At 59.5% G+C, this 117,453-nt stretch overlaps 11 protein-coding genes across 16 annotated transcripts; 2 read left to right on the plus strand and 9 right to left on the minus strand.

Annotated features, from left to right (window-relative positions):
* Positions 1-3,992: 3,992 nt before the first annotated feature.
* LCNL1 (lipocalin like 1) lies at positions 3,993-23,134 on the minus strand. Of its 2 annotated transcripts, none has more exons than XM_065648555.1 (7): positions 22,748-23,134; positions 22,329-22,468; positions 21,731-21,801; positions 21,040-21,150; positions 20,430-20,531; positions 19,772-19,797; positions 3,993-4,002 (listed from the first exon to the last, which is right to left on the minus strand). In XM_065648555.1, exons 1-6 carry the CDS (start codon positions 22,841-22,843, stop codon positions 19,772-19,774), a joined length of 546 nt encoding a protein of 181 aa, XP_065504627.1. In that variant the 5' UTR covers positions 22,844-23,134; the 3' UTR covers positions 3,993-4,002. The 2 variants fall into 2 exon arrangements, with proteins under 2 accessions (XP_065504627.1, XP_065504625.1); XM_065648553.1 differs by lacking the exon at positions 3,993-4,002 and adding an exon at positions 19,024-19,183 and having other exon boundaries at positions 22,748-23,133.
* Positions 4,701-5,687, minus strand: LOC135996494 (olfactory receptor 10A7-like). Its single transcript, XM_065648547.1, has one exon. It carries the CDS (start codon positions 5,685-5,687, stop codon positions 4,701-4,703), a length of 987 nt encoding a protein of 328 aa, XP_065504619.1.
* Positions 23,135-24,137: 1,003 nt separating the features above from the next.
* On the minus strand, positions 24,138-26,551 carry LOC135996495 (lipocalin-15-like). 2 transcript variants are annotated; one of them, XM_065648549.1, is made up of 7 exons: positions 26,454-26,551; positions 25,853-25,992; positions 25,565-25,629; positions 25,155-25,268; positions 24,581-24,682; positions 24,460-24,481; positions 24,138-24,300 (listed from the first exon to the last, which is right to left on the minus strand). In XM_065648549.1, the coding sequence occupies exons 1-7, from the start codon at positions 26,547-26,549 to the stop codon at positions 24,297-24,299; spliced, it is 543 nt and encodes a 180-aa protein (XP_065504621.1). In that variant the 5' UTR covers positions 26,550-26,551; the 3' UTR covers positions 24,138-24,296. The 2 variants fall into 2 exon arrangements, with proteins under 2 accessions (XP_065504621.1, XP_065504620.1); XM_065648548.1 differs by lacking the exons at positions 24,138-24,300; positions 24,460-24,481; positions 24,581-24,682 and having other exon boundaries at positions 25,196-25,629.
* An 895-nt stretch (positions 26,552-27,446) lies between these two features.
* On the minus strand, positions 27,447-30,259 carry LOC135996497 (lipocalin-like). 3 transcript variants are annotated; one of them, XM_065648552.1, is made up of 7 exons: positions 30,073-30,259; positions 28,910-29,049; positions 28,715-28,791; positions 28,457-28,570; positions 28,128-28,229; positions 27,902-27,927; positions 27,447-27,608 (listed from the first exon to the last, which is right to left on the minus strand). In XM_065648552.1, the coding sequence occupies exons 1-6, from the start codon at positions 30,169-30,171 to the stop codon at positions 27,902-27,904; spliced, it is 558 nt and encodes a 185-aa protein (XP_065504624.1). In that variant the 5' UTR covers positions 30,172-30,259; the 3' UTR covers positions 27,447-27,608. The 3 variants fall into 3 exon arrangements, with proteins under 3 accessions (XP_065504624.1, XP_065504622.1, XP_065504623.1); XM_065648550.1 differs by having other exon boundaries at positions 27,447-27,612; XM_065648551.1 differs by having other exon boundaries at positions 27,447-27,644.
* A 2,634-nt stretch (positions 30,260-32,893) lies between these two features.
* Positions 32,894-36,969, minus strand: C8G (complement C8 gamma chain). Its single transcript, XM_065648664.1, has 7 exons — positions 36,590-36,969; positions 35,778-35,917; positions 34,900-34,970; positions 34,460-34,567; positions 34,034-34,135; positions 33,684-33,722; positions 32,894-33,175 (listed from the first exon to the last, which is right to left on the minus strand). Exons 1-7 carry the CDS (start codon positions 36,737-36,739, stop codon positions 33,162-33,164), a joined length of 624 nt encoding a protein of 207 aa, XP_065504736.1. The 5' UTR covers positions 36,740-36,969; the 3' UTR covers positions 32,894-33,161.
* A 223-nt stretch (positions 36,970-37,192) lies between these two features.
* FBXW5 (F-box and WD repeat domain containing 5) lies at positions 37,193-49,481 on the plus strand. The gene is made up of 9 exons (XM_065648817.1): positions 37,193-37,339; positions 37,427-37,640; positions 39,858-40,015; positions 40,584-40,758; positions 41,620-41,768; positions 43,055-43,535; positions 46,262-46,409; positions 46,956-47,168; positions 47,635-49,481. The coding sequence occupies exons 2-9, from the start codon at positions 37,448-37,450 to the stop codon at positions 47,879-47,881; spliced, it is 1,764 nt and encodes a 587-aa protein (XP_065504889.1). The 5' UTR covers positions 37,193-37,339; positions 37,427-37,447; the 3' UTR covers positions 47,882-49,481.
* Positions 49,482-50,618: 1,137 nt separating this feature from the next.
* On the minus strand, positions 50,619-74,935 carry TRAF2 (TNF receptor associated factor 2). 2 transcript variants are annotated; one of them, XM_065648818.1, is made up of 10 exons: positions 74,918-74,935; positions 72,585-72,805; positions 71,969-72,047; positions 71,518-71,616; positions 61,616-61,687; positions 59,689-59,763; positions 58,609-58,968; positions 57,469-57,646; positions 54,740-54,888; positions 50,619-53,975 (listed from the first exon to the last, which is right to left on the minus strand). In XM_065648818.1, exons 1-10 carry the CDS (start codon positions 74,933-74,935, stop codon positions 53,757-53,759), a joined length of 1,470 nt encoding a protein of 489 aa, XP_065504890.1. In that variant the 3' UTR covers positions 50,619-53,756. The 2 variants fall into 2 exon arrangements, with proteins under 2 accessions (XP_065504890.1, XP_065504891.1); XM_065648819.1 differs by lacking the exon at positions 74,918-74,935 and adding an exon at positions 74,355-74,387.
* Positions 74,936-77,231: 2,296 nt separating this feature from the next.
* On the plus strand, positions 77,232-80,815 carry EDF1 (endothelial differentiation related factor 1). The gene is made up of 5 exons (XM_065648277.1): positions 77,232-77,356; positions 77,529-77,580; positions 78,794-78,954; positions 79,551-79,644; positions 80,227-80,815. The coding sequence occupies exons 1-5, from the start codon at positions 77,279-77,281 to the stop codon at positions 80,286-80,288; spliced, it is 447 nt and encodes a 148-aa protein (XP_065504349.1). The 5' UTR covers positions 77,232-77,278; the 3' UTR covers positions 80,289-80,815.
* A 798-nt stretch (positions 80,816-81,613) lies between these two features.
* On the minus strand, positions 81,614-96,597 carry MAMDC4 (MAM domain containing 4). The gene is made up of 31 exons (XM_065648657.1): positions 96,518-96,597; positions 95,944-96,105; positions 92,930-93,477; positions 92,348-92,461; positions 92,003-92,176; positions 91,677-91,802; positions 91,262-91,407; positions 91,035-91,119; positions 90,663-90,788; positions 90,311-90,457; positions 90,023-90,117; positions 89,559-89,717; positions 88,868-88,952; positions 88,277-88,426; positions 88,003-88,110; positions 87,659-87,790; positions 87,295-87,425; positions 87,089-87,194; positions 86,658-86,774; positions 86,304-86,438; positions 86,061-86,191; positions 85,775-85,991; positions 85,229-85,366; positions 85,000-85,121; positions 84,279-84,369; positions 83,851-83,997; positions 83,427-83,561; positions 83,142-83,269; positions 82,935-83,049; positions 82,643-82,818; positions 81,614-82,065 (listed from the first exon to the last, which is right to left on the minus strand). Exons 3-31 carry the CDS (start codon positions 92,964-92,966, stop codon positions 82,018-82,020), a joined length of 3,621 nt encoding a protein of 1,206 aa, XP_065504729.1. The 5' UTR covers positions 92,967-93,477; positions 95,944-96,105; positions 96,518-96,597; the 3' UTR covers positions 81,614-82,017.
* PHPT1 (phosphohistidine phosphatase 1) lies at positions 96,421-97,773 on the minus strand. The gene is made up of 3 exons (XM_065648658.1): positions 97,607-97,773; positions 97,265-97,389; positions 96,421-96,818 (listed from the first exon to the last, which is right to left on the minus strand). Exons 1-3 carry the CDS (start codon positions 97,752-97,754, stop codon positions 96,726-96,728), a joined length of 366 nt encoding a protein of 121 aa, XP_065504730.1. The 5' UTR covers positions 97,755-97,773; the 3' UTR covers positions 96,421-96,725.
* Positions 97,774-99,216: 1,443 nt separating this feature from the next.
* On the minus strand, positions 99,217-102,444 carry AJM1 (apical junction component 1 homolog). Its single transcript, XM_065648823.1, has one exon. The coding sequence runs from the start codon at positions 102,442-102,444 to the stop codon at positions 99,217-99,219; it is 3,228 nt and encodes a 1,075-aa protein (XP_065504895.1).
* Between the last annotated feature and the right edge of the window lie 15,009 nt (positions 102,445-117,453).

The following is a 117,453-nucleotide window of genomic DNA, read 5'->3' on the forward strand; positions in this document are numbered from 1 at the left end:
TGGCACCGGGAGCACTTTGGGGGTCTCATGCAGCCCTGATGGAGCAGCTGGCCCCCATGGCACCCCCAGAGCAGTGGGACAAACAGTCCAGCAGCTCCCATCCTGCTGGCAGGGACCTGTTGGAGGGTCTGCCCCTCATGCCCCTCGGTTCCCTGGGCATCACTGCGCCTTTTTGTGCTTCCTCTGGCACTGCAGAGCCTGGTATGGGGAGCTCAGAGAGCACAGCACGGAATTCCCTAGCTCCCCACGGTACACTTTGTGGTAGCACATGAAACTGCCACCTACACGATGGGCAGTAGCCCACATCGATGTCCGTGCTATGGAGGGGTCCTGTTCTGGGGATGGCTTAAGCCCTGCTGCTGGGTCAGGTCCCATCTCCTCCCTCATGCTCCCCCGGTACTCTCGACTGTGTATTGATGGGGTTGATCAGGGTTTTTTTGGGACCATCATCCTCTACTCGCATCCTGCGAGGTTGGAGAGCAAACAAAGACCATTGTACTCCAGTTGCTGGCACACAAAGCCCTCAGCTTCCCAGTGGGCTCCTCAAAAAACACCTTGAGAGGCTGTTTGGTTGCCCAAGCAGATTCTGGGAGAGGCGTGAAGCTGCACCTCAGGCTCGAGCTCAGGCAGTTCCCATTAGAGACAAGGCATAATTAGCAATGTCAGGGATGGCTGGGAGGAAGCTGTCAAGGGAATGCTAAGATTTCCATCTCTTGTCTTCTAATCGAGACTGGAAACCTTTCCAGGAGGAACAGGGTCATCACCCAACTGACTGGGCTGAATACAGAAGTAATGGCAGGGATCCTCTAGCCAGTGCTAGATGAAATAAACTAATTTTTTCGTTGGGTTTTTAAAGCATCTGAAGCCATCAGTCATCTCCACTGAGAAGAAGCTCGGTTGATTTTGGCCTCTCTTCTCAGACACACTCCCAGAATGGGGCTTGGAGACAGACCTGCGCTGGTAAAGGTAGATTAATACAAAGGTATTTCTGTCTACTTTCTGTGATTTAGTGATGATTATCCAGTCCCCGATGCTGCCCACTCAAAGGTGCTTTACAAACACGCAGGGATGAATTAATTCTCTGAGTCCACCTGCAACCCGGACGAGCAAACCTCCCCCGCGGGCTGGAGGGGTTCCAGACACAGCCCCTTGCTCTGTTTGTGCCAAACTAGGCTGTACCTCAGTCCAAATCAGCAGCTGGAGCAGCTGTTGGAGATCTCCCGCCTGGGCACAGGGCTCTGGCACAGCAGCCACTCTGGTGTCACCTCCTGAAGTCTCAGCTGCATGGCAGGTGTTCCCATGTCCTCTGTATTGTTCTGCAGCTGGTTAATCGCCATGCCAGGCTGGAGGCAAAAGGCCGGCTCTCGACAGCTCTGCTCTATAGACACCATCAGCACACGTGTGTTACCAGGACAGGAACCAACCACCTCCCAGGGACCCCTGTAGCTCTTTCTTTTGTGTGTTTTACGAAGAACTCAAGAACTAGCTGAGGGGAAGGGCAAGGAGAGGAGCCCTGGGCGACAGCCACAGTGAATGAGAAGATTTGCGCTGACACTTAATCAGAAATCCGTTTTGATGAGATCAGAAAAAAAGTTTTGATGATTATTTCACCATTACAGTGAAATATGGCCATCACAGACATCTTCCCATTTTTCTTGAGGTCTTCAATCCAGCTGCAGTGGGGAGTTATGGCAATGGTACTCCACTTCCCAGCGAGCTAGAGACAATGGCTCTGTGCTGATTAATTCGAAGAGCAACATGAGATTCAGGGACAGAGCAGGAACTCCCCACTCCCTCCCTCCTCTGCCCCGGCTGCTGACGGGTGGACAACCATCTCTTCAGCCAGGCAGAGCAGTGATCAGCCATGAAGAGCTAACCCAACGCTAACCCAACGTGAGATCCACTTGGCCAAGCCCAGGTGCTCCGTGAGTCCCCCACTGAGGCATCCAAGCACCCAAACTTTGTGCTGTTGAATGCCAGGAGGCCTGAGCAATTTTGAGTTCCAGCAGGAACAGTGGTCCTCGCAAAAACAGGCAGGTGGGTTTTGTCTGACCTCTGTCCCCTTGGGGAGACAGTGTTCAAGGAAAGCATCTGCCCTGTCCTCCACCATGGGCAATCTCCCTCCAGCGGCATTACCTTCCCTCCGTCAAAATATTCTTTCTGAGGGGTTGTTTGCCCAGACTTGAACCACCAACAGAAGTGTCAGCTCCAGGAGCAAGAAAATTACCTTCATCTTCAGCATGCCTGAGAGAAAGACGAGCTCCGTGTCTTTGTCGCTGGCACAGATCCAGGAACCCCCCCTCACCCCGCACCGTGTGACGGCCAGTGCCGCTGCTGAGGGGACATCGTTAGCTGGGTTTCCCCCGTCCGCAGCCAAGCAGCGTGTTCTGAGACAGAGCGATCACCCCAGGTCCTCCGAAGAGGCAGGGAGAAAGGGCGAGGAATTCCCTGCCAGCCTCAGCCCCACCGGTGCTTTCTGTGGGGCCCCAGCAAGAGGCTCGGGGTGACGAGCTCCCCGGCACCCCGGGGTGCGTCCTGCCTGGTCCCAGGGGCTGGATAGGTCCCGTTTGCACAAGTGGTCCTCATTTCATCTCTAAGTCTTCCTTTGCTGTGGGTAAAGCTTCACTCCCTCAGATTCTTTTTTGCTCAGATGAGGTGTTGTAGAGCAGCACTCTTCAAACTTTTCTGGTCACACACCCTTATCAGTGAAAAACCTTTGAGTGTGGATCCTCAACATCTATACTTTTTAATAAATTATGTACATGTTCAGTATAAAACACAAATAACAATAGAAATTTAAAAATTTAAATATAAAGATTAAATAAATGCTAGTTTAAAAATATTATTTTATTTTTAATTTATTTATTAATGGTACCAAAAGTACTTTCTTCCTGCACCCCAATGGATTGCCTTGGACACCCCCGGGGTGCATGCAGCCCACTTCAGAGACGGTACTCCAGAGAAAGCGGTGATCTTCCCTGACAGACAAGCCTGATAAGAGGGATATATGTTTCTTTTACCCCTAGCGATGCTTCCAGGCTTTACACCAAGCTCTATCGTTCCATATCATGGTGTGGTCTTGCCCATTGGTGGGATGAGTTGATGAAGGGTGAGCACAGAGAACACCCAGGACTTGTGGTGCCAGACCCTTCCTTGTGACAGGGGTTCCCCATCCTCCTTCCCTGCCTGTCATCTCCAGAGGTGCACACCTGGCCAGGTACCAAAGCAGCCACAACTGGCAGGAGGAGTCGTGAAGTCACAGGTTTCCCCGTGAGCATGGACGGCAGAGGGGCGGCACATGGCTCTGGCTCACCCTGTCCTGGGGACCATGGGTGGGAAGGGGTGTGAAATTCTTCTTTCATTTCCAAAGGAGCTGCTGATTTTGTAGGTATCCTGAAAGCTGGGTTCCCCAACTAGCCCTGCCTTGTCTGTGTGCTCTGGGAGGATGTGTTGCTGAGTGGGATAAGGCATGTTGAATTCCTACTGGGAAATCCTTGGTCCAGCAGGGACGGGGAAGTTTCCAGTCACAGGAAACCAGTTCCCATAATTTCTGCTAAGCAGGAGTCTTACAGAGTCTTACTTGTAAAGAATCCCAACCTAGCAACCGGTTGAGGTCCGAGGGGGGATGTGTTTGGCTGTGCCTGTAGAGGTATCTTCTTGCACACACTGAGCACCCGCCACAGCGTCCTTTCATACCCCTTTATTTATGACCACCAGGTAACACCCTCCCAGCTCCTTGTGCTGCTGATTGCTCCTGAACCCTTCCTGAAGGCACGCCACAAAACAGATTAATCCGCTCTCCCACCCACGCTCCTGCCTTATCGTCACCATTCTGCATGTGGAAGCAGCTCTCCATTTCCAGGATTAACTTTGACTCCTGAAAATACAAAGATCAATTCCCTGACAATGGTTTTCCTACTTACACATATTTTATTGCATTAAGGGAAAGACATCCGGCTCTGCAGTGTCTGCAAGTCCAGCCCAGACAAGATTATCCACCATTTAAGAGGAGATGCAAAAAGCCATGTATTACTGCTGTGCGTTGCACAGTGTTTCACCTCAGAAAGGGCTCTGCTTAGGAATTAAAGCTCTTTCCAGAAAGCCTGGCAAAGCCCTGGTGTAGATAAAAGATTAAAAAAATCGAGGCTTACCAAGGGCACTGTCCTATCAGAGGCAGCATGTGGACGGCCACTATAGCTCTTCTACCTGGGCAATACCTATTTCTTCGGAAAAAAAGTTCCCAGAACTACTTACTGGGACAATTCTTGTGGCCAAGCAATTAGCAATTTTACAAAATCCACTCCTAGTCTATTCAGGTCTCCAGAGGATGTTGTGTGCCATCCTTCTGCCACTGGTTCAAGAGGTAGAAGACCTCAGCAGTGCTCTGCATTGTCTCACCCTCTCCTGGGATGACACACAGCTCACCTCCCTGGGGTCGCACTTGTGTGAGCTGGGCTTTCTGCAGCTGGCGGTGTGAATTCAAGCCAGCTGTGCCAGGGGCTTCCAGACACAAAGGGAGACCCTGCTGTGAGGTAGGTACCCAGCCCCCGGGTCCCCCTGAGCACCGATGTGCTGGTGAGGAAGAGCGAGGAGCCACCGACTGTGCGCCCACCAGCACCATGTGGCACTGCCCGACCCGGAGCCCCAGAGCCCTCGTGTGTTGTGTCACCGAGAGCTGCATCCCTGGCATGGGGAGGGGGTCACTCCGCAGTGATGCCCAGACCCTTGGTGCACACCGGTGACACCCCCGTGCGCAGGGCTTTCCTGATGGACCCTTTGACCTCGGTGTTTCTCAAGCTGTAGATGATGGGATTGAGCATGGGGGTCACAACAGCGTACAGCAGGGCGAGGACCTTATCCGTTTCCATGGAGCTGCTGGAGTGAGGTGACAGGTACGCGACAGCCCCTGTGCTAAAGAACAGGGACACCACGATCAGGTGGGAGGTGCAGGTGGCAAACGCCCTCTGCGTCCCCATGCCCCTCCGGAGGACAGCGCCGATGATGTGAACGTACGACACCACGGTCAGGAGAAAAGAGCCCATTGCTATAGTCCCAGCAAAAACATATAAGGCAGCCTTGTTGAGAGGAGCATTAGGGCTGCAGGACACCTTCAGCAAGAAGGGTATCTCACAAAACAAGTGGTCAATCCTGTTGGACCCACAAAAGGGCAAGCGGGATGTGAGGAAGGCCTGGATCAGAGACGAGATGGAGCCGCTCAGCCACGAAAGAGCCACTAAGCAGTGACACATCTTCCTGCTCATGAGTGCTGGGTAGTGGAGGGGGTGGCAGATGGCCAGGTACCGATCGTAGGCCATGGCAGCCAGGAGCATGCACTCAGAGCCACCAAAGCAAAGGAAGAAGTAGATCTGCGTGATGCAGCCCACAAAGGAGATGGTCTTCTGTGGTGCGAAGGCATCTCTGAGGATCTTGGGGAGGGTGACAGAGGAGTAGCAGATGTCCAGGAAGGAGAGGTGGCCCAGGAAGAAATACATGGGGGAGTGCAGGTGGGTGTCCAGCCAGACAAGGGTCACGATGAGCAGGTTCCCCAGCACTGTAACCAGGTAGATGAGCGAGAAGCACAGGCAGAGGCAGAGGGTCACCCATGCTCTGTAGGCACTGGAGAACCCCAGGAGAAGGAACATGGTGGGGCTGCTGAGATTTCCCTGCTGCAGGGGTTCAGGGCTCATCTACAAGGAGAGCAGGAGGAGACAAGGACAGGTAGAAGAGCAAGTGTTCAACCCTGCCATGGAGATCACCAGCCCTTGGCCCTGCTGCGCAGGGGCTGGAGCTGTGTCCCCCGGCACTCCTCACACCGCGCCCCAGGGGACACATCTGTGGGGTTGGTGGTGAGTCTCAGCCCGTGGGGTTTTGAGCCTCAAGGCAACCCCCAACTCTGTGTCACCTGAAAGACAACAGAGAGAGCTGAGACCTCACCGCTGTGGTCAGTAAGGACCGCACGGACTGTCAAATGAGAGTGGATGAGAGCAGCTCCTTGCCCTGCTCCAGGTTTCCTGGGGTTCGACTGGAGTGTGGTCTGAAGATCCCACAAAACGTGGCAGGTTGGACCCTGCCTTGCTGAACAGTAGCTGCCCTTCATGGGAGAAAAATATGTTTACTCCATCAGTGAGGATACAGAAAGATCTCTTGCTTCCCTTCTCCAACACAGATTGTAGGAGCAGACCTTATCCCCCTCCAAAGAAAAAAGTTTGATAAGTCTTAGAGACAAAGGTGTCTGCTTGGAAATATTGCAATGTAAAGATGTTGGCTTCATGCTCACACATAGAAAGCAAAGGGAGGGACCTCTGAGAGATCACAGGAGGACCAGAAAGGCACCTGAAGATGATTGTGTAATTCAAAGGCTTGAGGGTGAGAAGAAAAAGCAGAGCCACTACCTTTAAGGAAAAAGGAAAGACTATGAATCTAATGAGAAACTGGAGCTCAGGAATAAATGAAGATGAGATACAGAAGATTTTGAGTGTGAACCTAAAACTACTGAATCCACAGGAAGACCAATAAGGAGATGGTCAGAGATTCACACGAGCCCAAAAGCAGCTGCCAGAGCTGTCACCAGGTCCTTCCAGGGACAGGCGTGGGAGCATCTGCCAGGTGCAAAGAGGAGGTGGGTGCCAGGCTGAGGGGAACCGAGCACCCTCAAACGATGAGGTTCTTAGGGACACAGTTTAGTGCCAGAGTTAGGTTATGGTTGGACTCGATGATCTTAAGGGTCTCTTCCGACCAACGTGGTTCTCTGATTCCGTGACACTGCAGGCTCCCTCCAAGAGGGAACAAGGACCACTCCACCATGCTGGGCATGTGCTCCACAGCCCAAAGGTGCAAGGACGGGCTGTGGGTTTGTCCTGGTGCCCAGCAGTCAGGGTGGGTGTGTGTGGGGCAAAGGGGACCGGCCGGCCCAAGGCTCAGTGCCATGAGAAGGGCTGGGGTGCTGGAGCCACTGGGAGCCCCCACGGACACCTCCTCCAAATGCAGGGAGCCACACCAGTGGGAGCAGAGAGACCTTTGGGGATCTGATGCCAGGAAGAGAACAGAGGTGGAAGCAGAGGCGTGTACCCTCCATGTTGGTTTGGGATGTGCTGGAAGAGTAGGAGCTGGGACACAAGGGCAAAACCATAGAGGGATGGGAAGCACCTGTGGTGCTTAGAGCAGCTGGGAAAGCGGTATGGGCAGCAAAAGGCTGGTGTCTCCTCTGGCTCAGGAAGAGCAGGTAGTCCATAGGAAATCATAAAACCAGAGAATCGGTTTGGTTGCAAGAGACCCTCAAGATCATTGAGTCCAAGCATTAACGTAAGTAATTTCAGAGCGATGAGAAGAGTCCACGTTTCCCTCTGTGCTAGGATGGGATCCCACTTGGGGAGTGTGTGCTGGAGAGCAGGACACAGGCCTGTGCTCTGGATGCCTGGGCAGATGATGTTTTCCAAATACATCCTTCCCAGGGCTTTCCTGTAACACCTGGAGGACAGTGGCCATGCTGACACTGCTGTCACACGGCTTTGCACAAGCCCAAAGAGTAGCAAAACCTCTTTGGTGGGGATGAGGTTCTCATGACCAGCCCAGCTCTCCACCAGCACCCCTGAATCAGCCTTCTGGGGGAGATGGAGGAAAGCTGGGTCCCCACCGCCCAAGCACCAGCAAGATGCTTTCTTGGCTCTGTCAGCTTTGCCTGACTTCATAGAATCATTGAACAGTTTGGGCTGGAAGGGACCCCCAAACCTCACCCAGTCTAAATAACACAAACAATTTTGGCCTCATTCAAAGCTGGTATAGAGGAACAACTCAAACTAGTACATGGAGCCATCCATGGCAGCAGATGTTCCCCAAGGTCAGACAAATAGCTGGTGTGACCAGAGCAGAGGCCATGGAGGTCACAGGAGGAGAAGGCAAGCAAGGGAGTCGAGTAGGAAAGGTAGCACAGCACCAGACATTGAAAGGCACCATCAAAAGATCTTCCTGGATCTAAATCGCCCTGGGAAGGAGGGAAAGGAAGGTCTGCCTGGACCATGCTGGGAGTCTGTTGCAGATCCCCCAGCTAGAATGGGGTCAGGACAAAGCCCCAGGAGAAAAATTGTTCCAGGAAGAGTAACTCTTTGAGGAGGAGGAGGGTTATAAATCACAGCTTTGTCTGCAACAGTCATTCCAGATATCCTTGGATATGACATCTCACGTATGTCTTCACTAGGTTACAGCATGATGTGAGCTTATGGGGTTTTTTGTACCCATTCCTGAAAAATAGGCTGGTTTTAGAAGAGTTATCTGGGAAAATAGCTTCAGCTAGGGTAGTCATGAGTCAAAGCCATTTTGCATAAAAGAGAAGATTGGTGGCTGTGACTGTGAACAAGCACAAATCAGGACAAGTGAGGAGAGCTGGTGACTGTGGCTGGGCATATTTGGGAAGTCAAGCATGCAAAAGTAGAAAAGAGCTGGAATTTTGTGAAAGCAAAGGTGTAAAGCCCAACTAAGAACTCCCTCTCAAGAATGAGGGAGAGGCTGGTGGAGCAGGGCTTCTCCCCTAGCAAATGAGCCATGTATGTACACCAAGGAGGATATTTCGAAAGAGTGGAAAGTCTTCAAGGAAAGAAAAGAGCCTGAAAAGTGGTAAGCAAAGTCTGCACTGAAAGGTGAAGTGAGACTTTGAAAATTGCTTGTAGTATTATGAGATTAATATATGTCATGTTGAAGGACAGGCAGCCCTGCAGTGCTTCTCACTTTGGTGCCCTGGAGCTCAGACATCGCCCACTCCCAGTTTTCAAGGAGGACAATGACAATTTATGGTAAAGGTGTGTGTCTGGTGACAACACGAGGGCATGGGGACAGCAGCATCAAGGAGGGAGGAGGGCCTTGACAGGTCTGCTCCATGTCAGCAGGGCTGTGGGAGGAGAGCGTGGCTGCACCTGAATTCAGGAGGAATGAACGGTGCTGCTCCAGCAGCGAGTGTGCAAAGTGTCTTCGTGACGGGGCTAGGTTTGATGGGAGAAGAGGAATCCAGCATTGGGTGTTTGCAAGGCTTGAGAGGAAAGAAAAAGAAAGAAAACTGAGTGGGCACAGGCGCCCTGGGACTACAGAGCAGTCTGCCTGCCTACAGGGTCCTCGGTGGAGACACAGTGGCTGGGTCAGCCCAGAGCAGTCACGAGCCGTGAGTGTGGCACGGGATGCCAAACTGGTCTTGGGGACAGCAGGAAAGGTTTCCAGTCCACGTGCGAAAATACTGATTCTGTGATACGTACTTTAGTGAGACCTTGCTGGGTGGTGCGCAGGGGTGGGAAGTCCACTCAGGGAGAAGAAAGCTGAGCCAGGCTGCCAGGATGGCTGGAGAGGGGAGAGTCCATTGGAGAGGACGCAGTCCGACGTGCTCAGCCCGGGGAGGTCAAGCAAGGAGACGACTGCAGCATCATGAGCGGAGCCCTTTGCTCAGGCATGCTGCTGTGGGTAACCCTGGCATGGACAAACCTGCAGAGCTGGCAGCTTAAACCCCATTTAAAAAATGACTTGGACCCAGGGATCACCTCCTTAGATCTAATGCACCAGGGTTTGCACAAGGAGTCGAGGTCTCACATGATGAGTTCTCAAGAGGGAGCTCAAAGCGCGCTTTTCATGGGGCAAAGGCAGGAGGGATTTTGGTTCCTAAATTTTTTTGTCACCATTTAAAACTTTTCCCTTTACCTAAAATAAATCTCTTCTAAGTATAAGTAGATGTCCACAGAGCCTTTGCATTGATGTAATGAAGCACAGGTGGAAAACTACCTGCCTGGTTCACCTGGAAGATGGCACACAGACAAATGCGGCACGAGACCCCTGGGGAGGGCACCCACCCCCAGCTCCCTCCCTGCGCCCCGTGGCCTCCCCAGAGCTGTGGGCACACCCAGGATCTGCTCTCCCCAGGGCAGCACCACAGTCTGGGCTACCAGAAAAACAGTTTGGCTTCTCTGGCACCAGTTGCCTCACTGGTGGCTGGAGGCGCAGGAGGGATGAGGCACAGCAGACTCCGTGTGCCCCCCAGCAGTGCCCTGCAGCCCGCGAGCCAGTGCAGAGGACATCTCAAATGTGGTGTGTAACCAGGATGCAAGTGGCATCTTCATTTCATTTGCTGATAACTGTAGGGGTTTGCAATTAAATCTGTTGATCTGATAGTCACTAGCTGGGTGATCAGCCAGTCATTGGAAGTGTCTGTTTTCCTTTCTGCTAATTAAATTGCCTTTGATTCGCAATCAAATCTAACATGAGAAAAGTGAGCTCGAGGTAGACCCAGGAGGAGCTGATGGGTGCTGCTCTGTGCGAAGCACAGGCTAAACCCACGGCCTCGCTGTGTTTGCAGAGCCGCACCCCGGGCAGACCAGGAACGCTGCCGGGAAAGATGCTGCGGCACAGGGGAAGAGGGACAGTCTGCAGCCGGGCAGAGCCGTGTCTGCAGGAGGGGCAGGGCTTCTGCCATGCTGTGAGCAGGAGAGCGGCGGTGCTGTGAACTTTGAGACCCGTACCAGGCATCCAGGTACTCATCTGGCTGCTGGGCCATGAGAGGAACTGCAAGGACACCCATGTCTGCTGGTTGTGGAGGCGGCACAGGGCAGAGCAGGGCAGAGCTGACCTCGCAGGACCCCGACATGGGGCTGACTCCTTCCCTCCTCCATCCTCCAGCTGTCCTGCCCTCAAACACTCACCTGCACAGCTGTTGGGGACACTGGTGACCCAGTGCCTGCACAACTTACCTTGAAAATACTTTCTCTGTTCACACCAGGTGTGTCTGGCAGCACTAGCTGTTTGGGACATGGGGGTGATTTCAATATACTCCTGGCGGGCACCTGGGAAAAGATCCCTTGTTACAGCAGACTCCATAATTGCTCCGCACAGCCCCTCGGGCACAGTGCTGTGGGATGCTGCGGAAGCAGAGAAGCACGCTGCGAGGGAACACGATGTGACGGTCCTGTGCTCAGTGCCTGACTGTGGACATCCCCCCTGAGGGCCCCAAACCTCCAGAGGCTAGGGCTGGGGGGCAGGTCTGAAGTTGTCTTTGAACTTCTTAGCAGTCAAAGACACATAGAGGAGTGGTCCTGCGGTGGGCTCTGCAGATAGAGTGGCTCAGAGATGTCCTTAAGCAAGAGCCTTAGTCCAGGAATATGCCAGAGTTTGGCTCTTCAGCCTGTGCTTTTCTTTTCTAGCTTGTTTTCTCCACTTTTGCAACATCCAGGCTTTGCTGGATAACCTTGGTTTCTTCTAGATGAGCTGATCTAGACTTGAGTGACTCAAGGAGTTCTAGCAATGTAAGGTGCTTTGCTTCTCTGAACCGCTGCTCTGAGACCTTCCACCTCTGAGAAATCCGGGAGTCTGGAAAGGAGGTTTTCCCTCAGATGTACCAATCTGCAAGGGTCAGCATAGGGCCGGAGGACATCCACATCTTCGGGGAGGCGAAAGCAATGGGAATGCTGGCCAGAACCAGGAGCACCTCTCCCTGATGTGGCACTTCTCCCTGCCCCTCCAGCCCAACCCCTCTTCCCATTTCCACTGCACGCAGCTGTGTTTTGGAGCCCAAAGTCTCCCTCCTATTTCACCACAGCAGCCTCAGCCTTTCCCTGCTCTGCCTGCGGGTGTCTGGCAGCACAGGGGGTGGCCGCAGGGGCAGGGCAGGGAGAGCCAAGAGCACATTGAGAGCACACATGTTCAGAGCAGGCATCTTCCCTGGTATCGGCCAAAATTATAGTTAATTTATGGGTGGTCAATAATGAATAAATAACTTCTATGAGCACTGGGTGCTCAGCTGGCTGTGTTCAGCTGGGTTCCTTGTTATCCATCTTGTTTGCACATCTCCATGGCCTGGGGAACCACAGGAGGATTTTGGCTGGAGGGCACCTCAGGGGTCTCTAATCCAGCTCCTGCTCAGAGCTGAAACAGCTTTAAAGTTAGAGCAGGCTGCTCAGGGACTTGTCCACCTCAGTTTGGATACCTCCAAGGATGGAGATTCCACCACATTTCTGGACACCTGCTGTAGTGCAGGATCACCTTCATGATGAAGAACTTTCTCCTTTTGTCCTACTGGAGTTTGCTGTGTTACAGCTCGTGCCCATTGCCCTTCATCCTACCACTCTGGGAAGAGTGTGGCTGCATCTTCTCCAGATCCTCCCGAGGCAGCTGAAGACAGCGGCCAGATGTCTTCTTTGCCTTCTCTTCTGAAGACCAGCCCCCCTTGCTCAGCCTCTCCTTGTACATGCTGTGCTCCAGGCCCCGACCAGCTTTGTGTCATCCACTGAGGTCTCTGTGGTTTGTCAGGGCCGTTCCTGTACTGGGGAGCCCTAAACTGGACGCGGTTCTCCCAGCACGGTCTCACAAATGCTCTGTCGGGGTGACGGCTGCCCTTCACTAACCCAGACCTGGGTGTTTCTGCTGCCTTTCCTGCAAAGGCACTCTGTTGACTGATGTTCAGCTTGTCGCCTGCCAGATACATCGGGCTTTTCCTGCAACGCTGCTGTCTCCCTGCGGGCCCAGTTTGCCCAGTTGCACGGGATCAGGCCAGCCCAGCAGCAGGACTTTGCCTTTGCCTTGGCTGAACGTCAGGAGGTTTGTGCCGCTCCATTCTGGGGGCTGCTTGGGCCTCTCTGAATGTCAGCTCCGGTATAACAGCCTGTCCCCAAAGCTTGCACATTGTCACTGATATTGGGCATTGTGGGGACTGATGCATCTTCACACATTTCTGGAGATGCTGACCCTGGCAGCTTGGGAAGTCACCAGCCACATTGCTTCCCACCTTCAGGCCACCTGACACTTCCCATCGGCCACATTGGGTCAGCTAGTCATGGAGACAAACCACGTCCTGAGGTGACCCAGGTTGAAAATAGGCACTTGTTTTCAACAGCTTCCAACACCTGGAGGAAGTGGGAACATCTGGAGCCAGTTGCGCTTTGGGTGCCAGGGCCTCATTAAGCTGTGGCCACAAGGGCACCTTGCTGCCCCAGCAGCCCCAAGTTTCTTTCCTTCACTTCTAATGGGTCTCAGCTGGTATCATTAAAAGTTTCTAAACTTTTGCAGTCTTAACTTCTGAAAAGGCTCCAGAGAGCTTGTTGTGCCACTGGAGACAGGAGCTTTATCTGCCTCTTCCAGGGGCTTTTAGTTCCAGGGAGGAAAACTAGTGTTTATTTCTCTGTGGTGCTCAGACCAGAACAGAGGTGTCTATGAGAAGTAATTGGCAATTTAGAGGTGACTCGCTCCTGACCTGTGGGAGTTTGAATCATTTATGCCCGTGCTGTTGAGAGCCAATGCCCATCGCCCAGATCCCGAAGGGTGGGAAAGGCTCAGCTGGGATGGTGTCCACCAGGTCCCACCTCCAATGGCACTCGAGGAACCCCATGGTCTGACTCTGCACCATCCAAGATCGATGACAAGACCGGATGACTGCATGTTATTGGAGCAACTCCTGCTGTGGTGACCAGAACGCCAGCTGGTGACGGCGGTGCTGGCAGCTGTCACACACACGGAGACATTCACGAGACTCTAACAACTGGTTGCTCCAGGCAGGTTGGATGTGCACTGGTGGGCTCATGGTTTTGGGGTGGCCAAGAGCCCACAGGTCCTGAGCAGCCAGTGGGACCTGCCCATGGCTGAAATCAAAACGCCGCTCTCGTGACAGCCAGAACCAGAGACGATCCGACGCAGTCTCATTTAAAAGGGGAAAGAATGGAAAGTCAAGAGGATTAAATATCACATATGACACAGAGATTTTCTGCAGAGATCAGCTTAGCTTCTCTCTGAGCACTTAAGCTGATATTAGCAAATACAAACCCTAAACGACTTTGCAAAGGGAATGCCTAAATGGAAGACAGCACGATTAAATCAATTTAAAGAAGTCGATCAGAAATATGATAGATGTTCTTAAACTTGCTGAAGCTGCATCCACATGAAGACAGTAAAATGACCCTGGTAATGTAACTAGCAACAACGTAAGACAAACGACGAAGACACCGCAATTTGTCCCATTGCTCCTCTACTCTGAGGAATGACATCTGCATTTACATATATTCCTTTCTTCAAAAGCACCAGGATCAAGAATTTTAACTTTACTAAATGTTTGTCCTGTAGCAAGTCAAATTCAAAGTGAGTATTCAAAGAAAAAAAAGCTGATAGAAAAAGTGAAGAAACTCTGCACCTGCCTTGGCTAAGGAGGAGCTTTGGTGGATCCCAGGCAGAAGATCTCTTTTGCAAACACTTGGAAAGGTCTGTGCTACCAATGCAGCAGTGCAAGTGAGCAGTAAGACAGAGGAGATGACATTTAGTCATTTAGTAAATCAGGTGTGAAACTCGAGCTTTTCACTGCTGCTTACTTTGCTAACTCTAGTTTTCACCAGAGCATTAGAAGAAGCAAATATGCTGCCTTTTAAAGAGATCGTCAGAGGTAAAGACACAACAGACAAGTAGATCTTCTATGCAGTGTGGGCAGATACAGAAGCTGTAGTAAATGGCAGACCTGGCTGATGTATGGAGAAATTGAAAGTGGATAAGTTCAGAGAAAGGAACGGAGCTGGGGAAGGGGCTGGAGCACAAGTGTGATGGGAGCGGCTGAGGGAGCTGGGGGTTCAGCTGGAGAACAGGAGCTGAGGGGAGACCTTCTGATCTCTGACCTGCCTGAAAGGAGCTTGGAGCCGGGGGGGTCGGGCTCTGCTCCCCAGGAACAAGCGCCAGGACCAGAGGAAACGGCCTCAAGTTGCACCAGGGGAGGCTGAGGTTGGATCCGGCGAACAATTTCTTCCCCCAAGGGCTGTGGGGCATTGGAACAGGCTGCCCAGGGCAGTGCTGGAGTCACCATCCCTGGAGGGGTTGGACAGACGGAGATGAGGTTCTCAGGGACATGGGGTAGTCGTGGACTTGGCAGCGTTGGGTTAATGGCTGGACTCAATGATCTTAAAGGTATTTTCCAACAAAAACAATTCTATGATTCTATGAGAGGAGACTGAATCCAACTTTCGCATGGGAAAATCACACCTCAGATATGCTGTTTCTGAAAGAGTCAACAAGATATGGGTGCTGGTCAGCTGGGAAGGGTCTTCATCAAAGACCCTTGCAGGGGACAAACTGCCAGAGGCTAGGGAGGAAGATCCTCGCTTGGATGAATGAATGGCTGAGGGACAGAAAGAGGGAGCAAGATCACCCAGGGAGCTGACATCTTGTAAACCATCTCATCCGCGTGCAGAAGATGGCAGCATGAGGAGAAGACTGGGGAACAGGACAAGGCACCATGTAAATGTGAGCTGTACCCAGAGCCCCTCAGCTGAGCGGAGGTCCAGTTCTGGTCACCCAGCCCCAGCAGAGACATTGGCCTGAGCAGGGGGGGAGAGAGGATGAAAGGCACAACTGGGAGAGCAAAGAGACTTGTTAAAGATTTAAGATCTAGAATAGAAACAATAGTCTCACATGACCGGCAAGCACCGCAACCATCAGCTGCATGTCTCCAAATTGCTCCTCACACATAAAGGCTGGTCCAGCACCTCTCTTGCCCCAACATGCCTCTGCTCTCTCCAGCAGCCCGTTGGAACCCAGGTTCTGGGCTTATCCCTGCTGCACCAGCCTGGTCCCGGTCCCGGCCAGCCCATCTCAGCCGCGCTCCCATGGCAGCAGCAAAGGACCTGCAGGTGAAACCACAGTGACAAGAAAAGGGAGCATAGAGACGGTGCTGAAGCTCCTTGCTGCGGGATGCCACCAGTGCCAGGAAGTGCCTCAACCTGGGAAACCCTTAGAAACTGTCCTGGTTTTGTTAAAAACAAGTTTCTGTTTTAGTGAATTTCCCTGTCAGCTAAAGCCTTCTTATTAATTGCCTTTTTCCGAAAAGTTAGGTATATGTTTTGGTAGACATAGCAATGGAATGCAAGGTCATTGATAATGATGCATCTCGCGAGATGTGCAGGCAGGAGGTGAACTGAATATTGACCAACTAAAGTATTGCATCCCATTCACGTCATACTTCATATAAAAGTGGGGGATCACGAGGATCTTGTCCCTTTTCCTTATGGCCGACATTGGGAGAGGACCTTGTGAGTTGTCCCTGCGGACTGAGGCCAAGTGACAGACTGAATCCAGCTCCGGTTGGCTGCAGAGTCCAGTCCGGGACTTCGGGTGCCGGCCCCACATCTGCCGGAGCAGCTGCCGGGACTTTCAAGATTGGTTTTGTATAGTTTGTATTATTTTCCCTATTTTTATTAGTAGCATTAGTAAAACATTTTTAATTTTTCCAACTCTCTTCTCTCTGTCTGTCTTTCCCTCCCAACCGCCTGTCCTTAGTGGGAAGGGGGGAGAGGGATGGGGCTGAAGGCAGAGAGGCAGAGGAGAGGGGGTTAACAATACATCTGCCGCGGTTTATTGTCACCCTGCAATCAAACCTCGACAGAAACATTCCGGGGAAAAAGAAAAAAAAGCCCCATGTCATTAAACACACAATGACATCTGGCCTGGTTTGCTGGGGGACAAAGGGGAGCAGGTACAACCCTCTTTTTGCCCTGTTCCTGCGTGCTTCTCCTTGCCTCTGTACCTGCCTGCTGCTGCAGGCAGCTGCTGGGAGAGGAGCACAGCGGCCGGTGAGCGGTGGGTGAGCAGCAGGTACAGGGACAGGCTTGATGGGACTGCTGAGGGATCATGGGGGGCTGAGGTGGGTACCCCCTGCCTGCTCTGCATGGAGGAGACTCACACCCAGAAAAGATCCGAAGCTGCAGCCTGTGAGCATCCTGCTCTGGGGCACGGGGAGAAAAGAGGTGGACAAAAGGAAGAGCAGAAAATGCTGGTGGCAAATAGAAATGATCTCACGGCTGTCTGGCAGGGTGGTGCCTGCACATGGCAGGAAGAAAATATTTGACTGGAACACAACGTGGAGACACCAGGACTCCCTGTCACACAAAGACCTTGGCAAAGGGTGTTTCTGGCAGCAGGATGTTTTCATCTACATCGATACATGTACCAAAAACAAGCCTTGAGGCAAAGCTGTGTGTGGGCCCAGTGCTCTTGAGAACACAGCAAATGCAGTCCAAATGGCTGGGAAGAATCACAGAATCACAGCCTGGTTTGGGCTGAAGGGACCTCTGGAGATCATCTAGTCCAACCCACCTGCTAACGCAGGTACACCTAGAGTAGATTGCACAGGAATGTGTTCAGCTGGGTCTTGAATGTCTCCAGAGAAGGAGACTCCACACCCGCTCTGGGCAGCCTGGTCCAGGCTTTGGCACCTCAAAGTGGAGAAGTTCTTCATCATGTTCAGATGGAACCTCCTGTGTATGTCCCCGTTGCCCCTCACCCTGGCATTGGGCACCACTGAACAGAGTCTGGTCCATCCTCTTGACACCCACCCTGAGATATTGATCACATTGATCAGATCCCTCTCAGCTTCTCCTCTCCAGGCTGAACAGCCCCAGCTCTCTCAGCCTCTCTTCATAAGAAATGTGCTCTAGGCCCCTCATCATCTTTGTAGCTCTCCATTGGACTCTCTCCAGTGATTCCTTGTCCTTCTTAAACCAGGGAGCCCAGAACTGGACACAACTCCAGATGGGGCCTCACCAGGGCAGAGCAGAGGGGGAGGATCAACCTCCCTCGACCTGCTGCTCACACTCTTCCTCACGCACCCCAGGTCCCATTGGCCTCCTTGGCCACAAGGCCACATTGCTGACTCATGGTCACCCTGTTTTCCACCACAACTCCCAGGTCCTTCTCTGCAGAGCTGCATTCCAGCAGGTCCACTGGTCTGCTGGTGCCGGGGGTTGCTCCTCCCCAGGTGCAGGACCCTACACTTGCCTTTGCTGAATTCCATCAGGTTCTTCTCTGCCCACTCCTGCAGTCTGTCCAGGTCTTGCTGAACGGTAGTACAGCCACACAGAGTTCCTGCTGGAGATGTTGGGTTCTTCCAAAGAGGCTGGAGATGACACTGGGTTGGGAAGTCCCAGTAAGGTCCCTTGCTGCGCTGCTGCTGGGACACATTCGTCTCCCATCCCCACTCAGTACCAAGATCAGGAGGGGCAGTTTCTCAAATGTATTTTCCCAGTCCCTGGGAGGAGGCAGAAGCACCTGGGAACATCACGAGGCACTCAGCTGCTGGGACACCTTCCCTTGGTACCTGCCACTGTCACACAGCAGCGGGGCAGGTCCCAGGCTGAAACAAACACTGGCCAGGGATGGGCAAGGTGGAAAGGCCGGAGAGGATTTTGGAGGAACTTCCTTTCCCAGGAGGGGAACAAGGTGCTTCATACCCTGACAGACCTTGGTGCCTGTGAGCACTGCCCTGGAGATGAGCATGCAGGAGGGGCTGGGGCTTTGCTGTGGTCACTGTTTACCCTGGGCAGGTTGTGGTTTCTCCTGGGTGGATGTGAGGAGCTGCAGAGAGGAGGAAGGGAAGGATGGAGTGCGGTTTCAGAAATATAACATCAAAGGAAGATAGTTTCTGAAGGCAGATGTCCACCACCAGCAGATAATCTGACTTCAGGGTGGGATTTCTCTGCGTGGTGCCCAGGGGTAGAGACCACGTGCAGCCCCACACCAGCTCTCCAGGTTTGGGTCCAGAGGATTCAGACACCTACATCCCACCTTCCACCAGCCCTGCAGCACCACGCGCTGAGAGGCCCCACAGCAGAGTCTTGCCCCTGCCCAGGCCCAGCCTGAGCTGCTGCATGCTGGGTCTCCAGAGGGCTGCGATCACAGCAGGGTGAGCGGACAGGAGCTGAGTTGGCTGGTGCTGGTGGTGGTCACAGCCCTCCAAACTCCAACCTCAGTCTCTGTGACCAAGTCCCATGGCCTTTCTCCACCCAGCTCCTTGTGCCCACAGGATTTCCAGGCTCAGTGCGCCCCTCGCCCCACCTCTGCCTGGCCGTGGGCCTCCCCGCTGGAGGCATCCAGGAGGGAAAATGCTGGTGGGCTCTGAAAATGCTCTCACTTGGGTGAGCTCAGCTCAGGATCACCCCTGGCTGTTCACCATCCACAGACCCCAGGAGGACAACAGAAGAGTCACATGCCCAAGCACCCCAGGATCTCCTCAGATAGTTACATGAAGCTCCAGGATAAGTTTCTGTTTATTTGGCAAAAGGCAAGGACTGTGTGCTGGCGGAGCAGGAGATGTGTCAGAGCCTTGACCACTGAGCTCAGGAGATGATAGCAGAGCAGGAGGCTGGAGCTTCAGACCACGGGTCTTGCATTGCTCAGCAGGAGCATCCACCATCTCCTAGAAAAGAGTCGGGAGAAGTGGGCTGAGTACTGGAAGTGAGGAGGCCAACTGAGAGGACCCAGCAGGTCTCTCCACCATAATCAGTGCTTTCTCTTCAAGTTCTCTCCAGACCTGTAGGTTGAGCCACCTCCAGCGATGGATTTCTAGCTAACACCTACAACTGAATATGTACCAGTGTGGTGGGAGATCATGTGCCAGGGTGGGCCAACAACAATCATGTTTTGCATGGTGAGACACCGACCCAACCTCTGGCCAGTTTTGTGGGTCTACAACCCCAAGGTCACTTTGGCAAGAGCCGGTGTCCCAGTCTGTGCTGCTGGATGAGCTCTGCAGCCATTTCTCCACTGAACCGATGGTTTTGGTGCAGATGCCATTGCTCACCACTGGGTAGCTGCGCCCTGGGGGTCCCCACCAAGGGGCAGCTGCAAAGGGAACAGTCCTACCTGGGTGTAAGCTCCAGCACAGGTTCAAACCACTCAGCCCCCAGTAGTTTGAGGAGTTCATGGTGGCCCTTGCTGGTGCACCAAGGGGGGCAATTTCCAGGTGAGGACATTGCAAACACCATGTTGAGCTGCAGCAACTCACCTACGCTCCATCAACGCTGCACTCCTCTGTGAAAATAAAGACCAAGGCTGAGTGCAGGGCTGTGGTCTGGCTAGTCCCATTTAGCACCCAAAACAGACAACCCAGGAATGAACTTGAGCAAGGTGAAAGTCGTATCGTGCCAAGCCAGAGCACTTTCTCCTGCCAGCTCAGACCACAAAGTGGTGGCAATGATGGGCTGAGCTGGTCCCTGCTGGCAGCCCCAACTGGGGCTGTTCAGTCTTGAGTAGGAGCTGAGGGGACACCTTCTCGCTCTCTACAGCTGCCTGAAAGGAGGTTGGAGCATGGAGGGTGTCGGTCTCTCCTCCCAAGTGGCAAGTGATAGGACAAGAGGAAATGGCCTCAAGTTGTGCCAGGGGAGGTTTAGATTCGATATTAGGAAAAAAATCTTCCCAGAAATGGTTGCCAGGCATTGGAACAGTCTGCCCAGGGCAGTGGTGGAGTCACCATCCCTGGAGGTGTTTAAAAGGCATTTAGATGAGGTTCTTAGGGCCATAGTTTAGTGCTAGAGTCAGGTTAGGTTATGGCTGGACTCGATGATCTTGAGGGTCTCTTCCAACCGAAATGATTCTACTCTATTCTATGTCCTGACTCCCCACATCAACCAATCCAGCCCAACACGGTGCTGGGCAATGCTCACCCTGGCTGGGCAGCATCTTGATCATCTCATCAGTGAAGCTCTTCTCCCTCGCAATCGTCTTGAACAGCGTTGTGATTTTGGGGCTCACCTCCTGGGTTCTGCCTAAAGGCAAAGACAAGAGTTAGCTCCAGGCTGTGGCCCATCCCTTTATCTCCTGGGTGAGGATGGGATGGACAATGGTCCCTGGGAGAAGGCTGGAGGCAGTGGTAGAGGTCCTGGAGGGTGGTGGCCAGGCACAGGACACACCGCTCCCAGGGGACAACATGAAGCAGAGGTCCTGGCACCAGCACAGTGTCTGCTCTTTTGGTCCCCACCTCTACCATTTCTGCCCCCCTTGCAGCGGGACCCCCTACTCTTCATCTCATTTCACCAAGAGATTTATCTAAGGCCATGGACTCCCAGCACCGTGCAGAAGCCCGAGCCCAGCCTCCCCTGCCAGCCCCAAGTCACTGCCCCTTCCCCTGCCCTGCTCCTGCCCCACACAAGAGGTCCCGGCAGGAGGGCAGCGGTGAGGAGGGGTCTGTCCCATGGGGCCCCAACTCCTCGGAACATGGCGAAGCACCCAACACCTCTGAGCTGTTCCCCAGTCAGACTGTCACTGGTTACGCACTATAGAGCCTCAGCATGTGCAAGGTCTTCCCGTCCTTCACTCTGGAGGCAAAGATAACTGCGTACGTCTTGCCGTCGGTATCCACCACCTGCACCGTTTTATTGCCTCTGTCTGCAAAAGGACGTGGAGGAAAGCAAAAAATTAATTACCTGCTCCTGAGAACTCCCACACTGCAAAAGGGAGCCAGTCCTGTGTATCCCTCTCCTGTTTTTTCCTCTTGCTAAGGCTCCTTTGAAAGCTGGGGGGAGCACACAGGCCACAGCGGAGCAGAGGGACAGGAACAGGAACACAGGAGGGTCAGGAATGGTCACTGCAGACAGTGGAGTAGCCTGGCCTGTATCAGATCAACACTTGAGATGGGGCTGGTGGGAAATCAGTCTTGCTTCATCTCTTGGGAACATCCATCCACAGCCCCATTTCAGAATGAACCTGCTTTTCCCCAGGGTTTAAGATCAGTCTGAATGTGTCTGTCTTAGAGCAGCTTCCCAGAGGGAAGGAGCAGGGGGTCCACCATGCTGGAGGGTCACCAGTCCTGGGCTGCAGCTGGTGACCAGTGACAGAGGGATGTCCCACCCCAGGACCTCAGACAGGCACCCCTGAGGGACATATCCCCAGGGACAACTGCTGCTTCAGACAGGGATGTTGAGAAGTGTCCCAGTCCCATCTCAGGGCCTGGGCACCCCCCACTCACCAGAGCTGTGGTATTCACCCGGGACGCCTGTTTGCTTGTAGATTGACTCTCTTTTCTTACATCCCTCCGGGCTGCAAAACAGTGAAGGATACTCCAGCTGAGGTGATGTGACCCCCCTTCTGCTCCCCGGGTCGCTGCCCCAAACATGGGACTCGCTGTTCAGGAATGAGATGGTGTGGCCAGGGCCAGGGGGACAGATGAGACCCTTGGAGCAACGAATGCCTGTGTCGGCAGTGCTGGCACCCGGGGATCCCCATGGGGTGACATGCTCTGAGCTGGTGGGATGAGGCCGGCCCTGCTGGAAAAGGTTTGATCATAGGGTCCCTCATCATCCTGCTGCACCCCTGCTGGGAGCAGCGGGATGCCTCAGCCTCCGTGGTGGGACCGCTCCTGACTGGTGCTGCCCTGAAGAAGTGGTCTCCATGCTGCAGCTCTCCCAAGCCCCTGTTTCAAACCGTAGGGCTGGTGGCCCTGCCTCACCCCCTGCCCAGGGCTTTGGTGGGTGCTGGGTGGAGGCACCCAGGTGGAGACCCACCGGTCAAGGTCCAGGGAGGAGGTCAGTCAGTGAAGCCCGTGAAGAACAGCACTTGGCACTTACGTGGGAATGGCAAAGGAGACCTTCAGGTCACCCTCCCCCAGGACCGCGATGGTGGCCATTGCCATCTTCAGCTCGTCCTTCTTTTGGAGGTAGCTCTCGGAGTCGGAGGCCAGAGCAACAATGTGCCATTTCCCTGCAATCTGGCAGTGAGGGTGGGCTGTGAGTCCAGAGGAGCAACCAGGGGCTGTCCCCGCTTGGGGACTGAGCCAGGACACCCTCAGGCCATGGGACACTTGAGTCCCCTCTGGGCACCAAAATCCCTGCTGAGGCAACTGCACTAGAGCTGAGTCACTGCCCCCACCTGGCTGTGACAGCAGTGGCTGCAGTGTCTCCAGCTGTCCCCAGTACCAAAACACCTCTCCAGTGCCCACCCTGTTGACCAGAGACCCCGCTCCCACCTCCCCTTCCCCAGGGATCACCTTGCTCTTGTCCAGCCCCACAGCCCCGAGCTCCTCAGCCTCCGTGCGCAGGCAGCAGAGCAGGGCCAGCCCCAGGCTCAGCACCGCGGTTCTCATCTCCCCACAGCCTCCTCCGGCTTCACCGGCGGGATGGGAAGCGGTGTCAGCGCTGCCGGCTTTATAGTGCCGTGCCCTCCTCCCCTCCACCCGCCCCGGCGCTGCCTGCCGAGCTGCACGGATAAAGCACCCGTGTGGCTGGGACAAGGTGGTGGTTTCAAAGGGCTGAAGTCACCCCTGGGTAAACAGGGTCCAGTCTTACAGAAGAAGGGAAGTTCCTGCAAGATCCGGGAAAGGGCTGAGAAGCAAAGTTGCAAAAACTGTTGCACCAGCACTGAAATTTAGGACTTTCCCAACTTCTTGAGTCACTTGTGAAAGAACAAAGAGACCTTTTGTTTCCTGGCTTACTGACCGGGTGCTGCCGGGAGGAGTGGGGAGGTCCTTCCCGGCAAGGGCCACAGCAGCACTGTCACCAGTGGCCCGTCCCTCTGGCCAGGTTGGCATCTGCGCCGAGGCTGCCTCTGGGACGGTGCCCATACCCAGGTGCCCACACGCTGCCAGCATGACCCTGTGGTCCCTGCATGGGGTCACCCACCTGCTCTGGGGCACCCAGGCTCCGCAGAGTGGGATGCACTAGGAGCGAGGCAGGCAGGAGGAAGGCGTTTGTGTCACTGTGGGAGTGTCCCCTCCTTCCCTTGGCTCTGACAGGCTCCCGGGGTCACAGTCCTGAAAGCTCCATGCTGCTTCTTCATAGCCCCATGCCTGGCTGGGCACCCAGGGACCCCCCGCTCCGGGGCAGGGGGCAGCTGAGGGGATCAGAGGCTGCGTCCGCTCCACAGGAGCTGGAGGGGGATGGAGAAGGGGCTCTGGCTGCCTTTGGGGCTCATTGCAGCACGGTCCTACCTTGGGCAGTAGGGGCATGGTGGGGGCCGGGAGACAGATGTGGGGGTCCCAGTCCTGCTGTGCACCTCCCCCACAGCCACAGCGCAGCCCCGTATCTACCTGGGCGGCCCTGGGGGAGACAGGGCAGGGGACGGGGTGTCCTGGGGATGAGCCAGAGCCTCTGCAGGCAGGGCTGGGTAGCCTGACAGCTTCCCCCTGCCCGCCCAGCCCAGTCTCTGCTCAGCGCAGATCAATCCTCCTGCCCGCATCTCCAGCAGCTGCCCCACTGCACCTTCCCCATCCTCTGCTCCCCATGCTCCCCACACAGCAAACAACGCAGCAAAGGAGCCCCCAACACCCCTGGGATGCTGAGACGAGGGGTCAGACCCAGGACCGCTGGGCTAACGGTGCCTGGGGTCCATGGCAGCAACTCTGCTATCATCAGCAAAACCACGGAGCGCTGGGGCAGCTTCTGCACCTATTTATTTAGGAAGGTGAGGTGTGATCCTGGCATGGGGCAGCGGGTCTGGAAGGGCCTGGCAGCGGGGGACGGGAAGGGGCACCATGGAGCGGGGAGCAGAGCCCCGTTTCCACCAGGTCTGCAGGACACACGGCCCCGGCGATGGCCCTTTCAGCTGCAGGGAGGGAGGACAGAGGGATGAGCCGTTAGAGCAGGACAAAGCTGATGTGGCGCAGAGCCCCAAGGCAGGCAGGGGCTCCCCGCGGGGCTGCAAGTCCCTGCTCAGCCCGGGCCATGCTGGCAGAGACACCCGGCTTCTCCTGGCCGCGCTCACCTGATGGCCTCAGAGCACTGATCTGTGGAAAAGCACAAAGGGTGAGCGCGCCCTGAGGCCCCGCGCAGCGTCCCCACACAGAGGGGCCATGCGTGCCACCCCGCGCCTCCCTGGCACTCACCCGACTTGGGCAGGATGACCAGCGTGTCCTTGTTCAGACCCACGGTGGGGATGAGCTCTTTGAACTTCTGCAGGAGCTGGGGGCTCACATCCTGCTCCCGCGCTGCAGCCAGACAGCCAAAGAGGGGGTTGGTCAGCACGGGGGGACCAGCAGTGAGCCCCACACTGCGCGTCTGGCTCCCACGGGCAGTGATGGGACCCCAGGGAAGGGCAAAAGCCAGGGCACAAATATATATGGTGGACACCACGCACACAACGGCTGCCCTGAGCTGGCAGCAAAGGGGCACAGGCCCCGTGGGATGGGTTATCCACCTGCCTGGGGTGGTTTGGGGCAGCTGGTGGGGCTGGGGGCACACAGCCAGACTGGCACCCTGCTGGGGTGGTTCAAACCACAATCAACCGGGGATATTTTTGGTACAACTTTTCATCCACCCCAAATTGAATTCCCTAGGTGCCTGCATGTTGGGTGCCACCATGGCAACCCAAGTGGTGGTGGAGACCCCAGCCCCTGTCCCCAAGTGGTTCCACACCCACCCCCGTAGCCCTGGGTGCCTGTCCCCACTCGCGACACCCACTGAGGAGCTGCAGCGCGGCCGTGAGCTCCTGCCCGCTCTGGTGGAGCTCACGCACGATGGCGTAGCTGCTGTAGTCCGTCTCCACCACACGCAGATCCTTCTTCTCTTGTGCTGCTAAAGGACTCCAAACAGTGCCCAGTCAGACAATGTGGCACAGTCAAGGCACCTCCGCGGCCCCCGACGGGGACCAAGGCTCAAGGCCTGAGCCCCAGATTTGCCCAAGGGGGATATGAGAAGGGAACCCCTGTGTGATCTGGCAGAGCCGGGCACCCCCCTGCAGCACGACCTCTCGCCAAGAGATGGAGGCAGAGTCCAAACCCACCTCCCGCAGCTCCCCGGGCACAGGGACTGGTGGTGCCCACCCTCCGTTTCAGGGTGTCCCTGGCTCTGATCCCCCTGCCCACACATACCCACATAGTGCCCTGCCTGCCCACTTCGCTGGAAGAGCAGCTCAAACTTCTGGCATTTGTCCAGCCTGGAAAGGGAAAATGGAAACTGCAAACGTGGCTGGACACTGTGTGGGAGGGCAGTGGGGTGGTGGGCACACGGGGGAGCTCAGCCTGCCCGGGGGATGTGCCAGGGCACGGGCAGGACCAGGCGCCGCAGGGCAGCGGGACGATGCTCCTCACCCAGCTGCCTTGGCCGGGAGGACTGTCCCCTGCCCCGCATGGGACATGGTGAGCAGGACGGGCACTCACATGGGCCAGGCGAGTTTCATAAGCAGGTCTCCCTCCACCGTGAAGCTGATGGTGGCAATGGACGACTTCATCCCATCCTTCATCTTCATGAACATGGAGCAGTTGGCAACGGCAGCTGTAACATGCCACGTCCCTGCAAACTGCAGCAGAATGTCACCCGTGAGGTTTGCGAAAGCCATGGGGACCCGTCACCTGCCAGGGGGACCTGCCACCAAATATGCAGGACCTGCCAGCCCATTGTAGGAACCTGCCAGCCTGTGGTGGGGTAACTGCCACCATCTGTGGGGACCTGCCAGCCCAACGTGGGGACCTGCCCACACCTTGCCCTGCCCCATGCTGGGCAGGTGGGCGAAGCATCTGGCCCACGTTCCCTGGGGAAGTGCTGCACGCTCAGGCGCATCAGAGCCCCGGGTGTTTGTGTCCCTGAAGCGAGGCCACCGCTGGGTCTGGCCAAAGTGGGCAGGAGCTGGCCGGGACTAACCCCATTTTGCACAAGCATCTGTACCCTCCTGGCAGCTGCCCTGGTGGGGGCCCAGTGCCGGGAGCTGGGACCCCTGCCCCAGGCAGCCCCTCCAGCTGGGTGGGCTCTTTGTACCATTACCTTCTCAGCGTTGAAGCCCGGCTGCACGGGGACCTCAGCCCCTGCCCGCAGCAGGCAGAGCAGGGTCAGTGCCAGGCTGGGCAGCATCACCGTCATCCTTGCTCCAGGGGCTGGACATGGGCAGGAGAGGCTGCATGGATCTGCCACGTCCCAACCCACCTTTATAGCCCCCACTGCTGGCAGCACCCCCTGCCCGCCCCCGCTTTATGCAACAGGTTACACAAGAGCAGAGATAACTTGTACCCGTGTTAGGTGTCAGTGCTCGCCCTTTCCCTCTCTAATTGCCCAGTCCTGAATGAATGCAGCCTTGTGTGAGACCCAGCCTGGAGCACGGCAGGGACCGGGTGATGCCCCGTGCCCCGTGCTGTGTCTGGGGAGGGGGTGATGGTGACCCCAGTGCCCCACTCTTGACTGTTGCCCACTGACCCCAGGGTCTGGCAGCGCCAGGATGGATCCTGCCCCAAGGAGTAGGATGGCTGGACTGGTGTTTTAGCCTGGGGTTGAGGCACAGCCTGGTGTCCCCCAGAAGGGTTTGTGGCTTCTCAGGCACAGACCCTGCTCCGGAGATGGTCTGGGCTCGTGGCATGCAGAGCAGGCGGGCGGCCGGGGCTGAGCCACATCCAGTGCTCACAGCCATTGCTCTGGTTCATGTCCATCCTGCCCTCACATTTTTGGATAAACTCCCCCTGTGATTGCCCCATCCTCACACTGCCAGCCTGCTCTGTAGCAGGGAAACAGAGGCAGCGAGGCTGGGGTAGTGGATGTCCCCACTGGGTCCCAGCCCCGGCGGCTCCCTCTCCCTGGACCAGGCAGATTTGGTGATCGGGCAGCACCATGGCACCAGGGTCCCACCCCGACAGCTCCCCGCCAGGAGCTGGGACAGTCCTGACACCCGGCACCAGCCCAGCCCACAGCCACCGGCTCTGCCTCCCCCTCCCCATCGCCCCACCGGGGCTTCCCCCGCGACAACCCAGCAGGCAAGGGCAGGGGGCCTGGTTTTAAAAGGGTTTTAATGGGGATGGAGGTACAGATGTGGGGTGTGAAGTCAGGGAGCGGAGGCTGCTGCGGTGCTGGGGGTGCACTGGGCTGGGACAGGACAGGGCGGCCGCCGGCTCACGGTGCTCTCAGGGCTCCGGCCGGCAGCAGCGAGTGGATCTGCCTGGAACAGATCGGGGGGCGAGTGCGGCTCAGCTGGGGGATACAGGGAGACACATGGAGGGACATCGGCCCTGCCAGCCCCACACTGAGTGGGTGGGCACCCAACACCCAGGGCCTGGGACAACAAAAGAGCCACCCCACAGGGACAGGGTGGGGGACCCCCAGCAGGGTTAGGGAGCAGCCTGGGGGGGGCTGGAAAGGGGGTGGCGGCTCTGCAGGGTGGAGCAGCTCTGAGCACCCCCTGTACCCCTGCACAGGGCTGGTCTGAGCCCAGAGAAGGCAGCACTCACCTAGGCAGCATCTGCCATGCATTGGTCTGCAGGAGGAAAAAAGCAAAGATCAGCTTCTCCAGGGGCTGGGGGACGGTGGAGCCCCCCGAGGAACCCCACACAGGGCTCTGCCCAGTGCCGGCCCCGCAGGGCAGCAGGGAGAAGGCAGGAGGGTCTCCTCCTTCTCAACCCCCCCGGTATCTCAGCCCCTGTTCCCCAGCAGCCCCGTGCCCCCCCAGCCTCTCACCTGTTGGGGTCAGGATGAGGATCTCTTCATCCGTCAGGTCTTGCTCCTTGGAGAATTGCGTGAATCTCTCCAGGCGCTCAGGACTGAGCTCCTTGGTCCGGCCTGCAGCCCAGAGCAGCGTGAGGGGCAGCCCCCCGCCCTCCGAGAGGGGTCACGCTGCCCTGGGGTGCGGGCAGCCCAGCAAGGGACAAATTTCCCAGGAGGGGGACCCAACCCAGCCACCCCATGGTCACCCCAGCTTGGGAGATGATGCTGCCCTCCTCCTCCCACTGAGGAGATCCCAGGGCTGGGGGCGGGGGGGGCAGCATGAGGGTCCAGGGCAGACGTACTGTAGAGCAGCACCATGGTGGAGGAGCCAGTGCTCTTGGAGATCTGGGTGAACACCATGGCGTACTCCTTGTAGTTGGTCTCCACCACGCGGATGTCGTGCTCACTGCCCCAGCCTGCGAGGACATGGAGGGCACTGCTCGGACCAGGTGCTCCGGCCAGGGCAGGAGCAGGGACAGGTGACTGTGGGGCTGGGCTGGGAGCTGGGGGCACATCAGGGCCCCCCCTGCAGGAGGCTGGGCTGGCAGCCGGGCACTCACGTGGGTTGGTGTAGCTGAACCGCCCAGGCTGCTCCGTCTTGGTGTAAAGGCTGTTCCTCTTCTCACAGCGGTCACCCCTGGGGAGCACAGCATGAGGATATCAGAGGCGCCCAGGGGGACGCTCCAGCCAACACAGAGACCCAGGCACCATGGGGGAGCACCCCGTGCTTGCCCACCCACTCCACATGCCCATACTTGGGGTAGGTGGCAGTGACTTCCAGGTTCCCATCTGCAGTGGTAGAGATGACCGTGGTGCACATCTTCATCAGGTGCTTTTTGCCCTTGAACCAGTTGGAGTTGGAGGCCAGGCCGATGGTGTACCACCTCCCTGTGATCTGCACACAACCTCCGCTCAGCCGCTGGCTGGGTGGGACGGGGGTCTCTGCCCACCAGCCCCAGCCCAGGCCACGTCCCCTCCGCCAGCCCCAGCCCTGCAGCAGGACAGAGTCCTGCAGGTCTCATCCCCTGGGGAGCTGCTACAGCTCTTGGCATCCACAAAACCCAGTGGCCAGGAGAGCCCTTGTTTACAACATGCCCTTCACTGCCCAGTCCTCATGGTGTTACCTTCCTCAGAGAGGGCTGACAGGACTGCCTGGCTCTGAGATGCCATTTGCATCCGTCCGGGGGCACGAGGAGGAGTCCCAGGGCCCCAGGCCAGCACAGCTCACCCCAGCCTGGTCCCCAGGGCCACCGGCTCGGCGCACCCGGAGGGAGCTGTCAGCCTTGGACACGGGCTGTGCCAGAACCACCCTTGCAGGACGCACCAGATCCCCACCCTTGCAGGACGTGCCTCCATCCCCATCACCCCCCGGAGTGGCTGTGTTCCCCAGGACCCCCTGGGGGGCTCCCTGCAGGAGCAGACAGTGCAGCCCCTCCCCAGCTCAGCAGGACCCCTGGCTGTGCGGCCAGGACCCCACCATGCAGCTGGGCTGGGACCCCCCCAGTACAGCAGCCCTTGGGTTTTTGGGATTCTGGGTTGGGCGTGGATGGGGTCCGTGCTGGGGAGAGGAGTCCATGGGCCATCTCGGTGCTGCCTGTCAAACTGAGCTTGTGTTCTCTGTCCCCTCTATAAAATCCCTGTGGATCTACAGCCACCCCACAGCGCAGCAGATGGCCTGGCCCCATACCTGCTTGGTCCTACCCCACAGGCTGCAGTCTGGATCCTGTGTCCCCTCCAGAGCCACCAAACCCAGACCCTGGGGGTTCCCCAGCAGTGGGGGCTGCGGGTGCCCCCGCCACCCTGTGCCTCCCTCCTGGCCCTGAATCCACATGCAACACCATCTCTGCACATTTCAGGGTGAAAATCCCCCAAAACACCCTAGTCCCCCGCGCAGGCAATGCCGGCCAGGCTGGGTCACCTTGTCCTGCTGGAAGTCGGTCTGCACGGGAACGCTGTCCTGCGCGTGCAGTGTCCCCAGCAGGGCCAGCCCCAGGACGCCGAGCAGCGAGGGGTGCATGTCTCTGACTGAGCCAAGCTGAGCTGAGCCGAGTCGAGCCGAGCGAGAGGAGCCGACAGAGCCGCAGTGCCCGAGCGTCCGGCAAGCCCCTATTTATGGGCTGACTGTACAGCGGCCCCGGGGGGCCCAGCCCTGCCTCCCCCCCCCGCCGTTATGCAAGCAAGAGCAGAGGCGAGCGCCAAAGCCAAAGGGCAGGCAGGGGAACCTGCAAATGTTTCCCTCCTGTTGATACGACATGTTTGCTTTGGGGTGCCAAACTGCTCCACAGCAAAACTGCAGGTTGCAGCCAGTGCGGTGGCCGTCCCAGCGCTGCTGGTCCTGGGCTGGCGCGGGCAGCGGGGGCTGCCCACGGGCAGGGGGCCGGGATGGGGGCCAGGGCTCGCCGGCTGCCTTGTCCCTGCAGGATGGCCTCTTTTGGAGTCAGAGAGGGGCCCAGGCAAGGTGGAGGGAACATCAAGCACCTGCCAGGTCCCAGCCCAGCCCGTGGGACTCATGGGCACCTTTGGGTGCCCCGGCAGGACCCCCAGCCTTGCTCTGGCCCAAGTCCCTGCATCACCCAAAGAAGCATCTTGGCTGCCCCACCAGCCGCTGGGGTGCATCCCACCACTGTGCAGCTCTGGTGCACCCCAGGGGTAAGTTGTGGGTCTGAGGGCGTTGTGGAGGACCCAGACCCCTGCCTTGGGCAGCCCCGGTGCCCAGCTCCCTGGGGACCAGCACACAGGCAGACAGAGCCCCAGTGCTTCATCCCCCCATGCCACCCTGCACCCTTTGCCAAGAGGGGCTGGGAGACCTCCCCCTTGGTTTGGGGTCACCAGCTGCCCCGCTTAACTTGGGGGCACCCAGAGCACCTGCAGGGTGGAGGCTGGGGATGAACACCGGGTGTCACCAGCAGCACCCATGGGTCTGGCACAGTTTGGGCAGGGCTGGCCTTGCAGTGCAGAGCATCAGCCTGGCGGCTCCCCCCACGGCACAGCCTTGCCAAGGTGCTTTACATAAGGAGTGTGTTTTCACAACAGCTGGTTTCGCCTCTGGCAGCCCCCCCAGCACATTCCCTTCCCCGCGCCCAGCTGCGAGTGTAGCCTGGCCCTGCAGATTTATTAAAACAAAACAAAAGCTGAGCCGGGCAGGACTGAGCATCACGAGAGCCCGGCTGGGCCCCCCCGCATGCTGGGCTGGGGGCTCAGACATGGGCTGAGCCCACCCTCGGGTGCAGGCTGGAGCTCTCTCCATTGAGCACCAGAGGCGCAGAGCACCCATGGGTGTCCCTGTGGTTCTGCACTGGGGCAGGGACACAAAGCCTCCCCGGTGCCCAGGCGCCCCCGGCCCCCGCTGGCCCTGCAGCAGCAGGGGGAGCCCAGAAGGTCCCTACTCTCCCAGCATTCCTGGGCAGGGGAAGCAGGGGACCAGCCCCAGGAGCTGGGTGGTAAAACTGGGTGCAAGCTCAGGAGTGGGGAGGCACACGGGGGCACTCGGCGGTGTGGGGCAGGATGAGCCAGGGTGGGGGGCACAGGCAGGATGGACGGGCTCGGGCTGTGGGTCACAGCAGTGCCTGCACACAGACCCTCAGGCACAACCCAGGCTTTTGCAGAAATGGGTTCATGCCCGATGAATGCAGGCTGGCTTGAGCTGGGGTGCAGGAAAGTTCTTGGGGAGCAGCACAGCTCCCCAGGGAGGGAGGACAAAACTCGCCCCCTGCCTCCATCACCTGCCACGGCTCCACCACAGCGCAGCCACTTCTGGGGCGCAGGGCAGACAGTGAGCTGGATTCGGGACACCCCGACTCTGCTGGGCCCGACCAGCCGGCCTGGGGGGCCCGCGAGCGTGGCTGGACATGACTGGCCCCCCGGCTGCAGGCGAGTCACGTGTGGCCCTTACATAAATCCTGATAAACAACATGTGGTACCAGTTTGTGCTACGATTGCAAAACACTGGTGCTGGGGGCAGAGGGCTGTTCACCGCCTGGGGGCTGCGGGGTGGCCAGGGACTGCACCAGCCCACTGCGGGGGCTGCTCCCCGTCCCTCCCAGCACCCAGCACCCAGCCTGCGCCGGGGAACTGGCACCCCTTGCCCAAACCCCCCTGGCCCCCACGTAGGGCAGAGCAGCCCTGGCCAGGCTGGACATGCAGCAGGGGGCAGTCCTGCAAGGGTTGATGCTGCAGCCCCTCTGCCCTGCCTGCACCCAGCCCAAGCCCCCGCAACCCCCCAGCGTGCTCAGGACATGCAAGGGACACTGTGTGCTGGCTGTGCAGGCAGGCGTGGGGACGCTGGCAGGGTCCAGCCCAGCAGCAGCCCCTTGGGAAAGGCGGTCGCAGGGCTGAGCAAGGAATGGGGGCCTGGGGATGGGAAGCAGGATGACTGCAGGGCTGAGGTTTCCTCCTCTGGGATCTCCTGGCTTGTCCCAGGTGAAGGGCTGATCCTGTGCTGGTCCCCAGTGCCCCCCAAGGCCACACAGCCCCACAACTCCAAGCACGGGGTTTTCCCCACACTGTGCTGGGCACTCAGGGCTCCCTCTTGCTCCCCAGGCAGACTCACCAGCACTGCAACACCTGAGAGTAAACTGGGAACCGCCACAACCCCATGACTGGGGTGAGCCTCGGTGAGAGGACGATGGAGCTGCGGGGAGGGGGCCACGTGTCCCCCAGCATCCCCCTGGCCGGGAGCACAGTGCCGGGGCACCAGCAGCACTGGCCTGGCTGGGACAGAGCGAGGGCTGACACCTGGACATGGCCCCCTCTCCCAAGTGTTTATTGCAGCGCACTGGGGCACAGAGCAGAGGGGTGGCACAGAGCAGAGGGGTGGCACAGAGCAGAGGGGGACAGGAGAAGGACAGGCACGGCTGCCAGGGCAGCTGGAGGAGCCTCAGGCCTGGCTCCAGGGCTGAGGAGCAGCAGCGGGGTCTGGCCAGCCCCTGCCTCTGTCCTGCGTGGCCGTGGGTGGCTGGATGAGGTGAGGGCTGAGCCCTGGGGACCTCCTGGCAACGTCGGCCACACCTATGGCTTCGTTTCTGGAAGGGAACGAGAAGTGCTGAGGGGGTGTCTGAGCCCAGTGCCAGGGCTGGAGACACACCTCTGCCTCCTCAAGCACCAGCAAGTGATGGAGCTGTCCCCAGGGACACCAAATGTCACCACAGACTGTCCCTGTCCCAGGAAACCCCATCCCAGACCAGCCCTCACCCCAGGAAACCCCAATAAAGACCCCATTAAGCCCAGTCTGACCCATGTGGGGGGTGGACTGGGCTTTGCCTTGTCAGGCTGCACCTGACACCTGTCCTGGGGGATGGTCTGTCACCTCCTCCCCCCACACAAGGGCAGGGACAGACCTGGTCCTGGGGGATGGTCTGGTATGGGGCCCCCTGTGCCAGCCCAGCCCCCCTGAGCTCCTGGGGCAGGATCACACGGCCGTGGTGTGGGTTGTGTTCAGTGTGCCCAGCCCACACCTGGGGGGAGAACCCACATGGTGCCAAGCCTGGCACACGGCGGGACCCAGCGCATCGCCCGGGATCCACAACTCACCATCGAGGATGTGAAACTCGTCTGCAGAGTCACAGAACCCTGCAAGAGACAGAGCCCAGGGCGGTCACCCTGCCTGGGCACCCAGGACCCCTGGCCGTGCACCCCAGGGACACCGGGCACAGCCCAGTCCTTGCATCTTTGTCCTTGGGGTGGTTGCAGCATGGGGACAGATCCCACGTGTGGCCCTGCTGTGGGTGACACAGGGTGACGTGCTGCTCAAACCCGTGTGGATATGCCTCCCTTCCCCACGCTGGAGGGGCCAGACCCCAACACCTGATGCTGGGCCCTGGTCCTGGGCGCAGCCCTCGCTGCGCATGTCCCCTGCTGCCAGGGGACCGTGTGTCACCCACCGTATGTGGGGAAGTAGTAGGTCACGTCTTCGCTCAGGCCCACAGCCCTGACGCGCTGCTCAAACTTGTCCACAACGGCATCGTTGACTCGACTGCTCCGTCCTGCGCAGGGAGGGAGCCGCTGTCAGCAGCCTCGAGCCCGGTCTGTCCCTGCCCCAAAGCCCCCGTGCCCCCCACGGCAACTCTTGGAGCCACAGGGTCCTTCAGCTCAGAGAAGCTGGTTACTGGTTCCTCCCTTACCAGCTCCCCCTTGCAGCATTTGGGGACAATTCTCCATCTGGGGACCAGGACTCTCCGGGAGACCCCATTCCTGTATCTGGGTCCTGCGGGGCTCCAGCTGGTGTCCCCTGAGCCCAACCGGGTCTCCACCGCTCTGCCACCCCTGTCCTTCCTCTGCTGCGAGCCCCCGAGCACCAACCCACACACCATAGAGTTTGACGGAGATGCTCCGGCCCTTCTGGTAATAGAGGATGGCATAGCTGCTGTGGTCCGTCTCACCCACCACCATGTCCACCTTGCTGCCATAGCCACGGCCTGGGAAAGGTAGAGAGCAGCCCCAGTTGGTCCCAGTTAACCCTGGTTACCCCCATCACCACCCAGGGGCCTTGTTTCACCATGGGCTGGGTGTACAAGGATGAAAATCTGAGCCAGAGCGGGTGCAGCTCCACAGGGTGCTGTTCCCCAACAAGCACCAGCCTGCAGCACTGCCCAGCCAGCACTGGGGCACTTTGAGAGCCCAGAGAGGAGATACTGGGAGGGCAACAGGAGGGAGGACACAGGTACCAAAGCCCTGCGGAGAGCACCAGTGCGGGGCTCCAGCCCCACGGTCCCTGCAGCCCCGCGCCCCCCAGCCCGGGCTGTCTCACCCTTCAGGAGGAAGCGTCCGCGGGCCTGGGCAGGGAGGTAGCGCTGCCTGATTTCCCAGCATATCCCGTCCCTGCACGGGGAGAGGAGGAGGTTGTTGGCACAGGCCGGGGAGGATCTGACCCCCAACCCTGCCCACCCCGCTGCCCAGGGCACACACCAGACCCGTCTTCTTGGGACTCCGTTTTCTCCACAGGGCACATGCAGTGAAGGGATGTCCCAGAGCCCCGTGGAGACACAGCGAGAGATATAGAACCTGAAAACCTGCTGCACCCGAGGGGTCCCTGTCCCCTCCCTGCAGCTCTGAGCCTGGCTCAGCCCCTCAGAGCCCCTCGGGCGGGGGGGGGAAACAACCACAGATGTGCTGAAGACCTCCCGCCTCAGCCGTGCTGCTCCTGGGGAGGCCCCGAGAGCCAGTCCCTGGCTGGGTGACCATGGAGTGGCCACATGCCTGCTCGGTGCCTCAGTTTCCCCCCACCCTGCCCACCCTGGGCAGCCCAAGCCCGCTCTGGGCTGGTGGCCGTGCAGATGGCAGGTGCCAGCCCACCGCGGCCAGGACTTCTGCCACTAAACACTCAGAGGAGATCCCACCCCTGCTGTGCTCCAGGGCAGCTTCTCCCCTCCTTGGAGCCCACGGCCAGGGCGCTGGCCTGGCTCTGACCTGCCTGCAGCGTCCCTGTCCTCATCCCGGATCACCAGCTCTGCTCTGACCTGCCTGCAGCGTCCCTGTCCTCATCCCGGACCACCAGCTCTGCTCTGACCTGCCTGCAGCGTCCTCATCCCATCCAGCGTCCCCCGTCCCCTTCCCGGATCACCGACTCTGCTCTGACCTGCCTGCAGCGTCCCTGTCCCTGCCTGCCCTCGGGCCAGCGTCACTCACAGCTTCCTGAAGGTGCTGATGACCAGGCTCTGCCCATCCAGGACTGTCACCGTCACCGCCGTGGGCTCCAGCCGGTGGCTGTGCTCTGCCAGGTAGCTGCAGCGGGAGGCCATGCCGACAAGGAACCACCTCCCTGCCAGCTGCATGGCATAGGGGTGGCACCGTACACCGAGCCGCCGGCCTAGGGGTGCCACCACCCCCACCCCGAGCACTCTTCTTCCATGCTATCTCCCCTCGCTTGTCCCCTCAGTGTGCCCCCGGCGATGACTGCCCTTGTTTGGGAGCCGGCGGGTGTCACAGAGCAGGACTGCCAGGAGCCCCCATTGGGACAGGCGGCTGTGGGGAGGGGGTGTCTGAGGCCTCCCCCCCGCCCCACACTGCCAGGGGGGCTGCGAGCACCCCCGTGCAGCCCAGCCCGTGTGCTCCTGGGCCCAGACCCTGCGGCCCCACAGCCCAGCCCCAGCCCGGCTGGAGCCGAGCCCAGCGCCGGGGGGAACCGAGTGCCAAAGAAAAAAACAACCGAGAGGGGCCGCACCGGCCCGGGGCCGAGCGCAGAGCTGGCTGCAGGGGCCGGGCCGGGGTCCCTGCCGAGGATCTGGCCCCCGGGGCAGCTCTGGGCTCCCGCTCCCGCCAGCCCTGAGTGCGGGGCCCGAGGGAGCCCGGGCTGGGGACGGGCTGCAGGGGGGACACGCGGGGTCACACCTGGAGGGGGACGCGGGGGGACGGGCCGCAGCCCCCCCGGCTCCCCGCGGCCCGGGCAGGGCTGTGCCCCGGCCCCATGCGGGGTCCCCGCAGCCCGGCCCGGCCCTCACCTGGGACAAGCTGAGCTCCGCCTGCGCCGCCACCTGCTCCAGCGGGGCCCGCGGAGGGGGCGGCCGGCGCCGCCGCCCCGGGCCCTGCCCCAGCCCCGGCGGGGCCGTGAGGAGCAGGCCGACGAGCAGGACGGTGCCCAGCGCTGCCATGGTGCCGCTCCGGCGGGGCCGCTCTGCCGGGAAGCGGCGGGGCAGGAGGGCACCTGGAGCCCAGCCAGGGGGGGCCTGCGGGCGCTGCAGGCCGGGGCTGGCCGGGAGGGCCGGGGTCAGGGCCGGGGCCGGGGATCCCCATGAGCCGGGCAGGCCCGGGGGCGGCGGGACCCGGTCCCAGGGGAGCGGGGGGCACTGCGCAGCCCCGAGCCCGCGGCCCCGCCACCGCGACCCCGGGGGGCGTGGCCTGCCCGAATGGGGGCGTGGTCTGATGGGAAGGGCGTGGTCTGCTTGAGTGGGGGCGTGGCTTGCTCGGGCGGGGCGGGGTCTGACCAAGGTGGGCGGGGCGAGGCGGGGCAGAGCCGCCGCTGTAAGGGCGGTCGTGAGCGAGTGTGCCGCGCTCGGCTAGCTGCGCCTAGCGCGCTCTGGCCTCCCCTGAGTTCGAGTTCTCAGGCCTGCGGCACAAAGCGGCGCGGTGATTGGAGAAGGGGCATCACCGAGACGGGCGGTCAGAGCGGTCCGCGAAAGCCGGAGCGGAAGTGCGGGGTGGAGAGGCCGGAAGCGCCGCGCGAGGGAGGCGGGGGCAGCGGGGCCGCCGAGGTGCCGAGAGGGGCCGGAGGGCCGGGGGCCCGGGCGGGGCCGTGGGGGGCCCCGGGGGGTCCGGGCCTCACTCCCGTTCGCTTGCAGGCGCGGCGGCAGGATGACACGATGGCGGCGGGCGGCGGCCCCCTGGTCCCCGACAGCGTCCTGCTGGAGATCTTCCTGTACCTGGAGCCCGCGGACGTGCTCTCGGCCGGGCGGGCCTGCCGGCAGTGGCACGCCGTGGCCCGCGACGAGTTCCTCTGGAAGGAGCTTTTCTACCGCTACTACGGCGTGTCCCGGGACGTGCCGCGGCACCCAGGTGCGCGGGGGCTGTTCGGGGGTGGGGATCCCGCGGTCCGGCCGCTGCCCCGTGTGTGTCCCCGGGGGTGGAGGAGCCGCCGAGCTGCCCCACGGTAACGGGCGGGGGGGGTGATGTGCGTGTGAAGGGCTTTGGAACTGCCCGAACCCTTCAGAAAGGGGCATCAAATGGATCAAAATGCTTCGATTTTCCCTTTGTGTCACTGAAAGCTGCTCTCCCAGCTCCCACGGCAGGTGCTCCCGGTAGCCGCTGCACAGCGTGTCTGGTGCTGCTGCTGCGATCCCGAGGAGCCGCGGTGAGTCACTGCGCAGCTCCATCCGCCCGGCTGGATCCCACGGTAATCGCTGCTGGCTCTTTCTGCTCAGGCCCTCCCAGCAGGACTCTGCTTTGGGCTCTGTCCCTTTTCATCCGCACTGGGAAGAGCTGCAAGTGCACATTAGCTGATCAGACTATTTCCATAAGCCGTAGGCAGCAGCTGCAGCCTGGCTGCAGCAGGAAAGCACGTGTCCCTGCTGTCTGGAGAGGAGGTGGGTGTGTGGCCATGTAATTGTACGGCAGGTAAATACCAAGGCAGGAACTGACCCACTTTTCAGGGGCAGGTCGGACTTGACCTCAGCTTGCAGTAGGGAAATGACCCATTAACAGTCGCATCGACTGAGCCCGGCAGGACCCTGGGCACAGCTGGCGGGAGCTGTGTGATCACAGGTCTCTTCTGTGCTGGGTGTCTGGTGCTGGAAGCGGTTTGGTGCGCTCTGGGTGACCCAGCGCTGTTGCACCAGCTGAGACAACACCTGGGCCCTGCTGCCAGGACCCATTGCTGCCAGGGGCGTCTCTTGAAGGCCAAAAAGCCCGTTCCCAACACGCTGCAGGGGTTTGGGCTCCGTCCTCTGTCCCAAGGATGTGTGCAGGGCTCCCAGCAGCGGCTGTGGTGGAGGGAGTTGGCTTCTTGATCCTGAGTTGCAGTTGCTACGAAAGGACAAGAAGAAACATGGAGGATGAAGCAGCAGGAGCCGCCCCCCACCCTGCAGTGCAGAACTTCAGTGCAAAAGGGCTCTGAGAAGAGACAAGATGTGGATGGGATGATTTGGGCTGCGCGACTTCGCTTGCACAGACCCTGGGAGCTCCCCGGGGCTGTGGATGTTCCCATCAGGTTTTACCTGCGGCTGTTTGACCAGGCGGCTTCATTCCCAGTCCTGCCAGCCTGCCTGCCCTGGGCAGCTCTGTGCTTTGGGGAATAGTATCCAGGTCTTGTAGTGGAAATGTTGGGATTGCTTGGCTTGCTGGGGTCTGTCCAGACCCCTCCTCAGCTGGGTGGGCTGGGACTGAGAGCCCAGACGGGGCTGATCCCCCAGCCCAGGAGCAGCGAGGACTGTGCCAGCTGCTCCCCGCCTGCAGGTGCCTCCTGGGCTGCAGTGAGTTCAAAAAACCCTTCAGTCCTGTTCAGTGTAACGAGGGAAATTGGCCCTTATCCATATACATGTCTAATCCTCTTTGCTTCCTCAGGATTTGCTGCTGCAAGAAGTCTGTAGGCTGCCTTGCCAGGCATTTCATTAAAAATCCTCTTTATTTGTCTCTGTATTGGCTGCTGGTGACTCCCCTGAGCGAGCTCCAGGCTCTTCTGCTGCCAGGCTCCTCTTCTGTCCTGGCACACTGCGGAGAGCTCCCCTTCTCTCTCCTTTTCTCTAGTCTCTTATCTCATGGAGACTTTTTTTTCCTGGTCTCACAGCCTTTCTGGAACCTTCTTGATTCTGTGTTGGACAAGATAAAGATAATCAGAGCAGAGCCCGGTAACCTTGAACAGCAGCTTCCCTCTCGTCACTTGATAGATGTGTTTGCGTTGTGCTGGAGCACGTCTGCAGCGCTGACAGCTGCTTTGTCCTGAGCGAGGCTTTTCTTAGGTGGCAGCAGCTCTGCCCTGGGTGTTTCTTGCAGCGCCTGAGCTGCTTTAGGAAGTAGTAACATGGTGGGGAGTTGTGTGTGTACTGAAAGAAGAGATTTTCTGTGTTTGGTGTTTGGGAAGCTGCTGAGAAAAACACGCAGCTCTGCTGACTGGCCTGCAGCCGCAGGACCTTGGCAAAAGTGCTGCTCCCGGCATTGCCAGCAGCAGCCCAGACTGCGCTTCGTTAAAGGCTGATCCTGCAGCTGCCGCATTTAGCTCAGGTCTGTTGCGTCCCTCCACTGACACTCTCGTCTCGTGTCCCCACTCGTGTGTTCCAGCTGCTGTCTCCTGGTATGATGAGTTCCAGAGGCTCTACGACACCATCCCCTGCGTGGAAGTGCAGGCCCTGAAGGAGCACAACGACCAGGTCTTGCACCTCAGCTTCTCCCACTCTGGCTGTTTGTTTGCATCCTGTTCCAAAGACTGTACTGTGAAGGTAAAGCAGCAGCACAACCCTTCAGCTTGGCTTTAGTGGGGCTAAGCATGAGAGCAGCCTTTGGGGAGTCTGTGGAGAGGTCTGAGCAGGTGGCTCTGGGCTTGAGCTGGTTCCTGCAGACACTGAGTTGTTCTCAAAGCTGCAGAACTAGTGACTCTTGCAAATGTAGTGCTGAGGGCCGTGGATTCCAGCTCCAGCCCCTGTGAAGGTGGCCAAGGCTCTGGCTGCTTTCTAGGTGCAAACAGCTCCCCTGCTGTGCTGTGGGTCTAACAGAGCATGGAGATAATGATCCACTGCTGAAGGTGTCTTGCATGAGTGGTTGTCCTGGGAGAAATTTCTCTGAACATGCTGAAGAATGCAGCTGTGACAGTGCCGTCTCCTCGGCTGATGGAGTAGCCACGTATTGAGCTGCTCCCCAGAGCCATTTGCTGTCAGGGGAATCGGGACTGGGAAGCAGTTAAATATTACTTTTTTTTTCTTGTGCTGTTGAGTGCTGGCAGAACAGATAAAGTGGAATCACCCTCAGGCTTCTCAACAGCTTCCTGACTGTTCGTCCATCTGTCTGTAGATCTGGAGCAATGAGTTGGACATCTCCCTGCAGCACAGCTCCAACATGAGGCCCTACAACTGGAGCTACACACAGTTCTCCCAGTTCAACTCCGATGACTCTCTCCTCCTGGTGTCAGGAGTCTTTGTGGGGCCTCACAACTCCTCATCAGGAGAGATTGCTGTGATCAGCATGGGTAAATACCACTCTCGCCTCCACGGGGCTTCCTGGGAGGTGTGAAATGGTGGGTGCTGGGGTTCCCTTCCCCTTCAGGTGTGCAGTGGCCTTGACCTCTGCTTGTCCTGCCTTCCACCTTCTGTGCAAAAGGGTCCCGATCGCAGTTTCGTAGGGTAAACCTTCTGGATAGCCCAAACTCTGTTCGGGTCACACATCATCATCTAAAGGCAGTGTGGCATATGTTTATTCTCACTTCTGTCCTAAGTGAAGCTCTGGGCGCACCATGAGTAATCCCTGGTACCCATTCTCCTGAAGGCACCATTTCTGACTCGAGTGGTGCTTGGCCCACACGAGGTCCCCGGGGCTTTCTGGGGCACGTTTATCTGTGTCTGTGTCACCTCTTCTGTGCAACTCCATAGTCCCAACTGTGTCATCTCTCCCTGTCTCTGTGCTACGGTCCCACTGTGCCCAAAAGCCAGGAGTGCTGCCAAGGGCACAGCTGTCTTCTTCAGAAAGGCCCTGAGCCCCAGGGCAGGAAGGGAGGAACTTCTGTTCATGTTTGACTTGTTCTTTGTCCTTGGGGTATCTGCTGTGGGCCACGCTTGGAGAAAAGCTGCAAGGCAAGACCGCTCTCTGGTCTGGCTCTGTCTGGCTCTGTCCCTTGTATTTTGGTTTCCCTTGTGTGTGGTCTCCCCACACATCTCCACAGAAAAGAGAAATCATCTGTCTCCATAGTAGTGTTTGGGACTGGGTGGTGGTTGGGCAGTGTCTGCTCAGACTCTCCTGCAGTGACCTGAACCCACTTTCATGTCTGCCTCAGTTTCTCCAGAGCCCTTGTTGGGAGCCATCATCTCACACTTGTGTTTCCCCTCCCTTCCAGAAAACTTCACGCTGCTTTCCAGGGTGAGGAATAAACCCTATGATGTGTTTGGCTGCTGGCTGAATGAAACCAACCTGATATCTGGCAATCTGCATCGGATTGGGCGGATCACCTCCTGCTCGGTGCTGTGGCTGAACAACGCTTTCCAGGTGAGGAGCCTTCGTTGCAGCTCCACAGCCTTCCTGCTGGCTCCTGGGGAGGAGAAGCTGCGGAGGAGGCGTGAGCCCCGTCCTCCCTGTTTGTCTCCTCTGACTTGCCCTCAGGATGCTGAGCTTGAGGCAGCCTTGCGTGCGGTTTGTCCATGCTCAGTTGTTATGGTGCCTGTTGCAATATTCCAACTCTACTCTCAGATTCCATTAACTCCTGTTCCATTAATTGGGACAAGGACTCTCCTGCAGCACCCTGGAGCGTGCGTTACTCCACAGGACAGCGGGTGAACCACAGCCAGGTTGCTGAGGTCCTTGCTGGTGTGAAGCTGGGCCTGGGAGGGCTGCAGTCTGGTGTGTGTCTGAGCCGTGTCCGCTCTCCCGCTCGGCAACTCGGTGCCTTGTTCCCGGGAGCCAGAGGCAGTGGTGAGGCTGAGCCCAGCCCTGCCCATCCTTGCTGACGTTTCTGTGGGCCAGGTGCTGCCTCTGCTGCTGCGATGGGACCTGGAGATTGGTGTGTGCTGGCCTTAGGCTGCTTGTTCATTCTGTGGCACTTGTGCTGCTCAGACTTGTTCCTTTTCCAAGTTTTGCCTGTGTCAACGTCACAGCTGCACATCCTGGCATTTTGTGCTTTTTAATGTTATTGATGCTGGCCCCAGGTGAAATAATCTGCTAGCAGAGACCCTTCCCGTAACCACATCTCGGTGCTGTGCTGACACTGCAGTGTTCACTCTGCCATCTTTACCAGGCGAGGAAGGACCTTCCCTGCTCTGACAGGACACGTTGCTGCTGGAGCAGTTGGGCACCAGGGACCTGCTGCCCGTGTCAGGGAGTGGGTGACCAGGCTGCTCCTGCCAGGGACACGGGCAGACCCCAGGAGCACGGAGGTTCCTGCTGCCTGCAGGCCAGAGGGACAGCACTTCGCACTCCACCTGTGTTTATCACGGAGACCTGTTCCCCAGATTCTTTTACAGCGCCAGTAGTGACCGCAGGTGGGAGGCAGCAGCAAGGCTGCCCAGCCGCTGTGCTCCCAGCTCCACTGTCCTCTACCCACAGGAGCTTTTTGTCTCTGTGTGCCCGCCTCTGGGCTGGGAAGGAGCGTAACGCAGCTGGGCAGCTGTTTGGGCCGGTTCTGGTGGTCAGTGCACACAGAGCAGCGTGAAGAGAGATCGGTGTGTGGCTGGTGGCTGCTGTGCAGGCTCAAGGTCTGCACAGGTGGCTCTTGTTTTGAGCTGTAGAGTGACCCTCCAGTGCGGTGGTTCCTGCTTACTTGTCCTTTCTGCTTGCAGGGCATAGAGTCTGAGAATGTGAATGTAGTGAAGAGACTGTTCAAAATCCAGAACCTGAATGCCAGCAGCATCCGGACCGTGATGGTGGCTGACTGCAGCCGCTACGATAGCCCAGACCTGCTCCTGGACTACGAGGAGCAGCTGGCTGCTTCCTCCACCTGCCCAGTCTTTGATCTCGGCAGTGACAGCGAGGAAGAGGAGACCAAGCCCAAGCAGACTCCGGAGCCAGAAGTGCAGGAATTGCCGGATGACGGGGCTGTGACAGCAGAGGACGGGCTGCAGCAGTTCTTTGATGATATCATGGAGGGCCGGGTGAAGCCGGCCATGACTGAGACAGAGTTGGAGACAAAGGTGGCCGAGCTGTTTGTACGCACCAGAACTAAACCACCAGAGCTGAACCTGCTCCCCACGGCCAGCGACAGCAACACAAAATACTTAATCTTCACCACAGGATGCCTCACCTACTCCCCACACCAGATAGGTAAGGCTGTGTGTGAGCCTGGGGCATGCAGCCTCCCCGGGGTGTGTGCTGCAGCTGTGCTGCGCATCTGGCAAAGACCTGGTTTATTTGCTGCCCATTTGTGGTGAGAGAGCTGCAGTTTTGCTCAGGCTCTCCATACGGGAGGCTTTTGAGATGCCCCAGTCACTGAAGGGGGTTCCACCCTGCAGGAGCTTGCAAGGTTGTTTTGTTCCTACCAGGCTTGACACATGGCCATAAGAAAAGTTGTGGTGAGGGCTGAGCAAAAGATCAAGAAGGAACTCCTGACTTAAGGACATCAGCCAGGAGTTGCAGGCAGGCGGGTGGGTGTGAAGAGCAGCAGCTGCCCTGGTGGGGCATGTGGAAGGGCCCTGGTCCTGATCCCTTGTGTGAGTGGAGAGGCCGTCAGGGCAAGAGCTTGAGCAGTCTGGAGCTCCCGTGTGTGTCACTTGCGCATTGTCCCTCAGCTCTGGGAGACACAGCCCCACCTGTCCCCTTGCCTGCTGTGGATCACCCTGCGGCCTGGGCCATTCAGCCTCAGCGGGACACTTGCCCACCCCGGTTTGGTGCTCAGGAGGCTCCCGGGGGTTTCTGAGCTGCCCTGGGCTGTTTTCGTGCTGAGCTGCAGCCGCTGGTGCTCAGCCTCCCCGTCAGTGGGGACAAGGGACTGTCGCTGCAGCAGGAGCTGGGCAGTGGCGCTGCCTGTGACCTTTTTCTGGGTTAGGGGCGCTCTCGCTCATCCAGGGCTCTCTAGTTGAGGCACTGGGACTGGCAGAGTCTGGATTTATAGAAAATTGGTGCGGTGATGAGCAGAAGTAGGTGCTCTGGCTGTTTCTCTGAAAGCCCCTCAAGCCAGCAGAGAAGTTCAGTGGAAGGACCAGACACATCAGTAGAAACATGGGGAGGGAAGGAGAGCTGCTTCCAGGCAAGACTTCTGGAAAGCCAGACACTTTCAGTTCCTTTTGCTGCTTGCATAATTACAACCTTGCTTTCCTGCTGCAGGCTCCTCCAGCCTTCCTGTTAGTTGATCCCACACCAGTACAGCCCAGTAAGGCAGGGAGAGGCAGGTTCCAACGCTGTAGGCAACTTGGAGAAGAGTCACTTGGTCTTTGCCCACCTAAACTAGGAATGCGACCCAGGCTGAGTGGAGCTGTGTCCGTGCCCCTGTCCGTGGCTGGCTCTGCAGACAGACATTGTGGCCCTCGGCTCGTGCCCGGTGTGCAGCGGGTGCTCTGCCGGGACACAGACGCTGCGTTGTGATCCGCCGGGCTGGGTGGACGCTGCTTTGCAGGCTGAGCCCCGCAGCGAGCGGAGGCGAAGCGTGGTGCAGAGGGAGCGCCCGCCTTTGGACTCTCCAACTTCCAGCATAGCCTCCCAGGGCCGTGGGTTTTGGTGCCTTTGAACTGCGGTGACTCCCTGGCCGTCGGCCAGGGCCTGCGGCACAGCCTGGCTCTTTGGAGGGACGAACCTTGGCTCGGCTCTTCTCCCAGCCATGAGTCACTGCAAAATGTTGTGTTTGCCCATCGGTTTGTGTGTCGAGCGGCCTTTGTGCATCTGTTGTCTGGCCCCAAGGAATCAGTACCTGAAAGAGCTGGTTGTGCTCGTTCCTTGCTGGCTGCTGGTAGGAGCCATGCTCCTGGGCATCGGCACTATCTGGCTTGATCTGCAGCACGCAAACCCTTCTGCAGGAGTTTCCTCAGGAGTTTCCTTCCAGCTCCTTGTCCCTTGTGCTGGTGACAGGCTTGAGCCAGGGCAAAGCCACCTGTTCTGCTGGCTTGTGTGTGCGGGGGCCACGTAGCTGAGAGCTTAGTGCTGCGGAAATGCAGAAGGTGCTGGTGAGCCATGTCAGACAGGTGGAAGAACGAAGGTCCTGAGCTGCCCTGGCTCAAACGCGGTGATGTTGTGAAGGGCCTTGGACCTGAGGTGCAGCGGTGTCACCCCCCACCTTGTTGGTCTGCTGGACAGGGCTGAAATCAAGGGTGCAGCAGTGATTCCCTCGGAGTGGCGATGGGATGTGCCATGTTCCAGCTGCTCTTGGACTTGCTGAGGATTAATCCCACGTGTGCCCACGAGCTGCTGAGGCTCGCAGGATGTGATGTTGTGGATGGTTTGTGTGTGGAACCTCTGTCTAGAGCTGACAGGGGAGAGGGCTTGACTGACAGCTTGTGTCTCCCTTAGGAAGTTCAAAAGCTGTAAAGCCCTTGAGCCCAGTTTGGGTTTAAGACCTGTTCCTGGAGCTTTCTGGGGCTGACCCCCACCTATGCTTGAGAGTGGCAGGGAAGATGCTGCCACAGCCAGTGCATCTGCTGGGCCTTTCCCAGGCTGGATATTGCAGGGGATGGGCATAGCCCAAGGGTTCATTTAGGAGAAAAGCCTTTTTGCAACCAGAGCATCTCCTGGGCCAGTGCAGCTTCTGTCGGCCCCCGAGCACTGTGGGCGTGGGGAACAGTCTGGCTGGGCTGACAGGGGCGCTAGGCACTCCTTGTCTGCACCTGAACGTGCCAGCGTGTCCCTGCCGGGCGGTGTCCCAGCCAAAAGCACCACTTGTGAGAGCTCAGAGGAGCCCAGCAGGGACAGCAGTCCTGTCCTGGCCCTCAGCTGTGGGTGAGCTGCATCTCCTTCTTCAGCAGCACCAAGGGAGACCATTCTTGAAGCCTGGGGACTCCCACCACCCGCTGTCTGCTGGCAGCAGCCTGCAGAACCGCCTGATTCTGCTTTCTGTCCCCAAGGGATTAAAAGGATCCTGCCTCATCAGATGACGACTGCTGGGCCGGTGCTGGGGGATGAGAGGCGCTCGGTTGAGTTCTTCGACTCACTGGATCACGTCATCGACATCCACGGGCACATCATCGGCATGGGCCTCTCCCCGGACCACAGGTGAGCGTGGTGGGCGCAGGGCTGCGCTCGGGGGCTTTGTGGGCTGAACGGGAGAAGAAATGGCTGTCGTGGATGGGGCAGGGAGCCTGCACAGCCCGCTCTGTTCTTTCACGTCCCATTTGTGTCCTAGTGCTTATGGCATGTGTGCGGCCCGAGTGTCTCCCCAGGAATGCTGCCCCAGCTCAGGGCAGGGCCAGACAAGGAGCCTTGTGAGAGCCGAGGAGCTGCCTGCCCAGGGGGTCTTGTTCCCGAGGCCGATCAGTACACCACCATCTTTAAAGCTGGTTTTAATGGGATTTCAACCTCGTTAGAGGCTTGACCTCAACCCCATGGCCCACCTTCCTGACTGTGCTGGCCCTTTCCTTCCCAAACACAGCAAGAGGGGTTTCAACAGCGTTCCAGCCTGGATTGTAGCGAGCTGAGCTGCAGGTTTGCCGAGGACCAGAGAACCTGCGTGGTCCCTGGAAACTGCATGTTTCCAGCTGGGGCTGGTGAGCTCGGCTGCGTGCGCTGAGGCGCGGGGTGACCCCTCTGCTCCCCCCCAAGGTACCTGTACGTGAACAGCCGTGCCTGGCCCCGGGACTGCGTCATCTCTGACCCGATGCAGCCGCCCCCCATTGCCGAGGAGATCGATCTGCACGTGTTCGACCTGAAGACAATGAAGGAGGTGAAAAGACCCCTCCGCGCCCATCGGGCCTACACACCCAACGAGGAATGCTTCTTCATCTTCCTGGATGTCAGCAGGGACTTCGTAGCGAGGTGTGTGGCCATGGGGGTGGGCAGGATCCTGACCTTGTGTCCGCGAGGGCCTTGGGCCGGCGCTGCGGGACGGCTCATGCAAACCAAGCTGGTCCGTGTGCTGGGAACGGCCGCATGTTGTGAGCAGGGCAGGAAACAGGAGGTTTGTAAAGAGCAGAGGGACTGAACTGGAGGGTGCTGCTAAAGGCTGTCCGCCCTGGTCCTGCTGTGAAATCAGTGAGGAAAGGTGAAATTTGGGGCTGTGGCATGTTTGGTAGCAGGGGCTATGGGGTGGGTCGAAGGAACTCTGCAAACAGCCTCTGGATCCCAAAAGGAGCTGAAGCTCATGGGTGACAGGGGGCTGCAGGTGGAGGCCGAGGCCTCTGGGTACCCTCTGCCTCCCCCTGTGTGAAAGGAAAGGGGTTGGGAGCAGCGGGTTATTGGGGCTTCTGGAGCGACGTCCTTACTGGTGTCTTATCCACTGCAGTGGGGCAGAGGATCGTCACGGCTACATCTGGGACCGGCACTACAACATCTGCCTGGCCAAACTGCAGCACGACAACGTGGTCAACTCAGTGGCGTTCAGCCCGGTGGAGCAGGAGCTGCTGCTGACAGCCAGCGACGACAGCACCATCAAGGTGTGGCGCTCCCCTCGCGTGGTGCGCATCCAGCAGGCCAGGAAGCTCAGGCCCAGGAAACTGCTCTTTTCCTGGCTCATGAACCAGAAAAGCTGAACCCAGGTACACCTGCTCCTGCAGCTTTCTCACTGCAGCCACCTCCTCTGGAGCTTGCAGAGCTTTGAGCGCTGCACAACAGAGACGAGCTCTGGGCACGCGAATCCCATCCACCGAGTCAGGAGGGACCCCGGTAGCGGGAATTGCTTCCCCCTTGGAGCAGCTGCTTCAAAGACAGAATGTAAGAGCCCAGGGCCCGTTCCTGGGCCCAGCGGGCAGCAGCCCGAGCTGGTCCCTGCAGGGTGGGCTCTCCACAGCTTCTCACGAACGCTGCTACTTGGTCACAGCTCTCTCTGGGTGAGCTTCAGTCTCCGAGAACAGACTGAGACACGTCTCCAGCATTTGTAACGTCTCCAGCATTTGTACCGTGTGAGCCGGGGACGTGGCTGACCCCACTGGAGCTCCTGACCACACAGCACTGGGCAGAAGCTGCAGTGCAGGGCTGCGCTGCCTTACTGCAGGACTCTTTTAATACACTAGTTTTATTAATGTTTGTTTGTCCCAAACCTCCACAGGCAACTCTGGGTGTGCTGAGAGCCCCAGAGGGTGGGGGGCAGCAAGGGAGGCCGGACTGGGGTCTCATGAGGCCTCCGGGGCACAGTCAGGCCCCTGCCCATGTTTTCTGTGAGCAACTACGTGCTGATGACGCCGGTTTCCAAACTCAAGGAGGAGAAGGCTGGTTGTAACATGGTGCTGGCTTTGCCCCTGTCTTCCTTGGCGAAGCAGCACTTCAATAAGCTATGGCATGGGTAATATGTTTATTTTAAGGGATCTGCTGTCCCTTCCCCAGGGCAGCTGTGAAAAGGGCTGGTGAGTCTCATGGTCACTTCCCTCCCATGCTGTTCAAGTTGTGGCACTTTAGGTTCTCTTGGTATGTTCTCCAGGGGTAGGTGTAGGCACCCAGGGGTGGCTGCAGGTGTTTGCCCACAGGTGACTGGGGGGACATGGCCCTTCCTGGGCCTGAAGTGACAGGTGAATGAGCTTCCCTCGGCCTGGGGCTGATGTGCCGGGGGTTGGGTGATCAGGTCCTCCTAGGGCTGCTCTGAGGGTGGAGCAATTACCAACTCAAGTGGTGTTTACTCTGTGTCTGTCCCTGAAGCTTTTCTCCCTGCAGCAGGTACCCAAGTGTAAGAGTCTAAAATTAAGTTCCTAATCTTGACTTGGCTGGGGCCGGTGGTGACCCCAGGAGCTGCTGTCGCTCCTGGGAGCTCCAGGGCAGTTGTTGGTGCCACTCACAGCCTGGGGTTGCAAATAGACTTACTGGAGGCAGCAGATACTGTCCTGCTGCACCCTGATGGCTTTAACAGCTCCTCTGGCCCTCAGCAGGAGGGTTTGTACCCTCGCTCTGCTGTGCCTCAGCAGGTGCCCATGGCTTTATCCAAAACCCCCCTACTCAGGTTTTCTGTCGTCATGGGACTTCCAGAAATGAGGATCCACATCCAGCTCTGTCCAGTCACACAGTGAAGGAACAGCCTCTCTCTTCCTCCTGCCCCCAGACTGTGAAAGCTCTTTTCCTTGGCTCGGTGCAGTAGTGAGCAAGGCACTGGGGGTTTATGTTTGTACTGAGTTTTGCTCTTCACTATGGCATTGAATAAATACTCTGCTAAAGCAGCTCTGCAATGTGAGTTTGTTTTTGAGTCCTGTTCTAGTGAAGCAGAACTGAAGCCAGAAGTGTCCTGCTGCTGTGTCTCCAGCAAGCTGTGGAACAGCAGGAGCGGCAGAGACTTGCCCAGATCTGCTTTGCCCAGAGGGAGGAGGGTGGGACAGCCCTGGGGAGGGGGAGCAGCAGCTCCTGGCAGCCTCGGGAAGGCTCTTCTCTGCCAGGGCTGAGTGCCACAGGACAGGGCCTGGAGGGCTCTAGCTGCTGGGACGGTCCTTGGTTTCCAGTTTTTCTGAGCACTAACAGATGCAGCCCAGGCGAGCGGAGATCAGGCGCTGCAGCCGGCCCTGGGGTGCAGAGGATTCCTGTGCAGCACCATGGGCTGCAACTCCGGTGTCCCCTCAGAGCAGGGCTGTCAAACTCACTTTCATGAATGTTATTTTAGGACCGTATAAATGTAGTAGTTATGTTTATAGAGTCTTAAAAATTACATTAAGCCCTTAGAAGGCAACCATGTGGCCTTCAGTGAAAATGAGTCTGACACCCCTGCCTTGGAGCCTTTCACCACCCAGGTGCATCACACAGCAGCTGCACCTGTAAGAGGTGGGTCTGGCTGCTCCTGGGGAGGGACACAAGCCTTTCAGGTACCCTCAGCTGTGTCATGTTGAGGCAGCTGCACTGCTGCTCCCAGCATGGATTTAGGGGCAGAACTGGGGCTCCTGGGAGCAGCACAGGCACTTGGCTCCCAGTAAGAGCTGAGATGAACCAGCTCATCTTAGAGAAGTTCAGCAGCTGCTTTATTATCCAGTCACCCAGGAACAGGAGCATTGTTTTGGATTTGCCTTCCCAGTGGGCAGCAGCTTCCCCTCTGCTGCTGCTGGTGCCACTGGCCCAACGCCACTGTGCGCCTGTTCCCAGCAGCCCCACGTCCCCAGGAGGGGAGGGGGAAGCTCCAGCAGCCGGGCTGGGGCTGGGTCACCCGTGAGGGGCTCCCTCACCCCCTGCTCCCACACCCCCGTTTGGGAGCCCCAGGGAGGCAGCAGCAGGACAAAGCTCCCAGCACCCCACCCGGGTGCTCCTGCCCCACTTCCACTCCAGCATCCCATGGATCATACAACAATGATGCTTTTCCTGCTTTTATTAGTGGGTTTTGACCTCAAGGTACAAAAAAGAAAAAAAGGTACTTCACAGTGCCAGGCTGAGAGAGGTGTTCTCTGATAGCTGGGGTCAAAAAGGGAAAAAAGAAAACAGAAAAACCCAGTGGTGGCTTGTACCAAGTGTCCGTGTGCCAGCCAGGCTGGCAGAGCTGTGCCAGGGAGGTATCGTCCCCAACACGGGCTGCTGCAAGGGACACGCTGCAACCAACGCTGTGAGCTCCAAGCTGCTAAAAAATGAAAAAAAAAGGATGAGGCGACATTGACAGCACCAGATCTGCCTCAGCCACATGGTGAGGGAAGGGAAACACAGCGGCAAGTAACAGGTTCTGTCCTAGGGCTGGCTCGCTGTGCCAGCACCTGCCTCGTGCCCCCTGAACAGCAGCGCAGCCCCGGTGTCCCCTCCGCAGGCTGGAAGGGGCAGCCTGATCTCTGCTCACAGCACAGACTCTTCCCCCCCAACCTTCAAGGCACCTGCTGGGGCAGGAGGACCCGCACCCACCCCCCCCAAAAGCCACCCGGACACCCCAGCTGAGCCAGCATCTCTGCAGGAATGGGCCCAGCTGCAGCCAGTGTCCAGCACCCTGAGAGCAAAGACATTCAAGACAGCTCTGACCGAACTTCCCCTCCCTACAACAGGCTGAATTCCCAACTGTTACATGAGCAGAGCTGATTTTCCTGCCCCTTTCCAGGGCTTTCCCATCTCCGGGGGCTGGGAGCCCCCCAGGCCTGGCCCTGCAGAGCTGCTGCTCAGGCTTTTGTTTCCTCCTAAGGCAGAGGGCGAGCGTGGCAGCACCAGGCTGGCTCCATCCCTCTGCCAGGGGCTGCTCCAGGCAGGCACGCACCCGCTGCCCTGAGGAAGAGCTGGGCAGCCCCTGCCCGCACCGCAACCCTCACCTTTGCGGTTGCAGCAGCTGTGCCAAGAGGTTTCCCAGCAGAAAGCGGTACTCCCGGCTCAGCCACCCCCGACCATGCTGGCACAGCCCGTGTCCTCCATTTGTGCTTGGCCATGGCCTCTGCACACAACAGGTACCACAGGATCCACATGGGGACTTGGAAGGGATCCACCCACAGGCACGGAGAGCCCATGGCCAGCACAGCACCCTTGGGTGCAGGAGGTTCCACTGGGGTCAGGGTCCAGCTCAGCTGCCCAGCAGCCTGCAGAAGGACATCAGGCACCCCCTGAGCTCCCCAGGAGACACCTGAACCGTCCCAGGAGCCAGTGGTCAGGGCAGTGTCACTGCAAGGGATCAGGGGACAGCCAGACCTGGCAGGGCCCCCAGAGCCCCAGATCATCTCCACTGACAGTGTCCCTGTCCCTGCGGGGTTGGCCATGCAGCCATGTTGGGGCAGAGCAGATGGGCTCTGCGTCCATCGGACGGGGCTGGGAGCTGCCGGCAGAAAGGGCCTTCAGGCCTTGCTCTCCCAGGCCCAGCAACAGCTGCTCCCAGCCGAGGGTGACCCATGGCAGCCAGGAGCACGAGGAAGGTGACCCATGGCCAGGAGGAAGGCGACCACACTCCAGCCTCGCTGCCCATCCTCCCACAGCTGGACTGGGCCCTGGACTGTTAGTGCAAGGTGGGGGCAGCAACCAGCTCCTGTGACCAACAAAACCTCTCCAGGGCTGACACGGGCGAGGGAGGCACAGGCAGAGAAGGTGGCAAAGCCTGGAGAGTCCAGCCTGGCAAACTGCCTGTCCAGCCACTCATGGCCACAACGCAACAACTCCTGAAGGACCAGCCATCCATGACACAGGGACAGGGCAGCAGTTTCTTCTCCACAGAGACCTCATGGCTGCTGAACACTTGCTGCCCAAAAGGGAGCAGTGCCAGGAGCCCAGGGACAGAAAGAGGACAGCAAGCTTCACTCATGGACTTCTCCAGCCACCCCAGGTCCTACCCATGTGTCTGCAGGGTCAGTGAGGGGCTGAGCAGAGCAAGTGCTCCGGTTTGCCACAGCTGGGAACCAGCTGCTCCCCAAGCCCAGGGAGGACGGGGAAGCTGCCACTGTGGGGAGGGCAGCCCTGGGAGCGGCAGGGCCCGCCAGCAGCAGAGATTGGTGCTGTGTCCCTCAGTGCCGCAGCTGCAGAGGTGAGAGGGCCCGTGCAGGTGGCCGGTGGCAGCAGAGCTGCAGCTGTACTTGTTCAGTGGCTGGGAGGGCCTGGGAAGGCTGGTGCACCTGTGCTGCTGCAGCTGCCCCAGACAGGGCTGAACACCAGCTCCGGAGCATCTGTGTGTGAGCACCAGCAGCTTCCAGCACCGCCACCGTCCTGCCCACTGCGACTCGGGCACTGGCAGGCAGCATCTGGCTAAAAACCCGCTTGGGGCTCCCCAGGTTCAGGGCGCTGAAGTCCTGCACCGAGCCCTGTGGCACCCTCCTCTTCCAGGACAGGACGGACATTCTCCAGGGACAGTCACTTCTCTCCCCCAGCGCTGCCCACGCTCCCTCACTGGCAGCGGCACCGCCCGCCCCGACCCCACAAACCGCCCAGCTAAGACACGGTGAGCGCCAGACCTGGTCACTGCGCCCCCGCCCGCCACACAGCTCAGCACCCTCTGCAGACACCAATGGCATCAAAACAGCGACAAACCACTCTGCACTGCGCCTGCCACGCACCCTTCCCATCCACCAAGGCACTGGCCAGCCAGCGACAGCACCCCTGTGGCACACAAAGCTTCCAGGAACACAGAGATCTCTGAAGAAAGTCCTGCCGGCCGAGCCAGACGTCCACACGAGGTGGTGCTGGGGCAGGCCAAACCCTTGTTTTACTACAGAGCACTGAGGACGTGCACTAAACTGGTAGAGCGAGAGCTGATCTGGTTTCCACTGGCAGCCCAGACAGCAGCAGTTCAGACACCCAAGTCACTGCAGATCTTGTTCCTCGCAGACTGTGAACGTCTACCCAAACCTCTTCTCAGGGAAGGTCTCTCTGATATCAGGGAAGAGGGTTCCCATCAGATACCTCGTTTCCACTCAGAGCGAAGGTCCCTTTTTGGGAAGGGCTTTTCCCCTTCTGCTTTTTGCCCCCTCCTTGCTCTGAGACCTGCCTGAAGTGCAGCACAAGAGGGGATGTCCCACTCGGGGCTGGCTCCGCGTTCACTGCTCCCGGAGGTGAGCAGGGTTAGAGGCCTGTGAGATCAACGATGGCTTTAATAAAGATGGTGTCATCACGCACGTAGGAGTTCTTGGCTTCCATCACGGAGACGGGGCAGAACAGCGGGCAGCCGCTGGCAATGTTCATTTCTGTGACGGGTCGCTGGAAGGAGGAGGACATCACATCGGGCCGGAAGGCATCGATGATGTGCTCACGGTTGTTCTGATCCAGGAGCATCAGGGTTACCTGTGGGCAAATGTGAAAATGTACTAGAGCAGCTGAAAAAAAAGCATGTGGAAACCCAGCCCAGTGACCTGCTGGCTTGAAGCCTGTGACACACGCAGGCAGCGAAGCAGCTGCAGCCATACCATACGCCTGCAAATCTGAGAAATGCCTCCAAGTCGGGTGAGCAGAGGATGGATCTCGGTGACATTCTGCATGAAGCCTCCCACACCCTGCCCTGTCAGGGGAAGCTTCTGTGTGGCAGCACAGGGTGTCAGACCGACTGAAAACTGACAGCTGGCCAGCGAGGTGTTCGACCCCACACCGATACCCCACGCAGCTGTGTCACTAAGTCACAGTTACTGTCCCGTTGCGAAAGAAGGCAGCGCCTCTCCCTGCATCAGCACTTTGCCTGCTCAGCCCTGGAGTGTTTCATAAACCTGCAACATCTAGAAACTGCAGTCTGAGCTTCTGACAGCAAGTGAGGAGCAGCTGCACCCCGAGCGCTGAGGCCACGACAACCTTCCCTCGGCCCGAATTCAGGCAGAGGCTCTGCTCGCTTCCCCAACACGCTGCTGCTCTCCTCCCGCAGCCTCTGCCGTCCCCCTGCCCTGTCACACACTTGGTGCTTTCAGCACGACTGGGGAATCCCCAGGGCGGCCGACACATCAAACTCCTTCCTTCTTCCGTGTGCTAAGTGGGTCAGATCAGCGGCATCTAGAAGCTCCAGTGGGTGTAAAACCGGAGGGGCACACTGCTGGGCATAGCGGGCTTTGTCCCAAACCTACCTTCTGGTTGAAGGGCCACCGCAGAAGCGCGTCATTGGGTCCTTTCATCACCACAAAGAACAGGGACAGGTGGGTCCCGCGCCCGGTGCCGTCCCCGTTCAGGTAAACGCGCAGACACATCTTGTAGCCGTACTTGCTTGTGTAGAAAGCTACCAGAGAGTTGTAAAACAGACACAGTGAGTGTCAATCCTGGCAAAGCCTGGCACCAACAGGTTCCTTTGAACTCTGAGGACTCTAAAGTTTGGATCCTGGAAGAAGCCAGGTAAGCAGGTCTGGGTCTAAAAACACCTGCACCACAGAGCTGGTCTGGGAAGCCACCAGGTCCCAACACCAGCCAGACGCCAGAGACAGCCCCAGCTCCGGCCGTTACCAGCTCCTGCTCTCGCCGAGCGCTGGGACCGGAGCAGGACACGGCCGGTCCCCTGGGCTCTCCCACCCGCAGAGCCCGGAGCTGCAGCTCTGCCCGGAGCCACTTCCCACCGCGTCCCCTGCCAGCTGTGCTGCAGGTCCTGGCAGTGCCGCTGACAAGCATGAACAAAACCACCCCAAAAAGGCCCTGTCTAGGGGCAGAGCACCCCAGCAACCACTGGAACCCACTGCCTCTGACAGGGCAGAGCCTCGAGCCAGTGACTCCAGTCTCCACCGGGATCCAGCAGCTCAGCATGGCCGGGCCGGGCTCCGGGTCTCTCACGTCCAGCAATTCTGGGAATGCCACGTTGTGATTCCAGACCCGTGCAGGGCCACAGAAACACGTCTCTGAAGGGGACCTGCCACAACCACCCTCTCCCAGCGGCGCGGAGCTCCAAGCCTCAGCTCTGGCAGCCCCAGGGCATAGGGCAGGAGATCAGAGACGTATTTTCCTGCAGGACTCAGTGCGCTCACGAACAGGCAGAGCAGCACCCAGAGAGACACCGTGCACTTCCACAGGGCAAGGAGAACCAGGTGTCCGTCCTGCTCCCACCGGACCAGCGACCGCGAAGCGCACGGGAAGCAAAGCGAGAGCCCAGCAGGCTGCCCCGCGCCCAGGGGCTTCCAGCAGGAGCCGCACTTGGGACTGTCCTGGATCGTGCCCCTGATGAACCTTCTTGAACTCTTATGATTTTGCCCTTCACAAAATCCTGTGGCCCACTGTGTCCTCGCAATGCAAGTGAGTGGTAACTTTACTTCCTTCTCCTTGTTTTAACACTGATTTCATTGGATATTTCCTCACCTTTACATTTAAATACAAACCAGTTATGCTCATTTCCCTTTTTCATCCCATTTGCAACCCAGACCTCTCTCCTCCCAGCTCTCTGCTCCCCAGACTGAACAGCACTACTCTATTTGCTTCACTTTCTCAGATTAAAAAAACCAAAAACACCTCCACAAGAAACATACGTTTCTCGGGACTAATTTTCTCTTAAAGCAGCCCCAGGAATGAGGATCTCTCACCTAAATGACACAATCAACTACTGTAGGAAACCAGCCCTTGTACTTTGCACTTGCAAGGTAAAAATGAGGAAGTCCTGCCTGTTCCAGAGCGGTCCCCGTGTCGGGCAGAGGCACCTTCCAAACCCTCCAGCCATTAACAGATTGCAGAGACCAACCAGCAACACAAAACACAGGCTGGCAGCCCGCAAAGTAGTTTTCCTGCCAGCGAGGAGCCGGGGGCCGCAGCCCATGCTGGGGCAGGAGATGACAGGACGCAAGGGTTAAGGTTCCTCTCTCTAGGCCAAACAAACCAGATTTGAAGCAGATTTGTTCGCTTTGGGAAAAGGAAATGCTGCCCTTCCCGCAGGGTTTTTCCATAGCTGTTGATGACTTTTAGAAGGCAATGCTAATCGCATGTGCACAGCTTTGGTAGCAGTTTAGTTCCCCTCAAGAAGGAGAATAGTTTTTTCCTCCAGTTTTTCAGGAGAAAACAGACTCTGAACAGCCTCATCCAGCAAACAGATTTTAAAAAGAAATCCAATTGCTTTTATCTCGCGGCCCGGCCAGGATCTGCTTTTCCACAGCACCGGGAAGCGGGTGTCGGGTATGGGCTCTAGGTTTGCATGCAGCTCTGGGCATTTTGGAGAAAAACTCCCTCCTCAGCCGCCCCATTGCAAGGTGAGTTCCCCGCTGAGCAAGGGCACTGTGAAGAGATGGTTTCATCTCACAGCTGCACGCCTGGGAAGCGCTTTCGTAAGCAAACAAGCCCAATCACAATGTACTGCTCACTGCCCAAGGTTTTCTTTTCTAAGAAGAGGAAGAGCAGTGCTGGGCTGGGGCAGTTCTGCAAGGAGAGCCCCTTCCTCTAACAGATACTCAAGCACTTCCCTAGGTATGCTTTGGGCTTTATTTAGACATTGCCTCTTACACCGTCATGGCTTAGGCACTATAATACATTTCTAGGGCTCTAATATATATTTCCTCCTTTCCTTAACCATTTTATTGCTGGTTTTATGGTCTCTGAGTATTTTACTTCTACCTAAAGGGTTATGCAGGGCTATTCCAGAGCTAAGATGGTTGCATTCTCCATTATGAACAATTAAAAAGGTCTTCTGCGATCCAAAAAGCACCTCTGTCAACAGAATAGTTCCATTTAGCCCAATGCTACAAAAAAAATGTTGCAGGCTCCATGGGAAAGGAGCACAGAACAGGTACATCTGAACAACCAGCATCTCCCCTGCTAAAGATGTCACTGCAAATCCCACACCCAGCTGAGACACAAAAGGCTTTTGCAATTTTGCAAATTTGTGGGCAATAACCTGGAGAGAAGATCGCAGGAGAGCGGCCTGTTATTGCCTCCTGACGCTTCCTGGCAAATTCCGTTATCTTCCAGATGAAAACACCATCGTAGGTGGAAGCTTCCATGTTGCGGATCTTCTCCTCCATCTCAGCCATGGCCAGATCTTTGAGGCCAATGCTCCGTTCCAGCTGCCGGACCTGCTCAGTGGGACACACGGTGCAGCCTGGTTAGAAACACGCACTGTTGTGAGCCCCAAGGAGACACCAGCGTCCCCGCAGGACAACTCGTTAGCGAGAGACGTTCTCCAGAATGGACAGGGGTCACGGGAGGGAGAAATGGAGCTTCGTAAGCCAATTCACTGAAGCTTCCATTTGAACCCTGCCATTCTGGAGAAGATAAATCAATACAACTCAGCGCTCGAGCTGAAAACGTTCCCACAGCGAATGGAAAAAACCTCTCATTGAGCAGCTCTGTTACGTTTGCAGCACAAAAAGTGAGGTTGAGGGGAAAAAAACCTCAGCATCATGACGAAACCAGATTGAGAAAGAGAAGACCCTATGCCAAGGGTGTCAAACTCATTTTCGCCGGGGGCCGCATCAGCCTTGCGGCTGATGCGGCCCCCGGCGAAAATGAGTTTGATACCCCTGATCTATGCCAAGCCAAACAACACAGGGTCTGGGCAGCTCTGGCAGCTCCGTGCCGGGGGCGCACAGAACGACACAGCCGCACTGGGACCACGCTGGAGCATCACGGTGAGACTGGCTTCTCCGCAGCCCGGCCGTGCTGGCACAACGCTGGGCGCAGCATCGATGGCCACGCTCCTTTGGAAAGGTCTAGAAGGTGAGCAGCCCCGCGGGTTCAGAGAGATCCAGTGAAACGCTGGGTGCTCTCTGTTTCCTGTTGGAAAACTTCAGCCAGGAACAATACCCAGGTGTCTGCATAACTTGATTACTAACAGATCTGAAGACTTCATGCAGGTCAGTTTAATTCCTGTATTTTCCAGGACGCTTTTGAGGGCCGGGCACAGGCAGAAATATTTCAGATCTGCAGAGCTTCAGGACTAGGCAGTGAAGCTTTGCTAGCTAATAACATGGAAAGCACACTGAATGTTCAAGTCTCTGCTCAGAGTGCTGGAAAGCCCAAGCCAGTGGTTACACACCTTGTTACTCAGTGTTTCGATCTTCTCCTGGTCCAGTCGATGTTGCCGACTGTAGGCTTCGGCTGTCAGAGACACTCTTTCCACCTCCCGATTGAGCACGCAGACGATGTTCTCGAAGGTCACCGTTTTCCTCTCGAGGGCCTCGCACCTCCCCAAGAGCTCCAGGGACCTGGAAAGCTCAGACTCCGAGCACAGAGAGTTTGCTGCCAGTAACGGGGAGTTGGTTTGTGATGAGGAAAGGGCAGGGAGGGGCTTTAGGTCTCCAGAACCAGCCTTGAGGCTGAGCACAAAACTCAGCAGCATGTACAGATGCTCCGCCAAGCACTTGCTTTCGTGTTCTGGTAGCTTTTCATTTTCCACCTAGGTGAACAGAAATACATCCCCCATTCAGCAAGCTCAATCTATGCTGTCACCATACACAGAACAAATTCCTTCTCTTGAGGTCACAACACCAGCTTTAAATTATAAAGGGGAAAAACCAAAGAGAGTTAAAACCTCCGTTGTTTTGTTGGGGTTTTTTTGGGGGGGTGGGGGTGGGGGGGCAGTGTTTCGGAAATTCTGCGAATCCTGTACAACATTTCTCTTTCTCTTGATACAGACTGTTCTTCTCTGTCTCCATCACTTCTCCAAAGGGCTCCGTCAGATGTACTTAACAGCACCAAAGGACAAATCCTCCTGTAACACCCCATGGAGGGATTTATACAAACATCAGCAGTAGGAGCTGGGAAAACTAAGTCACATGGAGAAATAAGGTCTGGCCCAAGCTCTAGGAGGAGAGGAAGACGCCAGCCACCCAGTTCTGTGCTTACAGCTGAAAGCAGCTTAACCACCAGTCTCAGGGCACTTGGGGTGTTCCTCAAGAAGGAGGTTTCCTTCCACATTAAGTTCATTCTCTGGATACCCTAACTCTGGACAGCAGATGATGTTCAGCTCCATTTGCAAAGGGTTTGAAACATCACTTTGTTCAAATGTCTGAACACAAATACCTGTAACAGTCTGGGCAACAGCAGTTTGCAGGTGAACTCTAACACTGGAACTGAAAACAAGTCCCGAGATAAACATCAACAGATGAGCCCTTACCACCTCGGCACATCCGACAACCTCAAATCTACAAGGCACTTTAGATCTGCCACAAGTCTTCACATGGTCCCGAAACTAGAAAGGAAGGAAGGCAATGTTAGATCTGATGTGTCCCCAGTAGCTCCCCTTCCAGCTTGCTGACATCTAGGAAGCTGAAGACGATCTCAGGAATGCCCGAGCCCTCGCTAATCACCACCTGCCAAAGCATGTGGTTAAACCTGGACACTGCCTATCGTTAGGTGTGACTTTCACTTTAGCACTGACACCTGGAAGTTTTATTTCTCTTTCTCTTGACAGCTAGGAGGTCGCACTTCTCACCTGCACACGCGAGAAGGAAAAAGCAACCAGCACAGGTACATGTTATGGGTGCTGAGGAACCAGCTGCACTGAGGACAGAGGAAGGGGAGGCATGAGGAACAACGCCATGAACCTGCCAGATATTTAATTCTGTGCACTTCAAGTAACCCTCACTGGGACCTGCCACAGCATGGTATTTGTATTTCCAGCTAAGCATTGTAAATCTAAGAAAAAGCTTCCTGGTGGTCCTGCCTGAGTATTTTCAGCAATTGCCGCAGGGCCACCTGTGCCAGGCTGGTGCAGTGTCCCCTCGACACGCACCTCGGCTGCTCCCACCTGGCAGCTGCTGCCAAGAGCCGAGGCCGATGCTGGACATTTTACAGAGAATTGCCACTAACCCCCCCAGCTGCCAGGATGACTCGTTTGGGTTCCCACATGGTGCATGATTAACACTAACAAGCACTGGCACATCATCATCTTGTTTTTGACATACCTCTCATCACACATTATCATCTTGTTTTTGATATACCTCCCATCATCAGATATCAATGCTCTGTTCGGAACAACAACCATAACCCACATTTAGTGCCCACATCTGCTACAACAGATGTCGATTAAAACTGGTTTTAAACCACTTTTTAAAAAAGCTTCTAGGTCCATCTGGCTTGCTGGATGAGTCAGGCTACTCAGAGTTGCAATGGCTGCAGCTGATCAACAAAAGTTTGGAGAGTGATAGAAGACAGAGTAAATATTTAAACACAGGACAGATCACCTGTGGGAACTCACGAGCCTGGTCTCTGCTGGGCTCCAGCTTCACCCTACGACAGGCAGAGCCGTGTCCCAAAAGCCTAGCGCTAAGCACTGGGACAGGCTCCCCAGGGAGGTGTCACAGCCCCAGCCTGATGGTGTTCAAGAAGAGACTGGACAATGTCCTCAGACACACAGTGTGACCTGTGGGGTTGTCCTGTGCAGGGACGGGAGTTGGATTCTATGATCCTTGTGAGCTCCTTCCAGCTCAGGACATTCTATGATTCTATGCTGCCCAGTTTGAAGAACGTTTTGCTCATCGTTTTGACATTTCTGTCCCCCTTGCCCTGCTCCAAGGGCAACAGCACCACTAAGAACATTTGCCCATACCAGGCAAGATGTTTTGAGATTAATGTGATTTTAAGATGTTTCCCAAAACTCTGATTTTCAGACTTCAGAGCCTTGGCCCAGGAGCCAGCAGCACGGAGGCCCTAGAGGCATGGATTCCATTACATCATTAATCAGAATTAATTTAGCTAGAGATGGCCTCCCTTTCTGTAAGTGCAGTTGTGGTTGACACAGCTGCATTACACAGGACACAAGGACCCTGTAAACCCAGGAGTGTGCGTTTCCCACGGCAGCTCTGCCCCCAAGCCCCACGAACACAAACCCACCCGTGCCGCTGAGTCCCGTTCACTCGCGCCTACCAGCGTGTTGAGCCCTGTGGAAAGGTCACCCCAGTACTAACGGCTGCCACTTAATTGTTCTCCCCACTCCGCTTCCTAATAGTCCCGATTTTCCTCCCCGCCCCAAGGACACGGTGTTGGCCCATCGGGACCCCAAAGGCCACCGCAGCGGCACACGGGTCACACAGGTCACACACCTTCTCCCTTGGAACCTTCTTCCCGCAGCCTTCGCACGTCAGTGGAAATTCAGGGCAGACTTCGTCATGAGCCTGTAAAAGAATCGACAGGAGAACATTTGGTCCTCTAAATAAAAGCTGCAATGAGGTTATACGATGAGTACAACTTGACAGGGGCAGTTCTACACTTCGTTACTGAAGAGTGTGGTATTCTACCAACCTAGACTCAAATCTTGGTCACGCTGATAATTCTGCATGCTGACTCATGTGTCATCTCCAGGCTACCAGAATTTTGGGTGCCTATGTAGCCTCAGCATCAACATAAAAGCTGCTATAATTCTTGATAAAATCAAATTACTGCTTTGATGGGCGAGACAATCAACAGGAAGCTCCATGTATGGCTCTGCCGGGAAAATACACGTTCGTGCAGGCTGAGTCAAGTAAACCACTATCTCAGAGAGATAATTGGTATAATTTTTCCACTGTAATGGTTATCAGTTAGCTGAAGTACAAACTCACAGCCTCCTCACCACGCGCTGGGCTGAGCTGCCTGATCGTATCTTCACATTTGAATCAGAAAACCTTTTTTCAACCAGAAAGAAAAATATTTTTAACTGTTTCATTTAATAGGCGCTACACACAAGCAGCCAGCCCTGCAGCAAGAGCTCACAATGTTTGGAGGCCAGAGGAGCTGAAGAAATGCTCAGGGCAATGTGATACTCTGTCCTCAGCAGATACTGGGGCCAGCAATACTGGCTAAATTGGGAATGCTGGAACACACCTCGGCTTTCTGTGTCATTTCCACTTTGCTTAAACCTTCTCTTTACATATCAACCAGCTGAAACAAGGCATTGTAAGCGCCATGAATATGCAGTTCAAAATTCAGGTTAAAAGATAAGCGCACTGAAGCATCCTGATAAAAAAAACAGAAGCATTTATAAAGCAGTCACCTGAAACCAGATGCCTCGAAAACTCGGTCACATTTATTCTTTATTAAAACAAGTTACTGTCTTGGCAGGTGGGGCGAAACATGCACAAACTTAAACAACCACCACATCAGAAACTAGAAAGTGAAACCTATTAGTGGCTCAGCTTTGGTTTCTGAGTGACTCTCTCCTTTTTATACTTTACATGAGTAATGAGACCCAAAGCCTCAGGGCGCTGTCCCTGCAGGGCAACCGGGCAGAGGAGGAGGAGGAGGCAGAGCGTGCCCTTCATCCCACTCGCTCACAGCGGCTCAACCCTTTCTTCTACCCCCTACTGCTCTCATGTTCTAGCCCAGGGTTGTCAAATTCATTTTTCCCGGGGGCCACATCGGCCTCGCCGGTGCCTTCGAAGGGCCGAATGGCCCTTCGAAGGCACCGGCGAGGCCGATGTGGCCCCCGGGAAAAATGAATTTGACGGGCCTGCTCTAGACGCACCAGGCAGCATCTTCCCCGCGACCCAAAAAACGCTGGCACAAGACAGAGACAACTATTTAAAAAGGGAGTATTTAAAGCTTATGCTCCCCCGTGCCACTGCCCACCTCCCGCAGGGATCCCCCAGCCCTGTGAAGGGCCCCCCTTGCACCACCAGAAGGGAAACCAGCCCCGCACAGCCGAGCTGGAAGTGCAACTGGTCCATATGGCGATTGTTTAAGATGCCCAGAAGCCTGAGCTTTAACCGGCACAGATCCAGCCATCTAGTTTCTGTATAAGCAGTTTCAGGCTCTTCTGGAATCCCCTGTTCCTTCCCCGTCCACGTGGTGTCTCAGCAGACACGGACGGTTTCGCCGCCAGCAGAAATCCGCCCAGCCAAAGTTGGCATTCCAGCCTGACCTGCCGCGCTCCGCTCCCCCAGGAATGGGGCAATCCTCCTGCTTACGCCTGTCCCTAACCCACATGTTCTTCTGCTGCAAGGACGAGCATCTCTGAGATTCTGGCATTCGCCGTGAACGTTTTTGGCAGCTTTGGAAAGTCATCGCTGTGAACAGGGGAGGTGAGAGCAGAGTCCCCTCCCAGAGTGAACCTGTCATGGAAACCAAGGCAGACGGGGGTCGGAGAGAGGGGGCGGCAATGGGAGAGTTCGAGCGGAGCTGGAACACAAGGGTCTGGCTCAGACCTTCAGGACTGCTCTCCAGTTACCTCAGCGCTGACTTTGCACCCACCAGCTGCAAACCGAGGCACAGACCGACCCGCGGATCCTGCACCCAACAGTGCGAGGGAAAAATCAAACCAGGCAGAGTTAATAGCCCGCACAGCAACACCTCCCTCTGCCCTCTCCATCAAATCCGCCGATTGATCTGCACATCAATTCGCTCCCTAAAAATAAACAGCGAGACAACCCGGTGGCAGCCTGGACGTCACACACCGCTATCAGAACAGGAGATTCTCTGGGAGCCCACCCAGGAGACTAGAAAAATCAGACACCACCGCTGCCTTTGGAAGGACCGGGGCAGCCCATGAGCTCGGGGGCCCCGCTGCGGCTGCTCGGTCCCCCAGCCCTGGCCGTGCCCCTCTCCGGAGCAGCGCCGGGACTGCCATGGGGGTGCTGAGCCCCCATTCCTTCAGGCCAGCGGCCAAGGGAGCTGCCTGGGCACATGCTGTAACTCCTCTACCTCGGTATCGGGGAAGGAGAAACGCGATTTGCAGTATTTGCAGTTGAGGTTTCTCTCAGGGCGCTCCCAGGATCATCCCCTCACACCAAGAACTCAACCAGTGTGAACGGGCAGCTCCCCTCTCGGGAGCTCGGCGACAGCATGGGCAGCACATTTCAATGCCGCTGCGCAGCAAAGTGCAGGGAAAAAGCGGGATTTGGTGAGAGCAGCTGATCTGCGGAGGACAACGATAATTTCCTAAGGAATGCCAGGATGAGCTGCTCTGCTGTGCCTGCATATGTAAGACAAAAGCGAAAACTGCAGTTTAATCCGATTCCTGCTTTGCCAAACTTGACTTGAACTCCAGAAGAGGCTACTGCTGAAAATTATTATCCCCGTACAGTGGGAGCAGAGCAGGAGGTGCCCCCGCTCCCCAGCTGCCCTGCTCAGGACCTGCCACACCAGCACAAGGCTGTTTTTAATGGAGGTCTTGCAACCGTGTTGGGAAATCCAGCAACGTGACGCAACGCTCCAGCTCAGGGACAAGGCAGCCGAGAAATGCACCTTGGAACCAGCTGCTGCGAGAGGCCAAGTGCCGGGTCCTGCACTTGGGTCACAACAACCCCACGAACGCTGCAGGCTCGGGGGAGAGCGGCTGGAAAGTGCCCAGTGGAAAAGGACCTGGGGGTGTTGGAGATGGCGGCTGAACATGAGCCAGCGTGCGCCCAAGTGGCCAAAAAAAGCCACCAGCATCCTGGCTGGTACCAGCACTGGTGTGGCCAGCAGGCCCAGGGCAGTGACCGTCCCTGTGCTGGGCACTGGGGAGGCCAAACCGCGAATCCTGGGGTCAGTTTTGGGCCCCTCACACCAAGAAGGCCCTTGAGGTGCTGGAGCGAGTTGGGAGAAGGGAACGGAGCTGGTGAGGGGCTGGAGCACAAGTGTGATGGGAGCGGCTGAGGGAGCTGGGGGTTCAGCTGGAGAACAGGAGCTGAGGAAATGGCCTCAAGTTGCATGACGGGAGGTTTAAATTGGATCTTGGGAACAATTTCTTCCTGGAAAGGGTTGTTGGGCATTGGAACAGGCTCAGGTTTGAGGGGACCTGAATCCCTTGTACAAGAAGCACAAGTTGGCTTCGTGCACCTCTGCCAGGTCCCCAGGGGCTCCGGAACCTGCCACAAAACACAGGTCCTGCTCCTCAGGACCTCAGACAACGTGCCCTCCCATGCTGCGTCTCCTCCTCATCAGGGGAGTCCTAAGGCTGGTTTTAAGGCAGGCCTGCTCGAAGCTTTCCCCACACAGGTGGGCTGGGAACACACACATGGTCCTTGTGCTACTGCATGGAGCCCAGTAACACAGGGCTGGAAAGCAGGAACCCAGTCTGCACCTCACAGTGCCAGCTGGGAATGGGAGCTTTCCCACACACAAACTGCTCCCTTTGCCAGGACACGCTGCTGACAGAGACCTGAGCTAGTCTACTTGGCATCACCAATAACTAAAGCTTAAAGAAAACGTCAAAAACAAAGATTAATTTCCCATCAGTAACCGCGTGTGGCTCTAGTGGGCACGTGTATGGCAGCGATGGTGCGGGAAACCAGCACGGCCATCCCTCTGCTGCCCAAGGCCACGGTGCCCGTCTGAACTGAGGACAAAACCAGCAGATGAGATGTCAAGGGTCCCAGGGGCCTCGCTCACACCTCTTTTCAGAACCAGCAGAACAATCTTTGCTTTCAGCTGTCTATGGTTTTGTTCATTGGCTTTTAGGGCCAATGAGACAGACATTTGATTTGAGGTTTATGGCAGAGAAACTTCAGGGCAATGTTTCTTGCATTGAAGACAGATGTGGAAGCGAGAGCTGGTTTTGAAGAAGGCTGAAGGTGCAAGAAACATTTTGAAAGCAGCAGGGGGTTTCCTAACGTTTCCTAAAACAGACTCTGCCTTTCCTTGTTTGCTTTGAAGTACAGGAGCCTGAGGTGGTGGGACACTCCAGGATGCTTCTTCCAAATCCCTCCATCATCCCAGAGGAACAATTTTCCCAGGGAGACTCCAGTCTGAAACAGAATGGTGCCAGACCCCCAAGGCAGTTTAGATAAGCCCGAGTCTGAACCTGACCTGGCCCCACGGCCAGCAGGAGCCCGCGCGCCTCTGTTCCTCAGACACAGCTGCATTGCAAAACAGAAACACTAAAGCTGCTTGCCAAGGAAATGAAAAGTTACAGCATTGGACTGCACAGAGTCCCTGTAAACAGCTGGCTGACACATGAGGGAGATTCAAAGCAATCGCAAACGCCTGATCAGAGATAACTCTGCAGGTCTTCTAGGCTACAATTAAGAGTTATGGTTCCCTGAAAAATGCCCAAGATTCATATCTAATGAGGTCACTTCTTGAGAACAACCTGTCACCGGGGAGTGAGCACCAATCACACTAACCATGCCAGGCGCCGGAACATCTGTAACATTCACCTCCAAGAGCTACTTCTGACAGCGACCGCTGTCATTAGCGCAGGAGCTGCTGCAGCACTGAGAGCACTGCCCATGCCAACCAGGCCCCAGGACAACACCCTCTTCCACCAGCACGTGCGGCTTCACCTGAGTCACACAGATGATGAGGGACAGGCTGCGGATGAAGGCTCTGGGTGCTCTGTCTGACGGGGGAGCTGCCACGCTCTGGAGCTGTGGAGCATGAGCAGGGACAAGGCCGGCTCCTCTGCCCCACAGCCAGCGACGTGCGGGCTGTGAACAGAGGGGCTGTCACAGCACGAGGCTGAAACAACACTGGCACCCAGAAAAGGGGAGACGAGACAAGTATTGCAACTGGGACAGGCGTCTTTCACGTGCTGGAGAAGTCCAGCCTGCAGTGAGTGGTGCGATTTCAAACCTGATTCCTCTGGCCTGTCCCAAGCGCTGGAGGTGCCCAGGGGTGTGCGTGACAGCGGCTCTGGCCAGACACCTGGAGCCCCAGGAACACCTCCCTGGGTGTGAAGTGCTGCCCCCCACCCCAAATCCGCGCTCACACTGCGGGTTTCACCACAGCTTAGACAGGACACATGGCACTCACCTCAGCTTCAAAGCTCATGACTTAAAGCTTTTTGCTCTCCAAGGGACGGATGCCAAAACTGTTAATGAGGTGGGTTGCCACAAGAAGGCTGAGCTGTTTGTAGAAGCTGAGAGCAGACCCTCTGCAGCCGGGGCTTTCCAAGGCCCCCCATACACGCTCTCCCCAGGGCTTTACCTCCCAGCACGGGCTCAGACAGGAACCTGCTCCAGCCTGGGAGCCAGACGCACAAACTCTACTCCGGGGACTGTAAGGGAGGCTGGGTTTTGTGTGGGGACCCCAGATCTGGAATGTAAAGGTGTGTCAGATCCCTTTTTCCAAAGGAAGGTCCTTTTGGTCACCTGCAGATGTAAGTCAGGGATCCTCCCACAAAACTGCTGATCAGGCCAGAGACGGCTTCAAGCTGCACTTCAGCACCACACCGTAACTTGAGCCAAAACCTTCAGAAAAAGACAATAAATGCTGTACCTGATTTTAAACAGAAGGCTGGCTGCCCTGCCACAGTGCTTAAAATGCCATATCCCACACAGGCAATGGGGCTATAAAACCCTCAGAAGTACACTTGGGATGCAACGGGCACCACGGGAAGTCAGTTCCGAGACCAGCAGCTCTGTTCTAACCCATGTGCAAAAGCCTGAAGCTGAAGTTTTCAGCCTAAGCTGAAAATCACAACCAAAGACGATCCAGGCATTCCTGGGACGCCGATGCGAAGCGGGGATACGAAACGGTGAAGCAGCACAAAGCGGGAGGACCCCCCAGCTCCGGGCCCCAGCAGCAGTTTTCTCTACACGAGGTGCAGTGGGGCTTCCCAGCACCTCCCACTGGGAACACTGGGCAAGAAGGGACTGCACAGTTACTTTGTTCTGGCCCTAGGAAGCCACGTAGCCCAGAAGGAGATGCAGAAACACTCTCCAACACCACGTACTTTGAAATAATATCACTTTAGTGCTGAAGTTTGCACTTTCCACAGCCCTCCAGGCTTCAATTCAAGTGAACTCTTCAAAGCCAACTGACTACACGGCAAACACGTCCCCTGCAGTTTGGGTTAGGAGAGGTTATCACCACAGCTGACAGACACCCGACCATGCTAGCTGAGCTCATCTGTTTTCCAAGAAACACCCCCTCCCAACTTAGTTTAAATACCGGTGTCAGGATTAAGCTTAAAACTTAGTTCTCCTTCCAAAACTTAGCTAAATTTCCTTATGTCTCAAACAAGGAGATGAACAGGGCAGTTAAAACCTCTGTGTGGGTAACAAACGGAGAAGCCAGGGCTGACCATGTGAACCCCGCTCCTCCCGTCCCCGTCCTGGCAGGGGGCAAAGGGAGCTGGCAAGGTGAAAAGCACAAACAAAAGTTATAGAACTGAAGAGATATTGATGAAACAGAAGAGAGACGTAAGCAATTGGAGGTACTGCAAGGCAAGAAAATAAATGCTCCAGTGCTGAGGAACCACAAACCTCCTCCACCTGGATATCACAAGACGCACCTTCTTGGTCTTTCCTTTTGCTCTAACACGCTAATTTTAGTTTCTGCAGCCCTCCTTGGACTTTCCATCTCAATCTAAAGGCTCCTGCCCACAGCCTGCTCTTCTCTATGTATGTTCAAGGCAGACTCATCAGGAAACCTATACATGAAAAGAGGTTACTGATTAAAAGGAAAAACCCTGCAGGCCCGCCACAAACTGCTTTATCCAAATGCCACTGAGTATTTACAATATTTACGGTCTGAAAAATGCATTTATAAACCCAGACATGTGCTAAGCACCGAAATATTTCATGTGCTTCAAACAGCTTTAAGCAGAAGTGCAAGTCATGTCCAAGCAGATTGCACTCTCTGTTTTATATGTCCCTTTTAGACCTGAAATTTGGTCTGCCTGAACAGAAAGTAAAACTGAAATCGGTTTTATCGATTTTTTTTTTTGAAGTTGAAGAGCTACCGCTTTTCAGCTGCAGAACATTTTTTTTCCTTTTTCATGCCCTGATAAGATTAGCAAACCAAAAGTGATGGTATTTTTTGATTTGTAAGTGGATAGCAGCCGAGTAAGTCTCTCTGAGTACAAGCACACGATTTTTAAATTAGCAAACAATGAATTCACCCTTAGGGACTTTCCACGTCCTGTCGGAAATAGCGCAGCGAGGGACTTTCCGCAGTGGGAGCCGCCGCAGGACGTTACACACGTTGCTGGCTACAGACGCGCCCGCGCCGCACCAGGCAAACTCTGCTTTGCAGCACTACTCTAACAAGCCTAGGCCTGAGGCAGGGTTTAACGTTAGTCCAGGGTACCAAGAGAGACCCTGGGCTGCCACGGGCGTTTGATGCCTCCTTCCATGAGCGCGAGGACAGCCAGGCCCAACGAAAAGCTGCAGCCCTCGGGCAGGAGACACGGCCAGATCTTGCCTATTCCCACCGGTTCCCAGGAACAAATCAGCTTTTCCTGAAAGGGCACAGAATATCCCGAGCCCATCAGGCTGAATGGCACCCGAGGCGGGCAGGAGGGGCAAACTCCATCCCAAGACTGAATCCTGCTCCCCTTTCATCGCCCGAGGGTAACCAAAACCGAGATCAGGGCTGCAGCACAAGCAGTCCAGAGTCACGTCTCTAGGAAACATACTGTGTTTTAGCAAAACATCCACCAGGACCTTTGGAAGATTAGGTGGAGGGTAAAAAAAGAGGCACAGTTCAGAGGCCCTGCAGCATCGCACACAGCACAGCCTCCAGGGAGACAGACTCACCTCAGGGCAGCTCGTTGCCCTTTTGAACTCCAAGGGCAAGTCCTGGCCGGACTCCAGCGGCTCAGACACTTGTGAGACCACACAGGGAGGACCTGGGCCAGCTGAGGATTTTTTGCTGAGTTCTGCAGGAACTCTTTAAGATTTGTTTTTAAACCCAGGAGAAAAAGTTCACAAGAGCTCATCAGTCACAGCACAATCAAGAGCACTGGAAGCTGCTGACAAATATAATTCGGTTTGGCCTAACAGAGACAAGCTCACTTCCTACAATCACCATTTTCAACATTGCAGTGACTTTTAGTCACTGGTCACCAGTAGAAATTATAGTGTGGGTCAAGCAATCTGCAGACACCAGCAGCACAGCTTTAACCTGGAACCGCAGTAAAACACACCGTACTCTGAAATGCAACTCCCAAACTCTCATTGCTGTGCTGCTGCTTCTAACCAGACATTTTTTTAGTCACACAGCCACACCATGAGCCACTTATGAGTGAGGTTTTCATGGCAGGAGACCGTTTAGCACCATATTCCCCTTCATCTTTTGGACAGAACTTTTAGCGAAAAGCAGTGGAAGGTTCTAGAGAGCAGGACAGGGAAGCAGCAGCACAGAAGCATCTTTGTGTAGAACAGGCTCGGCAGAAAACTCAAGCGTGATCCACAACTGTCGTTTCTTTCTGGTGCCTTGCAGCAGCATTGCAAAGAACCCAAACGTCAGCCTAGATAGACCGAGCTTAAACCTTTCCTGACACACATCTCAGTCACTCCATGAACCACAGGGTCTTTACCTAGGGCAAGTGCAAGACAGAAATAAAATTCACTCTCATCTTATCTCAGGCCCTCCACGTGGTGGTTCTTCCACTCCAAAAGGGATGACAAAACTGTCCTTCGGGAGCACCAAAGCTTCCTGGTGAATGTACCTTCACCACCAACTGCCAACGCATTTTAACAACGCAAATTGCCACAGCGGAGTTGAGGTGTCGGAAAGCACGGGGCAGCACGTGGCCCTGCCACCCTCAGCAAGAACACAGCTCTGAGGAGCGTTACCTGCACAGAGGCTGGGGACCGAAGGCCCACAGCCCTGAGGAAGGCCTGGATTAAAAAGCTGGTGGGCTGCTCAAGAAGAGCAGGAGTGGAAAAGCCAAACTGTCCAGCAGGCTCGTGGGGCTACTGACCACTGCCCTGGTGGCTATGGGGGTGCTGGCTGGAAACAGGATTGTGGCCAGGCCGCTTTCCCCAAGTTTTAGGTTCACATTTCTTGACAGTTCACTTGCCTTTTATAGCAGAAAGGAGGTGGAGATTGAGCAGGTGGTTCCTACTACAGAAGGGACCTGCCTGGTGCCTGCGATCACGAGCAAATCTGAAAAGGTTTCAGTCCAGCCTGTGCCCTCAGCATGGCACACAAACCTACCGCAGCCAAGAAACCTCTCCAGCTTACACTGAAATCCAGGGAGGCAAAAGCTCAGACCACCACTGCCGGTGTCAGCGGACAAGCAAAACCACCAGAGCCTTCCCCAAATACAGAGGGAAGGAAAGGATGCAGACAGTGAAAGCCTCGCTTTAGTCTTTACCTCGTATTCTTTAATAGTCCCCTTCCACGTGCAGCCACTGTTAATACAGACAGCGGGCAGACTTTCCACCTCCCGACGAGCTGCGTTGTCTGGGAAAGCCTAAAACGGAAAAAACAAGCAAACCACAAAAATTACTGAGGGGTTGCAGTTTTAGTCCAGTCTCTTAATTCTTTATTAAGGCTCCTCCGAGTCACCACATCACACCCTCACAGGTTGCCAATGGCAAACAAATGGTTATTACAGTGTTTAACTAGGCCACTGCTACATCAATGTGACCTGGATTTTAGGAGCTGGGGAGTCCACCACATTAATCATAACTCTCACTACTGAAGAAAATGTTTCCTAGGAACGAGGGATTCTCAGAACTTGCGTTTTAAATTAAAAAAAAAAAAATGCAAGTGGTATTAATTGTATCAGTGACCTTTATTTTTTAAAAGGCATTTTTACTTACCGAGCTTGTTTCCAAAATAGAAATTCCTTCTTCGTATATTCCTTCCTGAATACAGCTGGCACACTTTTGAGGTCCAGCACTAGCAGACATAAAAATAATCATCATACACAACAAAGAGAGACCAATTTATGATTTAATGATAAAGTGATTTCTGGCAACTATATAAAATGAAAGCATTTTCTTATTTTCAAACCACCACATTGAGCCTTTGCTCGTGTATTTTCGATGCCCATTTCTGATTCTAATATATTTTCTTCTACCGATTACCCACTCTCTTCAACTGCCCTTACTTAAAGGCAAGAGTGAGACAGAACACTAGGAAACTTTCCAGGAAGCCAGTGTGTGCTCAGATTTCTCACATTTTGGCACAACAACCATAGGATGATTTTTAGGAGCAAGTCCCTTCAGTAGCTGTGATGAATTGCAAAAACAATCCAGGAGATTCTGGAAAAGGGAACACTGAAGCAATCCCCACAAAAATAAAAGCAAGTCAGAGGTGACACATTCCCTTAAAGACGGCCTGACATAGGTCATGGAAATCAGATTTTGCCCTCCTTTTTTGCTTGAAAATGCCTTTTCAAGCATTTTGTCTTTAGACTGAAGGCACAAAAGTTACCTTATAATTTTCTTCAGGCAATAGGAACAGTAACGATGTCCACACTGAGCTTGAAATGGCCTCCTCAATATATTCTTGCAATCGGAGCAGAGGTATTTGACCTCCAGTTTAGTTCCCAGGATCTCCTTTGCAAATCCAGGCTGGTTTAGATCCAAAGAGCCAGGTGGAGTAGAGTTTGCTGCTGCCATGTGAACAAAAAATCCTGGCAGTGTCTCCAGAGCCTGAAAATAAAAATATTTTCCCCGTTTCAGTATAACTGGATGGTGGTAATTTTTCACATATACTCACAGTATATTACACTGGCACCCAAAACCCAACAACACAGGTAAACACACAGATGTCAGGCACAAGCCCACCTCCACCTAGCTAAAAATACAGAGAAAAACTTTACAGTTAATTTTGGAATTAAATCCAGAACAAAAGGCCATGTGAACAGACCTCACTAAAATCCCCATCCAAGCTACCTGAAATGCAGCCTGCGCAGAGAAAACAAGGTTTCTGACCCAAAACAAGAATCGCAGAACAGTTTGGGCTGAAGGGCCCTTCCCAGCTCCCCCAGTGCCCCCCTGCTGTGAACAGGGACATCTGCACCAGCTCAGGTTGCTCAGAGCCCCGTCCAGCCTGGCCTGGGATGTCGCCAGGGATGGTTCAGCCACCACCAATCTGGCCAACCTGGGCCAGGCTCTCACCACCCTCGGGGCAACAATTCTTTCCTCATGTCCAGCCTGAATCTCCCTCCTTTAGTTTAAAACCATCACCCCTTGTCCTGTCACAACAGGCCCTGCTCAAAAGTCCGTCCCCATCTTCTTAAGTACCGAAAGGCTGCAATAAGGTCTCCCCAGAGTCATCTTCTGGCTGAACACCCCAACTCTCTCAAGCTGCAGAGAGATCAAAAACTGTCCTACAGCTGATCAGTAACATAAATAAATCACCTCGGTCCGCCACAAACCCGTAGGCACTGTGAGGTGCCCACAGCCTCCCACCGCTTGTTTTCAGTTGTCCAAAAGGCCGGAAATTCAGCCCAGAGCCCGGCCGGCCGCTTCCAGAGGGCTGGAGAACACAGGTGTGAGAGGCACAAGCAAACCAGCGAGGAGGGAAAGAACAAAACGCATTTGTCTGACCACTGAGGATGATCCCAAGACGCATCTTCCGTCTTCCCGCCCCGCAAGCACCGCGGGGCTGCCCGGCCCGCCCACGGAACCGCCGGTACCGGGGGTGTGCCCGCCGGGGCGGCTGCTCCAGAGACCCTGGGACAGGGCAGAGCCGGGCTGAGGGCGGCCCGGACACCCCGGGACCGGAGCGGGGCCGGCAGCTCCGCCGTGCGACCGGGCCGGGCGCCGTCATTCCGGTGCTGCAGGTATTTAACCCGGTCTTTAACGCAAATTCTATTTTTTCGTTGCATCATCACAACTGCCTGTTCCTCGCCAGGTTGTTTTCACGGTCCCGGACACACGCACACGCAGGAGAACCGGGCACCGCCGGCCCCAGCCGCCCGCTCGGGACAGGCCGAGGAGCCGGGCCGGCTCCCCGGGGCTCGAGCAGACTGCACCAGCGCAGACCGCGCAGACCCCGCCGGCCCCGGCCGCTACCACCGCCCGCTGCGCCCGGCCTGCCCGCCGCCAGGAGGGGCCGGGCCGGGCTCAAGGCGGAACGAGGCCCGGGGGGACCGGGGCGGGGCGGGGCCGGGCCGGCCCGCCCGTCCTCCGCCTCTTGCCCGCCCTGCCGCCCCCCACCCGTCCCGCACCACCCGGTACCGGGGCGGGCGCTCACCGTCCCCCTCCGTCCGACCTCCGCACCGGAAGCCGCCCCAGGCCCCGCCCACCGGACACGTGTAGCGACGCCCCGCCCCCGGGCCCGCTCGCGCGGGGCCATCCCCGGCGCGCCGGGGGCGGAGCCAGCGGCTCTTACGTCACCGGCACGCCCCGCCCCCATCCCCGTCGCCCCCCCACTGTCACCTGCCCGGTCACACCGAGACACCCCAAACACGCCCTCAACGCCTCCACACGGTCACAGCCCCCGTCACCCCCGCTACCGCCCCCGTGTCGCCCCACACACCGGCACCCCCAGGACCCCTGTCCTCTGCCGCTGCACCCCCGCCGTCCCCTGCCCCACCCCTCCCCGGACCCATCCACCCACCCCTGTGCCGGCCAGGGCGGTACCCGCAGGGACAGCGGCGCCCGGCCCACGGGCACCCTGCCCCCCGCCCTGGCGTCCCAACCTCTGGGGACACCCACCTTCCCGCCGCGACCGCCCCCAACCCCAGAGCCGGTCTGCCCCCCCGGAATGCGTCTGAGAGGCCTCTGGCCGTGCCGGGCGGGGCCGGTGCTGCTCACCTGGGCACAGAGCGCCATGGCCACAGGGACAGCGCGGGCCGGGGCGCTGGGGAGGACGGGCGCTGGCTGCTGGGCTTCGGTGCGATCAAGAAAAAGTCACGCTGGGGGAATCGCAGCCACCGGTCCCGCAGCAGGGAGGCCAGCGGGAGGTGCTTTTTGCAGGGGAATTCGCTCTGCAAAAGGTCACAGTGGCCGGTTTTGTCACTCAGGGTCCCCAGCCCAATCACAACGAGGCAGTGCGGGGGCTTTGGGGCTTTACGGCCGCCCCGCCAGCAGGCAGGGGAGGGCTCGTTCTCATCACACGGGGAATTCATCTGCTGCTGGGGAAATCCTCCCTGTCAGAGCCGGTTCAGTGCTGCCCCTGACGGCGCAGCCAAGGGGTCTGTCCCGGTAGCCCCGGCTGCGGGGACGGTGCAGGCGCTGAGCAGCACAACAGGGAGGCAAATGGGGGCAGCTCGCCAGGGCCTGAGCTGGCTGCAGCCGAGGCCAGGGCGGCCCTGAGACCTTCGCACGGGACCAAAGGCTGCGCCGGTGCCCTTTGAGGTGAGATGCTCCCGCAGAGCCGGCACCAGCGACTGAGGGGACTCCCTGGGGGCCGGGGATGAGATGTGTCCCTGTGCACATGTTGGCACTGGGACGAGCACAATGCAGCTCCCCTGGGACTGGCACCGCCGCATGTCCATGCTGGCACCGCTTCACTCGCTCCACCGCAACATTCCTTTTCCCGGTGCAGCTGTGCTAGTCTGGGAAAGCAGCTGCGGAAACCTTTACATCACCAAAGTTCTTGGCTGGCTGACGTGATTCAGGGAAAACCCCTTTGCCACTTCCAAGCATGCTGTGACCCCAGCAGCAGCGCTGGGGGCAGGATGTGCTGTTCCCAGAGAGGCAGGAACCATCAGCAACGTTTCACCTGCAGCTCCAGCCGTGGCACAGAACCATCCGGGGCTGCTCTGAACCCGCTGCTGCAACACCCCGGCTGCCACCGCAGGGCCTGAGGAGCGACTCTTGTGGCACCGAGTAATGCACAGCATTAACCTTCCACCTTCGCACACCAAGACCACTCTCCCAAGGCTCCTGGGCAGCTGGAGAGCTGGTGTCACAGCTGTCGTGGTGACAGAGCCACAGAACGACTGTGTGGAGGGAAACCCCACACGCTCTCCCAGTGCCCTGTTGCTGCACAAAGCCCGATCCCCGTGACCTGGAACCCAGCAGCTCCCCTGCGTTTTGCTATGAGGACCTGCAAAAACACTGCCAAGGGGTTTGAACTCCCGTCCCCCCTCCCACGGCCCTGAGTTCAGAAACCACAGCGATATGGTCGGGTTCTCCTGCCTTTACTGTGGAGCTTTTCGGGTGACTCAGACGCAGGGCTGAGTGGTTTTATCCCTTCCCAGAGGAACGAGCAGGGACGCTGCTGCCGCTCAGAAGCAGAGCCCCCACTCGTTCACGGCCTTACGCGGGTTTTCTGCAAACCGGACGCAAACGGGTGAATTTTCCCGCCGAGCAGCCGAAGCGCCGCGCTCGCTGCGGGGGCAGCTTGTCCAGTCACCGGCACCGAGCGGCCGCCCCCGCGGAGAGCAGGGGCTGCCCGGGCAGCGGGACTCCTGCTCCGCCTTGCGAGGGGCCCGAAGGGAACCCCCGGGGCTCCTCCGGCGGCAGGAAGGACCTTCCAGCTCCACCCGCGTTACCCACCACGGGGAGCGGAAACCCCCCATCCCCGCCGCAGGCCCCGCGCTGCGGCCCGGGGCAGGCGGGAAGGCCCCACGCCGCTCTCCCGCCGGCTGCGGCCCGGGCAGGTCCTCAGCACTGGGGGCGTGCGGGAACCGCAGCCGTGGGCGCCGGGGGCACCGGCCCGCGCTGACGCCACCACCGCGGCACCGCCCGCCGCGAACCGCCGCCGCGGCGCGTGCCCGGCTCCGCCCAGCCGAGCGCGGCGATTAGCCAGCGGTTACGACAGCACCGAGCGATAAGCCAATCCCTTCTTGGCACCGGGTTATTGGCAGCGACAGCAGCCTCTCAGCGTGCACAGGCGCGTGCCCGCCCACCTCCAGCCTGCCGTGTACATTAGCCAATCGGAGAGCGAGCAGGTTTGATTGCTGTGTTTCTGCGCCTGTTCCCAACCAGTGCGTCACGCCCGGAGTGCTATTATGCAGAATCCCACTGAGCAACCCGAGGCCCCTCCCCCTAAGAGCGCGCCTCGCTAATGAGAGGCCGCCTTTCCTGAAGGGCGTGAGCGCTGTCCTATCGGCGAGCGCGACGGCGGGCCCCGCCTCCCGGGGGCCGGGCGTTGGGCTACACCACCCTGAGCGGCGGGCGCGGCTCCGGGCAGAGGCGCGCGGCGGCGGGCGGGGCCGGTGCGGGGCCATGGCGGAGAGCGACTGGGACACGGTCACGGTGCTGCGCAAGAAGGGCCCGAGCGCGGCCCAGGCCAAGTCCAAGCAGGTCAGCGGGTGATTCGCGGCGGCGAGCGGCGAGGGGGCTCGGGCCTGGCGCGGTTGGGGCCCGGGCGAGCTCTGCGGCAGAGGCCCGGCCGAGGCCGTGGCCAGGGCCCGGTGCCGCTGACGGGGCGGCTCCGGGGAGCGAAGCGCTCACGTCGGCCCCTTTCCTCCCCCAGGCGATCTTGGCGGCCCAGCGGCGCGGAGAGGACGTGGAGACCTCCAAGAAGTGTGGGTATCCCCAGCCGGGCTGCGGCGGGGCTGGGGGGCGAGGCCCGGGCAGCCCGGCCCGGCGGCACCGTTCCCCGTGGCGGGGGCTCCGCGGCCCGGCCACAGGCCGGCCCGGCCACAGGCCACCTCGGCCCGCCCCTCCGGGCCGCTCCCGCAGGCGGCCGCCTGGTGGAGGGGGGGCAGGAGGCAGCCTGCCCGGCCAAGGCGAAGGTCGCTCTGAGTGGAGCTGCGTGAAGCCGAGAACCGCCGGGTGCCCGGGGCAGGGGGAGCGCCCGGGCCCGAGGGGAGCGCTCCCCTGTAGCCGGCTCTGAGATCCTGGTTGCCCAGAGCTGAACTCTGGCTGGTGTCAGAGCAAACAGAAAGAAAAATGTCAACAAGAACATTGGTATTCTTGAGGCCACAAGGCTCTTAGAAGAGCCTTCATCATCACAAAACTTTTAAATCCTAATTTTTGCTGCTTATTTCTCTTGTTGGTAACACATGCTTAAGGATTTCTATGACTGCTTATCTTCCTGTGACGTTGCTCTTTGCTTCCTGTCTGATGTAAGTTCTCAGGTTCTCTCACCATTGGAATGAGATTATGATGTTTGGAAATAAGTAAATAGATGATCTTTGAACCACCTTAGTCAGCTTTATCAAGAGACTGGATGTCAGAGGCCAACGTGAGAGAAAGACTTCAAACTAGGACTTAACTACTGCAACTAAAATGAGACAAAACAAATAGCATGTTTTTGAACCATAGGCTTTCAGCAAAGCTAAGTACAGTTAGAGTTTACTTATAAAATGCATCAAAATATTGATTAAAAGCCACTTACTCATGCTGCTTTATACCTGAGCAAACAAGATAGAAGTCCAGATATTAACCCCCCCACACTGTAGCACAAATGTGTGTCCGGAGGGAAGTTTCAATATGAAATCCCCAAGCAATAGCAACATCTTGCCTATCTGGAGTGAAGTTCAGGTGTGAAGTAAGGGAAGGGGAGGGCTCTGCATGGCTGTGTTTAGAGATCAGCATGAAGGTAGCATGTTCTCTGACCTGCTTTGCGCAGGGTCTGCTTGAGATCAGCGCTGATGATGGCATGTCGAAATCTTGAAAGCTCCCTGGGATCCTGAGCAGCTGAGTGCTTAGAAAAAGCACTTTGATACTTTTTGGCACAGCTCTGAGCCTTGTTTTGTTTGTCTTTGGTTTTTTTGTTCTTGGTTTGAATGATAGGGGCAGCAGGCCAGAACAAACAACACTTTATTACAAAGAACACGGCCAAGCTCGACCGAGAAACAGAGGAGCTGCACCATGACAGGGTTCCGCTGGAGGTGGGCAAAGTGATCCAGCAAGGCCGGCAGAGCAAGGGCATGACGCAGAAGGACTTGGCCACAGTGAGTACGGCCCGCTGGCTGCTGCCCTCCCCTCCTGGGCAGGCTCAGGCACCTCCAGCGAAGGTGGAAACCTTTCCTGGCCCCTCGTGGGCAGCTGCAGTGGGACAGTGTCATGAGCAGGGAGTTTGGTGAACTCTGATCTCCGGGCAACATTAGCTACATAGGAAATGTGTTAGGGGTTTATCTGTACAGCTCTTGAACACCTGCTTGGAGACAGCGTTGCTGCAGCTGGTGAGCTGGTAGGAGGCTGTTTTGTTTTGTTTTTCCCTCTCCTCCCATCAACTCAGCACTGACATGAGGTTTTTTGTACCATCTGGGCCTGCCGCAGCATTCAGAAGCTCGCTGCTGTCTTAAGCAACAGCAATCCAGAGCATTACTGCTCCTTCTGGGGGGCCAAAGAAAGCAGAAGCCTGTCCAGGGTGGTGTCACCTTCACTGCAACACTCAAATAGCCAAGGGAGGCGACAGTGGTGGTGGAGTAAGCCTGGAAGTAGCACTTTGTCTTCTGATTCTGTCATAATTAGGTGCTGTTAATTATCTGTGTGAGTACTTCGCTGTGTATGGAGCCAGTGTTTGAGATGCCTCCTCTCTTTTTAGAAAATCAATGAAAAACCACAAGTTATTGCTGACTACGAATCAGGAAGAGCAATCCCCAATAACCAGGTTATGGGCAAGATCGAAAGAGCCATTGGTAAGTTCAGAAAGGAGTCTTCAAAAATACCATCCATGCCTTCAGTGTCCAGGAGAGATGTTTTGGTTTAAGTTACATTTTCCACATCAGGAGGAGTTGCTGGCTGTAGCTTATTGTGGGTGCGGTGTCATTAAGCCATCTTCTGATAAAACTTGGATCTGCTGACTGAAACCAGAACTCAGAGCTCTTGTTCTCCTTTGTTTTTCATCTTCTTGCTCAGGACCGTGCCCTGGGGCCCACCCCTGCACGCTTCCCCCCAAAATCAGTGAGGTACTGAGACCCATGAACACCTGGTTGTACTTGGGAAAGTATCTTGCAGCCGCTAGTGTTGATGTTACTCTCCCAGGCCGGTTCGGATGCCATTTTCTAGGAAGACAGTGCACAAGCAAGAATTGGATCTTTTCTGACATTAGTCTGATGCTCCTAGAAACTAAAGCAGGATTCTCCCTGACTCTGGTTCCCCTGCCCTCTTATTTGGATGTTCTCTTCCTTATAGCAAAAACTTGTGGAAATAAAGTTATCAGGTGGATGATTGAGTGCTGATGGCAGCTGACGATGGTTGTCTCCTTTGTCTTAATCCAGGCCTTAAACTGCGTGGGAAGGACATTGGAAAACCGCTGGAAACCGGCCCCAAAGGGAAATGACAACAAAGCCTCGAAATCAGTTTGTTCAGACTGATCTCGCCTGGCCGGTTCTCCTTGACCACCAGAATCTCTCTTCGTATTGCCAAGCTGAACAAGAGGGTTTCAGACTTGCTTTGGGGGGGGAAATCTGCCGAATCTGTACCTGCTGTAAAAAGGCAACCTTAAAGAAGCAATTTTCCTGATTTTTTTTTTTTTTTTTTTTTTTGTTTTTCCTTCCTCCTTTCCAGAGATTGAAGAACTAAATCCCCAAAAATACCGCATCCGATTTGCCAGAAAACGTGTGTCTTGGTGTTTAGAATCTAAGCAGCTAATTTTAAGACACTTGGGCTGGTTTGAAATGTGATCATTTAATTGGAGCAATTCTGGGGACGGGTGGGATATATTATATATAAATAATTAGGGAGAGTTGAGGGTTGGTCAGTGTCTGCATTTGAAATGGTGACTCAGTCACTGCATCACAACGACATTTTTGTTTGTTCCTTCCAGCCTGTTTTAAAGAGATCTATAATAAAGTTTGATAGCCTTCAGTTGCATGGGGTAGTTGCTGCGTGTTCACCAGCTGGTAGTAAATGTTTGTGGTTGAGCATGGCTGAAGCTGCAGCAGTGTCAGCGGGACTGCGTGGAGCTCTGGGCGAGGGCTGTGCTCTGCTCTGTCCTGGCGCTCAGGGCTGCAGCTTTGGCTTGCAGCCCTGCGATGAAATCAATACTGTGGGTTTATCTTCTGCAAAGGCGAGTGGATTCTCTGGGGAGCTTTGCAGAGCTAGAGCAATGTGAAGACACTTGGGTGTTTGGATGAAGCCAGAGCCCTGCGGGAATGCGGTGGTGCTGGGGGTGGTTCCTGCTGGGCGGTGCTGGGGCTGTGGGGATGATGCTTGACTGATTGTGGTGTAACTGAAGTGGGACAGAGCTGATGGGAGAGTTCTCTGTGGCGGAGTGAGGACAAACAGGCCCAGGGAGCAGGATGGCCGAGCTGCTGGGGACAGGCAGGGCACAGGCTGGACTGGCCACCTTGGCCTGGGGCTGCTGAAGGGTTGCATGGCTTTAAATTCAGTTTTGAAGGTTGCGGGGTAAGAGAGGGGTCCTGGGCTGAGGGTGGGTGCAGATGTAGGTGCCTGAGCCCAGCTTGCGCTTTGGGACCATTTTCATTTTCCCAGTGACATCTAAATGCAAATTATCAAGAGCCCTCACAAGGCGTGGGGACAGCCCTGCAGCTGGTGGGTGCCTCTGCAGCGGGGTTTGGGCTGCTGCCTGCCCTGGGATGTGCTGTGTGGTGCCCCCCCTGCTCCCTGCCCTCCCAGCCACCCCCAAACCCCAGCTGGGTCTCCTCCCAGGGGACGCATGTGGGAAGGGGCTTGTGCTCCATGTAGCACCTGCTGATCTGCCCAGCCCTGGCGGGGCCAGGACTGTGCCCTTCACCCCCTCCTACAGTCAGGGGGGTGCCCACTGCGAAAAACTCCTGGTCCTGTCAAAGCAGGGGCACACCACCATGGCTTGGTGCAGAAAGTTCATGTTACAAAAGACAATGTTGCTTTTCCCAAGCGCTTGGAGGCAGCAGGGCCAGCGGCACATCCCTTGAGGGGGCCAGCACCTCGGGGCGAGCACCCGTGGCTGCTCCCCGATGCCGATAGCTGGAGCCGGCTGCTGGAGTGTGAGGGACGCTGATGTGATGATCTCTGCCCTGCGCACCTCGTGGGGCTCAGCAGGCAGCTCCTGCTGCTGCCCTAGGACTTCAGTTCTCATCCCTGTCTTTTGGCATTGGAGATATGACAACCTTGTCCTGTAAAGAAAGGGTGACTGGGAATTGGTTTCAGCAAACAGAGGCTGTGTCTAAATTGAAATACGAGGAATTCTTCCAAGCTGCAGAGGGGAGAACCCGTGTGCTGGCGCTCCGTGACCCTGGCAGAGGAACCAACCCCCCGGCACGCCCGGGGAGCTCCACGGCCCCTTGTGGGGTCAGTCCTGGGGCTGGTGGCTCTGCTGGGGATGACATGGCACCAAATCTGCCAAAGGAAACTGCAGCATGAGCTGCCTCTCAGGGTTTTGAGTTGCTGGCTGAGGAGGATGAGCAATGTTTGCATGACCTGCTCCCCACAGGGCTCTGGGGAGGAGGATCGCAGCCTCAGCTCTTTCTAGAGCAGCTGCCTGATGGCAGCAGCAGCATTTCCAGGTCAGTCCTACAGGTCCAGGTCACTCGTTTGCTGCCAACCAGATAAGAGGCTGAGCCCTTTGCACCTCCCTGACTTGTTGCCAGAGTGTGAGCTCAGGGGGAGGCTGCTGGGATTTGCTGAGCTTTTAGGAAAATGCTGTTCTGGTGTGGTTGGGGGCAAGCAGGAGCCCTTAACCCCTGTCCTTACATCTCGAAAAGTGATGTTGTCGAAGCCCTGGGGAGCGTTGCTCTCTGCTGGTGTTCCGCTCGCCAGCCCTCGCTGCTTCAGCCAGTACCAGCTGCCGGTGGCCACCAGCACCAGGACAATGATGGCCAGGAGAAGGCTGAGCACCACCTCTGCCACAAAGCTGCCAGAGGGTTTCTCTGCAGGGAGAGGAGATGCTGCCAGGCCCAGGAGAGCTGGCTCCAGCCGCAGCGCCAGCACCTCGAGTGGCACCGGGTTGACCTTTCTGAGGTCGCAGCCAGAATCAGCCACACACCTTCCACCAGCATCTCCAGTCTGGAATGGCAGCTCCCTCCGGTGCTGTAAACGATGTCATCCAGTGCCACCGTCCCCTCCATCGGCCACTTCCGCGTGGTGATCTCAAAGACAATCTGTGGGGAAAGATGGGATGTGGGGGGTGATGCACAGGGAGGGCACCCCACTCTCCTGGAGGGCACCCTGCACCCCAGGCCACACCACTCACCTGGAACTCGCTGGGGCTCTGCACGGGCACCACGCCATCACGCCAGCCCCGGCTCTGGTGCCCCGACATGCTCCATACTGTTCGCTGCCCTGCCGTGCTCTGCAGCATCACCCGCAGCTCCCCACAGGCTGCCAGGTGGAGGGGGACAGGTGCCCGCTATCAACAGCCACCCACAGTCCCCCAAGAGCCAGAGTCGGGGGTGGCAGCTCCTGGCCAAGCCCCTGTTCCCGTTCTGGGCTCATGATGTCCTCCCCAGAGACAGCACCTCCTCCCTGCTGCTATTACCGAGGTGCTCTGGGATGTCCATGTGGTACCAGAACCGCAGGCAGGAGTCGGCAGCAGCAGGCAGGTGCTGGCTCTCCAGCTGGGCAGTGGTGCCCCCAAGGCCCAGCACACCAGTGTCAAAGTGCACGTAGTGACCTGGATGGGTAGGGACAGAGCACAGCGTATCCCCCCATCCTGCAGCCCGCCCCACGTGTCTTGCTCCCCCACAAACTGCCCAGAGCAATGCCCTGAGGATTGCAACTCTGGCTCCGCTCCTCACTGCCTTTGGGACTGAGCTGCCCTTCTGGGACGAGGAGGGAACGGGGATGCTGTGGAGCCAGGACCCCTGGGACGCACTGAGCAGGGGACACATTCATGGGGGATCCCCTCATCCTTGTGCTCCCAGCCACGCCGGGGTGCTGTGGGAGGAGTGGGTGTCTCCTACCATCCCTTGTGCCCAGGGTGTGATCCTGCTCAGGGCCAGGGTACTTGGCAAGGGGGATCCCACTCTTCCAGCCCCAGGCGAAGCTGTGCAGGCGGGGGTCCGCAGGGCTGCTCCAGCCGCACATGTCCTGCTCGAAGTCACAGGACGCTGGGAGGAAAAGGGGGGCTGTGATACACCCAGAGCTGCTGGCACCCGCTGCCCTGCTCCGCCCGGTGGGAGACAGGACATCTGGGGGGAACCCCCAGCCCCCTCCCCACTGCACCCAGATTTGGGCCAGGCCAAGCTCAGGGCAGGAGCTCAGTGCCCGGCGGCCATGGCAGAGCCGTGATGGGTGGGACGGGCTGTCCTCATGCCCATGGCCAGGTGCCTCCATGGGTGCCCTGTCCCTCCCAGCCAGTCCACAGTGCCCCTGTGGTGTCAGCTCTCACCTGGCTCGGGGCAGACTCCATCTGATACGTGCAGGTCGTCCAGCGCCATGTACCCTTGGTCACCCCCAGCTCCCACTGCCTCAAATATCACCTGCCGGAGGGGTGGGCAGGGCAGCACGCTGAGGCTGGCAGCTGCCACGTTCCCCCCACCACCCCCAGCCTGGCCCCCTCCCTGGCGGTTTTGGCCTCTTTTCCTTTTATTCAGTTTTGGGCCCCTCATCATAACAAGGACATTGAAATACTAAAGAGAGTGCAGAGGAGGTGAAGCGGCTGGTGAGGGGCTGGAGCACAAGTGTGATGGGAGCGGCTGAGGGAGCTGGGGGTTCAGCCTGGAGAACAGGAGCTGAGGGGAGACCTGATCTCTGAACTGCCTGAAAGGAGCTTGGACCATGGAGGGTGTTGGTCTCCTCTGCCAGGTAGCAAGTGATAGGACAAGAGGAAATGGCCTCAAGTTGCGCCAGGGGGAGTTCAGATTGGGTATTAGGAAAAACTTCTTCACAGAAAGGGTTGCCAGGCATTGGAACAGGCTGCCCAGGGCAGTGGTGGAGTCACCATCCCTGGAGGGGTTTAAAAGGGGTTTAGATTAAGTTCTCAGGGACATGGTTTAGTGCTAGAGTCAGGTTAGGTTATGGTTGGACTCGATGATCCTGAGGGTCTCGTCCAACCGAAATGATTCTATGATTCCATGACACGAGGTCCCTGGTGCCCTGTCCTGTCTCACCTGCCAATCCTCATCTGGCTGGACAGTGACGTGGCCGCGGTGCCAAGCGTCCCCCTCCATGGCTGTCACACTCATCGCCTTCCTCCGCACCCCGCTCTCCTCCACAAAGACATCGAGGGATCCTGCCCAGGGCACCCATCATGGAGAGGGGTCCTGGGCCAGTGCAGTGTGGGACTCCCCCACCCACCCAGAGGTGCCCTGGGGCCTCACAGGGGGTGGCGGCACTCACCTGGGGTCCCGGCGCTCAGCTGGTACCAGAAGGCCAGGCACTGGGCGGGCGCGGAGGGCTGGTAGGGCCGGGAGGTGAGCGTGGCCGTGTGCCCTGCCGGCAGGGAGGCCCTGCCCGTGCTCACCACCATGTAATGGCCTGGGGGGAGAGAAGCCCCTGTGCCGTGACTCCCACCCAGCCCTGCTGGGGGCAGCAGGGCACCGCTGGGGCTGGGGAGCCCCCCAAGGTTGGGGAATGCTGGGCCAGGGAAAAAATGGGTTTGGGGAGCCCCAGGGTTGGGGAACTCCATACAGGGGTGCCCTCTGCATGTCCTGGGCAGGGAGAGCAGGCAGGGCCCTCAGGGCAGGTGGGGCAGGCGGGGCACTTTGCAGGCAGGGCAGGCAGGGAGGACAGGCAGACCCCTCAGGGCAGGCAGGGAGGACAGGCAGACCCCCCAGGGCAGGCAGGGAGGACAGGCAGACCCCCCAGGGCAGGCAGGGAGGACAGGCAGGCCCCCCAGGGCAGGCAGGGCTCTCCCAGAGCCCGGGACAGCCTTGGCCCCAGTACCTATGGCAGTGCCCGTGGTGTGGTCGGCGGGGGGGCCAGCGGTGGTGCCGGTGCTGTTGCTCTGCCGCAGCCAGGAGTGCTGCCCGCTGGCTGCCAGCCCGCAGGCGTCTGCCTCGAAGGAGCAGGAGAGCTCAGCCCCACAGGGCCCCGCTGTCAGCGCCACGTCATCCAGTGCCATGTCCCCCAGGAACCCGTCACGCAGGGCCTCGAAGGCCACCTGCCACCGAGACAGAGGCGTCAAACAGCCTCACTGGCACCCAGTGGCACGGGGGGACCCGGCCCTCACCCGGTACTGCCGCTGGCCCGTGGCGGGCAGTGTCGCCCGTCCCCGGTGCCAGACGCTGCCGTGGGTGCCACGCTGGGTCCACAGCACTGTCTCCTCCTCTCCCTCCAGCCGCAGCTTGAGATTCAGAGTCCCTGGGGCGGAGGGGAGCATTGGGCAACATCCTGAGCCACTCGGGGACCCCACTGGCCCAGGGCGCAGAGCCAGGCTGGGGCGTTCCCAGGAGGGTGCCGTGGGGCTGCGTACCAATCTGCGGGCCGGCCAGGCGGTACCAGAAGGAGAGGCAGCGCGGGGTGGCCGTGGGCTCCTGCTGGTAGGTGACAAGCTGTGCCCGCTGCCCACGGCTCCACAGCACCGAGGGATCCGCGGCCAAGAAGTAGCCTGAGTGTTGGGGACAGCCAGGGTGGAGGGGACGTGGACACAGGTGCCCCCAGCTGTATCTAGGCCTGGATCCAGGTACCTCTGGGCTGCCCCAGCCGAGCTCACCCCACAGGCATGGGGCTGCTTGGAGTGCGCAGGGAACGTCCCGGCCCTGGGGACAGAAGGCTGCGGGGTCCCCTGGGCTGCCTGAGGCCCACGGGTGGGGAGCCAGCTCCTTACCTGAGCCAGTGGTGTGGTCAGAGCCCTGCCCCTGCCCTGTGCCGCGGACCCATTGGAAGTCACTGGACGGGTCCTGGTACCAGCCGCACGTGCCTTTCTCGAAGTTGCAGGACAGCTCTGATGGAAGAGCGGAAGCCACAGCCAGGGAGGGGGGATAAGGCACTCCAAAAGCAAACAGATCCTCAAAATGTCCCTTTCTCTCTGCTCCCTCACCCCACTCTCCAGTTTCACCCCATGCAGCTTCCCCAGGGCAGGATGTGTGCTTGGCCCCAGCCCCAGGGCTTCTGCACCATGGTCCCGCCCCTGGGCTGGGGACAGGGTGACAGTCACCAGGCAGCCCCTGTGGGAGCAGCATCCACCTCTGTGGGCAGGGGACTGGGGTCCTGTCCTGCCTGTGCCTGCCCTCCCTGCCCACAGGTCCCTGGCCGTACCCGCAGCCGCTGAGGGCACCACGTCGGGGTGGCACTGTACAAATGTCACATTGTCAATGGCAGCAGTCGCTGAGTCCTGCAGATCCACCAGCCCCAGCAGCTCGACCTGGGGACAGCGTGGTGGCAGTGAGCTCTGGGGTGCCTGGCAGCGCCAGCACTGCCCCTCCAGCAGCCAACCAGGCTGGTCCCCGTGCCCCTGGGTGCACCTGGAAAGGCCGGGTCCTCTCCCCCAGTGGGACATGGACGTGTCCCCTGGCCAGGCCGTTGTGTCCTTGTGTGTGCCAGGCCAGGTGTTTGGTGCCAGTGCTGTGATCTGTAATGCTGACAGCGAGGAAGCCTGGGCGGGAGAGGCGGTGCGGAGGCTGTGGGGACCAGCAGTCCCCAGCCACAGGCTGAGAGCCCCCTGGGGCCCCAGCACCCCACCCGATCCACAGCCACAGGGGACAGGGATGGGGACAATTATGGGTACAGGGATGCCCCAGCTCCAGGATGGTGTGATGGGGCAGAGCAGGGCCGGGAGAGGCAGCGAAGGCGGGCAGGCGTGGGGGCTCTGCCCAGGGCTGGGGGTACCTTGGGGGCCGCTGTGGATGTAGTAGCTCATCTCCATGGCGCAGGCAGGGCCGGAGGGGCCCAGGAAAGGCGTGCGTGCCTTTGCAGGAGCCACCATTTGTCCTTCTCCTGCCTCGAGGGCCAGGAAAGCCCCTGGGCACATAAACACCCTGAGAGGTCAGGGCAGGGGCCTTGCACCCCTGGCAGCACCCCAGCCCAGCACCCTGCCTGGGCATCACTCCCACCCTTCCCACGGTGGCACCCACCCACCCCGGCTGGGCAGGAGCAGGGGGTCACTGCACCCTGGGAGCCCCCATGGGGCTGGGGACCAAAGAGCATCTTCTCATTGCTGGGAATGGCCTCACCGGCAAGGATGGTGTCAGCAGGCTCAGTGGCCCTCTGCACAGCCCAGCGCAGCTGCCCCACGCTGACATCGTGCCAGCCCCCGGCCCCCGCCTCGAAGGTCGTTGCTCCTGCAAAAGCCCAGGCTCAGCCCCGCTGGGCCAGCACAATACCCGGGGGCTGCGCGGGCACCCACCTCCCCTGGCCGTGCCAGCCAAGGGGTGTGTGGGTCACCCTGTCCTGGTCCCCTCCGCCGCCTGGCTCCTGGGGAGCCGGCTGCCTGCCCACGGCTCTCACCGCAGCACTTCTCATCAGAGCCATCAGCACACGTCTCGGCGAAGTCACAGGCCAGCTCTGCGTCGATGCAGCCCCCGCTGTCACAGGGCACCTCCCCAGCCGCACAAGGGGTGGCACCCATCTGGCTTGGCAGTGTGGTCGAAGCGTCCTCTGATGGCAAAACACCCCAGGGTGAAGAGCGGTGGTGAGGGGGCTCAGCAGTGTCACCCCTTAAAGCCACAGCCCCTCCTGATGTCCCCTGTCCCTGACCATCTCCCTAGCTGTCATGTCCCCCAGCCCTGCCCACTGCCACCAGATGAAGGGGACCAAGGCGGGTGGTGGGAGCTGCCCAGTGTGATGTTGCTCGGGGCAGGAGGTTTTGGGGTGAAGGGGTGGGGGTGTCACAGCTACAGGACAAGGACATGAGGCAACCTGGGCTGTGGGCCCTAGGGCAAGTGCTTGCCATGGTGTGCCCAGGGTGGTCACCGTGATGAGCAGAGGGACAGGCAGACCCTGCGGTGTGTCCTTTACGGATGTGCCGTGGGCACAGGACACCTGGGGAGCCCTGCCTGTGCAGGAGCAGGGATGGGGAACGGCTGCCCCCCGGCTCACCCTGCTCCTGCACACAGCCCGGAGACAGGAACAGGTCATCGATGGCCACGGTCCCTGTGCCACCAGCCACTCCCTCGATCAGCACCTGCAGGGAAGCACCACACCAGCAACGTCGGCATGGGGGGACACGGGGGAGCTGCGGGACCCGGGGAGCCCAGCTCCCGTGATCGGCCGACACGCTCCCCAAGGAAGGGGCTTGGAGGGGGGCAGGGGCGATGCTGTGGCTGGCAGGGGTGGGGGGGGGGGCTGACAGGGCCATGGGGGCTTCGGGTGACAGTGCTGCCCTTGCACACAGCCATGCGGCTGCCTGGGGTGCTGTGTGCCTTCAGGATGCCATCAGGTGCCATTGGCGTGTCCTCCAGGGCCAGCTGGGAGGGGGTCAGGTTGTGTGGGTGGCCATGAGGGACAGCAGACAGGACAGTGGGAAGGCATGGGGTGACATGGGATGGATGAAGTCACCTCTCGCCTGCCCTTTCCAGTGGGGTGGTCCCTGGGCCGGGGGGCTGGTAGGGGGATTGGAGGTGTGGGCACAGGGACATTACATGACACATGCCAGCACCAGGAGGCTCAGCTCTGGCATCTGGTTCCCAGTTCAACTTCTACCCCATGTCCCATAGGTAAATACTGGGGGCAGCCCTGTGCCCTCTGTGGGGTGGCCCACCACCCTTTGCCCCACCACAGCACCAGCCACCTTGAAGCTCTCCGTCACGTTGAAGTCCACTCTCTCCCGGACCCAGCAGTTGCCCAGGTCTCCCGTCCTCTCCCTCACCAGGTGCTTGGTGGAGTTGGTCACGTAGGAGATGCTGAGGCTGCTGGTGGCTGAGCCATGGAGGTAGCAGTACAGCACGAGCTGGGGATGGGGAAAGGGGGGTGAGTGAGACCTGAAGCCTCAGGGCAGAGGCACGCAGCCCCCTGCACCCCACAGCTTGGCTGCCACCCCACGGGATGCTCACAATGGTGGGGCTGGAAGAGCTCAGAGGTCCCAGCTGGCACTGGAGATGCCACCAAACCTCTCCCCAAAACATGCTGCCAATCTCTAGCAAAGGGCCAAACACAACCCCAGACCCACGCAAGGATCCCCACAGCCAGTGACCCTGCTCCCCATTACCGCCATGCCCACAGGGGCTGTGACATGGGGTCCTGACCGTGACTCACAGAGCAGGATTTGTTGGCCTTCAAAGTGGGGCTGCTGAGCCAGGCTGTGCTGCCTGTCCCTGTGGCCGAGGCGCTGCCCACGTGGAGGAAAAAACCTACAGGAGATGCCAGGAAGGGACTGAGTGGTGCCGGGTTGGGTGTGCAGATGCGAGTTGCTGTTTTCTCAGCACAGCCATAAGCCAAGCCCAGGCCTGTGTTGCCCCAGGGGCCGGAGGACACAACCGGCCCAGTGCCAGTGGTGCCCTGGGACCAGCACTAGGGCCCCCTGGCTGGTGCTTGGCCACATACCTGCCCTGCTGTTATTGCTGTGGTCCCGGGTGGGGATGCCGTACCCTGTCCCCAGGTTCAGGCTCGTGTTCCTCTCCCATGCCACCTGCTTGACCTCCAGCTCCCAGCTGCAGAGCCCTTGGTCAAAGGAGCAGTGGCTGAAGGACTCTGCAGGGAGGAAGGGACAGCAGAGTGACCCAGGAAGGTTCCTGTGATGGGCTGACCCCACCACAAAGCCCTCAGGCTGATTTTGCCCCTCTGGCTGCACAGCCATGTGTCACAGCTGGGGTGGCCCCTGCCAGGGCAGACTCTCAGCCCATCCATGTGGCCGGAGGCCACTGGGCAGGACCGCCCTGGGGCCAGGGATGCTCACTGCACTGCTCTGCGTCCTCGTCCGAGCCGTCCCCGCAGTCGTCAGTGCCATCGCAGAAGCGGTGCTGTGCCAGGCAGGAGCCCCGGCGGCAGCGGCTCTCCTCCACACAGACCTGCTGCCTGGGCTCTGAGACGGTGGGACACACCATCAGCACCTGGTCAGCCTGTGGGGACCCCAGCACATCCTGGGCTCCCCCCACAGCCTTCCCGGAGCTGCTTGAGGGAAAAGGCTTTTGCTACCCGCCCTGTGCCCTGGCCAGGCAGATGGACTCAAGACACAGCGGGCAGCAGCAGAGTTCCCCTGGCTTCAATGCCCAGACCAGTTTCCCTAGGAATCCTGGCTCACATCTCATCCCAGCGATGAGGAACTCACCCTGTAAGCCACAGTTCCTGAAGACGATGTCGTCGAGTACCAGCTCTGCCCCACAGGCCGGGGGTTGTGTCAGGGAGAAGATGAGCTGCCGACAAGATGCCACAGATGGCATGAGCTGAGCATCTGCCTGAGCCGCCCGGGCACCCTGGGCTTCTGCTGCATCGCGCAGCTCCTCTGGCCCCAGATCACGAGGCGGGTGTTCGGTTACCAACAGGGCCCTGTCTCACCTGGAACTGTTCCGTGATCCGGCCCGGGTAGGCAACCAGCTGGTGCCAGCCCTCACCTCCGCGCTCGGGGCTCTGCCACAGCCCCACCACCTCGTCCCTGTGTGCCATGGCCAGGCGCAGCACCGGCTGCTCCAGCTGGGTTAGCCCTGTGGGGAGCCCCAAAACGTGGCCTTCAGCTCTGGGCACCCCCCTGCAGGGACAAGTTGAGCCCCACCCGCTCTGGGGACCAGATCTGGGACCCCTGGGTCCCACCAGCTCTGCTTGTGGAGCGTGGAAGAGGTGAGTGGGATGGCAAGGACCCATCTGGCGGTGCCCATGGCGCTCTCCCTGCTGTGGGGGCAGACAGCCAAGTCCCTCCCCACTGACCCCATCCTTGCTTCCCTGTGCCCCAAAGCCCGGCCGTGGGAGCCCTCACCGCTTCCCGAGAGGTGGTACCAGGCCCTGATCTCGCAGGTGGCAGCTGCATCCCGCATCACTGGTGACCTGAGCCAGGCCGTGGCTTTGGTCTTTGCCGGGGGTGACACGGTCACCATGAACCACCCTGGGGAGGGCAGAGAGCAGGGCAGGGGTTGCAGCCCTGCGAGATGGCACCAGAGCTGCGGCTGGCACTGCGCCTGCCCCGCCGTGGGACTGCTTCAGCCCCTGCACCCCACAGCAATGGCTGTGGCAGCACCCACGGGCCAGAGGTGCGGTGCTGTGGGTACCCAGAGCCCACTCACCAGCCGAGCAGCTCCCACTTACCCAGGTCGGTGCCCATGGTGTGGTCTGAGTGGGGCCCCATGCCCCAGGCGGCCAGGCTGGCCCGGCCCCGCACCCATCTGAATGCCGAGGTGCTCACGTCCTGCCAGCCGCAGTCGCCTTCCTCGAAATCACAGGTGAAGGGGGTGCCCAGCACCGCCGAGCCCCGCAGGTACCCTGAGGGTGGGCGGACGGGGTGTCAGGGCAGGGCTGAGTCCACCCTGGGGACTTGCACCCACCCTGGGGACCTGTGCCCCCACCAGGGACCCGCACCCCCGTGCCCGCAGCCCCATCACCGCTCTCCCCCAGGTGCAGGGCTGGGGAGCGGGGCAGGGCCCGGGCACTCACCGCACTGGTTCTCATCTGAGCAGTCGCTGCAGTCACAGACGAAGTTGCAGAGCTGCTCAGCCACGCTGCTGCAGCTGTTGACAACCAAGGACTCCGCAAGGAGGACGGTCCTAGCTATGGGAGAGACAATGAGGCTGAAAACCCTGCAAGGATCTGGGCATGGTGCCCACGGCAGGTGACAGAGGGCACACGTGGCCTGCAGGTGACATTTGTCTGGTCTTCCCGGTTTGGGATCCTGCTGGGGGGAGTGCTGAGCTCTCAGTGGCATTGTCCCTTGGACAGGATCCCCCACACTGCCCTGGCACCCCACACCTCCCAAAGCCATCAGTGATACCCAGTCCAGGTGCTGGCAGCTCCAGCACTCACTGATTCCAGGCGATCTCGTCTGACTTTCGCCAGCGGAGCCCAGAGAAGGGTTTTGCTGGGCTGGATCTGCCCCAACCCCCCAGAGCAGTGCAGCCCCTGAGGTGGGGGGAGCAGTGATTCCCATGGGACCCCACGCTGGGGAGGCACAAGCGGAGCAGCCAGCACCGTGTCCCTTCCCTCCCCACAGCACGACCCCCGCAGAGGCAGAGAGCTCACCCAGCAGCAGGAGGACCAGCACCGCCTGCTCGGCCATCCCGGCCTCCGGCAACGGCAAAACAGAGCTGGGAGAGGCACAGGGCTGGTGGGGGAGGCCACGCCGCCAGCCTCGGGCTGGAATCTGCTCCCCAGGACCTGCCTCGTGTTGGACTTCAGCCCCGCTGTTATCAGCTTCCCAGCCCCGCAATGGGGTTTATGGTGAGGTGGTTTGCAGAGCTGGGACAGGTCACCCATGGTCCTGCTGCCCGGCACACCATCAGCACCACAGGCGTCGAGCTGGCAGCTGTGTGTCCCCAGGAGACCTTCTGTTGCTTTTCCCCGCTGAACCCTCTTCTTCAATGCCCTTTTCCAGCCATGGCGAGATGCTGGGTGCCATTCTGACTGGGTTGGGGCCAGCTTACATGGGCCAGTGGCACACAGCGGCTGGGCAAGGGAAAAGGCCACTTCTTCTGCCGAGTCGGTGATGTTGCCAATCCTGGGGGAGAAGGTGGCACCTCTGCCAGGGGTGCGGGGGTCATGCTGTGCCAGCTGCCTGGGCTGCATTGTGTCTAACCACAGGGAGAAACAGTTCCTGAGCATAAGGAGCAGCGGGAGAGCCTTTGGGTGCACAGCCTGGGCTGGCAGCAGGGTGCACCCTGGCCAGGGAGGGCAGCTGTGCTGGGGGGCAGTGAAAATGGGGTGCAAGGAGCAAACCTCAAGGCAGGAAAGGTACAAATAGGTCGTAATGCACCCAGGCAATGGTGAGCTGCAGCAGGCAGGGATCCATAGGACCGGGGGTATCTAGCCATAAAACTGTTTGGGCTTCAAATTCAGAACAAAATGCTGGCTGTCTGCAGACTTGGGACAGGCTGGGAGAGGAGACAGGGACAGGCAGGAGGACAGGCAGGAGGACAGGCAGGAGGACAGGCAGGAGGACAGGCAGGAGGACAGCCTGGCCCTGCAGCTGGCTGAGCTGCCTTTGCCAAAAGCTGGGGCTCCAGCCCAGCCCCAGAGACCCGGTGGGGCAGTCCCCAGGACATGCTGATAGCAGGAGTGGGGACTCAGCCTCCCCAGCAGCCTGGTAGCCCTGTGCTCCTGCTGCCACATGCGGTCTGTGCGGTCGCTGCTTTGGGAGGGTGCTCAGGCCAGCACAGAGCTTGACAGACTGTGGGCAGCGCTGCTTCCCCGAGCTCATGGCTGCCTCTGCCCAGCCCTTCTCCAGCCAGCCCTGGGGACCCGGAGATGCCACCAGCAGGACCCAGCCCTCACTCCTGCCCGCACCAACCCAGCTGGCAGGAGCATCTCAGCACCCAGCTCATGGGGGAAAGCCGTGTGGCTATAGGTCACTCCTGAGGAGAACAACCCCAGCAGAGCCCCAGGAAGGGCCATTCAGCCTGGAAGGAGCATGGCTCGGCAACCAGAGCCCCACACGGCACCACCAGAACTACCCGGTGATGGCAACCATGGCCCCTGTGTCTCAGTTGCCCAGGGGGGCTGCTGCCAGAGCTGGCGCTGCCACGGGGGAGACCTCCTGGCTCTGCTGCCAGCAGCCCCCGTGCCTGGAGCCGGGGCCCCGCTGCTCACAGCTGAGTGCGGAGGTTTGTCCCCTCCTCGCTGATGGCCTTGGACAACAGATTGCAGCACGATTGCATCAGGTGCAGTAAAATGCAGGGTTCAGCTCCTTGCCCCTGCAGGAGCCGGGACAGGCAGGGGCCAGCAACCCTGCGCCCTCCCTGCCTGGGCAGGCTGGGGTTGGCAGCACCTGCAGGCAGGAGCCCTGCCTGTCCCTGCCTGCTCAGAAACCTGGCAGGCACTGAGCTGACCATGAATCAGCACCGTGGCCTCCGGCAAAGTGGCCACCAGACTCCCAGGTGCTGTAGGCAGAGCATCTACCGCAGGTCTGATCCCTCCTCTCTGCACTGAGGGATGCTCAGCCCCCAGTATGAGAGCAATGTGGGCATACTGGAGCAGAGCCAGCTAGGGGCTGTGACCATGATGAAGGGACTAAACTTCCCAGGAGGAGAGGCCGAGAGAGCTGGAGCTGCTCAGTCTGGAGAAGGCGCAGGGGGTTGTCACCCATGTGGATAAAGCCCTGGCAGGAGGGGGTGGTGGGACAGGGCCAGTGAGTGCCCCATGAAGGGACAAGAGATGACAAGAACAAAGCGAGAACATTAAATGCCACTTTATCTTATGAAAAACCTTGTTTTCTGTGAGGGTCATTGAAACCAGAGCAAGTTGCCCAAGCTGCTGTGGGGTCTCCATCTGTGGAGATGCCAAAAACTCGCCTGGCCACAGCCCTGAGCAACTTGCTGGAGCTGGCCCTGCCGAGCAGGGGTGGACAGGACATCCCCAGAGCTGCCCCAAGCTCTGCGAGTCAGTGACTTGGGAAGCTGTGCTCCCCCATGCAACTAGTGCAAGGCAGTCGGCCCCCACCCACCCAGAGTTTGTCACCTAATGGCCACCAGTGCCCAGTGCACATGTGCATGTTGCCTGACGTTCACCCCAGCACAAGGGAGATGGCCAACAGCTCAGAGGAGATAAGGTCCAGGCACAGCAGAGCTATTTTTCTAGCAACCCCAGTGCAACCTCATGCATGTCCTGGGCGCAGCACTCAGCTTTTTTCCACCTCCACCAGCTTGCAGGGCTGGAGACAGCTCTGGGCACCATCCTCTGCAGGAGACACAGCTCCAGCCCTGCACACCCAGCTTGGCCCATGCAGCTCATCCCCATCTGTCATCATCTGCCTTTGGAGTTTGGGGCAGGACACAGCACGGGCTGAGCTTCACCAGGTTCTGTCAGCCCTGCACAGCTCCAGGCACAGACAAACCAGCTCCTGTCTGGGTAACTCGCACCCCTGAGTGCGAGGGGCCAGGCAGGGAGGCAGCAGCAGGCAGAGCAGGCAAGCAGGAGCTGGGAGCGCACAGGACCGCAGCCTGACGGGGCTGCGACCATGGGAGGGGAGGTTCCTCCAGCCCCAACCTTGCACGGGATAGCAATGGATGGATGGATCCACCTGGCCAGCCCCACCCACACACCTCCCTCGAGCTCTCCTGCAGCTTTTTCCAGGCTCCCCCTGCTGCTCCTCGCTGGAAGTGCACGCAGAGTCTCCCCGTGAAATACCGAAGAAGGGCAGGAGCCGGTCCTGCCGTGCGGAGAGCCGAGGTCAAGGCCGATGCTCTGCCTGAAGGTGACACCATCTGTCGGGGTGGGAACACGTCCGTTCTGCCAAGCCGCACTCCGGGCAGCTTGGCCCACAGCAGAGGATGAACACAGTCCTGCCCACGAGACCACCCTGCCCTTCCCTCTGCCAGCCCTGGGGACCTGTCGCTTTCTCCTCAGCTGCCTCAGCCCTTCCCAAGGCAAATCCTGATGCACTTTCTGCTGTCCCCACCCCAGACCTGCCAGCTCTGGACTCAGCCACCCAAGGGGCTGGAAAGCCAGGGAGTCATTCCTGCTGTAAGGGGTACAACCCAGACCTGGGGGAAGGAGCAGGCTGAGCCATGAATGCCCGACCACACAAGCAGCTGCACTCCCCAATGTGTTTAATTTTCACGTACACAGGTGGGACAAACCCGCTCACCACCGGGGAGGCTGGGGCAGAGCGCCTACCGGCTTCACCGAGGCCTTGTTGTGCTGTGCTGGGGAGGTGGGAAGCACGTGGGAAGTCCAGTGATGGTGGAGAACGGGTGAGTTCAACACAAAGGAAAGCCAGGAAAGCCCAGTGCGCTGCCAAGCACAGGGAGCCAGCTGCTCCCGCCCCGACGCCAGATCCAACCACACCAGCTCCATGCTGGTGCCACTGCTTGGCCAGAGCCAGTCAGTAACCTTCATCCGCCCAGGTGACCTCGTAGTCCGGATACTTGGCTTTCAGCTTCTCCGTAGTCACAGAGTGGTCCGCTCGGCCAAAGCCCTGGCAGAGGAGAGAGTCCCGAAGTAGAGCCGGTCCATGGGGGAACTCGGCGAACCCCTGGGGTGCCTCACCGCAACCAGAGGCTCTGGCAACAGTCTCCAGCAGATGCTGCTGAGCCCGTGCCTATGAAACTCCGATTGGCTCCAGTCCCTCTGTGGCAACGGCTTATACCGTGCACAACTCAGTGTGGGGACAGTGCCCCCCTGCAGCTGTTAAAACCAGCACCAGCATCACTGACACCTTTCCCGGGGCACTCAGGGGGATGCGGGCAGCACACGTCCCCACCAGCAGCGCCGGTGCCCCTGGGCTCGGCCCCTCTGCTCCCGAGGGGATGCGGTGCCAGTTTGGCCACGAGCAGTGGGACCGGCACAAGCACTCATGCTGCTGTCAGGAGGGAGCAGCTGCACCCAGGGGTGGGTCCCCCCGTCCCGCGGCCCCTCGCTTACCACCGAGTACCCGTAGACGTGGATCTTCCTCTCCTGGGGGCGGTGGGAGAGGCGGCCGCCCCCCAGGCACTCGCAGCCCAGGCCCTGCTGCGCCAGCTCCTGCGCCGTCTGCGCGTAGATGTCGGCTGCGGGGGGAGGGAGCCGTGGGGCGGGGGCACGCGTGGGGCGGGGGGAGGGAGCGAGGGGACCCGCCGCCAGACCCACCGCCCGCGGTGGGGTCCCGGGGCCGGGCTGCTGCCCGCGGAGAGACCGCTCCCCTCGGAGTCCCCGGGTGGGCGGGATGGGGCCCCACGCGCGGCCCCACCGGGGATCCCGCCCCGCCTCGGGCCCCGCGCCCCTCACCGTGGTACTCGGCCCAGCCGTGGCCGCGCACGACGTCCTTCCCGGGCCCGTCGGCCGCGCGCACGCGCAGCAGCACGTACTTGAAGACGCCGTCGCCGTCGATCTCCACGTCCGGGACCCGCGACAGCGCCTCGGCCGCCGCCGCCATCGCGCCCGCCCCGCGCCCCGCCCCTTCCGCCCGGCCCCGCCCCCGAGGGCCCGCCCCCGAGGGCCCGCCCCCGAGGGCCCGCCCCCGAGGGCCCGCCCCCGAGGGCCCGCCCCCGAGGGCCCGCCCCCGAGGGCCCGCCCCCGAGGGCCCGCCCCCCGAGGGCCCGCCCCCGAGGGCCCGCCCCCCGAGGGCCCGCCCCCCGAGGGCCCGCCCCCCGAGGGCCCGCCCAGGGCCCGCCCCCCCCGAGGCCCCGCCCCCCGAGCAGCGCGGGGTCGGGGGTACCGGGGGAGTCAGGGGCACCGGGGGGGGCCGGGGGCGCTGGGACCTTCTCCCGCGGCCTCGCAGTGCGGAGCCCCGCTGATGGTGGAAGCGACGGCGGGGAGAGGGGCCTGGCCGGGGAGCCGGGGAGCTGGGGGCGGGCAGTGCTGCGGGAGCCCGGGGCCGGGCAGGGCCGGAGGGCAGCCCCGGGTGGGCGGTGCCGGTGTTGCCCTCGGCCGCAGCGCTGCCCTCCGTCCCGGAACCTCTCTGGCCTGGCCGCCAGCGCTCCGGGCACGCAGGCCCGCACTGCGGCGGGTGGGTGTCCCCGCTGCCCCCGCCACGGCGAGACCCCCGCCTGCCCCCGCCCCGCCGTGCCGGCCCCATGTGCATCCCGAGCCCACGGAAGTGTGGCCGGGCTCCCCGGTGGCCGCCACTGTCCCGTGGGCCAGGCCTGGCTTGGCACCCAGCACCGGGCACGGCCCCACGCTGGTGTCGGCACCCAGGGGCCCCCCACACACCCCGCCCCGTGTGCAGGGACTGTGCCCTGTACCCAGAGACCTTATAGGTGTGACCCCCCTATAGGACACCCTTATAGAGACCCTGCAGTACCTAAGGATCAGAACAGTGACATGCTCAGGACACAGAGACGCTATAGGAACACAGACTTTGTGCAGCCCAGCTCCCACCCGCCAACCGTACAGGGCCCCTGCCGCAGAGCCTGCAGGGCCGCTGGCAGTGCCCGTGGACTTGTACAGCCTCGGCAGCGTGCGGTGCTCCGCAGGGCACTGGGGACGTGGCCCGGGAGGGCTGGGCAGGGCCCTGGGTGCAGGCAGGGTGCGTGGGCAGCTGTGGGGGCCGCTGGGTGTGCAGGCAGCCGGGCTGTGCAGTGGGCAGAGGCTGGGGTGTCCCTGGGGTGCCCCCACCCTGACCGAGCACTGCTCACCCCAGGAGGGCTCTGCAGGGTCTTGCCTGGACACTGGCTGGGACCTGCACCCCACAGCAAACCTTGGCCCATGCTCCCATCACCCCACGGCCTCCCCCAGCCCCGCTCCCCACTGCTGCAGCTGCCGCCCCTCCAGCCAACACCAGCGGCCACAGCCCATCACAGCCCCCTCCCCTGGTCCCCATCCCACCGCACTGACAGGGCAACACCTATCTACAAAGGGGAGTGACCCGGGGGTGCCAGGGGGTCCCCACCCCGTGTTCACATGATGTCGTCCAGGAGGTTGGGGCTGGCCACCCAGTCGAGGGTGCGGGGCTCGGAGGCTGCCATGATCATGCACATGAACTGTTTGCCTGTCCTCTTGTCAATGGGGTAGATGGTGGTGGGGGTGAAGCGCTTGTTGCTCTCCACGAAGTCGCAGAGCTGCTCGTAGACGGCGGGGAACTCGTGCCGCAGGAAGACGCCGCGGATGCGCAGCTCCCGCTGGATGTTGATGAAGCAGACCTCCCGCGCCTTGCGGCCCTCCTCCCCCTCCTTGTCGATGTCCGCCGTGCCGGGCGGAGGCGTCAGGATCAGCGTCTCCATGTCCCGCTCCTTCTTCAAGATCTTCTTCTCGGGACTGGAGGAAGCTAAGGCCACCTTGGCGTATTTCCTGACTGTCGGCACCTGCGTCTTCGGTGACGGCCTCTCTGGCACTTTCTGGGTGACAGCCACGGTTACATTCAGGAGGAAACATTCATCAGGGTCGTACTGGTTGCCCGTCTCCCGCAGCTCCCGGGCGTACTCCCCCAGGTTGTCTGAGTAGCTCTCCAGCTCCCGCAAGGACAGGTAGGTGGGGGACATCAGCAGGCTCTCCAGCCCGAACTGGAGGAAGTTCTCAGCCGAGCCAGCGTTGGGGAAGCCCAAGAAGAGGACACCACGGCCGCGGGAGAGGTAGCCCACCTTGGCGATGCGCGAGAAGGCCTTGTGCACCTCGGCATTCTCCCGGCAGAACTGCAGGACGTGGCGGCAGACGCTGCCCACCCGCCCGTAGACGCAGCTCTCCTTGTGCGTGTCCCAGTCCTCGCGGCGGCAGTGCCGGGAGCAGTAGTACGTGTAGCAGCTGTGGCATGACTTGAAGTAGAGGCAGGCGTTGAACATGGTCTCTGTCCGCCGGCACTTGGCGTTGGAGCACATCATCATGTCGTCCTCCTCTGCGCTCAGGTCAGGCGAGCAGTTCTCTGGTGACTTCTCAAAGGGGCTGACGGACACTGGGGCGGGCGAGGGGCGCGGGGCACTGGTGCGGGAGCTGGGACCCGGCTGCTCCTTCATGGGTCGGGGTCCCTCGGGCACGCCGGGGGGGACCCTCCTGCTTTCACCCCGTCGGGGGGGTCCTGGGGTGTTGCTGCTCAGGAGCTGCTTGAGCTGCTCGGCGAGGCTGTCCCTGTTCCCGGCACGGTGGCCCGGTGCCGGCTTGTAGTCGATGACGAGGTCGGTGATGAGCTCATCCAGCTGCTCCAGGCTGCGCTGGCGCCCGGAGCCGCTCTCCCTGGGGACGGGCTGTGGGGCGCAGGGCGCAGCGTAGGGACCGGGCTCCCGCCCCCCGTCCAGCACGTCCCAGCTGGCTGAACGCCTCTCGCTCCTGCCCAGCCCGTCTGCGCGGATGTCGTTGTCAGTGATGGTGATCTCGGGTGTGACGTACCAGGAGCGGCCTGGGAGGCCACGGCCACCATCGGTGTGCATCCTCTCAAGGATGGAGCTCTCCGAGAGGGACAGGGCGGCGTAGCGCTTGGGTGAGCTCGACAGGTTGATCACCACAGGCTGCCGGCGCTCCTCGGGGGATAAGGCACGGTGCTGCTCCTGGGCGAGCAGGTTCTCGTAGCTGCGCCCACGCTGCAGGACCTCGTCCCTGCGCACTGCCGGCGCCAGGATGTTGTCCCAGGATTTGGAGTAGTGCTGGCTCTCCCGGCCCAGCCGCGGGGGGGTTACGGCGTAGCCACCGTGCCAGGAGGAGAGCATGGCCTCACGCCCAGCCGGCTGTGGGGCGAAGCGCGACACCTGCAAGGTCTGATAGGGCAGCGCAGCCCGCTCGGGGCAGTACCAGTCGCCAAAGTGCAAGGGCTGGGCGCTGCGGGGCGGGGGGCAGGTTCGCGACAGCACCTCCCGCTCCCGGTACTTCCCATAGTCCTCGGCGTAGAAAACCCGGGCCGGGTACGTCCGGGTGTCCTCGGCATAGAGGGTTTTGACAGGGGTGCCGCGAGGGCCATAAAACCGGGGCTCGTCCCCATAGAAGGCACGAGTGGGCGCCTCCTGCACCGGGTAACCCCGTGCCTCCTCCACGTACAACGTCCGGGGTGGCATCGTGTGGACGGCAGCTTTGGCTGGGTCCTCAGTGTAAAAGTGCTGGGGGACGCTGTGGCGGGTGGGGTAGGGGTAGCTGGCGTAGCCGGAGCTGCGGAGGGGCACGGCAGGGCTGGGGCACCGCGCTGGCTCCTCCGCGTAGAAGAACTTGGTGGGGATGCCAGGGGCCGAGAAGGTCATGCAGCCCCTCTCGGGGTACTCCCTGAACTCCCGCGAGGCCGGCACCGGCACCGTCTGGTACGCCAGCGCCCGGGGGTCTGCCTCGCAGTACTCGCCGGGGTAGGGCAGGAGCGGGGGGTCCCCGCTGTAGGAGTCGCTGGGGGTGGGTGTGCGGGATGCAGACGCCTGCCTGCTTCCCGGCACTGCCAGGCTGCGGGCAGCCCCAGGCGCGCGGGGCCAGCGTGGCGGTTCCTGCCGGCTCTGGGCAGCCCGCAGGCTGCGCGCCGCATGCACCAGCACCGCCTCGTCCGGCTTGATGTCCATCCGACACTTGACGTGGGGGCTGGCACCCACTTTGGCACCTGGCCCCTCCTCGAAGCAGTTGCTGCCCAGGCAGACCGGGGAGATGCGGCTGACGCTGCTGCGCTGGGGCTGCAGCTTGATGGGATGCACCTCGTTCGCCAGCGCCCGCAGCGGGACCTGGCTCTCGCGGCGCGGGGAGGGCTCGGGGCGTGGGGGCTCCCGTGCCACCCGCAGCACCTCCCGCCCACGCCGTGCCGGTGGCGGCGATGCTGAGACCGCGATGGGCACCGGAGTGAAGGTGGACTTCACCCGCGGCGCGCTCTTGGAGCGGGCACGTCTCTTCGGCTCACTCCTTGGCAGGGGGGCTCTGCTGGTGTAAGGGTCCGGCTTCGGCGGTGCCCGCCTGCCCGGCGGCCCCGGTGTGAGCTCGGGGGTGCCGGGGTGCGGGCCCAGGCGCTCCATGGCCGGGGGGGTGCCCAGCTGCTCGTCCAGCGACTCGAGGAAGTCGAAGCTCCTGCAATGGCGCTTGTTGAAGGGCTGCGGCTCACGGGGCAGGGACGAGGACATTGAGGCGTCACATTGTGCCAGGGGCTGGCGGACAATGGAATCCCCGGGGGCTGCAGTGGCCACCTTTATGTCTTGGTACACCGTAGACACCAGGATGTCAGGTGGGTCTGTTCGTGTCATCTTAAAAGCGACTCTTCTCCTGCCAGCTCCCCTTCAGACAGCCTCAGAGGAAGGCAGCCGGCCCTGCAAGAGAACAGACGAGGCACCTAAATCCCTGCAGGGACCTCAGGGAGCTGCAACGGCACCAAGTAAATCCCCACAGCTCCTGGTTCCGTGGGTGTTTTAGCCACCTCTTCAAAAATGAGGGTTCGGGGCATCCCAGGCTCTGCTGCTTCTGTTAATAATTGGATCCTGACTGGGGGAAGAAGGCTCTAAATCCGGGGTGCCAATAAGGGAGTGGATGGCAGGGCACCCATGGGTGCAGCGGGCACCACAGGGCAGCCGGGGTCGGTGCCAGCTCACCATGGGGACAGGAGGCCACTGACTACCCTGCCTCTGTTCGTGGGGTGCAGGACATGGGGACCCCCTTGCAGCATCATGGCTGAATGGGCCCGGGGAGACTCAACACCAGGGTTTCCATGGTGGAAGGGGAACATGTGCCCAGGCTCCCATTGTGATCGCCCGAGCAGCTGCGGGGTCTCCTGGGACCACGTGCACCCGCACCACAGCACACGCTGTGCCCAGCGCCGGCAGCGCAGGCAGGAGCATCACCCAGGGGTGGCACCATGAGCACCTACCGTGGCAGCCGGGCAGCCCACGCAGCTCTGGGACGCTGCGGGGCAGGAGCCGTACACCCTCCCCGTGGCGGCTGCACCCACACCACCACACTGCACCCATGCCCCACAAACGCCCCTGCGGGTGCCAACCGTCCTGGCTCCTGCAGCTGTGTCGCTCCCTGCGACTCCTCCGGAGCAGCATGGGCAGCACCGGGGGCTGGCAGAGCAATGCTGTGGTGGGTGCCCCAACCCCACGTGTCAGCAGCGACTCTGCCATCACTTCACACGGCTCCAAGCAGGACAGACCCTGGTCCCTCCCCATGCCAGAGGGGCTGTGCTGACTCAGCACCCACTGGCTTTGTCCTCTCCCATGTCCTGTGGCTGCAACATGTCTCCTGGGCTGGAGAGCGAGCAGGACGCTGGCAACAGCTCCTGCGCGACACAGGGTTTGGCACCAGCACCGTGCACCCCACCTGCTCCAGAACAAGGCTGCACAGGTGGCCAGGGCGGGCAGTGTCCCCAGCCACATGCATGGCGCACCGGTGTGACAAGGGGGGACATCAGCACAAGCCCCCCAGAGTGACCAGGGGAGCAGGCAAGGTGGTTTGCCTGCAGGACCCGGTGGGTTGTGGTGCTGATCTTCACCAGCAGCTCATGGAGAGCTGGCTGCAGGCTGCCGTCAGCACCGACTGACCGTACAACCAGCTTTGCCCACAGTGGGGCCACCTGCCCGGCTTTGAGACTCATCACATCCCCTGAGTGCTCGTTTCTTTGGCCACCTGGCCAAAGGCTCCAGGAGCACAGGTGGGGGCCAGCTGCTCCATGAAACACTAAAGGTGCGCAGCAAAGGCCAGCAGAAGGCTTTTGACTTTAAACAGCAGCAGGAGACCACAGGGGAGGTATTTCTGGGAGGAAAGGAATAGACTTTATTTGGCAAGATGCAGTATTGACTATGCAGAAATGGGGAGGGTCCTCCCTTTTTGCCCAGAAAAAGCCCCGTCTCAGCCCGAAGCCAGGAGGGACAGACATTGGAGCTGAGGTGAAGCCTGTGGGGCTGGGGTGTCTGTCCCCAAGCGGGGCTGGGGACAGCTTGATGCCAGGAGGAGATGGGGACCCCGGTGCCTCCAACGCCTGTGAGCTGGGCCAGGTCTGGGAAGCAGCACCCACGCTGCAGTGATGCCGACAGCAGCGTTGGGAAGCCCATCCCCGTGGTGTCGGGGTGGCTGGGGGGGCAGGGAACCACAGCCCAGGGTCCTACCTGGTCCGGCGGCAGCAGGGAGGGGGTGGTGGTGCTGAGCTGGCCGAGGGCCCCGCGGTGGCTCCATCCCAGCACTGCAAAATAACAGAGGCACATGAGGGTCCCGGGAGACCCCCGGCCAGGGCAGAGGGGTGGCTGGGGCCATGGGGAGCACCTCCAGAGACCCCCTGCAGCCGCAGCCCTGCTGAGCCAAACCAAACTGCAGCCCAGCAAGGTCACTGGGCGCATCCCTGTGCCCTGGGGACGTGGGCACTGCATCCCGTGGGCACTGCATCCCACGGGCACTGGCACCACCCACCTTGGCAGTGCCCCACCACCCACAGAGCCCCGCGAGGCTGTGGTGGTGGGGGGACCTGAGGACAGCATGCTGCCGGCACCCCCAGCACCGCCTGGGGTTGCCATGGTTTCTCCAAATTATTCCTCCTCTGCAAGGACAGCGTGGGTGTATAGGGAGGCTGCCAGGGCGGTGGTACCGGGGGCTGGGGAGACGAAGGCTTTGCGGCACCACAGTGAGAGCAGAGCACCCACAGAGCTACGGGCATCCTCTGCCCATGGCGGGGGCAGAATGGCGACAGCCCCACCAAGGCTGCTGGTGCCACCGGGCTCCCACACCCCACCTGTCCCCAACAGCACGTCCCCTCCACAGGGAGAGGATTCCACATCCCCTCTGCTCTCCCACGCCCTGGCCGGTGGGTTCTGGGTGCTCTCAGCAGGCGCTGGTCTCCCTGCCCGGGGTCTCCGTTCTGTGTCACCCCGGGGATGCTGGCACCGCCTGGCAGTGGATTCAGGGCTGCCGATGCCCACGGAGCTGTCTGCACGGGAGACACCCCTGGGGACACACGGCCCCTGGGGACACAGCCAGCCCTGTCCCTACATCCCCAGCCCAGCCAGGGCCCAAGTGGTTTGTCACAGAATCCCCCATGTCCCCATTGCTGGGCAGGACACACGGACGCCTCTGCCCAGCCTGTACCCTCCAGCATGTCTGCAGTGCTGCTGAGGGGTTCCCAGCAGGACCCCCTGTGCCAGCTCCCAGGACCACCCCACAGCTTGACCTGGTATCCCCATGGAGCCCAGGGCCACTCGTGAGCCTGCCCCCCACCCAGCACCCAGCCCTGCGCCCACTGCTGCTGTGGGGCCCTGCCTGCAGCTGGGGGCTGCCCTCGCTCCCAGCCCAGCACCGCCGCTGCCCCGCACGCTGCCGCACGGAGCACCTGGCTGCAGGCAGCGCCAGCCCGTGGCGCAGCACGAGGCTGCTGGGCGCTGGGAGCGACTCCAGGCTGCTGGAGGGGCCCGCGGAGGCTGCCAGGAACTGGGGCGCTGCCAGCATGGAGCACGTGCAACCTGCGCTGGGGGGCTGTGCGGTGCTCTGCCAGTGCACACTGTGCTGCCCACCCGCTGCCTGCCCCATGCTGCCTGCACACACTGCACCAAGCACACTGCCAGGGTGCTGCCCACACACTGCCCACACTGCACTGAGCGCTGCCGGGGCACTGCCCCTCAGCCTGTGCCCGCTGCCATGCGCTAGCAGAGTGCCACGTGCTGCCAGCACACAGCCCTCACACTGCCTGGCGCTGGATGGAGCACAGTGCCAGGGCACTGCCCCATGCCTGGGCAGCCCACTGTCCACACTGTGCCTGTGCGTTGCCCCAAGCTGCCTGCACACATCCCCCTGCCCATGTGCTGCCCCACAGCCTGCCCGTGCTGCACCAGGCACTGCCAGGGCACTGCCAGCTTGCTGCCTGCCCCATGCACACAGTGAGGGTGCTGCCTGCACACCCTGCCCTGAGCACACGGCCAGTGCACTGCCCCGTGCACGCTGCCTGGGCATCGCTGCACACCCTGCCTGCACGCGTCCCACTGAGCAGATAAGCAGTGCGCTGCCTGCCCGCACACTGCCTGGGCACACTGCACTGGGGATGCTGTCAGCATGCCGCCTACACATGCAGTGCACTGAGCACGCTGCCAGCACACGCTGTGCTGCATTGAGCTCCTGCCTGTGCGCGGCCCCGCGGGCACTGCCAGTGCACCGGCAGCACCTGCACTGCCCCCAGCGTGCCAGTGGTGCCCACATCTGGAAACCCGGCCAGGGCAGCATCTCATGTGCACTGTGAGCGCTATGCTGGTGCAGATGACACCGGTGGCACTGCCAGTGCACTGCTGTGGGTGCGGTGCCTGTGTGCACTGCACCGTGGGCACTGCCAGCCCACAGCCCCGCTGCGCACAGGCCTGTCACTCCATGTGTGCACCGTGAGGACGCTGACAGCCAGCGCTGCCCGTGACACACTGCCTGTGATACGCTGCCCGGGCACTGCCTGCACAGGCACTGCCCACAGCAACGGAACCCACTGGCCCCGGCCCCTGCCCTGTGTGTGTGACAAATAGACATTCCCTGGCCCTGTGCCACCCCCAGGGCACCCCCGAACACACACAGTGTCCTGTGCCCCATGCCCCTCCAGTGTTGCCCCCCTCATGCACATGGCACTGCTCCTCCACACACCCCCTGTGCCCCCCGTACCCCTGCCCATGCACCCCAGCTGTGTGCCCCTGGCACCCCTGCATCCCCTCCACCCCTGCCGTGCGCCTCCAGGCTCCCTGCACACAGGCCTGCACGGCCACAGCGCCCATGGGTGCCCCAGCACCCCCTGCTCTGCCTGCACTCCTGGAGGGGTTCATCCTGCTGAGGGGGAGCAGCACCCCAGTCCCAGCCCAGCAGGGTACCCCCGGTGCTGGCACCCAGGTAAAGGGTGAGCAGCACCCCAGGGGCAGCAAGGGACACCCTGCCCCCAGACAGCCCCCGCCCCCCACCCTGGGCAAGCGGGGGGACCCGAGGGGCGGGGGGCATTCCGGGGCTGGGGGACCCCGGGCGGGTTTGCAGAGCCCGGGCCGGTTGGGGGGTGCGTGAGGTGGCCCCCAGGAAGGCGGCCGGGGGGAGCGGGGCTGCTCCGGGAGCTGCCGCCGCCGCGCCCCGCAGAGCTCAGGGTGGTGGCCCCGGGCACCCCCCGCGCTGCGCACCGGCACCGGCGGCACGGGCGGCACCGGCGGCACCGGCAGCACCGGCGGCACCGGCGGCAGCGGCGGCACCGGCGGCACCGGCGGCACCGGCAGCACCGGCGGCACCGGGCCCGCTGGGCCGCGCAAGGCCCTAAGCCCGCCCCAGGGTCGGCATCATCGGAACCGGAGAGAGATGGCCCAGCCCGGGGACTGCGGCGGGATGGGATCGGGATGGGATGGGAATGAAGATGGGGATGAGAGTGAGGGTGGGGATGAGGATGGGGATGGGGATGAGGATGTGGGACACGGGGAGATGGAGTGCGGCGGGTTGGGATGACTCGGCCCCGGGACGCAGGATGGGGGTGGCCCCAGGGGGCTGGAAGGATGGGATGGGGAGGGCACAGGGGGATGGGGTGGGTTCGGGGATGTGGGGCACTGGGGGGGTGGGATAGGGGGCATGGGGGGCGCAGGGGGGTTGGGATGGAATGGCCCGGAAGGGTCTCAGGGGGATGAGATGGGGACGTGGAACACGGGGGCACGAGATGGGAGCTCGGGGGGGGCATGGGGGGATGGGATGCGATGTGATGATCCGGGGGGGCCGCGGGGGGATGGCCCGGTCGGTGTCCCCCGGCAGTGCGACAGGCCCCAGCCCCAGCTCCCTGCCCGGCCCCCCTTACCTGCTCCGCGCCCGCCGCCCCCGCGGCCCCCCCGCCGCATCCCCGCCGCGCTAGGCTGGGGCTGCCGCCAACCGGGGGGCCATGGCCCGGCCCGGCCCGGCTCCGCCCGATCCGGCTCGGCTCGGTTCGGCTCGGCTCGGTTCGGTTCGGTTCGGCTCGGCTCGGCCCGACGCTCCGCCGCGGCCCCGGCTCCGCCGCCGCTTGTTTTCACATAAATACGGCAGGCGGAGTTACCGGCCGGGGCCGGGACCGGGAGCCACCCACCGGCACCGCCCCCGGTCCCGGTCCCCATCACCGGGCCCCGCTCCCCGCTCCGGCTCCGCTCGGCCACGGTCCCCATCCCCGCCCCGGCAGCATCCCCCGCCCACTGCGGGACCCCCGGGCAGGTCTGGGGAACCCCCGGCGCACCTGCTGCCACCCCGCAGGGGGGTCCCCGCGCACCCCAGGTGTGGGCACCCAGGGGGCCCCTGGTGCCCCAGACAAGGCACCAGTATCTCCCGTGCAGGTGCCAGATGGTTCAGCCCCACATGTGCACCATGAGCCCACCACCCCTGCCCCCATGGGCACTTGCCCTCCTGCCAGCATCCTCCCAGTGCCAGCATCCTCCCAGTGCCAGCACCCCCCGGGCCCGTCCACACAGGCACCATGTCCTGCCTGACCTTGGCACATCACTGCGGCCCTGCCCAGCCATGGCCAACCGGGCAGCAAAATCCCCCGATAAGCTCCTCCGTGGAGTGGCCTCGTTTTCCCAGAGGCGCTGGGGCTGTCTCTGCCTGCAGCAGCCAGAGCCCCGTGGGGGGATGGATGCTCAGCAATGCAATGGGCAACATGCCGAGATTGGCAAAGGCAGCATCCAATGGCTCTTGGCGCACAACATCCCCAACGCTAGAGCTCTGCCTCAGTTTCCCTATCTCCCACCTCCTTGAGCCAGCCCCCACTGCCCACAGCCTCATAGGCACCCCTGCTGCAGCCGGGGGTCCCAACACCTGTGGGTGCCCCAGCCTTGGCACTGGGGACCTGCCAATGGCTCCTGTGGCTCTGAGCCCAGAGCTGAGGTCGGCCACGCACCCTGTGTCTCTGCACAACGGGTGTGTACTGGGATTTGCTTGATTCCAAACCCCTCCGTAGCCAAGACCTCTCTCCGCTGTGGCACCAGGAACATCCTTCCACAGTCTCCTGTGGCTGCACTGGGCAGAGAAGCACCAGGGTGAGCATGGGGGTGGCAGCACACGAGTGTTGCCATGACTCCGGCAGGAATGCAGCCCAGGTTGGTGCATTTTGCCCCAAAATGCCCCCTGTGCTCCCAGAGACGCTGTGGGCACAGCCGAGCCCACCGCCCCAGCAGCACATGCCCTGCCCAGCAGCAGGTTGAGCCTCAGGAACTCATTGCACAGATGAGTGGAGAGCAAAAGCCAGGCAAGAGGGGCTGGGGAGCCAGGTCAGCTCTCCCCGCTGCACAGATGGGGCCAAGCAGCCCCCTGAACCCTGGGGACTCACTGTTGGGTCCCACTGTACCCCCAGTGCTTCCATTTTCCTCCCTGCAGGATGCAGCGCTCAGGCTGCTGGTTCGGCTGCTCCCGCTGCCCCTGGCTTCCTACCCCTGCAGCCCCCACAGCCCCAACTGCGCTGCTCCATCTGCTCCCCGCCTGCTGCCGGCCCTGCGCCAGCCAGCCCCGCGCCGGAGCTGAGCACTGGCGAGGCTCGTGACGTGGGCGCTGATGCACACAGGAGCGTGGGTCAGGCCAGCTCGCTACCCAGGGGGGTGCCAGGGCTCAGCATCCCCCATGGGTGCAGCCACCCAAATGAGGCAGGAGCCCAAATCCTATGGGATGCACGGAGTCCCAGCATGGAGGGTGCTGCTGCCAGGTGGGCATAGAGTTGCCCACCCTGGAAGGCATCCCCTGCGGTGCCACCCTCTGTGCGGCTGTGGCCTTGGGTGACACCCGCCTAGATGGAGATAACCCATCCAGAGCTCTGCGCTTCGGGATGGCCACGGGACCTCTGCTGCCTGAGCGACGGGGACGAGCGGGCTGCACCACGTGTCCCAGGCCCTGTGGCGAGGGGTGGCGGGACCATCTGCTCCCGCTGCGCGGCTGCTATTTTAGGTTCAGGGATCCAACAGGACCATGGGCACATCTCTGTGCCACCGGAGATGGCAGCGCCATGGCACATGCTGAGGTCAGTGGGGCTGTGGACACCCCCACCCCCTCCCCCTCCTCTTCCTCCTCCTCCTCCTGCTCTTCTTCCTCCTTCTTCTTCTCCTCCTCCTCCTGCTCTTCTTCCTCCTTCTTCTCCTCCTCCTCCTCGACACGAACAGCCTGGTGAAGAGGAGGAGGAGAAGATCCCACAGGAGGAGGATGGAGCTGAAGGCTGCGGCTGTGCTGGCTGTTCAGGCCTCGCTGGGAGCGGGGCAGAGAGGCTCTGGCAGCAGATGACACCTGCCCGAGCACCGGGACACGCTGCTGCTTTGGGCTGTGACGGCCCCAGACACCCAGTCTGGGGCACCCAGGGCCGGGGGCAGCCAAAGCCCAGCCCCACCACTGCTCAGAAGCCCAGGGTTAGCCCTTGCGCAGGGGGGTGGCAGCCCCTGGGCTTGGGGGACCCTCTTGGCACACCCCCCCCGCAGCAGCCCCACATGAGCAGCAGGGCTCTGCGGGGAGGGACAGGACCGTCCCCTACCCCTGCGCAGAGGACGGTGGTGTTGGGTCCCCGCCATGGCTGTGCAGGTCCAGGCTTGTCCCAGGCTGAACTGCCAGGGCCCCGGTCCTGCTGGTGGGGAACACATGAGCGGCCAAAGGGACAACATGAGCTGGGGCTCATTCCAGGAGCCCTGCAAGAAAAAGGCCAGCCCAGCGCTTGTCCCCAGGCAGGAGCAGCTTCTGTCCCCATGTCTGGGATGCGTGGCCCTGTGACTTGCCATCAGAGCCAGGAACAGGTGGGCTGTGCCGGTGCAGGGGCAAACCCATCTTTCTGCATTCTCAGTGCTGGGTTCTCCCCCAAGCCCAACGGGGAGCGGAGCCAAGATGTGCGCTGCAGCCGCGTGACTCAGTTTCCCCACCAGCAGCACGCTCCTGCCCCTGTCTCTGCTGACAGTGGCTGGGGAGAGGCACGTGGGAGCTCATGCCTGCCCCACACAGCCTGCGAGGCTCAGGGGTGACTCGCCAAGTGTCCCCAAGGAGCAGCCAGGGGGACCACGCAGACCTGGGACCACAGGGCTGGGGGTTGATGGAGAGAGGCAGCACCTGCGGGGCACCTACCACTGTCCTCAAAGGCCACCCGTCCCGCCACGGCCGCAGCGGAGCTGGGCACCTCTTTGCTGCCATCCTGCCAGTCCTGGTGCCAGAGTCACCAAGAGCCCTGCTCCGTTCTCAGCTCTCCTGCACATCGTCACCGGTGCCTCCCTCCCACCAGCACGTCCTCACAGGTGCTGGTGAGCAGCTGTGGGGAGAGCCAGCAGAGCCAGCCCCAGTGCTGCGGGGCAGGAAAATGGAAAAAACTCCAAAGGTTTCAGGGTGGATGGTTTCATCAGCCAGCCCAAAGCCCAGCTCCCTGCTTGCTCATGAGATTCAGCACCCACCTGCCTCAGGATATCGAATCTCCTGAGCACCAGCCCCCGTGCCCCTCTGTGCCTCCCAAAGCGCCTCCCTGGGGCTGCTGCCCCTGCTGGGGCTCACGGCTGCACAGGACAGTCCCCAAACCTGCTGAGCCAAGGGCCGCCCTGTCACACCGGGAGTGGGGACTCGCAGAGCCAGAGCAATGTGGTGAGGGACAGGGGAGGCTGGTGGGGACCATGAGGACATGGGTGCAGGAGGACAGCGCTGGCCCTGCCAGTACTGGGCAGTTTTGAAGCTAGAAAGACCTTTCTGGACATTTGCAAAATGCTGCATCACTGCCAGGAGGGTCAGAGCCTCAGCGGGGAAGCAGGTCCAGGCAGGACACGGCAGCAGGACTGGGGCACTGGTGTGGTGGCGTCAGGGGAACCTGGCATGGCCCACTCTGAGAGCAAAAGGATTCGATACCTCAGAGAAGCACAGAATCAACCCAGGAAAAGTAATTCCAAGGATGTTAAACGTCAAGAACTGATGTTCACGTCTGCCATGTGTGCTGGGCTTGTTGGTGAAAGATGGCGCATCCTCACCCAGATGGCCCTTTGTGCTGAGCTGCAAACCCGCTGGCTCATCCTGGCGGACCAGGCAGCCAGGCCAGTGCCGGACACGCTCCGGGACCTGCTCAGTTGGATGTGACAGGCTGGCAGGTGCCAAGCAGGCAGCAGGTCCCAAAAATGCCCAGGGAGATGAGGGCCAGCCTGCCCTCCCATGGGTGCCCTTGCAGGCCCAGGGGACAGAGCCGGCTCATCCCGCCTCACGGGTGCTCGGGGCAGCAGGTGTGTGATGTGCCAGGTCCCCACCAGCAGCTCAGGACCTGCTGCTGCCTGGCATGGAGATTTCCAGGTCGGTTTTGGCAGCAAAGGGATGGGCAGTCCCGGTGGCACAGCTGTGAGTTGAGAGGGAGCCGAGCAGCCCATGTGGGCCAGGCACAGCACGGGGACCATGATGGGACGTGACAGCGTGGCACAGGCAGCCGCCAGCCTGTCCTCGGGGCCACCCGTGCGATGGAGCCCGGCGTCAGAGCGATTGCACCCCCGGGGTGATGGCTTGGCCAGAAATGGGGCCAGGACGCCGTTCGAGTCAAGCGTGAACGGCTCCAGTGGGGCAGGCGAGGAGACAGCTCCTGGGTGTCACTTGGCTTCCCCAGCGTGGCAGAAATGCCCGCACGACCCCAGGGAGCTGTAGGGGCCGGTTGGGTTCCTGTCCCGAGTGTTGAGAGGGGGCACAGGATCCGTGCCGTGCCAGCCGCGGCCTGTGACGCTGCGGGATGGGGAGGCAGAGGCCTGGCTGGGCGGGCTGGGGTGGCTGCCAGCCCCGGGCTCAGCGTGTCGCTGGGTCCCTGCACGGCTGCTGTGGCCACTGAAACAGCGTTCACCAACATGAGGGCTCCAGCACTGGGGGGACAGTGTGGGGCACCCCAAAACGGTACGGGGGGCTGTGGCACCCACCTATGGCCACTCTATGGGCAATGGGGGTGACGGACACCCAGCACCTTGCCATGCTGCCAGGACTCTGGGGAGAGCTCGTCCAGGGACCTGTGTGCCACTCGGGGGTGGCACTGGGAAGGTGTGGGGGGTGCTGCACATTGTCCTGTTCCCTCCCACACTGCTGAATGTACAGCAGGGATTAATATCTGATCCTTCCCATTCACCCTGGGCTCATCAGTCCCTGGTTGTGGTCCTCACTACACAGGCAGTTGAGGTGGGTGCACAGGACAGAGCAAAATCCTGTTTCCAAGGCAATGTGGGGATCCCACAGATGGAAGCAGACAGAGCTGGGATGGGATGGATGGGGTGGATGGATGGGATGGGATGGATGGATGGGACAGGATGAGATAGGATGGGACGGATGAGATGGATGGATGGGATAGGATGGATGGGATGGATGGGATAGGATGGGATGGATGGATGGGATGGATGGGATGGGATGGGATGGATGGGATGGGATGGATGCATGGATGGATGGGATGGATGGATGGGAAGCATGGGATGGGATGGATGGATGGGATGGGATGGCATGGATGGATGGGATGGATGGATGGGATGGATGGGATGGAGGGATGGGATGGGATGGATGGGATGGAGGGATGGGATGGATGGGATGGAGGGATGGGATGGACGGATGGGATAGATGGGATGGATGGGACGGACGGATGGGATGGATGGATGGGATGGACGGATGGGATGGATGGGATGCTTGCTGCTGCCCTGCCTGCTCACGTGCCCGTCTGCTGCCCTGGGCACCCTGCAGCTCCTGTCCTGGGGTGATGCTCACGCATTTTCCCCAAGCGAGCAGCAGCCGAGCTGGCTGGCCTCAGCATGACGCCTGGGCTGGGTCCAGCAGGGCTCTCCCCTCCCTTTCTCCTCGTTTTTCCTGCACATCACCTCCCCTCAGCTTTGAACCAAGGGAGAAGCCAGGCCCTGCTGCCCACCCAGGGGCTCAGGAGGGACCTGGCCCTGCCCTGCACCCCCGGCACTTTCCTGGCAGAAAAGGGTGAGCGTGAAGCCTGTAAAGCAGCTGCTGGCTTTGGGGTCCCTGTAAAGAGGGTCATGGCCCCCACTCTCCTGTCTGCCTCCTTGGAATGATCAGTCCATCCCCAAAGGCCGGCAGGCAATGAGTCCTGAGCTTGAGCACAGGGCATCCCTCTGGTGCCCCACAGCAGTGCGGGGGGCAGGGGGACGGCCGGTTGGGGTGCCCACAAAGAGAGATCTCGGCGTTGCTCCGCCAGCAGGATGTAGCACCCGTGTGCAATGGAAGCCGCACCCCAGCAGCACCAGTGCCGGGCAGGGCTGCCTGCACCGCTCCAGCCTCCCCAGTGATGCCACGTGGCAGCATCAATCACTAACGGTGCCTCGAAGCCGTCAGCCCCCGCAGTGACACACAAACCGACCTCCCGGTGCTGGGCTGGTGTTCCCGACACTGGGCAGCGCTGGGGGCAGCGAGGCCGGGGCAGGAGCCCACAACCTCAGACCCTCCAGGGGCCGTTCCCTGCCAATGGCACAATCAGGGGTGTTTCTCCTACCAGCTCCAGAGAAACGCCTGCTCTTTTCCCAGCCTGCTGGCTCCTTCCCACAGACAGGCTGCAGACGCCAGCATGGCCTCCGTCTGCAGCTGCCACCCAGACCAAACCTCGGGCGCAGGCAGAGCTCCCCCTGCCCACACACGCTGTCCTGGAGCAGGGAGAGTGTGCGAAACAGGGGACACCAGCATCTCTCAGGTGTCCCCTGCTGCCAGGGGACACAGCACCCCCTCCTCCTGCCCTCGTCTCACCTCTGCACTGCCACAAAGCCACACCACTGCTTCCCCTCCTCGCTCCTGCCTTAAGGCAGAGCCTGCCAACAATCTGGAGATGACAAGGAGTTTTAGGGGTTCCCAGGCTGGCTGCTGCCCCACAGCAGCATCCCACATCCAGCTGCGAGCAGAGCACACGTGCGTACAGCAAACTCCTGCTTTCACCTGTAACGCTGCTCTGGTTTCCCACAGGCTGCTCCCCGCCTGAACCTGCAGCTTTCGTCAACTGCGCCGCATCCACCAGACCAAAGGCTGCCTGGGCCCACGGGACCCGCTGGGCTCAGCCACGGCTCTTGGAAGGTGCCAGGGGATTACTGCCCTTTGCTCAGCAACTTCCTTGCAAAGTGATGGAAAGACCAAGACTGGATACTCACTGTGAGCTGCCCCAGGGCCCGGAACACATGTGACATGTCTGAGATGCTGAAGGCTCGTTTTGGAGGCAAGCACACAAGTTAAAAAGACTCAACCACTTGTCCTGATATCTTGAAGCAGCAGACTAAGCCAACACTGGCTTAATTACATTATGCCATGATTGAGACTGTCGCTAGGTTACAGCAAGTGGTCCCTAAGCCCATCCTACTGCAGGATTTCCCCAGCATCACTCATTTCTGAGCTCTGGGGCATCCCAGAAGGACAGGCAAGCACCACAGTCTCTTGGAGAAGCAGGACCCTGGGCTGCAGGGGGGTTTCAGGCAGCAAACCCATTCGACATCTGCCACCTGCCTGCTCGCTGCCCTCCCTGGGGCTCTGCCTGGCCTGGCCTGTGCCAGGGTTTGTCACTGCCCGGGTGTTTGCACAGCCCTGCAGGACAGGGCTCCTCCCAGAGCACCCGCAAGCTCCCACATTCATTCTGTGTCCTGCTAAAACCCGAGTTTCAATAACCTTTTCAAGTTCACTGCTGGAGGGAAAGAAGCAAATTCCTACCCCGGGCCTTGGCAAGCCAGGGTAAAGTTGTTATGACCTTACAGGAGCAACAGAAAGAGGGTGAAGCCAAATCCCTCAAAGGGCAAGATCACTGCATGTGGCCCCTGTCATAAATGATGGGGAATATGACGACCTGGTGCGCCGGTGAGCCAGGTGCAGGATAAGGCTGTGGAAAAGGGCAGCCCCAGCACCGGGCGCAGCAGGAGACGGATTGTATGGGAATCATTAAGTACCAGCCCTGGCACGATCTCATCTGGCCTGGCACAGCCACGGAACATGAACTGCAAGGGGAGCCGGTGCCAAGGACGGCTGGTGGCACAGCCGGGGACAGCCTGGCCAGCAGAACAAGAGCAGAGCAGGGAAACAAGCCTGTCTGCACAGGGCTCGGAGCAGGGAGCAGGATTTCAACAACAGCACTGGCAAAGGAACAAATAAGCACAAACTGGCCAGGAATAAATCTGGCTGGCAATTATCAGACAGCTCCTGAGCCTCAAGGCGAGGTGCCTGATGGACACCACTTCCCGCAGGGACGCCAGAACTCGAGCTGGTTTGGGGGCAGTGGGAGTTGCAAGGACCGGACAGGCTGTCATTGTGCTGGTTTTCTACCTGGTATTTTGACAAGGGGGTGCAGGAAGCCACAGGCTGGGTATCAAGAGATCCGGTTGTTTTGGCACTGGCTGTGCCATGCAGGGCTGGGGTACACGTCTCAGCAGTAGTGCTAAGCAGCTTGATTCTCTTGCAGGGATGAGTTTTGTGATGGTCACAAACACATTAACATGAGCAAGTGCTTTAGCAACCAGGGACGGCCACCTGTGCTAAGACGACTTGGGCCATCAGGAGAAAGACGCTATGAACACACTGCTCCCGCGCAGGAGGAACCCGCGGGGAGGGGATGTACCAGCACAGAGGAGTCAGCTCCAGGCCACTCTGGTGCTAAAATCGGCTCCCGGCTGGGGAGCCCCAGGGATGCCAGCACAGACGGCGCGGTGCGAAGCCTGCGGGGATCAAAGCGTCAGTCTGCTCTCAGAATATGACTGCAGCCATGTCTGGTCACAGCAGCTGCATAAAGTCACACTCCGGGAGTTGCCAAGAGTGACAGGAGCTGCTAACACTGGATTGTCCCATTGGAGGGACGGGTACAGCAAGAACACTTCCCAAAATAAATGCTGGGTGCACAGCTCCCATTCATGTCTCAGGTTAGCAGCACAGCCAGGATAAAACCACAGAATCGTTTTGGTTGGCAGAGACCCTTAAGATCATTGAGTCCAACCATAACCCATCCCTGGCACTACCCCATGTCCTGAGAACCTCATCTCCGTCTGTCCAACCCCTCCAGGGATGGTGACTCCCCCACTGCCCTGGGCAGCCTGTTCCAATGCCCCACAGCCCTTTGGGGAAGAAATTGTTCCCCACATCCAACCTCAACCTCCCCTGGCGCAACTTGAGGCCGTTTCCTCTGGTCCTGGCGCTTGTTCCTGGGGAGCAGAGCCCGACCCCCCCTGGCTCCAAGCTCCTTTCAGGCAGGTCAGAGATCAGAAGGTCTCCCCTCAGCTCCTGTTCTCCAGCTGAACCCCCAGGTCCCTCAGCCGCCCCTCACAGCAGACCTGGCGCCCTCAGACACGCAGACCCTGCACCGTCCCCTCTCCTCCCAGGTTCTGCTCCTC

The sequence above is a fragment of the Caloenas nicobarica genome, chromosome 19 (assembly GCF_036013445.1).
Source record: "Caloenas nicobarica isolate bCalNic1 chromosome 19, bCalNic1.hap1, whole genome shotgun sequence".
Lineage (NCBI taxonomy): Eukaryota > Metazoa > Chordata > Aves > Columbiformes > Columbidae > Caloenas > Caloenas nicobarica.

Bases quoted from the DNA above. Each gene is read 5' to 3' on its own strand.
- LCNL1 (XM_065648555.1), bottom strand. From the start codon at position 22,843: ATGAGAACCGCGGTGCTGAGCCTGGGGCTGGCCCTGCTCTGCTGCCTG. The intron at 22,469-22,747 runs GTGATCCCTGGG...CCTCACTGCCAG, and splicing joins TGGGGCTGGACAAGAGCAAG to ATTGCAGGGAAATGGCACAT. The intron at 21,151-21,730 runs GTGAGTGGGGGG...GTCCTTTTGCAG, and splicing joins GGGTGAATACCACAGCTCTG to ACAGAGGCAATAAAACGGTG.
- C8G (XM_065648664.1), bottom strand. From the start codon at position 36,739: ATGGCAGCGCTGGGCACCGTCCTGCTCGTCGGCCTGCTCCTCACGGCC. The intron at 34,568-34,899 runs GTGAGACAGCCC...TACCTTTCCCAG, and splicing joins CGGACGCTTCCTCCTGAAGG to GCCGTGGCTATGGCAGCAAG. The intron at 33,723-34,033 runs GTGGGTGACACA...TGTCTCTTGCAG, and splicing joins CTACTACTTCCCCACATACG to GGTTCTGTGACTCTGCAGAC.
- PHPT1 (XM_065648658.1), bottom strand. From the start codon at position 97,754: ATGGCGGCGGCGGCCGAGGCGCTGTCGCGGGTCCCGGACGTGGAGATC. The intron at 97,390-97,606 runs GTGAGGGGCGCG...CTCCCCCCGCAG, and splicing joins CGGCTGGGCCGAGTACCACG to CCGACATCTACGCGCAGACG. The intron at 96,819-97,264 runs GTAAGCGAGGGG...CTCCTCTGCCAG, and splicing joins ACGTCTACGGGTACTCGGTG to GGCTTTGGCCGAGCGGACCA.
- TRAF2 (XM_065648818.1), bottom strand. The intron at 71,617-71,968 runs GTAAGTAAAAAT...TTTCCGTTTTAG, and splicing joins CTATTTTGGAAACAAGCTCG to GCTTTCCCAGACAACGCAGC. The intron at 61,688-71,517 runs GTAAAGACTAAA...ATTCTTTTACAG, and splicing joins GGACTATTAAAGAATACGAG to GCTCATGACGAAGTCTGCCC.
- LOC135996497 (XM_065648552.1), bottom strand. From the start codon at position 30,171: ATGCACCCCTCGCTGCTCGGCGTCCTGGGGCTGGCCCTGCTGGGGACA. The intron at 28,230-28,456 runs GTACGTCTGCCC...TCTGGGCTGCAG, and splicing joins CACCATGGTGCTGCTCTACA to GCCGGACCAAGGAGCTCAGT. The intron at 27,928-28,127 runs GTGAGAGGCTGG...TTCCTCCTGCAG, and splicing joins CCTCATCCTGACCCCAACAG to ACCAATGCATGGCAGATGCT.
- EDF1 (XM_065648277.1), top strand. From the start codon at position 77,279: ATGGCGGAGAGCGACTGGGACACGGTCACGGTGCTGCGCAAGAAGGGC. The intron at 77,357-77,528 runs GTCAGCGGGTGA...TTCCTCCCCCAG, and splicing joins CCCAGGCCAAGTCCAAGCAG to GCGATCTTGGCGGCCCAGCG. The intron at 78,955-79,550 runs GTGAGTACGGCC...CTCTCTTTTTAG, and splicing joins CGCAGAAGGACTTGGCCACA to AAAATCAATGAAAAACCACA.
- FBXW5 (XM_065648817.1), top strand. From the start codon at position 37,448: ATGGCGGCGGGCGGCGGCCCCCTGGTCCCCGACAGCGTCCTGCTGGAG. The intron at 37,641-39,857 runs GTGCGCGGGGGC...CGTGTGTTCCAG, and splicing joins GGACGTGCCGCGGCACCCAG to CTGCTGTCTCCTGGTATGAT. The intron at 40,016-40,583 runs GTAAAGCAGCAG...ATCTGTCTGTAG, and splicing joins CCAAAGACTGTACTGTGAAG to ATCTGGAGCAATGAGTTGGA.
- MAMDC4 (XM_065648657.1), bottom strand. From the start codon at position 92,966: ATGGCCGAGCAGGCGGTGCTGGTCCTCCTGCTGCTGG. The intron at 87,426-87,658 runs GTACCCCCAGCC...TCTCCCGCCCAG, and splicing joins CATCCACAGCGGCCCCCAAG to GCTTCCTCGCTGTCAGCATT. The intron at 83,562-83,850 runs GTAGGAGACACC...CTACCCATCCAG, and splicing joins CACCCTGGGCACAAGGGATG to GTCACTACGTGCACTTTGAC.
- LOC135996494 (XM_065648547.1), bottom strand. From the start codon at position 5,687: ATGAGCCCTGAACCCCTGCAGCAGGGAAATCTCAGCAGCCCCACCATG.
- LOC135996495 (XM_065648548.1), bottom strand. From the start codon at position 26,549: ATGACGGTGATGCTGCCCAGCCTGGCACTGACCCTGCTCTGCCTGCTG. The intron at 25,993-26,453 runs GTAATGGTACAA...ATTCTGCTGCAG, and splicing joins CGGGCTTCAACGCTGAGAAG to TTTGCAGGGACGTGGCATGT. The intron at 25,630-25,852 runs GTGAGTGCCCGT...TTCCCTTTCCAG, and splicing joins ATGAAACTCGCCTGGCCCAT to GCTGGACAAATGCCAGAAGT.
- AJM1 (XM_065648823.1), bottom strand. From the start codon at position 102,444: ATGACACGAACAGACCCACCTGACATCCTGGTGTCTACGGTGTACCAA.